The sequence below is a fragment of the Mesocricetus auratus genome, unplaced genomic scaffold, assembly GCF_017639785.1.
Source record: "Mesocricetus auratus isolate SY011 unplaced genomic scaffold, BCM_Maur_2.0 Super-Scaffold_15014, whole genome shotgun sequence".
Taxonomy (NCBI): domain Eukaryota; kingdom Metazoa; phylum Chordata; class Mammalia; order Rodentia; family Cricetidae; genus Mesocricetus; species Mesocricetus auratus.
The window spans coordinates 47,401,134-47,545,312 of NW_024429186.1; the positions used below are offsets into that span (position 1 = coordinate 47,401,134).

The following is a 144,179-nucleotide window of genomic DNA, read 5'->3' on the forward strand; positions in this document are numbered from 1 at the left end:
GAGGCAGGTGGATCTCTGTGAGTTCAAGGCCAGTTTGGTCTACAGAGCAAGTTCCAGGACAGCCTCTAAAGCTACAGAGAAACCCTGTCTCGAAAAACCAAAAAGGAAAAAAAAAAAGAAGTAGAAATGAAATAATTTTATGGTTGGGAGTCACCACAGCATGAGGAATGTTATTAAAGGGTTGAAGCACTAGAAAGGGTGAGATCCCGTGCTCTGGATGACTACCAGCGCCCTTATTAAAAAACAATTTGGATAATCATTTACACAACATCCTGAGCAAGTAGTGAAGGAGTACATTTAATTGGAAGACTGTAGCTATTTGCTGAGGTCTTGAATAAACGGAGAAGAGTGAAGAAATGTCTGGAGAAATGAGTGAGGAGTGCTTACAGAGAGAAAAAAGTGTTCTTTTTCTTCTTACATAGTATAATGGTTCTGCCTGCCCTTGGGGATTATAGGCTTGTACCGATCAATCTGATGATGTATTTGGATATGGCTGTATTCAGAAGATAACTTTGCAAGTTCCTACTGTGTATAGTCTAAATCCAGAAGTGAGCGCTGTAGGTATGGTTAAGATTTCAAGTGTTGAAGCAGCAAGAGAAAAAAAAATGGCTTAGTTTAATAACGCTGTAAGAGTGTAAGTACCAATAGCATGATGTACATGTGCAGCCTGATAGTAATTATGCTGATGGTGTAAACAGCTCCCCTGTGTAGACACGCTGAGACCACACTGCTGAATATCATGCCTTAACAGCAACTGCTAGAGAAATCAATAAGTCTTTTCCCCAGGAACCAAAGATATATGGGTTACTAAAACCCCTAACAATTGCCCATAAAGTGTAATGTCTCATTATATTAATGCTAAAGGAGGTTTGCATTTTATTTCCTAAATAATAACAAGATTGCAAATTAAAGGACTAGTTGACAGAGTGATAAACATTCATGGCAGCACAGACAAATCAATAAGAGAATAAGATAAAAAGAAATGGAACCCGCTTCGCGGCGGTGTGTTAATTGACTTTCCTAGGCTGAGCCCTGCTCACCAGTGTTCTGGTCTCACCTACCCACAAATCCCACTTCTCCAGGGCACTTGTGCATCCGTTCTGCCTTTGATGGTGATTAACTCCTATTAACATTCACGAAGATTGAGTGTGGACACTCAGCACAGATGGTGCATCCAGTCAACTGCAAAAGGAGAAGGCTTGTGGAAACTAACACAGAATTGGAATTGTAGCCTCAAGACCAGTGGTTCTCAACTTTCCTAATGTTCCTCATGTTGTGATGACCCCCAATCATAAATTTGCTACTTTGTAACTGTAATTTTGCTACTGATATCTATATCTATATACACACACATGCAATAACAATAATAATATAACAAACATTATATAATATATATCATATATATGCAATAACAATAATAATATAACAAGTAAATCCTGCAATGGTAAAATTTTGCTCCTCCAGGCCGGGCGTTGGTGGCGCACGCCTTTAATCCCAGCACTCGGGAGGCAGAGGCAGGCGGATCTCTGTGAGTTCGAGACCAGCCTGGACTACCAAGTGAGTTCCAGGACAGCCTCCAAAGCCACAGAGAAACCCTGTCTCAAAAAAACCAAAAAAAAATTTTTTTTGCTCCTCCACCACTTACCGACCCCTACCTGGAATTCTCCAGGGAGTCAATGCTAGTAGAACGAACCATCTCCATCTGTACAGTGGTTCTCAACCTGTGGTTCATGATCCCTTTGGGGTTGCATGTCAGGTATTTACATTATGATTCATTACAGTAGCAAAATTACAGCACTCATTCCTTTGTCTTTCCTCGTCTTAACCTGTTGTCAGGCTGGAGAGCATCAGCCCTTGGGCATGATGGTGGGCATGATGGCAAATGTCTTTAATCCCAGCACTGTGGAGGCAAGAGGCAGGAGGCTCCTTGAGTTTGAGGCCAGCCTGGTCTACATAGCAAGTTCAAGGCCAACCAGGGCTATAAGTGAGGCTCTGTTTCAAAACAACAACTAGCAAAAAAAAAAAAAAATCCAAAAAACCACAACTGTTACATCTGAGTGTTCTTTGGGATACTGTTTTTGAAAGATATCTTCAGACGTGAGATTTTGTAACAGCAAGATTTCATATTTATTTAGTGTTGTAGAGCAGTTTCTCATGCATTGTCTCCACCGATCTTCAGACAAGCAGATAAAGGTTGTTATGTGTGTTTTATAGACCATAAAACTGAGACCAGTAAGGATTAAATGACTTGAAGATGCACAGCTAATAAGCTGTGTAGCTATAATTTGATCAACTGGCTGCAAGGTCAGGATTTTCTGCATTGTGGGAGTTACAGAAAATGCTGCCTTATTTTGGGGGGGGTGGGGTAGGTTTTTTCTTTCTGTTTTTTTATGTATATGTGTGGTATGTGCATGTATGCACATGTATGTTTGGGTGTGTGTAAATGTGCGTGCGGAAGACAAGGTTGACCTCAGGTATCTTCTATGGTTGGTCAGGTGTCTTCTATGGTTGCAGTCTACCTTATATATTGAGGCTGGGTCTCTCATTTGAACCCAGAGTTGCCAATTTGGCTAGTGTGCTTGCCAGTTTGCTCCGGGGTTCCCCGGTCTCTACCTCAGGAACTGGTATTACAGGTAGGCTAGTATGCTACCCAGCACTTATGTGGGTACTAGAGGTCTGCTTTTGTGACAAATGCTCAACCCATTTAGCAATCTCCCTAGACCCAGTATATTATTTTTTCTCTTTTCTCCTTCCTTCTTTTGTCCCTCTCTTATTTTCTTTTTCTTTTGGTTTTTTTTTTACGAGACAGGGTTTCTCTGTATTGTTTTGGAGGCTGTCCTAGAGCTTGCTCTGTAGACCAGGCTGGCCTCGAACTCACAGAGATCCGCCTGCCTCTGCCTCCCGAGTGCTGGGATTAAAGGCGTGTGCCACCAAAGCCCGGCCTCTTATTTTCTTTTTTCTCTTCCTTCCTTCATTCCTTTCCTCCTCCTCATTTTTTTATTTTTGAGACAGGTTTCTCTGTGAAGCCTTGACTGTCCTGGAACTCCCTCTGTAGACCAGGCTGGCTGCAAACTCGGAGACCCATCTGCCTCTGAGTCCTGAGTTCTGGGACTGAAATTGTGCACCATCACTGCCTGGCTCTTCTTTCCTTTCTTTTCTGATACAGGCTTCTCATGAAGCCCAGAACATGCTGTGTGGTGGAGGCTAATATAGTCTTAAACTCCTCTCTCTACCTTCCACGTGCTGGGATTACAGATATTTGCAAGCATGCCTGGCTTGGGATATATGCATAATATATACATACATATACACATACATACATATATACATACATACATACATACATACTACAAACATACATGTAGTGAGAGATCTACCTATGCATCTGTGGCGCTGACCATGCCTAAACGGGTGTGGTCATAGGTGGGATTTGGTCTATAGCGAGGGACAGGCTTGCTCTCTCTCTTGGTTCCAGTCGTGTCACGGAGGGCAGCTGAGCTTGGATCCTTGGAGTGTTGATCCTAGGTTATCTGTTTCTCATGTAAGTGATTTCTCCTCAATAAAATTAATCTATATCATTCCAGTTTGTAATTTGTACAACCACACATACATACATATGTCCCCGTTTAAGGCAAGCAAACATAGAGAATAGTTTAATAACCTGGTATTCCACTCAATTTGCATTATACACAGCCTCTAATAAATACTTGGCACCCTGAGACCCTTATACCCCTCTTTTTTTTTGTTTTTTCGAGACATGGTTTCTCTGTAGCTTTGGAGGCTGTCCTGGAACTTGCTCTGTAGACCAGGCTGGCCTCGAACTCACGAGATCCACCTGCCTCTGCCTCCCAAGTGCTGGGATTAAAGGTGTGTGCCATCAACATCTGGCTCCCTAAACCATTTTAAATGCCATATTCTGTAATCTTTGGAAGGTTTTAAGAATATCTATCCATTTGATATATATCTTTGTAATCTAGAAAATCTAGCTAACATAACTAGAAGATTTGGTTATTATAGATGACTATCTATATTCTGTATTTAGTTAGACATTACATTTTTAAAAGATCTGTATAAACACAATACCTAAACAAGAGCAGAAATATACTATAACAAAATTGACATTAAATTTGTATCAATAAACCAAAATCCACACCAATGTATTTACTTCTATGTCTCTGTTTTGTTTGGAATCCCTTTTAAAACTTTTTACAGGTTTTACATGGAAATCCATGCAATCCACGTTGATGACACCATTTTGTTGAGGAGGTGTTTTGTCCTGCCAGGTCCCACCGTATTTCTCAGCCCCAAATAAACACACAACTTACCATCTTAGGCTTATGCTTAATTGGCTTACATATTATTAAAATCAACCTATAGATTTAATTATAATGTCCCACTATAGAAAGGGACATGTGCAACAGAAATAAATGACTACATGACGTCATCTGCCAATCAAAGCATAGAACCACACTCAATATACTTCTAGTAACCAAACTCCTTCCCTTGAACCCCATAAAAAAGAACTCCAAAGAATAATCAGGACCCCTGGATATCTTCACTCATGTGCACTGCTGCTCCCTCACAGCAAGTATAACAGGGACCCAGACCTTAGCAGGCTTCTACACCTTAGCACAACCGACTCCATGATGAAATGCCATTCAGGTTTTAAAACTTAGAGCATAGACAGCACCATCAGCCAGAATGGAAGCAAAGACCTAATCTATGAAGGTTCATAGTTCTGGGAAAGTCTCTAAACATACTAATGCTAGGATATTCAATTGCATTTGTGTTGATTAAATAAAATTAACATTGATCAGGAGGCTGAGTTAGTAACTAGTATACAGAAAGTATGCATAGAGGATCAGAGGGCAATCTGGGAGAGATAGACTCAGGAAGTAGTAGGGATGGATTTGGAGTGGCATACGTTTTTCTGGTTTGGTAGAGTGGAAGCAAGGGTATTTTGGAGATGCCAGCAACATAACAATGAATTTATGGGGACATGATTTGTTGCAGCAATGGAAAAACAAAAGAAGTATAAAGTGTATAAAGTCGAGAGACATAAAAGCTTTTTTTTTTTGCCTAAGAAAATGTTTTGAGGTCTAAAATGATAGTTTTGGGTTGGTAGTGCAAACTAGGATAGAAAGTAAATTAGGCACAAAAGTTTTGGCTCATTAAGGTAGGATAAATAGTAGAGTAGTTTCTCTGAATTTGCTGAGTACAAATGGACTGGACATTGTGAATGTAATCCTTACTTGATAATTTTTTTTTCGGTATTTCTTTTTTTTTTCTTTTTTTGGTATTTCGAGACAAGGTTTCTCTGTATTGTTTTGGAGGTTGTCCTGGAACTTGCTCTGTAGAGCAGGCTGGCCTCAAACCCACAAAGATCTGCCTGCCTCTGCCTCCCGAGTGCTGGGATTTAAGGCATGCACCACCAACACCCGGCTACTTGATAATTGTTTTTTTTTTTTTTTTTTTTTTGAGACAGGGTTTCTCTGTATTGTTTTGGAGGCTGTCCTGGAACTTGCTCTGTAGACCAGGCTGGCCTTGAACTCACAGAGATCCACCAGCCTCTGCCTTAAAAGTGCTGGGATTAAAGGAGTGCACCACCACTATCTGGCAAGATATGTAATTTTTTTCTTCCTGGGAACCTCATGAAACAGCAGAGTAAGTATTTATTTATTTATTTATTTATTATGTATACAGTGTTCTGTCTGCATGTAGGCCAGAAGAAGGCACCAGATCTCATTATAGATGGTTGTGAACTACCATGTGGTTGCTGGGAATTGAACTCAGGTCCTCTAGAAGAATAGCCAGTGCTCTTAACCTATGAGCCACCTCTCCAGTCCCCAAGATACATAATTTTTACAAGTAGAGAAACAAACCAGTGAAGCATAAAAATTGTGTAAGAGTCGTGTGTCCTAACTGGAAAGTATTCTGATACCGACATATGCACTATAATTCAATTTGGGCACTAACTCCTAGAGTTAGCACAGACCCACAAGTTAAAGGACACTGTCCTCTGTGAGGCTGCCATCATTTTGTGATGTTTGCTGTACTTTGGGGGTCTTTGAGCTGCAGATGACCAACTAGCTACAAAGTTGGAGGTTTCCCCCACATCCCAGCATTGACTACAGCCACAGCTGCGTTCTAAAGGATACAAACCAACACCAACTAGATGAAGAGATGCAGAAGGCGAGGTGTAAAGGATCCCAAGAGACATCTTCCGTGCTTTCTCCCCATGGCAACAGAGCATGGTACCCCTTCTGCATACTGAGTGTTCCAGGAGCTCCACTCTATTTCAGCATCTAGAGATGTTATTGGCTTTTTATTATGTGGGCAGGGTTGAATTGTTAGCCAGGTATTTATTTATGTTTGAGAAAAGGTCTCATTCTATAGAGCAGGTTGGCCTTGAACTCACAGAGATCCACTTGCCTCTGGCTCCCAGGTGCTGGGATTAAAGATGTACACCACTAAACCTGGCTCTTTTTTTTTTAAGATTTATTTATTACATATACGGTGTTCTGCCAGAAGAGGGCACCAGATTGAATTTTAGATGGTTGTGAGCCACCATGTGGTTGCTGGGAATTGAACTCAGGACCTCTGGAAGAGCAGTCAGTGCTCTTAACCTCTGAGCCATCTCTCCAGCCGATCTGGCTCCTTTTCTTAACCCCTAATGTTAGGCTGGTTCAATCCTTAGTACTCTAATCACATACTTGGGTTTTGCTCTCATCACTTGGCATAAACTCATATGTGATCCAAGGGCTTCCTGAATGACAAAGATACTATTATGACTCACAAATTTCAGTGACTTTTGGGGGCTGGAGAGATGGCTCAGAGGTTAAGAGCACTGCATGTTCTTCCAGAGATCCTGAGTTCAATTCCCAGCAACTACATGGTGGCTTACAACCATCTATAATGATATCTGATGCCTTCTCCTGGTGTACAAGTATGTACACAGATACTGTATACATAATAAATAAATATTTAAAAAAATTTCAGTGGTTTTGAATTTCCCTCCCTGGATCCAGCCAGAAAGGCTGGAGAAATTCTTTATTATGTAACAAATACATATAAAAAATATACTATATAATACACCAATGTTCACCAGTGAAGTGTGATTCATTCTAGGAGACATTAGTCTCATTTATCAAACAGGTGTAAGGACGCCTACTTTACTGAAGTGTTGAAAGTACCAAATGAGTTAACAAGTCACAATCTAGTGTGGGTGGTTTTGGATGGTGCAGGGCCTTGAAGTTTGGGGACTCCAGACAAGACTCACTTTACAGGCATCTGAACATTTTGAGAGCAGGCCAGGTACACTGGCAGCAGGAATCTGGCTTGGGACGTTCTGTCAAGCAGTTGCCACTCAGAATGGAGTCACCATGATTTCACAATCTTGAAGGGTATGTAGGTCTTCGAGGTTCCTGTGCTTTGGGTACCACCATCTCAGCAGATTGTGGAGTAAGGAGCTTGTGCAGTCCCCAAGCCTCCTGCTTCTGCTGCCGTCTGCCCTATTTTCACTGATGTTTTCTTTGTTCTAGTGGGCCTTCACGTTTTTTTCAGCTTGGGATCCAGGAGTATTAGGCCTGTAAACACAGGGCCTTAGCGTTTCTTAGACTGCTTCCAAGCGCGGAAGTGATGGACTAAAATTCAGGCAGCACACTGAGGAAAGTCAAAAGTGAACAAAGCCAGCTGTCAATAAGTTGTAGTGGCAAACGTTTGTTTATTGGGAGAGCTGTTGGCACAGATAGAGAGCATTTAAATGCATGCAAATGAGAGATTAGGGTTTAAAGCTTTGTAAATGCAGGTTAGTCACTGACCCGCCACCAGGCAGATACTGGGTATTGTTTAGTAAGTCATAAGCTTCTCTGGTCCAAGTCAGGGAGCCCCTGATCTCACAGTACAAGCTGAATTTTGCTTCATGCCATAGCTGAGCAGAACAGGCTATGATTTCCCAGAGCAATAAGTGACAACGAATTTCTCTAAAGCAAAACTAATTGCAATCCAAACATAATCCAGAATCTTTTACATTATAGACACCATAGGACACTTACAGCTATTTTTCTGTGGGAGAAAAGTTTATATGGGTATTATTACCTATCAACACTCCTTTTTCTTTGTTTTATTTGCCGTGCTTGGCATCAAATACTGAAGCTAGACACACACACTACCACTGAGCTACACCCCTAACCCCTAGATAAAATCTTTTAAAAAATCTTATTATTATTTATATTATTACATTTATTTGTGTGTGTCTGCATGTGTATATTTTTGTCAGGTATACATGTTTTGAATATGAACATCTTCTCTTTCAGACTGTGGTTTTCCATTATTTTAGGTTTCATTTTACATCTATTGCTTTATTGTGTGTGTGTGTGTGTGTGTGCGTGTATGTATGTATGTATATGTGTGTATATATGTATTTGTATGTGTATGTATAAATGTTTGTATGTATGTGTGTATGTGTGTATGTGTGTGTGTGTGTGTGTGTGTGTGTGTGTATGGGTGCACATGCATGTTAGTATGCTTGTCTTATGGAAACTGGTTCTCTTCTTTTACCAGGTGGGTCCCAGGGAATCCACTTCAGGTCATCAGGTGACTTAAACTGCTGAGCCATCTCACTGGCCCTTAATACTAGTATTTATTTACTTTTATTAATGATAATTTAAAAATGTGTATCAGTTTGTAATGAGTCCAACATATTAGCTTTTTATTTTGTAAGATATTTTTTAGTTTTGTATTTTGTTTAAGAACTCTTTGCAGTGAGGATATTTTATCTACATTTGCTCTTAGTGTTTGGTGTATGTGTGTATTTCATTTAGGGGCACACACACACGCTTCACACACATATATATGCAAAGTATATATACACACATACTATATATATGCACAGTTTTTCAAGGCAGGGTTCCAGAGACTGAATTCAGGTGGCAAGGCTTAATCAGCAGCAAGCTCCTTTACCTGCTGAGCCATCTCACCAGCCCAGAAATGTTTCCCTCACATTGACTAGGTAAAGTTCCATGATAAATCCTACGAGGAAGCCGGGCGTTGGTGGCGCACGCCTTTAATCCCAGCACTCGGGAGGCAGAGGCAGGCGGATCTCTGTGAGTTCGAGACCAGCCTGGACTACCAATCGAGTTCCAGGACAGCCTCCAAAGCCACAGAGAAACCCTGTCTCGAAAAAACAAAAAACAAAACAAAACAAAACAAAAAATCCTACGAGGATTTTGTTTGGAATTGCATTGACTCTATGGATCAGTTTTGGGAAAAGATAAGCTTCTTAGACACACACACAAAGTATATTTATTTGATTTTCTCATGTCTCTGAAAGTTTTATTCTTCTTTTCTTTTCTTTTTTTTTTTCCGAGACAGGGTTTCTCTGTGACCTTGGAGGCTGTCCTGGAACTTGCTCTGTAGACCAGGCTGGCCTCGAACTCACAGATATCCACCTGCCTCTGCCTCCCAAGTGCTGGGATTAAAGGCGTGCACCACTAACGCCCTGCTCTTTTTTAAATTATTCTTTTCTTGTTTTTTCTTTTCTTTCTTTCTTTCTTTCTTTCTTTTTTTTTTTTTTTTTTGAGGCAGGGTTTCTCTATGTAGCCTTGGCTGTCCTGGAACTCATTATGTAAGAGCAGGTTGGCCTTGAACTCAGAGATCCACCTGCTTAAGTCTGCCTTCCCAGTTTTAGGATTAAACTTTTTTTTTTGCTGGATATGGAAAATAAATCACATTATCTATCTATCTATCTATCTATCTATCTATCTATCTATCTATCTATCTATCTATCTATCTATCTATCTTTCCGAGACAGGGTTTCTCTGTGTAGCCCTGGCTGTCCTGGAACTCGCTCTGTAGACCAGGCTGGCCTTGTACTCACAGAGATCCGCCTGCCTCTGCCTTCTAAGTGCTGAGATTAAAGGCATGCACCACCACCACCCAGCAACCTTTTTTCTATTCATGTTCAGTTGAAGACATTTTCAAATTAGATGCTTCTGCTGCAGGAACTGTACACATATTGTATGTATAGTGTGTGCGTGCATGTGTGTGTGTGTGCGTGCGTGCGTGCGTGCGTGCGTGTGTGTGTGTGTGTGTGTGTGTGTTTTAGAGCTCCAGAGGAACATGGCAGAACATTGAAACATCCAGAAGAAGCATGCACAAATCCTTTAGTAACAAAGGAGCATTTTCATAGGAGAAGTTCTGACTCCCGGCTGGGTGAGAACAGCTTTGCTGCTGTTCGATACTCTAGTTATTCTCACTCCGTTGGGAACAGGGTCCTCAGGCCTGAGGAAGACATTTAATTTCTAATATTGGTCTCTATAGGATAGTGCTGTTGTATAATCTCCAGCACACTTTCAAGCCGAAATAGAGAGCTCCCCTCCTTTCCTTGGGGGTATGCTACCATTGTCTAGAAACAACACAATTATAATAATAATTGCTATTCTTGGTAACTTAAGAGTAGCGGGGTTGGTCAGTCAGACGCAGACTACTAGGGAAAACTTGACCTTTTCAACCAAACGTGCAGGATTTGTCAGACAGCAGAAGGGTGGATGTCCACTTGGCCTTTTGGCCTTTCACATTAACCCATGAAGTTTACATCCCCAATCTGCATTCTAGATTCTTGGGGGGAAAGGTGTGCTGTTCAGCTGACCTTTATTTAACAAGAAGAAATTGCAACTAGCCCTGGGGTCTATGACAACACTATAGATTGACCTTTTAAATAAGGTCTGTTTCTTGTTTTGCAGGAGACACGATGCCTCCTGCTATTGTGATTTCTTTCTAGCATGATTGAACATTTGTTAAGTGTCTTAAAACAATGTACTTTAAACCCAAACAGTGCTTAGTGAGTCCTAATGTGGCCCAGGAGGATCTCAGGAAAAACTATATATGCTTAGGAAGCTAGATGGCAGAGTGATCACACAGTTAAAAGCTTTGTATGCAGTTGTAGAGAGAAACTAAGCTCTCGAATAAAGAGAGAAACTCTTCCTTATATGAATGATAGAAGCAAGGTGCTTTAATGTGATGGTTAAAAAGGCATATTTTTAGAAGTTAAAGTCAGAAAAACATACCATAAATTTGATAATTAAGACAAACTTCATGCATGAAAAATCTTGAAGAGTTAGAAAGCATCTAATGTAATAATTGAAAAAAAAAAGGATGGGAGAGATGGTTCAGTGGTAAGAGCACTAGCTGCTCTTCCAGAGGACCAGGGTTCAATTCCCAGCACCCACATGACAGCTCACAACTGTAACTCCAGTTCCAAGGGATCTGGCATCCTCACACAGACTTACATGCCAGCAAAACACCAATGCATATAAAATAAGAATAAGTAAATCATTAATATTAAAAAACCCAAGGAATAACAGAGCTAGGCAGTGGTGGCTCATGCCTTTAATCCCAGCACTTGGAAGGCAGTGGCAGGCAGATCTCTCAGTTCAAGGCCAGCCTAGTCTATAGAATGAGTTCCAGGACAGCCAGGGATACACAGAGAAACCTTGTCTTGTGCCCACCTCTGTCCCCCACTCCCAATGACAGAGTTTATAGGAGATACTGATTTGGCAGAGACCAGTATGGGGACTCTCTTTTTATTTTCTCATTTTCTTCCTTGTTATTTAGACAGTTTTGCTATATAGCACAGGCTAGCCTCAAAGTTGACATTGTCCTGCTTCAGCCTCTGCAGTGCTGGATTACAGACCCGATTTATCACTTTGGTCAAGTGTACCCCAGGCTGGCCTAGAACTTTTGATCTTCCTGGCTTATCTTCAGCTCAAATGATTGACATGTCTCTTTCAAGCCCTTCTAATGACGTTTCTATACTTAAATTTCTATCCATTGTATTCCTTTGTTTCCTCGTGCCTCTCATTATGGAGTATGCATTAACTCCTTTACATTGCTTAGGATGCCAACAAAGGAAAATATCTGAAGATACTTAAGATATTGAATTAAAAAGTAAGAAAAACCATCAGTGAATACAGCCTTATAACCGTTGCCCAGTGCTTTTCGTTCAGGCTGCCAGGGTTCTGTGACCTTGGCTCTATTGCATAATTTCTCTGAACTGTGCTTTTGTTTATTGGTAAGCATGAGGGTTACAATACTGGCTGCACAGCTGCTTTGCCATTGTGAGGACTGACTGCTGTTGTATGGTGATATATTAAGAAATGCATTCTGTGCCCTCAGGTCCCCACACATAGCTCCAAAGACCCTTGCTATCATTCAAGTGATGGATGCTTTTGTAATTTAATGAGATGGCTGGGTGACTGGGAGTCCTGGACAGGATCGGGGAGCTGTTTCCTGTGTTTGGCGGGTTGAGCATTCCTCCTCCTCCCTCAACATACAGAAGGGGAGAAGTGATGAAAACTGTTATGATCAACGGCTAGAATTTTAAAAAAACCTCATTTTTATTATTATATGTGTGTATATATATATATATGTGCGTACCTGTGAATTTACATGTGTATTTGTATCTGTGTCATATGTGTGTAGGTTCCTATAGCATCCACAAAAGGGTGTTAGATGCCCTAGAAGTGGAGACACAGTTAGCTGTGGGCCACTTGACATGAGTACTGGGAGCCAAACTCTGAAACAGCAGCAAGCTCTCTGACCTCTAGAACCAGCTTTCCATCCTCCAATGGTCAATATTTACTATGTCATGAAGTCTCCCTTACAAGCCTAAAATAGTGTTTTCAGGAACTTCTGGACAGCTAGCAAGACATCTGGAGGTGTCTAGATTTTTTCTTCCTTCCTTCCTTCTTTCCTTTCTTCCTTCCTTCCTTCCTTCTTTCCTTCCTTCCTTCTTCTTTAATTTTTTAAAATTAAAAAATTTTTTAATTTTAATTTTAAATAGCTTGTTTTATATGTCAATCCCAGTTACCTCGCTCCCCTCCTCCCGCACCCCCATCCCCCTCTTCTTTAATTTTTGAAACAGGGTGTCTCTATGTAGCCCTGGATGTCCGGCAATTCTCTATGTCTCTCTGTGTAGATCAGGCTGGCCTCAAACTCACAAAAATCTGCTTGCTTCCATCTATATTTCCTCTCTCTGTGTCTCTCTCTTTGTATGTGTGTGTGAATCTGTTGTACTTTTATTAATTAGGCCTCTGAATTAGCCTATTCCAATTGCCATAGTAGAACACATTAGAGAGAAATTAACTTTCTCACAGGTCCTGAGGGCTACAAGTTGCAGACCAACTTGTAGCCCTCGGGGTTAGTTTACGGTGAGGCCTCTCCCCATGGTGTTCAAACAGCTGAGGTCTAACATTTGTATCATCACATGGTTTTTTCCTCTGACTCAGCATTTGTAACTGGCCTCTTTTATTTTCAAGACCACTTTAGTGGCTTGTGGGACACACCTGTAATCCCAGTGCTTTGGGGAGGTGGAGGTAGGAAAGTTGTGAGCTGGAGGTCAGCATAAATGACATAGGAGGACGATGTCTCAGAAAACAAACAAATAAACAACAACAACAACAACAAAAACAAAAACAGGTCTGGTGAGAAGGCTCAGTGGGTGGAGGCACTTGCCACCAGACCTGATTTCTTCTCTTTTTCTAGACTGGGTTTCTCTGTGTAACAACACTAGCTGTCCTGGAACTCACTCTGTAGACCAGGCTGACCTTGAACTCACAGAGATCCACCTGTCTCTGCCTTCTGAGTACTGGGATCAAAGGCATGTGCCACCACACAGCTACACATTGACGTTTGACTGTGACTACTGAGGTGCCTCCACACGCCAGTTTCGTTGGAGGAAGCTGTCCTGGAATGTAAGTCCATTTCAGCTTTGAAGTTCAAGGCTGGTTGACTCCCTTCCATAAGTCTCACTAGCCACTGTTTTTTTTTTTTCTTTTGGTTCATTCCTAGTTAAATATCACCAAGGCAGGGAGACTTAGTGCTAGCTGCATTTGGTGATTGTCTGATCTATGACTGCACTCACATTTAAGCTACAATGCCTAATTGCAAGACAAAAGGCCTTTTAGGAATCAGCAAACTCATCCTTGGGTAAGGGTATTTAAAACCATCTTAGACTTCTTTTTATTTTTCTAGAGGCAAGTTTATATTATAAAGTCTAAGCTTAAACACTTAATTGTTTTGCCTCGGTTTCTAGAGTGCTGGGATTACCTGCATATACTCCCCTGCCCGGTTTCTAGACTTTCTTTCAATACTGACCTTGCTTTTGAGACTAGCTCTGACTTAGTGTCTTTGAATAGGATCTAAAAGAGAGGCAGGGGATGTCTAGAGCCCCATGTAGTTTGTGGCTCACTGGAAACTCATCCTTGAACCTGAGAGTCCCTACCCCTGCGTAAGGCGGAACTTCCCTCACCAGTGTCCTTGGTGTTTTGGCCATTGACAACCTTCTCTTTCAACTTTACTGACTCAGTTTGTTTTCTGTGACAGGAGATATAACACACTGGCTAATCTTTAAGGAATAAAGGTTTATTTGTTTGCCAGTTCTGGAAGCTGAGAAGCTCAGCGTTGAAGGGCTGCATTTGGTGGAGTCCTTTCGGATGGGGATTCTGCAGTGCCACAAGGTGGCGCAAGGCATCATGGGACACAAGGCACCACTGAGAGACAGCTGGCTTTTTGTTAACAGACCATCATTAGGAAGAACCCATTAATACACAAATTAGCCTTTATGACCTAATTACCCCATAAAGGGTCCACCTCTTATCAGCAAATGACTTTGAGGCCCCTCTTAAGTTCTGGGCAGACAAACATTCAAACTAACCTTAATCCATACTTTCCCTGTTTGTTTGTTTATTTATTTATTATGTATGTAGTGTTCTGCCTGCATGTATGCCTGCACACCAGAACGAGGCACCAGATCTCATGATAGATGGTTGTGAGCCACCATGCGGTTGCTGGGCATTAAACTCAGGATCTCTGGAAGAGCAGTCAGTGCTCTTAATCACTAAGCCACTTCTCCAGACCCACACTTACCTGTCTTAAAGATCAAGATTCCTGGGTACGTGTTGACTGGCTCCAGCCAGTTGCCATCACCTTACTTAAATCCTAATGGCTTTATCTTTTCAAGCTTATCTTTCTTACGTTATTTCTTTTCTTGAGCTTACTGACAAAGCAGTATTAGCACTATTTCTAGAGAACACAAAGTGAGCTTTAAGCTCTTTGGCCTTAAAAATAGTACATTTCACCAGGGAACCAGAGGCAGGTGAATTTCTGTGATTCGAAGCCAGCATGGTCTGAATAATGAGATCGTGTCTCAAATTCAACCAGTCAATCAACCAACCAACTAACTAGCCAACCAACCAACCGGTGAGCCAGCTACCCAGCCACCCATCCACCCACCCACCCATCCAACATTTCTCCTTTCCTTGTTATTCACAGCATATACTTATGTTTAGAGACTCAGCGTTTGCCAGATGTAGTAGCTTATGCATGTAATTCTAGTACTTGGAAGTTGAAGCCGGTGGACTGAGGACAGTTTGAGGTCAGGCTGGGCTTTGGTGCGAGTCAGACCTTCTCTCAATGAAACCAGGAAAAAAAAAAAGGTTCAGCATGCACATTAGTGGGCCTGGGTGGAAGTCTGTTTGGTACTAACAACAGATCACAATATCAGCAATAAAAACCGCTTGCCCTAAATGAGACCAGCAGCAGAACAGTGCTTGCCTTTCTGTGTAAGAAAGTACTGAGGGAACTATGAATGAGTAGTGGAGACACGACCTACGAAGGGAGCAGTGAAGATGATGTCCTTGTAGATGGCCATTGCAGGAATGGCTTTCCTGAGGTGCCAGGCTCTGATGTGGCCCTTTAGGAATGGTGGGAAGGAAGGGAGAAGGCGTTCCAAGGACAAGAAGGGGCTGTAAGGGCAGGAGGCTAGATGGAGAGGGACCGAAGCTTTGTTTGCAGCAGATTTGTTGCTAGTTACCAATTATGGGTTCCTCTGTGGGGTGTATTTGAAAGCGCTTCACGTACATTGTTCTTTTTAATGCTCCCTTTGCCTGATGGTTAACACTGGTTGTCAACTTGACAGCATCTATGATCAAGTTGGAGATACACCTCTGGGCTTGTCTGAGGAAGTTTGTAGACTGGGTAAGCCAAGCTAGAAGACCTGCCGTCAATGTGGGTGGCGTCATTCTGTGGGCGTGGCTTAATGACGGAAGAAAGCATTCATGGTTCTCTGCTTCCTGATTGCTGGTGCCATGTGATGAGCAGCCTCTAGGTACTGTTCCCGCGACCTCCCTGTCATCGTGGACCATACCCACAAACTATGAGCGAGCATAACCCATCCGTAAGTCGCTTCTTGTCTAGTATTTGATCACAGAGCTAGAAAAGCAACCAATGCGCTTAGGACCAAGAAGCGGATGGCGTTGTTCTCCTGGGGAAACCGAAGCTCAGAGAAGTCAGGTCACTCGCCGATGGTGACTCAGCCAGTTCTGAAACCAGTGTTCTTAATCGTCAAAGCCTTCCTTGGGGGAAGCGGGTGTAGGCTTGTGGGAAGCAAGTCTGACCTTTGAAATGGAAAACACAGGGTGCTGCAGAATGAGGTGCTGGTTAGAATTTAAGTTTTCCTGGTCTTCAGCGCCCCTGGCTCACAGGAGCTCTGTTAATTTAGAGCTGACATTTAGGGTTGCCGCACTGTGGCGAATGAGTCCTCACTCTGCAGGTGGCTCTTTCTCTGGCAAATGAAAACAGTCTCCAATGCTTTCCTCAAGGACACGGCTGGAGCAGTTACTAGTGGGAAATATCTCCTGGGTAAAGGAAAGCAGAGAGGGGGAGTCAGAGAGCGGTCTGGGAGAAGGCAGAAGTGAAAGAGAGAACAGCAGGAAGCAAATGCGGGTGAAAGCAGAGGGCTGCGGTGACTGCCCTGCTCAGAGGCGAACAGACTCTGATAACGAAGGCTCTAAGCTGATTGAAGGACTGGCCCTAGCCGAGAGGCAGCCTTCTCTGTAAACACGGCTGCTAAAAGGGATTCTTTTCGGTTTGCACGGCACTTTACAGTGTGCCAAGCGCTTTCCCATCTGTTATTTATCTTGACGTCAGGGCTGTGGAGGATGGCATTGCCATCCATGTTTGTCAAATAAGGACGCCCCAGAAGCGGGAGGTCTTAGTGCAGGATCTCAGGTTGGTTAGATAGTGGGGACCAGAATTCAGGTCCCAGTTCCTTGAAACTTTGCCCCATCACACTGCCGGTGAGACACGTGGGGTCCTTACAGAACCATTGCAACTTTGGGAAGGAAGCTACGGGACTGCCTTGGAAAATTTCCAGGGAGCCTGTTAATGTATAATGACTTTAGAAAGTTTATTGAAGCCGGGCGTTGGTGGCGCACGCCTTTAATCCCAGCACTCGGGAGGCAGAGGCAGGCGGATCTCTGTGAGTTTGAGACCAGCCTGGACTACCAAGCGAGTTCCAGGACAGCCTCCAAAGCCACAGAGAAACCCTGTCTCGAAAAACCATAAAAAAAGGAAAGTTTATTGAAATCTCTCTAGCTAAGACTGAACCCACAGCAGAATCTTATTAATTTATATAATCAGCTGATGAGAAAAAGCAACTCTGAATGAGTTCAAACAGTTTAGGTTTTCTGGAACTCCTTGTTCAGGTCACAGACGACTGAAGATTAATCCCTGATTTTAAAAAAAAGCATAATCATTTTCTTTTTCTGTTTCTATAAGTAAAAGACTTTGTCTCCTTTTACACTTTGCATCTGGCAAATATGTCAGTTTCTCCTGGTTTGGATGCCCCAAGAGCCCTCAGAAATCCCGTTTCAATACTGAGTTTGTCATTGCTAATGATGTTTTTTTGCTGCTTTTTTTTTTCATATTGACATGCTGCAAATTGAGTTCTTCCCTTTGCTCCTCCTGGTGCTCCCTAGTCCTCCTCCATCTCATTCACAGTCTTTATAGTTCCTCATTGCTTTTGAGTCAAGCCACTGATATTTAGGACCTCATTGTCTTTCGCCGTGACTAGCACTTACTGCTGTGTAACAAGTTGCCCCGAGTGTGACAGCTAACACAGCATTCTGCAGACTTGTCAGCACAGAAGGAGCATCTTCAGGGAGCTTCGAAACCTCGAGGAGATGTGACTCAGCTCTCCCTTAATGCCCCATAATGGCAGCAGGGAGCCCGAGTGGCTGTGAGTTTTCTTTACACCGGGAGTTTAGAGACTGCAGGAAAACAGAAAGTCATTTTAAAAACTAGGAATCTGTCTGAGGTTCTTGGAAAGCCAGGGGTTTGCAGTTGTTCCACAGTTCTTTAACAGTGTGTGTGTGTGTGTGTGTGTGTGTGTGCACAGGAACACACAGGGTGCATGCATACATGCATATGCCTTTTTTCTTTTTGCTTTTCAGTTTTGCAAGTTTCTGTGGGCTCAGAAACTCTCTCCTTAGCCCTGTCCAGTCAACAAACAAGCCTTTCAAAGGCATTCATAATTCATAGTTATGTGTTTTAATCTTCAGCAGATCTTTGGACTTTCCTTCTCTGTTTACAACACCCATGTAATCATGAGCGCTGCCTGTTTTATCCAGACAGCTCTTAACCTACTTGTTTTAAATTCCCAGTTTGCTGATTCCAGCGTCTCTACCATACTGATTCTAATGCTAGCTGTGTCTCTGGAATGTATTCTTGCATTTTTGGTATGACTATTACTTTTTTCCTTCTTCTTGTTGTTGAAAGCTGGACATGATATATTGGCTTTATTTGTGATTTTAGAAACAGGCAACACTCCAGTTCATAAAACAAAACAGGCGTTCCAATGAGCTGAGCAGAGGAGATTGGTTTTATAGAAAGAAAAGGGCTGAAGAAAGTATAAATGAACAAATGGAAGACTGGCCATTTCTAAGTTCCTTTCCTGACAAGGAGGAGGCAGGGAGAAATAAGGATAGAAAAGGAACTGACTGGTTGACATCAGGTTATTTTGGCTTAGTATTTTTTGCAAGTATCTGATCAGAAGGTCCTTGATTATACTAACTGGAATAGGTTCGTCAGAGGGTTTGATTCTCCCTCTTCCCTTATGTATAAGAAAGCTAGGTAACAACTTAGTTTCTGGTTGGTGATGTGGAACTTCAGCCCTAGAGATTCCACTTTAATTTCAGTCAGGTTGCTGGGCGTTGGTGGTGCATGCCTTTAATCCAAGCACTCGGGAGGCAGAGGAAGGCAAATCTCTGTGAGTTCGAGACCAGCCTGGTCTACTGAGAGAGTTCCAGGACAGGCTCCAAAACAACACAGAGAAACCCTGTCTCAAAAAACCAAAAAAATTTTTTTTCAGTCAGGGTTATTGGGGCCTAGTGCAGAAGTATAGTTAAAAATAATGCCCTTAGCTGAGCAGAGTGTTATGTGCATACCTTTAGTCCCAACACTTGGGGCAGGGGCAGAGGCAGGAGGATCTCTGAGAGTTTGACATCAGCTTAATATACATAGTGAAACCCAGGATAGCCAGAGCCACATAGTGAGACCTGGTTTCAAAGAAAACAAAAACAAAAAACCAAAACCAAACAAACAAAAAACCAAACCCTCTTAACATGGGTAAAAGAATGCTAATACATAGACCTTTAAAGGTGACACAAAGGTTTATTTTATGACTTGCATCTCAAGCGTCTCACATAGACTCATGTTTTGGATACTTAACCCTCAGCTTGAAGGTCCTACTTTAGAAGACGGAACCTGACAGGCAGAAGTAGGCATTTAGTTTAGTTTAGTTTAGTTTAGTTTTGTTTTGAGACAGAGTCTCTCTATGTAGCCCTGGTTGTCCTGGAACTTGCTATAGTAGATCAGGCTGACCTCAAACTCACAGAGACCTTCTGCCTCTGGCTCCTGAGTGCTGGGATTAAAGGCGTGCACTACACGCCAGTCTTCTGTAGGCAGGCTTTGTCTAACCTGCTTCCTGTTTGCTGCCTTGTGGAGAACTGTGGGCACAGGCTGCCGTTGCCATGGCTTCTGTACCACAAAAGACTGAAATCTCTCTGAAACGTTGAACCTAAAGAAATCTTTCTTTCTTTGAGTTGTTTTCGTCAAGTATTTTGCTCACAGTGACATAAAGGTAATACAGTATAGGAGAGGGATAGACCCCAGTCTTTTGGTGAGCCTTAACCTGGGCTGTGAACATTGCATACCCTGGACAGGATGGCTAGAGTGTGCTGCCCACATTGTGCACCAAAATGTAACAGATAATTGTAATAAAGTCCACGGGAGCCCAGAATAAAGGCAAGTCAGGTATTTATTGGGGAGTCACTCATGAACTATAAATAAAATAGAGATCTACCACAGTCTTCTGCCCAGATGCACCGGAAGCTACCCTCTGATCTCAATCAGAGAGAGAGAGAGAGAGAGAGAGAGAGAGAGAGAGAGAGAGAGAGAGAGAGAGAGAGAGAGAGAGAGAGAGAGAGAGAGAGAGACAGTTTGTTCCCAGTCCACTCATAGCCTCTGAGGCCCTGCCCAGGAGGGATTGGTACCTCAAAGACTATTGACTGAAAGAGTTCCCACAACAGCTAGGGTATACTGAAGTAGCTGTTTCCCTTTCCCTGGGTTAGTTAATCTCTGACAATGGTCAGCAGGTTGGTCTCTGACTACAATGCTCTCTCTCTCTCTCCCTGTCTCTCTCATTTGTCCCAGTATCTCACTACATAGCCCTAGCTATCCTGGACCTAGTAGGCCAGGCTAGCCTTTAATTCACAGAGAGCCACTTGCTTTTGCCTCCCAAGTGAGATTAAAGGCATGTGTTTCCATGCCAAGCTAAAATGGTTTTTCTTTCTTTCTTTTTTGGTTTTACGAGACGGGGTTTCTCTGTATTGTTTTGGAGGCTGTTGGTCCAGCCTGGCCTCGAACTCACAGAGATCCACCTGCCTCTGCCTCCCGAGTGCTGGGATTAAAGGCGTGCACCACCACCGCCCGACCTCTTTTTTTTTTTAAAGATTTATTTATTTTTTGTATATAGTGCTCTATCTGCATGTACACCTGTATGCCAGGATAGGTCATCAGACCCGATTACAGAAGACTGTGAGCCACCTTGTGGCTGCTGGGAATTGAACTCAGGACCTCTAGAAGAGCAGCCAGTGCTCTTAACCTCTGAGCCATCTCTCCAGCCACCAAGGTTTTTCTTTTCTTTTCTTTCCTTTCCCTTCCCTTGCTCTTTCTGTCCTTCCTTCCTTCCTCCCTTCCTTCCTCCTTCTTTCTTTGAGACAGAGTTTCTCTGTGTGTACCCTGGAACTTGATCTGTAGACCAGGCTGGCCTCAAACTCACAGAGATCTGCCTGCCTCTGCCTCCCAAGTGCTGGGATAAAAGGTGTGTCTTATAGGCAGGCTTCGTTAAGAAGAATGCTCTGACTTGGTCCAAATGGTGTTTTCCTCTGATAGTTACCAGGAGAGTCCTATAGGACTTTTAGAAGCAAAACTCAATAAAATATTGACGCCTCCTGTGATAGGCTCCCTGAAAGTTTTAGACTCTCTGGGTTGTCAATGCTGGGACTTCAGCAACACAGCGGTTTTCCTGCCCAGTACTGGCTCCTGCAGAGGCCTCTGCGGTGCAAGCTGTGATTCTCTGTATTTGTCTGTGTGTTTCCCCACTTTGGGGGCAGCAGTTTGCTTGGTGATCTTGTTTCTCTGACTGATCCAAGAGGAAGGAACTGCTGATTTTTCAATTTGTTCAGCTTTTTACTTATTAGGGTGCACTGGCAGCTTCCACAGGCCTAACCACTAGCCTGGGGTTTTATAACATCATCATGATCATTTATCCCATTCTTTCTGGCCTACTTTCTGCTCAGACTTATGGAGCAATCATAGTGCCAGACATGGTATTTATTAAGTGCCCTACCTGTATCAGAAACAACCCAAGAAAGCAGTGTAGACTCTGTGAGTTGCCTAGAAACAGAGGCTGTGTCTGTGTGCTACGGACATAGAGAATATTCAAATAATGCTTTCAGGAAAATTGAATAAGGGGAAGGAAGAATACTGTTAAACATTGAAGAGAGTCCTTGAAATTTGTGATAAAGGTGCTGGAGTGTAGCTCTTCACAGTTCATGGCTTCTGGCAGGGGTGGTTGGGAGGGGAAGGACTCAGTTTTCTTTTCTTTCCTTTGGGTTTTTTTTTTTTTTTGAGACAGGGTTTCTCAGTATATCCCTGCCCTGCCTATCTTGGAATGTTCTCTGTAGACCAGGTTGCCTCAGACTCACAGGGATCCTCCTGCCTCTGCCTCCCCAGTGCTGGGACTAAAGGTGTGTGCCACCGCTGTCTGTCAGGACTCAGTTATCTTTAAGGGGCAGGCCTCTGGGAGTTTGGCCATGCTCCAGGGAGAATATGGGCAATACAAATTGGACTTGGTGTAGTTTTTCTTTCTTTTTTTTGCAGGGAGGTGTGGGGTAAGGTCGCAAGGGTGGAAGGGTGGACCTGGGAGATACAGTAAGCAAGTGATCGGGGTGCATTGTAAGAAATTCCCAAATAATTAATAAAAATATTACGTTGGGGAAAAAATAATGGGATGTGAGGTGTGATTTCAGCCTGTCCCATGGTTTCTCTGTGGTGCAAATGATATCAGGTTTTACTACTGAAAAAAGGAACAAGACACAGGAGAGCCTTCTACTCTTTTCATTTTGCAGATGAGGAAAGCAAAACACAGGAGTTGAGTAATTTACTTGAGGTCATGTGGCCAGTTACTATTTCAATTAGATTTGGACTTGAGGTATTCCGACTCTGTTTCTGTGCTTTTACAGCGCATTTTATAAGGCGTTTTCAACTATATATCTTATTCGCTCTTTCAAAAGTTCTATTGAAAGACCCCGGCCCAGTCTACACAGGCAGCTGAGGCTTATGAAAAATTCCGTTTCCCCCACAGCTGAATAGTCCTTGCTATCAGAAGGGAGCTCTGCCCAAGGACACGGGCTTTGGGTGTCTGCTGTGACCAGATGGCCAGCCCAGCAAGATTGGGCAAGCACAGAGACCTATTGTTCCTCAGATAGGGCCAAGGCCGAGACTTGAGTTCTGAGAGAAACCTTAATTGCCCTCGTTCTGAGCCCCAGCCTCATTTAAATTGCCCAATCAGGGTCCTGTAACTAGGCTTCTCGCTTCTGTACTGCGCTTTTTGCTATAAAAGAACCCCTGAGTCCCCAGCTCGGGGCTCTCAGTTCCCGAGACTGAGACGCCCCGGGTACCCGTGTATTATCAATAAAGCCTCTTGCTGTTGCATCCAAGCTCGTGGTCTCGTTGTTCCTTGGGTTCGGGTCTCCCTCCCGTGAAAGTCCCCCGCTTGGGGTCTTTCACTATGAAGTAGTTAGGGCAGCGGTTCCATAAACTGAAGGTAAGACATACATATATTTATTTTTTTCCCCAGGTCCTGATTGTCTCTCTCCATGTAATGTTCTTTCACTCAAGCCAACCAGAGGTAGTTTTACTGATTTATAATAAAAATTAGTGACCGCCTCATTTAGAAACATATCACTTGAGAACTAGACTCCCTATCTGTGTTTTGAAATGGGAAGGTATATCTATCCAATGGGAAAGTGACCCAAGCTTTTCCTCAGATGTACCTTAAAATATTGGCTGGCTTTCTCTCAAGTCAATGGATTTGTTGTTTTGTAGCTACAAAGTACTCTTGTCACTGAGTTCCAGTAGGGAGCAGAGTTAAGAATTACTTTCTTTTCTTTTTTTAAATTTAAGTTAGAAACAAGCTTGTTTCACATGTCAATCCCAGTTCCGTCTCCCTTCCCTCCTCCCCTCCCCCACCAACCCTCTATCCCATCCCCTTTCTGCTCCCCAGGGAGGGTAAGGCCTTCCAGTGGGGATCTTCAAAGTCTGTCATATCATTTGGGGAGGGCCTAGGCTGAGAGAGTATCCCTCTATGTGGAATGGGCTCCCAAAGTCAATTCGTATACTAGGAATAAATACTGTTCCACTACCAGAGGCCCCATAGATTGCCTAGGCCTCCTAAGTGACACCCATGTTCAGTAGAAGTTTGCACTCCCACAAGCAGTGGAGGAATATTCCTCTTTCTCACATTCTCTCCCACATAATCTTTCTTATGAGTCTATCAGCTATTTTAGATTCCTCTATTGAGAATTCTCTTTAGTTCTGTACCCCACTTTTTAATTGGATGATTTGTTGTTTTGGTGCCTAGCTTCTTGAGTTCTTTGTATATTTTAGAAATCAGGCCTCTGTCAGATGTGGGGTTGGTGAATATCTTTTCCTATTCTGTGGGTTGCGTTTTTGTCTTGTTGACTATGTCCTTTGTCTTATAGAAGCTTCTCAGTTTCAGGAGGTTCCATGTATTAATCGTCAAACTCAGTGTCTGTGCTACTGGTGTTATGTTCAGGAAGCTGTCTCCTGTACCAATTCGTTCAAGGGTACTTTCCACTTTCTCTTCTAAGAGGCTCAGTGTGACTGGATTTATGTTGAGGTCTTTGATCCATTGGGACTTAAGTTTTGTGCATGTCGATAGATATGGCTCTATCTGCAGTTATCTACATGTCAGCCTCCAGTTATGCCAGCACCATTGGTTGAAGATACTTTTTTTTCCCCATTGTATAATTTTAGCTTCTTTGTTAAAAATCAGGTGCTCGTAGGTGTGTGGGTTAATATCAGGGTTTTCAATTTGATTCCATTGGTCTTCCTGTCTATTTTTGTGCCAATACCAAGCTGTTTTCAGGACTCTAACTCTATAATACAGCTTGAAGTCAAGGATGGTATTGCCTCTGGAAGTTTGTTTATTGTATAGGGTTGTTTTGGCTATCCTGGGTCTTTTGTTTTTCCATATAAAGTTGAATATATTCTTTCAAAGTCTGTGAAGAATTGAGCTGGGATTTTGATGGGGATTGCATTGAATCTGTAGATTGCTTTTGGCAAGACTGCCATTTTTCTATGTTAATCCTACCTATCCAAGAGCATGGGAGATCTTTCAACCTTCTGGTGTCTTCTTTAATTTCTTTCTTTAAAGACTCAAAGTTTTTGCTATACAGGTCTTTCACTTGTTTGGTTAGTGTTACCCTAAGATATTTTATGTGGTTTGTGGCTATTGTAAAGGGCAATGTTTCTCTGATTTCTTTCTCAGCCCTTTTATCATCTATATATAGTAGGGCTACTGATTTTCTTGTATCCTGACACTTTGCTGAAAGTATTTATCAGCTGCAGTAGTTCCTAGGTGGAGTTTTTTGGGACCCTTATGTAAACTATCATATCATCTGCAAGTAGTGAAAGTTTGACCTCTTCCTTTCCAATTTGTATCCCCTTGTGTTGGGGGAAGTCCTGTGCATTTGTCAATAAAGTACTGTTGAGCCTATAGGGAACCAAGATAGGAGGGACTAGGAGTCCAGGAGAACTCTGGGAAGGAGAAACACGGAGAGTCAACATGTAACGCCATGGGGTAGGACCCCGGAACTATTCTCCGGTAAGAGACATACTTAGATTAACAATTATGGGGTAATTACTTAAAGCAGAGCTAGCCAGTAAGAGACAAGCAAGGCCAACAGCTTCATAATTAATATAGCCTCCTGTGTGTTTATTTGGGACTGATGCGGATCTGAAACCAGGTGGGCCGGAAGGCTCCTCTCAAGGAAAGCTTCTCTTAACACCCTTGATCTCCTTTTGTTGTCATATTGCTCTAGCTAGAACTTCAAGTACAATATTGAAGAGGTATGGAGAGAGTGGACAGCCTTGTCTTGTTCCTGATCTTTGAGGAATTGCGTTGAGTCTCTGTCCATTTAGTTTGATGTTGGCTGTTGGTTTGCTGTATATAGCTTTTACTATGTTGAGTTAAGCTCCTGTTATCCCAGATCTCTCCAAGGCCTTTATCGTGAAGAGGTGTTGGGTTTTGTCAAAGGCTTTTTCAGCATCTAGTGAGATGATCATATGATTTTTGTTTTTCAGCTTGTTTATATGGTGGATTACATTGATGGATTTTCATATGTTGAACCATCCCTGCATCCCTGGGATGAAACCTACTTGATCATGGTGGATGAGTTTTCTGATGTGTTCTTGGATCCAATTTGTCAGTATTTTATTGAGTATTTTTGCATCAATATTCATGAGGGATATTGGTCTGAAGTTCTCTTTCTTTTTTTTTTTTTTGTTGTTTTTTGTTTTTTCGAGACAGGGTTTCTCTGTGGCTTTGGAGGCTGTCCTGGAACTTGCTTGGTAGTCCAGGCTGGTCTTGAACTCACAGAGATCCGCCTGCCTCTGCCTCCCGAGTGCTGGGATTAAAGGCGTGCGCCACCAACGCCTGGCTTGAAGTTCTCTTTCTTAGTCGTGTCTTTGTGTGGCTTGGGTATCAAGGTTATTGAAGCCTCGTAGAACAAGTTTGGCAAAGACCCTTCTGCTTCTATTTCGTGAAATACTTTGAGAAGAATTGTTATGAGCTGTTCTTTGAATTTCTGGTAGAATTATGCACTGAGGCCATCTGGCTCTGGGCTTTTTTTTTGGCGGGGGGAGACTTTTGATGACTGCTTCTATTTCCATAGGGATTATAGGTCTATTTAAATTGCTTATTTGTTCTTGATTTAATTTTGGCAAGTGATACCTATCCAGAAAATTGTTCATTTCCTTTAGATTTTCAAATTGTGTGGAGTACAGGTTTTCAAAGTATGACCTGATGATTCTCTGGATTTCCTCAGTGTCCGTTGTTATGTCCTTCTTTTGTTTCTGATTTTGCTAATTTGCATGTTCACACTCTGTCGTTTGGTAAGTTTGGATTAAAGTTTGTCTATCCTGTTGATTTTCTTTGTTACATTAATTTTTTGTATTGTTTTCCTAGTCTCTGCTTTATTGATTTCAGCCCCCAATTTGATTATTTCCTGGCGTCTACTCCTCCTGGGTGAATTTGCTTCTTTGTGTTCTAGAGCTTTCAGTTGTGCTGTTAATTCTCTAGTGTAACTGTCCTCCAGTTTTTTCATGTGGGTACTTAGTGCTATGAGCTTCCCTCGTAGCACTGCTTTCAAAGTGTCCCATAAGCTTGGGTATGTTGTATCATCATTCTCATTGAATTCTAGGAAGTCTTTAATTTCTTTTTTTATTACTTCATTGACCCAGGAATGGTGCAATTGTGCATTTCAACCCTTGTACTTTTTGAATTGTTTCTTGTTATTTTTGCTTTGTCTTTTCCTCTCTTTCTTGCATTTGTTGAAGTTTTTTGTTGTCTTTGGTTCCATTTCTTGCATTTTTTGGATTTTTTTTCTCTATTTCTTGCAATTATTGTATTTTTTTTGGTTTGTTTTTTCTTCTATGTCTTTAAGGGATTTTCTCATATCTTCTTTGAGGGCCTTTATCATTTTCATGAAGTTGTTTTTAAGGTCTTTCTTATCTGCTTCTTCCGCAATGGACTGTTCAGGTCTTGCAGGTGTAGATTCTCTAGTTTCTGGTGGTGTCATATTTGTTTTTCTGTTGGTGGGTGTGTTTTTGTATTGTCTCCTTCCCATCATTTCTTCCTGTGGTTGCAGAAGGAGTCTCTTCCTCCCCTGGTTGGTATGTGACCCCTTTCCAGTGGATGGGAGCAGGTCCAATACTCTGGTGGCTTTCCTCTTGTGTGGATGGAGGCTGTCCTAGTATTGTGACCTTAGCAAACTCTAGATAGACTGCACCCTCGCCTCACCTGTCCGGTGGATAGAGACTGGGACTTGGAAGCTGGCAGTCTCTGGGTGGGTTGAATCCCGTCGGTGTGGAATCTGGATCTGCTGTGCATGAGCAATCCTCAGGTCTCCGGTGTTTCTGCTTAGGCCACCGGAAATTAGGCTTGCCTCACCTCCCCTGTCCCATGGGTGGAGACTGGGACTTGGAAGCTGGCAGTCTCTGGGCGGGCTAAATGTCGGGCTGGGATCCGGATCTGCTGTGCGCAGTCCTCAGGTCTCTGGTGGTTCTGATCAGGCCACCGGAAAGCAGGCTGGAGATTGACCCACACTTACCTCATCTGTCCTGTGGGTGGAGAGTACAGGTTTTCGAAGTATGACCTGAAGATTCTCTGGACTTCCTCAGTGTCCGTTGTTATGCCGCCCTTTTCATTTCTAATTTTGTTAATTTGCATGTTCTGGCTCTGCCTTTTGGTTAGTTTGGATAAAGGTTTGTCTATCTTGTTGATTTTCTTGAAGAACTACTCTTTGTTACATTGATTCTTTGTATTGTTTTTGATTTCAGCCCTCAGTTTGATTATTTCCTGGCATCTACTCCTCTGGGGTGAGTTTGCTTCTTCTTCTTTTTTTTTCCCTGAGACAGGGTTTCTCTGTGAGTTTGCTTTTTTTTTGTTCTAGAGCTTTCAGTTGTACCGTTAATTTTCTAGTGTGACTATTTTCCAATTTCTTCATATAGGCATTTAGTGCTATGAACTTTCCTCTCAGCAGTGGTTTCAAAGTGTCCCATAAGTTTGGGTATGTTGTATCTTCATTTTCATTGAATTCTAGGAAGACTTTAATTTCTTTCTTTATTTCCTCCTTGACCCAGGAATGGTGCAATTGTGCGTTGTTCAATTTCCATGAGTTTGTAGGTTTTCTGCAATTTGTGTTGTTGTTGAATTCTAACTTTAAAGCATAATGGTCTGATAAGATATAGGGGGTTATTTCAATTTTTTTGTACCTGTGGAGGTTTGCTATGTTGTCAAGTATGTGGTCGATTTTAGAGAAGGTCCCATGTGGCTCTGAGAAGAAGGCATATTCTTTTGTGTTTGAATGGAATGTTCTATAGATGTCTGTTAAACCTAAATGGGTCATAACTTCTGTTAGTTCTTTTGTTTCTTTGTTAAGTTTCTGTCTGGTGGCCCTGTTGAGTGGTAAGAGTGGGGTGTTGAATTCTCCCACTATAACTGTGTGAGGTTTTATGTGTGATTTGAGTTTTAGTAATGTTTCTTTTATGAAAGTGGGTGCCTTTGTATTTGGGGCATAGATGTTCAGAATTGAGACTTCATCCTGATGGACTTTTTCCTGTGATGAATATGAAATGCCCTCCTTCATCTCTTTTGATTGATTTTAGTTTGAAGTCTAATTTGTTAGATATTAGGATAGCTACACCAGCTTTTTCTTGTGTCCATTTGATTGGAAAATCTTATTCCAACCCTTTACTCTGAACTAATGTCTGTCTTTGATGTTGAGGTGTGTTTCTTGTATGCAGCAGAAGGATGGATTCTCTCTTCCTATCCATTCTGTTAGTCTGTGTCTTTTTATAGGCTAGTTGAGACCATTAATATTGAGGGAAATTAAGGAGCATTGAGTGTTAATTCTTGTTTATTTTGGATTTGTTGTTGTTGGTGGTATTATGTGTGGATTTACACCACTTTTTCTTTTGACTTTTGGTAAAGTGGGATTATCTATTACCTATGTTTTTGTGAGTGTAGTTAACTTCCTTAGGTTGGAATTTTCCTTCCAGTACTTTCTGTAGGGCCGGATTAGTGGGTATGTATTATTTAAAGCTTTTTTTTTTTTCCTTTTGGTTTTTCGAGACAGGGTTTCTCTGTATTGTTTTGGAGGCTGTCCTGGAACTCGCTCCATAGACCAGGCTGGCCTCGAACTCACAGAGATCCGACTGTCTCTGCCTCTAGAATGCTGGGATTAAAGGCATGCGCCACTAATGCCCCGCTAAATCTGGTTTAGTCATGGAATATCTTGTTTTCTCCATCTATAGTGATTGAAAGCTTTGCTGGGTATAGTAGTCTGGGCTGGCTTTCATTGTCTCTTAGTGTTTGTAGAATATCTATCCAGGACCTTCTGGCTTTCAGAGTTCCATGGAGAAGTCAGGTGTAATTCTGATAGGTTTGCCTTTTATATGTTACTTGACCTTTTACCTTTGCTGCTCTTAATATTCTTTCTTTATTCTGTTATGTTTGGTGTTTTGATTATTATATGGCAAGGTGACTTTTTTTGTGGTCCACTCTATTTGGTGTTTTGTAAGCTTTTTGTATTTCATTGGTATGTCTTTGTTTAGGTTGGGAAAGTTTTCTTCTATGATTTTGTTGAATATGTTTTCTGCACCTTTGAGTTGGGTTTCTTCACCTTCTTCTATACCTATTATTCTTTTTTTTTAAATTTTATTTTCCAGTTTAAATTTGGATAAGAAACAAGGTTGCTTCACAAGTCAGTTCCAGGTCCCTCTCCCATTCCCTCCCTTCCTCCCTATACCTATTATTCTTATGTTTGGCTTTTTCATGGTGTCCCATATTTCATGGATATTTTGTGTTAGGGATTTGTTGGACTTAAGATTTTATTTGGTCGATTTCTCCTAGTATATCTTCAATGTCTAAGATTCTCTCTTCAATCTCCTGTATTCTGTTGGTTCTGCTTGCATCTGTAGATCTTGATCTTTTACCCAGCTTTTCTAATTCCAGCATTACCTCAGACTGTGTTTTTTATTGTCTCTATTTCAACTTTCAAACCTTGCACCATTTGAATTGTTTCTTGCAATTTTTGGTTTGTCTTTTCCTCCATTTCTTAATTTTGTTTGTTTGTTGTTTCTTCCATTTCTTTTAAGGACTTTCTCATTTCCTTTTTTAGGCTCTCTATCACCTTCATGAAGTTGTTTTTAAGGTCATTCTCTTCTGCTTTATCTGTGTTGGTATGCTCAGGTCTTGCTGATGTAGAGTCCCTAGACTCTGCTGGCATCATACTGGGTTTTCTGTTGTTGAATGTGTTATTATATTGTTGTCTTTCCATCTCTTCTTCCAGTGGGTGCAGGTGGGGTCTGTTCTTCTCCTGGTGGGTACAGGTCCAAGGTTCTCTTCCAGTGTAAGCAGGTTCAGTACTCCGATGGGTGCAGGTGGGTCTGAGACACTTCCCTCTCCCCGTGGGTGGAGGCGGGACTAGCACTGCAATGTCAGCAGATTCTGGATGGCCAGAGAGATCCCAAACAGGGCAAGTGGAAGTCGGGCCTGAGACAGGGGCCCACGCTCACCTCTCCTGAGTGGGGGTGGAACTAGCACCATGATGTCAGCAGACTCTGGATGGTTTGGTCCGTATTGGGTGAGTTGACCTGCCTGCAGTCCCCAGGCCAGGAGACCCCAAAGAGGGCAAGCGGAAGTTGGGCAATAGTTAAGAATTCTATAAGGGGGAGTTTTCATATGAAGGAACTGAGTTCAGATTGATTTCCAAAAGAATCAGATGATTTTTAAATTAACTTTATTAATGTTCTGGAAGAAAAGGTATGGCAAGTTAATGAAGAGGCTATAAATTTCACCCAGAAAAGGAAAAGTGGAGAAAAGTTATTCCATATGGGGAAGAATGACTTGAAATGGAGTTTCTTAACAATAGACTTTTAGAATTGGTTTTTTGAAGGTTTAAGAGTATAAGAAGAATGGAAACAATTCAAGTTTGTACTAGGAAATTGAATTAGCTCAAGCTACTGAAATGCGTGGTCTATATTTGTTTCTTCTCATTCTCTGTTGCCCTTTTCATATTTATTCATTTATTTTGTGTGTGGAGGTTGGCGGACAACTTATGGGAGTTGGTTCTTTTCCTTCCGTGTGGGGCCAGGGGAAACAAACTCAGGTTGTCAGGCCTTGTGGCAAATGTCCTTACCTGTTGATCTCTCTTGTCAGCCCTGCCTCTATTTCTTCTCCCCCAATTCCTATTGAACCTTGGATAGTATGATTGCTATTAGTCATTTGCCTGTTGCTTTCAGATTCATCCTCTACTATTCTTTTCTGGTTAGGACTGGACAGTGCAGTTACTGGTAGATGAATGAGCTGATGTCCTCAGCTGTGCTTTGGCCCACAGTGTAGACTCTGCGCCATGATTCCAATCTTATAAAGTGGAGGGTGGAGGTCCCACAGCCTAGACTCAACACCACAGTTCCAGTCTTATAAAGTGGAGGTCCTAGACTCTGTGCTTTTGGTTCACGATTTTTTTTCTATTTCTTCCAGCATTTTTTTTTCAAATTGACCTTTTTTTTGTTTTTCTTTTTTTTTTCAAGACTTTTTTCTCTGTGACTTTGGAGGCTGTCCTGGAACTAGCTCTTGTAGACCAGGCTGGTCTTGAACTCACAGAGATCTGCCTGCCTCTGCCTCCCGAGTGCTGGGATTAATGGTGTGCGCCATCACAGCCCGGCAAAGTAACATTTTTTTCTATTGAATCTTTAGGAATTTCATATCTGCACCCCAATCCATTCATTTCCCAGTCCTTCCATATCCTTCCTCCACTCTTGTAATTTCCCTACAAATGAAAATAAAAACAAAGAATAAAAACAGTCCTCTATCAACCACAGCCTTCTGTGTATGTACCACTTCTCTCCTCCATCTTTTCCATCTCTCCATGACATATTGGTTCATTATAGAGGCGTTACAAGTTTCAGTGTGTTATGCAATATACCCTTTTGCTCAAACAGCTTTACTTAGAAATGTTTATTGCAACAAGTCATTAGCTGCTGGTTTCTGCTACACCATTCATACTGAACCCTCACAGAGACTCTCAGGTATCCTGCTGATGCCCTGAGTTGTGGAAATCCTGCAGCTATGGACCCACATGGCTGGCTTCTTCATGGGAGAAGATGTTGGGGTGTGCCAACTTCAAGCCCTGAGTTGGTCAACTCTCCAGCTCTCCCGTGCCCCAGCCAGCTCCCCCAAGCCAATCAGGCAAGGGGCAGTTCTCCTGTGTGCTCGTCACTGCTGGCACCACTGTGCAGTGGCTGGTTAGCTCAACTTGGTCCTCAAACATCGACTTGTCTTCAGGTTGCAATACAGACCACAGATATCTTCACAGCCTTTGGTGGTGACATGGGCCATGGACATCAACACAGATCCTGGACATCAATACAGAACCCGGCTACAGTAGGACCTCAGGCCCAGACATGGCACTAGGAGGCTGCACAGGCCTCTCACATCAGGCTGTTCCTCACCATGTCAAGTCTTCAGTTCCCCCTTTCTTCATGGCCCACAACAGTTCATCTTCTCTTTCTGTCCTATCTCCCCATCACATACTTGCTCACTTCCAGTGATCTCGTCTCTGGGCTTTGGAACTCCTTTTTGTGATGTAACCATCTTGGTGCTGCTCATCTTTGTGTCGCTTCATTGTCCATTTTGCTTCTCAGCTCTTCAATCGTTTATGTAACTAATGCCCCGTGTTTAATTCCTCCTTCATGTGTTACCCACCTCAGTTTTTAATTACTCGTATTTCTTTACAAATCTGTTGCTGCTCTCTGTTTTTGTTAAAAGTGTATATGCTGCTTTAAGTAACTGAGTTAATCTATTCCCAGTCATTCAGCCATCACCTGCTTCATAGGTCCCTGCCTTTAGTGTCATTCCCCCTCTTGCTTAGAGGACTCCCTGCCAGCAGTCCTGCAAATAGTTTGGTCGAGATCAGTGGTTCTCAACCTTAATGCTGTGACCCTTGAATACAGTTCCTCTCATAACTGCAATTTTGCTACTGTTATGAATTGTAATATGTGATCCCTGTGAACGGGTTGTTTGACCCTCAAAGAGGTCTCGACCTACAGGTTGAGAACCACTGGTCTAGGTGCTATTTACTAAGGGGACTTTGAGGAAAAAGAAAGTCATGACATAGAGATACATAAAAGTTTAAAATCAGTGCCAGGACACAGCAGTAAACATTCAGTGTGCCATGAATAAGTTCTATGAAATCTGGATAATTTTGCTGCTTTCTAATGTCGTAATTCTGGTCCAGGAGCTCACACTGAAATGCCAACAGAGTTCTAGGAACATAACATAATCAAATGAAGTAAGCTGAGGAAAAGTCTAAATATTTTAAAAATAGAAATACTTTATGTGAATATTATTTTCTTTTTAAAGATTTATTTAAAAATCTGTCTGCATGTATGACTGCAGGCCAGAAGAGGGCACCAGACCTCATTACAGATGATTGTGATCCTCCATGTGGTTGTTGGGAATTGAACTCAGGACCTCTGGATGAGCAGTCCTGAGCCATCTCTGAGCCTTCTCTTCAGCACCCAAACTTCATGGGTGTATTAAAACATTATAAATCTTCCTTCGTTCGTTCGTTCCTTCCTTCCTCTTTCTTTCTTCCTCCCTTTCTTCCTTTGTCCTCCTCCTCTTCCTCCTCTTCCTGCTCTTCCTCCTTATTTCTCTGTGTAGCTCTGCTGTCCTGGAACTGGACTTGTAGATCAGGCTGCACTTGATTTCACATAAATCTGTCTCTACCTCCCAAGTGCTGACACCACTAGACCTGGCGCCCATTCTTACCTTTCATAAAGAAAATTTTCTCAGCTGGGTGTGGTGGCGCACGCGTTTAATCCCAGCATTTGGGAGGCAGAGGCAGGCGGATCTCTGTGAGTTCGAGGCCAGCCTGGTCTACAGAGCGAGTTCCAGGACAGCTTCCAAAGCCACAGAGAAACCCTGTCTCGAAAAACCAAAAAAAAAAAAAAGATTTACTATTTTATTTTTAAGTGTGTGTGTGTGTGTGTGTGTGTGCAATATATATGAATGCAAGTGGCCATGGAGGCCAGAATGGGGCATTGGATCCCCTGAAGCTGGAGTTAGAGGTGGTTGTGGGAACCAAACTTTAGTATTTTAAGATCAGTACTTGCTCTTAACCAGTGATCCATCTCTCCAGCCCCCTAGACCTCATTTTCTTTCTCCATCCATTTGTTGATGGATGTTAAGGCAGATTCTGTAAATTGGTTATTGTGAATAGTGATTTAGTAAGCATGGATGAACAGGTGTCTCTGTAGTATGTTGACTTAGATTTCTTGGAGTGTATTCTCAGGAATCATCCTTACCCATTCTTTGTTTGTGTCTTGTTTTTCAAGGTGGGGTTTCTCTGTGTAGCCCTGGCTGTAGACCAGGCTAATCTTGAACACACAGACACCCATCTGCCTCTGCTTCCTGAGTGCTGGAATTAAAAGCATGCACCAGCACTCCCAGCCATACCTGTCCCGACCCGCAGGACACTCAACGTGGGTCTGGTGGACACCTAGGAAAAAGATGAGGGGCAGGGGATACAAGGACAGACGCCAAGACAAGAGTCTGATCAAGGCGACAACTTTATTCATCCCAAAGGGATTTATATAGGGGAAGAGAGGAGGGGAAGGAATGGGGGATGTGCTGTAGCTGCGATGAATTTGGTGGAGTGGAAGGTCAGTGGGATGGGTAGGGCATCCTGTGTCCTCTGGTAACCTGACTGCAGACTCTAACTTTATCTTTCACATTCCACGTTCTATTGTTTAAGCTTATGCCCTAGATAAGCCGCAGGTCTGTTTCTGGAATTTGGTAGGTAGCAGGGTGGTCCCGAGCCACATACTTTCTATGAGGGTCTTTTCTTATGAGTACGTGAGGCAGCCATACCTGGTTGATGGCTGGAGGTCCCTGACACATACCCATTCTTCATTCTTCCTGTTAATCTCTGGTCTGGCATATAATTTTTTAAATATTTATTTTATTTTTTTTGAGAATTTCGTGCATGAATACTGTATTTATAGCATCTCCACCTGGCAGATCAATTAGGGTGTAATGCATTCATAGACGTGGCTTCTGGTTTCCCATTGTGTTTGGCCAATGAGAGGAGAGGCAAGAAATGCAAGGGAGGAAGGAGAGTGGAGTTTCAAGGTTGACTGATCTTGTGGCTGGTTAGCAAAGAGCGCCCTCTTCATCCATGGCTTGGGCTTCACAGATGACCTGATGAGCAGCAGCATGATATTTAAACCTTTTATCTCAAACTTCTGTACCTGTATTAGCAATCATGTTCCTGAAGAGCCTTAGTATAGCATCTTTTGGCTGAAGTACAGGTTTGTTTCTTCTTTACACATCTGCTCCAAGATTGTCACATCTGGAGCAGAAACCTTATTTCTCATTGTCTTCCCTGCCTTTAGCTTTTCTACAAAAGACAAAAAATGCTAGTAACTATCAGTTGCCATTAGTTGGCAGTTCTAGAAAAGTGGAAGTCTGCTCAGTGTTTTTGAAATAGTATGTTCTCTTAAAATAATATGTGCACATAGTCTTTGCCTCTATTCTTTCGTTTCTCAAGTGAGGACCATCACAGCCGGAATGGTTCTGCACTATTCCACACTATGAAACACAAGCAGAATAGTTCTGCAATATTCCACACTATGAAACCAAGGAATGTTCTTTGTTTGATGTAGGTTTTTTTTCTTTTTCTGTTTCTTTTGAGACAAAGTCTCACTATGTAGCTTTGAGTATCCTAGAACTTACTCTGTAGACCATGCTGGCCTTGAAATCACAGAGATCTGCCTGCCTCTGCTTCCTGAGTGATGGGGTTAAAGGCGAGCACCGCTACACTGATACAGAGTTTTGAGTGAATAGGAGTGTCTATGGGGTGGTCTACTAAATGGAATCTTCTAAGTTAGAAGGCATACTTACAATTTAGTTGATCATTGACTTATAATCAGCTGCCTTAGAAGTAAGGTTGTATGAGGGGACAACATTGCCTCAAGGACTTTGGGAGGCTCATGGACACTAGCTGACCAGCTCCCTGATGCTGGCTTTGTTTTTCAGGGTCCCTCTGTCTTTTATTGACTATCTTATTTCTTAGCCTTATGGTTTTAACCCTCATATCCATTTTCACTGAACCATATGTGAAACTTAGAGATTTTGCTAAGGGTCCCTTCCCCTTACAACCTACAGAGAGCTAGTGCCTGCCCCCAAATCCTGTCTGTTCTCTCTTTTAGTGGTCATCTCCAGTCTCTTGGCTCCATTCTCCCCGCTCCCTTTTGCCAGCCCCTTCCTGTGGTTTCATGCCTTTATCATCTTAGATGAAATTTCTTTTTCTCCCTCCTCTTCTTTCTAGCACCCTTAATTCCTTTGTTCCCCCAGTGCATGCTCCACCTGTTTTGCAACCTCCATTTTGTGTCTTCTTCTTATCTCAGATACTTCCTCTGCAGACCTGAGCTGCCAGGAGATCCCAGAGGCAGCCACGCAGCAGCACGTACGTACATTGGCACTCACGTAGGTCAATAAAGTGCACGGCTCTGCTTTGCAATTCTTTCAGCGTGTTGGCGCTTTTCTCACTCCCTAGGCTGCTATCTGTACCGCAGCTGCTTCGCTCTCTACAGATAACATTTCCTAGTATCTTCTGGGAACAAGACAGAGCAGTTGCTCCATGAACGCACGAACACTGGTGTCCGCATTAGCAGAGTCCTCTCCTCCTGGCACTGTGATACTGAGTCTCTGTGTAAGGTTGATCTGTGAACTGTGTTAAATTCTCCCTCCTCAGTCTCCTCCCTGACCTTCCTGTAAGGCCAGAGTTCTCTTCTATTATTATTGTTGTTGTTATTTTGTATTTATACCTCTTTCATCTCAGGAAGATTCTTTCAAATGGAATAGAATCACCTTTAAATATTTTTTATTGTAAAGCAACAGCAAAAGCTTCCCTTGTTGATGGCTCAGTGCCCATTCTGGATGTTTCTCTCCTCACCCTCGTCTCTTTCCTTTCTGCATGCATTAAGTGTAATGACAGGGCCAGAGACTCTGACTTCTTTAATCTTTAGTAATATTATTTTCTGCTTCTATCTTAAAAAGATTATTATTTTTTTCTTTTTTTTGGGATAAGATCTCACTGTATGTTCTTGAATGGCCAGGAATTCGATATGTAGACCAGGATGGCCTCAGATTAACAGAGATTTGCCTGTCTCTGCCTCCTGAATGCTGGGATTAAAGGTGTGCACCATTGTGCCTAGCTCTACCTAGAAAAGTTTACCAATGAATTCCCAGTTAAATCAGATAGACATGTTTCAATTTAGTCTATAGATACTGTCTTCTTATAGGGTCTTCCTCTCAGCAGCATCATCATCTTATTCTGCACCATTTTCTGGGACAGTCTCATCCTTTCTCATGACTTCAGTCATGACGTATGTGTTATATACAAGATCTCTGTGTTCAGCTCACTATCACTTGGACTCCAGGATGCTTTTCATATATAGCATATTCTGAGCTGCACATTCCAAAGTTTTATAAATGCAACATTTTCCTTACAGAGCACTGTATACAAAATAAATAAAATCTTTAAAATATTTTTTTAATTTTAATTTTTTCTTATCCTTAATAATTTTATATATGTATACAATGAAATATGATCACACCTATCCTCGGATTTTCTTCTCTAGCTCCCCCAACATGACCCCTTACAAACCTCATATCTTCTTCTATTTTTTTTAATAACTCATTTAGTGCTGCACATATGTTCATGGGTGTGGGACCATCCACTGGAGTGTGGGAAATCTACTAGTGGCTTCTCCCTCCAGGAAGAATGGTTTTCCCTCCCCAAGTCCCATCAACTGCTGAAAGGTCCTCAGTCAGGGTTGATGCCTAAGAGCCCCTTCCCCATCTGTGCCAAAATGGCTTGATCCTCTGTAGATAACCACAGCTCCTGAGAGTTCATGAGCGCAATCGCCACCTTACACGCAGAGAACAGCATTTCACAGCACTCCTCCACGTGCCCCTGCTATGACCTTCTTTCTGCCCTCTCTTCTGTGATGTTCCGTGAGCCTGGACTCAGGATGACAGGGGCTGATAGGCATATCCTATTTAAGACTGAGCCCTCAGTCTCTGCTTTCAGAACTTTGACTAGTTATTCATCTTTCCATTGACTACTACCCACTGGAAAAAACACAATAAAACAACAACAACAACAACAACAACAGCCCCCTCCCAAAAAAAAAAAAAAGCTTCCCTGACCAAGGCTGACAACAGTTCAGGTTTATGGGTATAAATATAAATATTTAGAAGTCAACTTGACAGCATGGCTATTTGACAAAATATCAATAAGAGGCACTACCCCAAGGTTTATGACCTCTGTAACCATTGATTTCTCACAAGGGTTACAATACCAGGCATGTAATTCCCTCCTGTAGATCAAGTTTCATATCCAACTATAAAGTGGTTAGTTACCCCATAATAATTGTACCTCTATTGCACCAGGGGATGCATCTTGCTTGGAGGTTGGTACTTTAGCACACAGTTGGCGCTGTGAAAAAGCACTGATGTCTTTTCTTCCCCTGTAGCCTGCACAGCACCTTCTGGAACTGTGAAAGTTAGTCAGCGGGAAGTAAATCCATTTCCAAACCTGACAGGGACTCATCTCTCCTTCTAGGGACTGCTATCCTCACCTTCCGTCCTTGGGCTTTTTTTTCTTCATCATTCCTTCTTTCCATGAGGTCTGTTATTGGTAAGAAAACCTAGGCACCATTCCAATTCTTTCTTTAATGTTCTGGGTAAGCTTGCAATTAGCTCTTCCTTTATATTCTAGTGTCTAAGGTGCTTATCACCTCTTCTCCATTTGCATCGCTTTTCTTCCTTTCAAAAGCGGTTTCTGAAATCGCAGGACTTGCCTTCCTGCATCTGTCTCCCCGCCCACTGCTGAACCTGTTCAGAGACTTATGGTTCCCTCCTGGGCACCACACACCAGCCAAAGCAGTGTTTAAGGCTCCCAAGAAACCACCAGTGGAAAGCTTTTGACTAAAGGAAAAAAATCTGTTACTTGACTTTTCGGAGATCAAAGAGGCCAGCAGAACTGAGGAATGCAGAAGAGTCCTGGCGCCTTTGCTGTTAAAACCCAATTCAAAGGCTTAGGCTCCTTAAGTCCCCTGCAGGGTGATCTTACTCTTGACCCAGAAGTAGACCCAAGAAGAGTGCCGCTGTACTAGTCCACACCTTCACGTTCTGCTGTTTTTTTTTTTTTAATCTTAGTGGGAGAAACTGCCTGAAATTTAGGTTCATGAATATAATTTCTTTATCATTTTGCTTCTTGAGTCTTAGTCTATGACTCTTTGTCCTGTCCTCCTGTCATCCCTCTGTGTGGTCTCTCTTACATTTAATCAGGGAAGTGTACACTTCTAGTGCAAACTTGAAACCTCGTCTTTTATGCCATTGGGCAAAGCTCTGATAGTTCTTTCTTGGCCTCCACAAGGCCCCTTTAGCATGTCACCCCCAGCCCCCAGTCTTCAACATTGCTCCAACTTCCTTTGCTCTCCAGAAACCACTGTTCTCTGGCTGGCTGTTTTGTCATGGCAGTATAAGTTCCACAAGGGCTGGGGCAGACTTTTTATCATGATGCTCTCAAGGTCAGTCATGTCCTATGAACTTTATTAAGCTTGTCCAGTGAACAAGTCAAACTTCCAGCCCTATCCGCTAGCAATGCAAAAACCAAATCAAGAAAATACCTGATAACTTCTTTTCTCATTAATGCATTAACATCTATCTGGTTACCTGATTAGAAATCCTCAAAACTTTCTTTTTCTTTATTTCTCATATCCCAAACCAAGAGTTTTTCTCCTCCTTCTTAAATGACCTAGAATCCATTCTCTGTTGTATATAATATCAGTGCCACACTGCATTTATCCAGGCTCTGGTTTCTCTTTTTTTTCTTTCTTCCTTCTTTTCCTCTTCTCCCCGTCATGGATATGAGAATTCCATCAAAGAACAAAGAAGGAGAAAAAAATTGGACTTAGGTTGGTGATATGGTTAGAGTAGGACTAGCTATAAGGCTGGGTCCCTGCCTTAGTCCCAAGGAGTAAGTTGCTATGGTAGAATTTCAGGCAGCATGGAAATGAGCAGAAACTATTCTTGCTTTTGTAAATGCTCATTATATCCTAAATGTGGTTGAAAATACTCGTGTATATTATTTCATTTGCTCCTGCAATCCTGTGCGCTAGCATTCTCTTATTCTAAAGGAGGAACCCAAGAAATGGAAGGTTAAGAAATAGCTTATTCAAAGTCATAGATACATTTTATTAGTGGCAGATATTTATTAGGCAGGTATTGAACCCTGCCTAACCACTTTTGAGCAGGAGACCTAACTTTGGTCCACAAATCCACCCCATAGGCAGTCGTCAGGTTTGCAAATCTGGCCTGAGGGTGTGTTTCAGCCACTAGGGCATAGTGAATGCTCAAGCGACATTGCCGTCTTAGTGATGTGATTTGTGTCCACTGCTTCACGTTCTCTATTGCTTTGGCAGTCCCACCCCAACTTCCTACCTTGTGCACGGCATCTACATTAAATATTGGAAAGGCAAAGACAGACTGGGGAATGTCCAGAGAAAAATAACAAAAATGACTTGGGAGAGAAAGGGGTTGACATACATGGGAAGATAAAAAGAGATAGATTTACCTGGCTGGGCTGGGTGATAGCGAAGAAAGGATGTGAATACCCGAGAGGGCAAATAATGGGCTAGATCTGTCTGTTTTTAGGTACTTTGCAACTACAGCATCAATAGTTCTCTCGGTGTGTTCTTACGTTGACATCCAACAAGGATTTATTGAGTTTAGGCAGCTTTGTTTTTCGATTCAATGTGTTTCCAGAGGCTTCCTCTTAAGTGGATCAGTTGTAAGGTAAAAACCCGAGGGCACCTTGCTGGTGCCTTCATCTGAATGGATGTGCTTTGCAAGTCATCAGGTGAACGGGATGAGATGGCAAGATATGACTTTCATGCCTGAAAGAGATCTTAAAACCAAACCATCTTTATTTTATAGATGCAAGACCCAAGGCTCCAAGCACTCACGTGAGCGGAGCCAAGTCAAATGGTGGAGTCAGAGACAGGGAGGCAGGTAGACTGGCTGGGAAGAGCCAGGATCAACACAAGGATGTATGGAAGGAACCCTTTGATCAGCTCAACCTGAGATTCAGCTTAAGTCATGCAAAGGTCCTTCCCTCATGGTGCTTACATTCTCACAGGGACGACTGTTGATGAAATCTACTGTAAATAGACTATCTTCCTCCTGGATCTATACCCAGCAAGTCTAAAGTCAATGGGAAAAATGTAACTTCCAAATAAACCAGACTCTCTGATTCATGTCCATGAATCCCAAAGGAACACCATTGTAGCCCTGACATTTCCTCCTTCTCTAGTATTTCTTTTCTTCTACCTGTAGTGCTTTAGGACTTCTGCAAATTCTTTGACATTTCTTACACCTAGAGACCATGTACACCCTACTCCCTTGAGTCTGAGTAAGGACTTCACTACTCAGAATCAGAATCAGAGTACTTACTCTGCCAAGGGTAAAATCAGCAGAATGAATAAATAGTACATGACTTCTGAGGCCAGGTTTAAAAAGGCTGCAAAGATTCTGCTGGTTTTTCTTGGGTGGTTGGGAGCCTTCAGCTTCTATGTGAATATACATATAAATATAAATATCAACAATGTGTAGATGTGGATATATGTTATGCATGCATATACAAATAAAATAAATATATGCACATGTGTATGGAAATATGTGTAAATGGAGAGAAAGAGGGAGGGGGGAGGGAGAGAATGTGAGATGTCCCAATGTTGCCTTTCTAGCCCAGGGCGAACAGGATGACGTCAGCTCTACCACCATCTCATTGCAATCATAGGAGGGACTGAAGGAGAACTGACAGATTCATGGGAAAATAAGTGGTTATTGCTTTTGTAGGCCACTGTTTGGAGGTAACTGGAAGACTACCCTTAAAGTGCTACTCCACACCCGTCCTTTCCTCAAATCTCTAGTACTGTCTGCTTACTTCTGTTGGTTGATGGTCACTGCCGTAATGCACGGAGAAAACAGAAGCAGCCAATCAGATCCCTTCATCTTTCTCCTCTACACCCACCTTCTAGCTGGGCCTCCTATTGCAGTCAATAAGGGAGTGAGGTATCCCTTACCCTACAGGTCCTTCTTCATCTTATTTGGCTGGCTGGTCCTGCACTGAACTTTGAAACTTGAGGCTATGACATGAAACAGAGAAAGCTTAGCGTCATGGATCCAGTGGTCGTGCGAGTGCATCAGTGGCGGTGGCCATCTGTGGCAGCATCCGCATCCTGTGTCATCATGATAGTGGTGCTAGGTTGCCTTGAACTCAAGTGTTGGCTGGTCTCCCAGCCTCCTCGTGCACTTATTAACCCTTGGTGTCTTAGGATGCATTCTTCGGCTGAGGTGATGGCTCAGTCAGTACAGTGCTTGCTGACAAGCACGAGCACTTGAGTTAAGATCCCCAGCATCCATAAAAAGCAGAGCCCAGGTGGCAGAGCACAGGTGGCAGAGCCCAGGTGGCAGAGCACACCTGTAGTACCAGTGCTGGGGAGGCAGGCAGTGGGATCCCTGGGGATTTGCAGGCAAGTCAGTCTAGGGAAATGGTGAGCACCATGTTCAGTGAGAGACCCTGTCTCAAACAATGAGGTGCTGAGAGAGTGAAGAAGCCAGTGTATACTTCTGGTATCCACATGTACATATGCGCACTTGTGCCAGCACACATGTGCATTTATACATGCACAAACAGACATCATACGTTCTTTACCTATTTAATGCGGCTAGAGCTTTGTTGTTTTTAAACCATGAAAACCTATGTGTTTAGCTGTACCACTCCTGAGCACTTACCAAAAGGACTCTGTATCCGATGACAGAGATACCTGCCCAGCCGTGGTCACTGCTGTGCTACTCACAGTAGCTGGGAAATGGAACCATCCTAGGCATCCGTCAGCTGATGGATGGAGAACGGAAATGAGAATTTCAGGAAATGAGTGGAGCTGGGAAATGCCATATTGAGTGAGGTAGCCTAGGCCTAGAAAGACAAATGCTGTATGTTTTCTCTCACATGTCACTCTCAGCTTCAAACTTTTGGATTTCTGTGTTTAAATTGGAGTGTTTGTCGAGGCCAGAAAACAACAAAGGAACCACAGGGGAGCAGTAAAGAGGTCTTGAAAGCAAGTGTCTTAGTTAGGGTCTCTATTGCTGTGAAGAGACACCATGATCGCAACTATAAAGAAAACATTAGTTGAGGCAGCGGCTTACATTTTCCAGAGGTTTAGTCCATTATCATCATGGCGGGAAGCATGGTGGCGTGCAGGCAGACACGGTGCTGGCTACGTCTTGATATGCAGGCAACAGGAAGTGAACTGTGACACTGAGGGAAGCTTAAACAAAAGAGACCTCAAAGCTTGCCCCCCACAGTGTCACATGTCCTTCAACAAAACCACACCTCCCAACAGGGCCACTCCCTATGAGCTTTGGGAGTGAATTACATTCAAACTACCACAGTAAGGGAGTTAATAAAGCATATGTGATATGAAAATGAGGGTGGGGGTGAGGAAAGGGTTAAAAGGGGACAACGTGAATGGAATGGGAGAAAGGTGGGAGTGGGTTATCCAAAAGCCCACAGAAAGCTACTACTTTATAAACTAACTAGAAAATATAATATTTTTGAAACAGGGCATTATCATATAGCTCTGGCTGGCCTGGAATTTACTATGTAGACTAGAATGGCCTTGAACTCATGGATTATTTTCCTATCTCTGCCTCCCAAATACTGGAATTAAAAGCTTGTGATATCATGTCCGACCTGCTAGAACATATATTTTTTAAGAAAAGAGTTAGAATGAAGGTATTCTATGTGGTTGAATAATAGGCTCCTCCCAGAAGCCACGGGTTTCAAAATGAAAATCCTAGAGCCGGATATGGGGTAGTTCCCTATGAGCTGTTGCCTAGTTAGACTCCCAAAATGACACAAAAGAAGGTGTTCTGATTCCTAGATCAGAAATGATGAGATCGAGGGCGAGCACAGTTAAACTATCCCAGGTCACAGACGTGTAGAAGGCGGAGGCGGTTTGAGCCCTGGGCAATCTTGTTCTTCCTGCTGTGTTCAGACCCTGGGACACCACAGCACAGTAAAAGGCTGCAAAGAACGGAAGCTTAGTAAAATGGGTGCTGTAGGAGGTGTTCATCTCTGGAGCAAGGCTCTGCTTTTACACAAAAGCTCCTTGTGATGCAACGTGCGCTGGGTTTAAGAAGAACAGCTAAATAAAGTGTTTCCCAAAGATTTGCATGAAACATCAGCTGGGTTTTGATGCTTGCCAGTTGTTTAAAATGTTTATTCATGTTCAACAATGTTTATTTATTGAAAGTACCATCTATTTAAATCAAATTATCTCCATAGCTGAATATTTATATGAGCACTTTATTGAATATTCCTAAACATTTGCCTAAACCACAAACGATTTATTCACAGTTATAAATGTTCGCTTCTTTAGAGTAAAAAAAAAAATTGCTTAGAAGGCGCTCAGAAGCCAATTGACGTTTCCGCAGTTTGTGAACATCTGCGATGCTTCCCGCGTGTCAGCCGTCAGATTCCTGCCTTGGAAAATGGCTAGATATTCTAATTATTTATGTTCAATAAAATATTAAAAATTTACACAGCGTCTCTTTTACTGTGTCGTATAACAGCAGCATCTCTTGGCATTGGGACAGGCCAATAGATGGATTTTGAGATTTCTCAAGCACCTCAGCTTTCTGCAGGCATTTAATTAGCTGAAACTCCATTTATTTCACTGTACACTACAGCGCCATGAACATTAGGCCTTAAATAACCCTGGGCTCAACAGATGCCAGTATAAAGTGTGAAAAAAAAAAGCAATAAGCAAAGTGATGTAATGCTTCACAGTTTTGTTTGCTGCACTGATGATTCCAAGGAATCGATTTGGAAAGTTCACTGATATCAATAAAGGATTATTGACTCCTGATCTATTGGCACCACCCAGCACTCATCTTGCTTAGAATAAGTTGAATGAACTGTAGGACCAGGTGCCGGGGGAGAGTGAGTAACTGGGTCATGTCCCTCTCATCCTCCCCACTATGATTCTGTGACTCTAAAATCACTGAGTGCAAAGGCTGAGAAGGACCTCCATGTTCCCCATCCTTCTGCTTTTGTCAGTTAGTATGATTATTGGCCTCACTGTTGTTTGCAGTGCTGGGGACTGAACCTATGTTATCATGGTATTCTAGGCAAGTTCTCTACCACATTTCTGCTCCCAGTTGTTTTTATTTGTTTGTGTTGCCTCAGTGAATACTCTCCTCTTCCTTCTCCTCCTCTTCTCCTCCTCTCCTCCTCCTCCTCCTCCTCCTCCTCCTCCTCCTCCTCCTCCTCCTCCTCCTCTTCCTCCTCCTCCTCCTTCTTCTTCTTCATCTTTGAGACAGCTTCTCACTATTCCAGCTCTGGCTTGGAATTCTCTGTATGGAACAAGTTGGTCTCATACTCATAGAGATCTTGCCTCTGCCTCCTGAGATCTGGGATTAAAGACATGCACCATCATGCCTTGTTTTTTAATCCAGTGGGGTGCCCAGTTTCAAGACTGCATAGATACATTTATTCATAATGTTTTACCAGTTCTCTGAAGCCATTTGGGCAAGAAACTGCTCTTGCCTGGATTGTTTGGCTGTATGCTATATAAACTGGATTCACAGGAAAGTGACTGCCGAACTTGCCAAAACAAGATGGGGAAGTCCTTCAGGATTCCTGCTTCATGGAAGAGTCTGCCAGACATTCTGCAGGACCCATAGAAAAATGACTGACAAACCGTCAATACAGATGGGACAGTTTCAAATTTCCTGCTTCGCTGAGAAGTCTGCCAGACACTCTAAGCCTATGGGCTGAAGATGGATGCCCCAACGTTACAGAGGAACTTCAGGTGACAGTCTAGGCAGTGAGATGTCTCTGTCAATTCTAGAGTTTATAAATTATCCTTCTGAGGTCTTTGATGAAGTTGAATACAGATAGTTATGGCTTTCCTTAGTTATGATAAAAGATAAGTTACATGTAAAACTTTAGACTCAAAGAGATAGGATAGATGATGAAATATTGTCTTCAAATTTCCCCAAATGTTGGTGAACTAAATATTGTTAACTATAGTTCTTTCTTGATAATTGGTTTGTTATATAAAATTTTACTATGTTAAAGTTAAAACCTTACTTTTTATTTAGACATAAAAGAGGAGATGATGGGGAAATGTCCTTATGAATGCTGTGAATATATGTTTCTCTTATTGATTGATGAATAAAGTTGTTTTGGCCAATGGACAGACAGAATGTACCCAGGCAGGAAGTATAGGTGGGGCTACCAGATGAGAAGAAGGTTGAGAGTAGCTGCTGAGGAACCAAGAGGTTCAGGCATCACCTGATAAATCAAGAACTCATGGAAATACATAGTTTGATATAAATGGGTTAATAATTAAGAAAGAGCCAGCCAATAAGAAGCCTGAGTCATCAGTCTAACAGTTTACAATTAATAGAAGCCTCTGCATATTTATTTGGGACTAAAGGGCTGCAGGATCAGGCGGGACAGAAACTCCGTCAACAATTTGAGTACCCTTTAGTTCAACCAAGTTAATCCATAAAATTAACCAGTGCATCTGTTGTGAGTTGACTCCTGTTAATTAATATCCTTAGCTATCAGGCCAGATATCTGAGATTATGACCATTTTGGAAATGGGGGCTTATCAGAAATAATGGAGTCAAAATGAGGTCATTAGGGTCAGTCCCTAAGGGAGAAAGATGAAAATAGAAACAAGTATACACAGAGGAGAAATGATGTTCATAGACCCGGACCTAGGCAGTCAGCCATGAGAAGTTAGGAGAAGGCAGTGAAAGAGTGTTCTGTAGGATCCAAAAGAACATGACCCTGCCAACATCTTGACTTTGGATTTCTTGCCTCCAAACCTATGGGACAACAAATGTCACTTGCTTTTTAAGGAACCCAGTGTGTTGCTACAGCAGTGGGAGAAAGCTTGATACATCTTTTCTAATGTGTGGTATGTAATAAACATCTTCAGATATCCTTCTGTGAACATCCACGCCGTGACCAGCAATCCCTTCCCACCAAACACATTCACACCCCTGTCTCCATGACTCAGAGAATGGTCCCTGTGTATCAATGTTTTCAAAGTATCCTATCAAGAACTTTTAAGCTTTGTAAAAACAAAAGCAACTTCAGCTTGTCAGCAAAAATGAAAAAGATATTTCCTCCACATACTTTTACTTGACAATATTACATTGTTACTGTTTGATAGCCACCCTGCTACCCACCTCAAAGCAGATATCAGGGAGAAACAATGAACTCTATGTTCCCTAAAGACAAAAACCTGATTGCAAAGCTGTATGTGACATGATGTCCACCTAGGCTCTTAGGAAAGAGTGTCCCTTATGTTGAAAGCATCATGCACAGTTTTATAGTGAACACAAAGCCATTGCTCAAAACAGTAAAACCCCTCCAAAAAATCTATGCAGGATATTTTTAATTTTTGTGTAGTGGTTAAAAATAATTACACTGGGGGCTGGAAGGATAGCTCAGCAGTTAAGAATACTGGCTGCTCTTCCAGAGGTTCTGAGTTCAATTCCCAGCAGCTACATGGTGGCTCACAACCATCTATAGTGAGATATGGTGCCCTCTTCTGGCCTGCAGGCATGCATGTAGACAGACAGAGTACTGTATAAATAATAAATCTTTAATAAATAATAAATAAATAAATAAATCTTTAAGCAAAGATAATTACTACACTTGATCTTAGCCAAAAGGCCGAGAAGCGATAAGCAAAGATAATTACATTAAAAACACTAATGGTTTTGGTTGTGAGCCTAGCCTTTAACGGCTGAGCCATCTAACCTTCAGAGTAAAAACGATCTTATGCTCTGAATAAAGTTGGCTATTGCATGAGAAAAAATGTTAAAGGTTAAGTAAGCAACATAAGCATTGAATAACAATATTTTGTTGAGGTGAGGCTGGAGAAATGGCCCAGTTGTTATGACGTCTTGCTGTTCTTGTAGAGGACTGTGGTTTGGTTCCTAGCATCAGCAAGGAGGCTCACTGTAACATGGTTCCGGGGATTCAATACCTTCTTCTGGCCTCTGTAGGTACTGCACTTATACATAGGCAGAACATTCATTTGCATAAAATATGTTGATAAAAATATTTTGGAGCTAGAGAGATGATTCAGTGGCTAAGAGCACTTATTGGTCTTGTAGAGTTTGTGGGTTTGATTTCCAACATCCACATGGTGGTTCATAACCCTCTGTAAGCCCAGTTCCAGGCAATTCAATACCCTCTTCTGATCTCTGAGGGCAGGCATATAGTATTCATACACACATTCAGGCAAAACAGTCATGCACAGAAAATAAAAGGAAAGAAATCTTTAAAAAAAAGACCTTTTTGGGGGGAGGGAAGAAAACTAAAGTCATTGACATAGGGTAAACTTTTAAAGTTCAGAGATAGGAATTTTTTAGAAAACTCATTTGCTTGAGCTAATTTGTTTTTGCCTGCTTTTTATTTGTTGGTTTTTATTTTTTGTAGGGTCATTTGAGATGCTGGGGATTGAACTCATGGCCTGGTACACTCTGAGCACATTTTCTACCCTGAGCAGAGTCCTGTCTTTGGCTGAGTGCTGTTTGTTCAATAACTAAGAGTGACTGCCCTCGGAGTCTGCTTGGTTTCATGCAATAAAATCAGAAATCCAAGCATGGTGGTGGTGCACACCATTAATGCCAGCACTCAGGAGGCAGAGGCAGGTGGATTTCTGAATTTGAGGCCAATCTGGTCTACAGAGTGAGAACCAGGATAGCTGGGGCTACACAGAGAAACACTGTCTCGGAAAAAAAGATCCCCCGCCTTCCCTAAAACCATGTTTTGTTGTCTGTACGTGTTGGAGTTTAATGTGTACATAGACCTAGATATCCAGAGGCAGGCAGACCACAGCTGAGGTGCTGCTGGAGGCAATGGTCAAGGGTCCAGGCTTCTACCCTCTTGCTGCAGCATCTACAACACATGGCTTCTGTTCCCACCATCACAAGGTAATGGTGGACACTCCAGGCATTGGCTCTTCCTTCTAAGGAGAGAGGAATGGCAAAAAAGGATAAAGATGATGGCTACTGAATTGTTCTCTTTAATCAGAAAAGGACAGTTTTCTTGGACATTCTGTTCTTGAGGAACTATAGTCTTACACTGTTCTGTTACTGCTCCACACAAAATATAGGTAGTAAGAAATATGGCCAACTATACTGGGCAGAAGGGTTAGGGGGCTTGTTAGAAAAACTTACTACAAAGAATGAATAGGAAAAACCAGACATGTTTGGTCTTAAATTTCCAACTCTCTCCTGCTCTTGGGAGACTGAGTAATATATGCTATCATTTAGCCTAGGGTGAAAGGCAAAAGCACTTAGGTCAAATGGACTGGAATTACTAAGAGTGGTTTTGACTGGAAATAAGCAGGAACTTTTGAACAAAGAGAGTAAAAGACACAATGAGCAAATATGTTTCTTCTTAGATAAGATGGCTACCATATCCTACAGAAATGCTTGTAAATATACATGGGGGTTCATGTGCAGGGATGTTAAATCCAGCACTATTTGGAAAAGTTAAAGTTGTTAAAAAACTTTAAATACTATCAATACAGAAGCATCACTTGTTTTTGTATGTGTGCTCTCTGTGTGTCCATGAGGGGGCACTTGTGTGTGCATGCATGTGGAGGTCAAAGGTGAACGCCAGACGTCTTCCTCAGTCACTCTCCACTTTATTGTTTTAAGGCAGGGTCTCTCCCTGAACCTGGAGCTCACCAACTTGGCTAGCCTGGCTGAGCAATACTCACCAGCAGCCCTGTTTCTGCCTCCCCAGAGCTAGGATTCCCACCTTGTCTGGCTTTATATATGAGTTCTGGGAACTGAACTCAGCCTGCATGTGTACATGGAAAGCACTTTAACCTCATTGTGGGGGTTCTCTTTCCCTCTTGGTCCATAGGCCACCAGGTTGAGAGGATAAGAGGCACTGGCATTGACAGAAAGCTTTGTGTGAGGCCCATGAGTACGAACAGAGACAGCTGTCCTGGAGATGGACGTCAGTGAATCAGTTCTACTTTATTCCAGAGTATAAGGAATATATAGGATTGGGGAACTGGTGACAAACTGTCATTTGCCTTGAGTGACATGGTCCTATCATAAGGCCCCTGGTATAAGTCTTAGTTATCATATGTGCATCAAGGGAGCCTTCTAATAGGGAATCTATGCCAGGGTTCAAGCTAAAGATAAGTCAGGCATCTGGTTTAGAGACAGGTATCCCATTTAGAGACAACTTTCAGATAAGGTCAGCCCTTCAGGCTAGAGGCATGAAGTTCTGCTGGAGGGAGGGAGCCCCAAGTTGTCTAGCTATTGAGATAAGCTGCCAGGTCATGGGGAGACTGAGACCTCTCCCAGCCAGCAATGTTGTCCCACACCTCTCTGTACTTCCTCTCTTCCTTTGGAATGGGAATGTTTACTTTGTACCACTGTGTTGGAAATATGTAAACTTGCTTTGTGATGTCACAGGGACTTTGTGATGTCACAGGGACTTTGTGATGTCGTAAGGACTTTGTGATGTTATAGGGACTTTGTGATGTCACAGGGACTTTGTGATATCATAGGGACTTTGTGATGTCATTGGGCTTAAAGTTAAGAGATTAGCTGGGGCTTGGAGGAGACTCTGAACTTACGTTTTTGAAGAGTATTTGAACTGTTACAGACTCTGGGGACTTTTGAAGTTGGACTGAATGTATTTGATTTATGAGATGGTCACAAGCCTATTGGGGTGAATGTTATACTTTAAGATCAATGTTTGGGTGACAAAATGACAAAGGGTGGACTAGTGATGGTTTATATTGATTGTATACTTGAAGGATCTATAGCCTCAGAATAGACAAGCATCTGGGCATGAGTGTGAGGATTATATATAATAGCTTCATTGAGGGAGGGAGACTTACCCTAAATGTGGATGTCACCATTCCATGGCCTGTGCTCCTGAACCACATGAAAAAGAGGAAACCAGCTAAGCACTGGCATTTGTCACCCTTTGCTTCCTGACTGTGGAAGTGATGCGACCAGCCTCTTTCTGCTTCTGCCATCATACATTCCCTGCCAAGACCAACTGTATCCTCTGTAATTGTGAGTCAAAATCTCTTCCTTAAAAAATAGAAATTGAGCCAGGCAGTGGTGTGGGTCTCTGAGTTCCAGGCTATCCTGGATCAAACAGCCTTAAAAAAGAATTAAAATTGTTAAAATTAAATTAATTCTCTCTGTCTCTCGTGCTACCAAGCTAGTTATAGACATCCAAGGCTACACATACATATTTGTTCATTCATTGTTGTGTATGTGTGTGGGCACTCACATGCCTTGGTGTGCCTGTGGAGGTGGGAGTATAACCTGTAGGGGGTCCAAGGATCCAGCTTAGGTTGTCAGGCTTGGCAGATACCTTTATCTGCTAAACCATCTCGATTTTCCTCTTTAAATGAATTTTGTTAAGCATTTTGTTGCAGCAACAAGACAAGTAACTAGTACAAATATCTAACAAATCTCTTTTTGTATCTGTATCCTGTTGCTTTTGTTTTCTGGAGAGTTCTGATTATGCACCTGTTTGCCAAACACAATCTGAAGTGATTGGGAGATTCTCTTAAGCAATTTCTTACTGGAGTTTTGGAACAGGAAAGCAATACAATGTCTGTGATGCATTTTACTTAAGGGTTTTCCTTTTATTGCAGCATTCTGTTTCTTGCTGCTACTCTCCTCTGACCCTCCTCCAATTTTGATCAGATTCCAGTCCTGCCTCCGTCTAGTATCGCCTCACGTTCTTCGTCTCTCCCAACTCCCTCCTTCCTATCACAGTGGCTAGGATGTGGCGTCCAGTCCCCATGGATAGATACATCTACAAAACACTCCTGTGCCCATGGCTCGGGGAACACTGCAGAAGAAGGGCTGAAAAGACCGCAAGAGCCAGAGGCTCAGGGAGCTGGTGTGAGGCTGTGTGTCCTAGTAATGTCAGACGCGATACCCATGACGTCTCACCAGCGTGGCTGCCCAAACGTGAACTGAACGAGGATGGAATCAATGAACACGTCAAAGAGGGTGGGGGAAGGGCCCAAGAGGCCTCAGCCCTACATAAAGAAGTACAGGCAACCGAGGAAAGCTGGGAGTGGGAGATGTGGCTCTCCCTAGGGAAGAACACACCAAATGGTTGTCCAGCGCCAAATGGTCAGCCCTGAAAACATACCTGCAATAACATCGTGTAGACTTAGCAGGTGGAATGTATCTGTGTATAAGTACACGTACATGCATGTAGTGACAATGAGTGAAAAAGAGACTAGGAATTTGAAGGAGAGTGGAGAGGGGTAGACGGGAGGGTTTGTGGGGAGGAAAGGGAAGGAAGAAATGTAATTATATTAATCTCAAAAGCAAAAACCCAACTATTTAAAAAAAACACAGCTAGGTTTAAAGGTGTTCCTGCTCTTGCAATAGCCCTGACCACACTAAACAGCCTGAATGGAACCCATCAGGTTATGCATGATTAAAAAAATAAAAGACTTAAAAATAGTAAGGGGACTAGCTAGGAAAGATGGCTACTGGCACTCTTTGGCTTGTGGCCATATCCCATTCATTTCTATTTCTGTGATCACGTTTTTCTTCTGTATTATGTCAGCTCACCTGCCTCTTATTGGTACTTGGGATTCATTTAAGGCACACACAGATAGTACAGGATAATCCCCCACTCAAACTCCTTAACCAAGTCTCTGAAGCCTTTGTTGTATAAGATGCCATTTACTGGTTCCACAGATTTGAACCTGATGTCTTTAAATGTCATTGCTCAACCTTCCAACAGACAAAATGTGTGACAAGGACCCTCTCCCACTGGGCAGCCTGTCCTAGATAAGCCTTGTAGCAGAGCATGGATCCTCTCCCGGCCATTAGAGTGTCTTTTGCATTCTCCTGGCCAGTGATATGCTGGCAGAAAGAACTCAAATCTGATTTTCATGTTGCCAGAGGCCTCTGACTTTTAGGTAAAGCCACAGTTAGCAACAACGGCAGCCTAGAGGGTTTTGGTGAGCTGCCTCAGCCCCCAGAGGTAAACTGAAGGACCGTGTTGGGATTGGGTGTCACCATGTCTCTGCTAAAGAGAAATGTACTGTGAATATGAGACTCAATTCTCTCTTTCTACCACATGGGTCCTGGGCATGGAACACAGGCGGTGAGGCTCTGTGGCAAGCTTTCCCACTGGCGTGGCCGTCTTGCTGGTCTGAGAAATGTACTGTGCTCTCCCTTCAACTTTAGAATGTCTCTTTTCCTCTGGATTTAAGGACAGTGTGGGTCTGACTGCAGAACCTTCACCCCAGCTCTGAAGTTCTTACTGCTCGACTGTGGAATAAAAGACAAACACCTCAAGGTTTTGGTACCTCTAATTTTTCACTTCTTGGAGGCCTCAAAGGACCACACCACAAAGTGTGCCCAACTAAGCTGGCCCCTAGCTGGGCACAGTAACCTTTAGCTAAGTGCTGTGTGGGCCACTGGGGGCAGGGGGAGGCTTTGGGGTTTCAAGCCTTCCTTGAGGTCTGCTATGTCTTGTTGAAAGCCTCAGGAAACCCCGTGTCTTCATCTCCATCCCTGAAGTTTGCCTGTGTTATTTGCTATTAATAAGGTTTTGTGTGTGGGGGGTGGGGGCAGGAGAGCGGTGGGGGTGATGATGATGGTGCAATTTAACAAGGGTTATTGGCTTTATTCCCAAGGGGCATCTTTAGTTAGGCTGTCATCAAATAAGTCAGGGTCCTGACTGCAGAACAGGGTTAGAGTTGCAGTTAGACCCCAGCTTTGAGTCACTCAGGATCCAGGAAGTAACTTTCCTGTATCCAATTAGCATATACATTTGAATGAATCAACTTGGCTCACAGCATGGAGAATGTCCTATTCATTGTACCTTTTCCAAACAGGATCCACAAAGGCAGTGGGAGTTATCGGTATGTTACCAAGAAAAACAACAATCCCCCTACTCTTGCCCTGTTCCTGGCTGCTCTGGGTTCCCCCTCTTCCTTCCATCCCTGGGAGGTCACTTCATCCATTGCCCGTGGTTATGTTTATCATGTAGCTAATACCCCTTGACTCATTACACAGAGTACCCAAATATTGCCTTTCCTATTGCCTTTCCAGGGTAGCTGCACCTTCCCTGGTGGATCCCTTTTGGATTAATTACAGTCAATCATTGCCTAACGGCATTCTGGACACGGTTTCCATTTGAGAAATGTGGCAAGGGAGGATACTGAGCACGGCATATGAACTGCAGTTGCCCTCAGGCTGTGATCCTGGGAGACCCTGGTGCTTTACCTCTGACAACAGATAATAACCACAATAAATAAGTGGATGGAGAGGGTTATCTCTGTTTTAAGTTCTCCTAGTCCTTAAATCATAGACATCTGCTACTGCAAGAAAACCCGCAGTCAGTGATGGACAAAGGAGCCAGAGTGTATCGGAGAGACGGAGACCCCTAAACTGGTTTGAAATTGTGCACTGGGTCTCCTGTTGACCCTGGCATTCACAGCTGTAGTGTTGCCGAGTTACAAACACCTGCTATTTATAATAGGTGTTTGAAGTTAATGTGACAAACTCCACTCAGCTGATGTGTATCAGGGAAGTCCTCTCAGCATGAGGTCACTCCCCTAGTGAGGCAGAGTCAGACCTCAGAACTGGGAGGGCACAGGTGAATTGAGTAGAAAACGTTATGGCCCACAAGTTGTCCCTCGGGTTTTAATGGAGATCTGCAGTTGGGGTTTCTTATTTTCCTGTCTTCTGTTTTGCGTTTTGGTGTTTTGCAAGGTAAACTTTCAGTTGATTGGCTAAATGAAATTCACTGGGTGGGGGGAGAGAGAGAGAGAGAGAGAGAGAGAGAGAGAGAGAGAGAGAGAGAGAGAGAGAGAGAGAGAGGGAGGGAGGGAGGGAGGGAGGGAGGGAGGGAGGGAGGGAGGGAGTGATATCAGAGATTTACTGTACTGTAGCATGTTTGCATTTTTTTCTTAGTCCTTGGTGAGATCTGCAAAGAACATCAAGGCTGGCAATCATCTTCCCCTTTCCCATCTTTAAGAATTGTGAGGACACAGAGTTGGCTTTCAGTGAGTCCAGCTGTGGAAAGCTACCCATGAACTTCTTATAGCCAGCTGTTACCGGGGGATCATTTTGGCTGTATTAGACATTCAATTTATCCCAAGAACAGAGGGACTAATTCAACCCAGGTTAGCACAAGTGATGAATATTATTTTTGGTTTTTCGAGACAGGGTTTCTCTGTATTGTTTTGGACCCTGTCCTGGAACTCGCTCGGTAGACCAGGCTGGTCTCGAACTCACAGAGATCCATCTGCCTCTGCCTCCCGAGTGCTGGGATTAAAGGCGTGCGCCACCAAAGCCCTGCTACAAGTGATGAATCTTAATGTCAATGTTTACTGAACACCCATTTCTGTGCTAGGAAACTTACATCTATTTAAAAGATGACCTATAGTCTAGATCTCTGCCATCATAGACCAAAGTGTTGAGCAGGGCAGGCACAGGACCAGTGCATACCAGGTGCGTTCGGAGTTGATGGATGATATAAGCTGCTCTGTCATCTGCAATGTGAAAGGCCGCATGCGGCTCCAGTCCTGTTGGAGTCAGAAAGAGGATCTCAGAGGCTCCGTTGAACTCGGTGCTCGCTAGGTCCTGGATATCTACCACTTTGTCCATGGGAATATCTGCAACTGTTAAGTAAAGTACACACACGCGTGTGCGCGCGAACACACACACACACATTTAAAGATGACTTATAGTTGCAATGTAAAAAGTCAGTTAACACTCCCCCTTTTAAAAACAGGGTCTCAGCTATCCCAGGCTGACTTTGAATTTGATATATAGCAGGAGCGCTATATCCTGAGTGCTGAGATTACAGGTATGCGCTACCACTCTGGGTTTATTTTGTCATGAGCTAAATCCGTAGCCCTTGCCTTTCTACTCAGGAGTAGATGGCATAGTGACTTTGGATGGTCCTTTTCACCTCAAGATGGCACCCACGGTGTCCCTGGCCCTTGTTTCATTTCCTGTATTGCACAGGAATGCATTTTACTATATACATTATTTTACAATTTGTAGATTTATTGTCATGTTTTTTTTTCTGGGGCAATTCTATTGTATGTTTTACCCTTCCAAAAGTTATATGTCTCTTTTGGGCTTGATAAAACATTACCTTGTCATTGTCCTAGGGGTAAATTGTGGTCTTGGCTCCCTCTTTTTATGACCTGTACCTCTGATATATGCAGCTGCTGGAAATTATCAAAACACCTGTCTTCTAAAGAGATCCCCGGGGAGTGGACAGTCCACATTTATTTTACTCGGCTGTTACCTAAACATAATAGGATCTCCGAGTCTGCCTTCAGACCAGCATGAACTACATGTGTTTAAAAAACCAGTCTCGTTGCTTTATGATCATTTGGATGAAAAAGTAGTTTTAATAAGCTTCATTGTTCACATTATTTACACACTTCGTGAATTCTCTTTCAGTGTTCACAGTCATGAAATTCTTTAAAGGGAAAAAATGGTACTACTTAGGACAAAGGACACAGTGCAGAGCTTTGGAGGCGGCTTTGTGCAGGACTCTCCACAGGTTTTTGTCTAATGGGCTACTTTGGAGGAAACACTCCCCCCATACACACACACACACATCCACCATAAATGAGGAGGCACAGGGGCACTGTATAAATCAGGGGTGTCGGGTTGCAGCACAGTCAAGGCCAGGAAGGGAAGTACAAGGAGTAGGTATGCCTTTGATTACAGTAAAGCATGGCGTTTGGAGGAGGGAGACACAGAAGAGGATGGAGTGGAGAAACACAGTACCTGTGGTGGTTTGGATGACATGGTCTCATAGGCTTATAGGGAGTGGCACTAGTAGGAGGTGTGTTCTTGTTGGAGTAGGTGTGGCCTTGTTGGAGGAAGTGTGTCACTGGGTGTGGGCTTTGAGGTCGGTCTCAGAGGCTCAAGCCAGGCCCAGCGTCTCACTTCCTGCTGCCCGTGGATCCAGATGTGGAACTCTCAGTTACCTCTCCAGCACCTTGTCTGTATGTAGTCATGCTTCCTGTTGAAAATGGACTAAACTTCTGAACTATAATTGGACCCCAATTAAATGTTTTCCTTTGTAAGAGTTGCTGTGGTCATGGTGTCTCTTCACAGCAATAGAAACCCTAACTAAGAGAGTACCTCTTAGGATTAAGGCTCTGGGGCTAGTGATAGCTCACACCACATTAACAAATTTGTACATGTGTGGTGTCCCTGTTTGAACATATTAAAATTGGTTGAAGGGCTTAAATGAACAGGATTTTTTTAAAATTTTAATTTTAAATAGCTTGTTTTACATGTCAATCCCAGTTCCCTCTCCCTTCCCTCCTCCCGCACCCCCTCACCATCCTCCCCATCCTCCCACCCTATTGTCAATTCCTTCCACATAGGGGATATCTAGAGTCTGTCATTTCACTCAGGATAGGGTCCAGGCACTTCCCTAAGAGTCCAGGTAGAGAGAGCAACCCTCTTTGTGTTATGGACACATGATGTCTGTTAGTATTCGAGGGATAAACACTGATCCACTGCTCAGGACCCCATAGGTAGCCCAGGCCTGCTCACTGACTCTCACATTCAGGGGGTCTGGATTGGTCCCATGCTGGCCTCCCAGCTGTCGGTCTGGGGTCCAAGAACTCTCCCCTAATGAACAGGAATCTGATTGAAAGAATAACGTCAATGAGTGATATTTATATCTATCTATCTATCTATCTATCTATCTATCTATCTATCTATCTATCTATCCTGTTCCAGATCACTCTCTTAGTTACTGCCTTATTGCTGTGAAGAGACACCACGATCAAGGCAACTTATAAAAGAAAACATTTGATTGGGGGCTGGCTTACTGTTTCAGAGGGTAAGTCCATGGTCATCACTGTGAGGATTGTGTTGGCAGCAGGTAGTCAGACTGGGCACTGGGGCAGTAACTGAGAAGTATGTCCTGATCCTCAGGCAGGAGACAGAGAGCTTGAGACTGGGCTTGGTATGGCACTTTTGAAACCTCAAAGCCCTCCCCAAGAGACACAACTCTTCCCACAAGGCTACGCTTTCTAATCCTTCCTAAACAATCCACCAATGGGATCCAGACATTCAAATATATGAGCCTATGGGGGACATTCTCACTCAAACCACCACAATCACTAAGAGAAATGAATCTCAGGTATCAAATCTGAATTGAAAAAAAAATAGTTCAACTTTTTTGGGTGAGACCACTTGGGAAACTTTTGACTTTGCAGACCCCTAGTAAATAATGTGGACCACTTAGGATGTCACAAAACCTTTGAACCCAAAAGGAAAACTTTATATTTAGGAAATGTTGCCATTTAATGAAACAAAAGCACTTTGTTCCCTAATATACAATTGTATGACAAAACTGGTCTTGGAAAACTACAGTTGTTGTAAAAATGACTGAGCTTTGAATTGAAATAATTGCAGACTGACAGGCAGAGCTAAGGAATGATGAAGAGAGAGATCCCAGCATGCACTTGTCTGGTTTGTCTCCAAGGTCAAATTTATAGAACAGTGGTACACTATCCCAGCAAGGCTACCGACATTGATGCGGCCCAGCTGGTCACACTTGGACTAGCCCAGGTTTGCTTTTGCTGTGTTAATCTGTGGCTCTGTATCTAGTTCCAAGCATTTCCTGTCATTCTTTTTAAAATTTAAGGGTGTGCAATTAGTGGTTTTCAGCATTTCACAGTTTTGTAACAATTACTGTGATCTGATTCCTGCTCTATGGAATTTTAGAATGTGGCCTCAATTGTAGTCAAGATACCAAATGCATATATTGAGCTGTTGCCCTTTTGTTGACCACATTTAGTTTCCTTCTTCTCCCCATCCTGAATCCTGCCCCTCCCCATCACCACAGCATCGTTGGTATCTTGAAAACTGAACTCTGAGTGATGATTAAGGAAAGTCACTGAAGGTACGGCTCTGTGGTTCTTAGACACACTCCTATTTGGGGTATAAGCACTGGGTCTGAAAAAGACATTGTAATGGGAGCCTTTCTCTCTCCTTGGCTCTGGTCTTCCACTCTTTTTTAACAACCTGCTGCTGGGTACCCCTGACCCTGCAAGTAACCCTTGTGGCTGCAGTGGTAGGCAGCCGGGGAGGAGAATGTGTGTGGTGACTGTTACAGACAGACCTGAAGTCCACTTCATGGTTTGCAGCTCAGGGAGTTGGGTCTGGTAGCCCATTTAGGTGTTTGCATAACACCATGGACAATTACCATGTGCAACTGGCTTAAAAATTGTAATTGACTTTTGACTAGTCTATATGCCCCATTAGACTAAGCGCCAGGAGGTCAGGTCCTGTATTTTAATGCTTAGCTTAGCGCTGTAACACCATTCCAATAACAATGGCAACGCTGTTCAGCTCTTATTGAGCATCTGTTGTATAGCAGGCAGTAGGCCTGGCTTCACTCATCCTCTGATATCGCCTTACATGTTTTCTGTAGGTTATCACCTATGTTGATTTTATAGGCAAAAAAAAGAGTGTTTGTAAATATAGCCACTTGTCCATGGTTGCTTGGCAAACTTAAACAAACTAGGCGTTTCTGTCTTTGTTGTTAGCATTGTTCTTACAAGTTCCACTTGTGCTGAGACTGACCTTCAGTGTCAACTGCTGTGTCCCATAGTTAAAGCAGAACATTTTAGTAGCAATCCAAAGTTTTTTTTTTGACAAAGTTCTGTTCTCTTGTAGCCCAGGCTGGTCTGGAATTCAATATGTAGCCCAGGCTGACCTTGAACTCTATAAAATTCTCTCGCCTCATATTTCCAAGTGAACCACCACCATACCTCGCTTAAAATCCATTTTTCCTGTTAAAAGTATAATTTTAACTGATTGTCTGAATTTTGTCTGTTTTATTTTTTATTTATTTGTATTTTATTCTATATAATCTGTCTATCTATCATCCATCCATATATCTATCAATCATCTATCTATCTATCTATCATCATCCTCATCATCTATCTGCCATCTATTTGTGTGGGTTTTTATGTGTAGGCATGCATATGCCGTGGTGTATATGCAGAATGCAGGATAACTTGGAGTGAATCTGTTGTCACCTTCTACCATGTAGGACCTGGGATATAAAACTCACGTTGTCAGACATATTGGCAAGTGTTATCATTTCACAGAGTAAGGTCATTGGGTATCACAACACAAACTCGTAGAAGAAAAAAAAAACCCCAAAAAACCCAAACAAACCCATGAAGTTCCAAGTCCGGACACTAGGGGGTGCTCTTGTAAGGCAAACGCAGGCTTTCCTACTGAAAATAACAGTCTGGGTGTTTGAAAAGCATAGTCACCAAGTGGATGCTCTCATTTAGTAGTGAGATGCTCAACCCGCTGAGCATGAGAAGCAGAGAAGAAATGACTCATTCAGAGTCTTGAAAAGAGACATTACAAGGCGTAATCTTGGCGCCCTTAGGAATGTAGAACTTAATGGGGCACCGTGTTTTGTAGATTGGACCCAGAACACAAGAAATCATCAAGCCCTTTGAGGGAAGAGGGTGGGATTCAATCCTGTTTTGAACATTTTGAGGTTGGCATGTATACATACATATGTGTTTATAATTTTCTCCTTCATTGTGGAGAAAACTGAGTTGGGAAAGTGCTTGTTGTGCAAGCATGAGAACTTTGAGTTCAATCCCCGGTGTCCATGTACAACACATGGCATAGTGGTGCAGGCTAGTCATCCCAGCACTGGCCAAGTGGGGAAAGGGAGACCCCGTGGACTTCCCAGCTGCCAGCATAGGCAATCCATGAGCCCCAGGTCCCAGCAAGAGACACTGTCCCAAACATGAGATGGGAGTGACACCTGAGGTTAACCTCTGTTCTCCTCATGCAAATCCACATAGATGTAGAGCATGAACATGTGTGCAGAAGAATTTTCACATACATACACATACACACACACACACAGTCCGTCACACAGACAGACAGAAATGCTTTTGCTCACTTCCCTTTGTACTTCCTCGTTTTCCTGACCCTGTTTGGATAGACTGGGTGGACGATGCAGTCTGGGAAGCTTCCTCTCCACTCAGTCCCAATGTATGCCTCATCCCTATTTTGGGAATAGTTTAGCTCTATGTATTGCAGAGTGCTGCACCGGATCATGGGAACTGCTGAGTGATTTATGGATGAGAGAGAAGTGCTCATCTCCACTTCCTTCTCCCTCCCACTGGCCATCACTGGCCATCACTGGCCACTCTTTCCTTTCAGTCTGGACCTCTCACACCTGTCTGTCTCAGGGGTTCCTTCTTCAGTAAAAAGGACGGACGATGGTTTTTATTCATGGCCATGACAGAATTGTTACATATTTTAAACACATGAAAGTAGAAGAGAGAAACCGCACTAAAGAATCAGACTAGTCCCATTGAGTGTGTGCGGGTGTGTTTGTAGTGTGTGTGCGTTTGTAGTGTTGTGTGAATGTGTTTGTAGTGTGTTTGCACGGGTTTGTAGAGTGTGTTTGTCGTGTGTGTGTGTGTGTGTGTGTGTGTGTGTGTGTGTATGTACATGGTATTCAAGCACTCTCCCACCAAATGGTATCCTCAGCCTCTTTCTTTAATAATGTTGCTCTGGTAGGATCTAATTTAGTATAATTTAGCAATTCAAGATTTAAAAAAAAGTTACAGGGAGTCTTGATATTCAGAAAGAATTTGTCTTGATAGTAGGGAACATACTCTATTTGTCTCCTTATCTTCTCTTCACATCGCATGTGGTTTTCTCTGGATGTTGGGTCTGCTTCTATTTTATTTATCATCCAACCACCCATCCACCAATCCATCCATCCACCCATCCATCCACCCACTCACCCATCCACCAATCCATCCATCCACCCACTCACCCATCCACCAATCCATCCATCCACCCATCCATCCAACTACCAATCCACCCATCCTTCCACGTCCCTCACTCAGCCTCCCCTTTCTCTGGTGGCGCATATGACTCATTGTACCCTATACAACCACCACTCCAGGTGAGATCTTATTGAGTCAAAGGTGCATCATCATCATCACCATTATTTTAAATGTATGCCCTGGACTCTGTGTCATCGTTACAGAAACACTTCCATTTCTTACCAAGCTAACCACTAAGAGACACAGAACACTCAACCTCCCAGAACAAAAGTCCAAGGGGGTGGGGGAGACTATAGATGTGTGTGTTGGGACAGGTAATCTCAGATTATGTGAAGCCCACTGGCCGAATTCCTGCTCTTTTCTAGTTAGGAGAATTGAAGCAGTCCAGGTACTCGCCTTCTGCCCTACCCCGAGCTAGATTTGAGCTCTGCAGCAGGGAATTCCATTCTTTCCTAGTAGACTTGCCAGGTGGCACTTGGATGCTGTGGCTTCGTTTCTTCTCCTGTTGCATCTCTTCCTCACATCATGAGCTCGTGAAGCTGGGGTTTTAAGATTCCAGGAGGTTTCCTTTCCTTTGGCTTCTGTGAAGTGATGGGGTCCAGTAACATTCAGGAGGCAAAAGGTAGGACCCAAGTTTATGACTCACCTTTGGTCCTGGTCACTGTCGGCAATGGCATTACTTTTCTCTCCTGTTAGACTGGGTAGAGACTCCCAGTGCTGAAGGCATTGATCCGGAAGACACTGTCAATATGCAAACCTCAGACTTGAGGGAATCATCCCCATTATCACCCATTAACAAGGTTCCTTGATCAGAGACTCCAGTTGTTAGACAACCAGGGTCTGGGGGAAAAAATACCGAAAAACAAACTCCAGAGCAATAAGAGCAGACAGAGGAGGGGACATCTTCCAGGCACAGAGTCTAAGGAAGAAGGTTGGCTCACAGGGACACCTTCGAGAAGGTTCTGGGAGCCTGGGAGCATAGAAAGCAAAGTCAATCCGACAGGAGATTGATGGGAGTCAAGGACAGATTGCGTCCATCCACAGTCTGCCCGGCTGGGATCCGGGCCTGAGCTGGGCAAGTGCTTGGGCTACCCCCACAGCCTAGGCTTTTGGCTCTCTCCCATGCCCTCCTCTGGATACTTGCTTTGGGCCCACCTTTGAATGCCAATGGTTTTCCTTAGCTCTTCACAATGCTTTCATGTGTTCCACTTCAAGATTAGACATTATGACAAAGCCGAGGCAGGGGCATTCCGGCTATGGGCAGCCGCCTCTGAATCTCCAGGGATGTCTCGGAAGCTTGCTACTCCACATCTCAGGCGTCCCCCGACCAGAGCTTTTCACTCATGATTTTCTCCAGCAAGCCGAAGCTCCCATTGCCGAAGTTATTTTTCTTTTGCAGTTTCTTTCACACAGCTGAGGCTCGTCCTGAGGCTCTTGGCTGGTTAAGGCTTCTCCTGGGAGGCAAGGGCGAGTTTAATTGGAAAAAGATCTCTTGCCTCTGGTGGCGATTATCATTCCTTCATCCAGGGGCGCGATGCTGACCTCAGGCTGCTCCCCGTTTTTTAGTGCTTTGTAGGAGAGACCCATCATCAGACCTCACTGCAGTTCAGGCTTCCTTGCTGCTGCAGCATGGTTTGAAACGGAAAAGCACCTCCCTCCCCACCGCCACCCCTTCAGCCAAACTAAATGGTTCTGAGAAAGGCTTTAAAACCACTCTCCCGTGCTCCAGGTGAGGTCAGGGAGAGACTTTTTAGCGAGGATTTTATTAGCCCGAACTTGGAGGCTTTCATCGTATTTACCAGGACCCAGGGCCTTCAAAAGCACATCGTCTCTGGGAGCCTCTGAGGTCGCAGCTGTTGAAGTGCACAGCCAGGGCTCACATTTCCCTTCTTCTGATTAAATGTGGGTAGCTGAAGGCTAAGCATTTCTAAAGATGCAGCTCCGGTGCTTATAGAGAACGTCTGGGCAGAACAAGAGGAACAGAAGTCTGTGGGTCTGGGAACAGGAAGCCATAGGTCCTGCCTCCATCTTGAGTCTGAGGTTTATTGGCCATGCACTTTGTCTTTTATTTTATTTTTTTTTAAAGATCATGCAAAATTGTTGCAAAGGAGATCGCTTAGCCGCTCGTTGGCCCAAGTTTGAGCTTCTCAAAGGCAGCTCAGCTGCCTTTCTTTCTGAATCCTTGTTAAGAGTCCACAAGACCACGGCTCTCTGGGAGCAGCCCCAATGGGCCAGCGGCTACTGAGCCAAGATCCTCCCTTTCTCTTTGTATCTCTCTAAGCTGGACTACTCCCCTGCAGCAGATCTCCATGTTCACAGTATAATAAACCCACCAGGCCTGTGATCCCTGACATGGTCTTTTCAAAACAGTGAGGCTTAGCTGAGATGTAGGTCAGGGTGCAATGCGTTCAAAAGTCCCGGGTGTTCTGCATGTCATGACAAGACTTTCAACTGAAAACCCTTGCTGTACCCAGAGGCCATCCCAGGGTGGTTGCTATGCCCTGCATTCCACTGTTATCAGTAAAGTACATCCAGAGCCTGCCCTAACTTCTGATTGGTTCCTTGCTACATGACAGGCATCTGGCTGCCTAGTGATAAGGGCAAGGTCAGGCAAGGTTGGGGGCAGGGTGGCTCAGCACATGTTGCTGAGTCAGAGGCCTATGTCTTGCTGGGTCTTTTCTTCAGCCTGTCATGGCTGCCAAAGCAGAGGGCTGGGTGAGGGGCTGGGCCTTTCAGATTACCTCAACGTTCATATATCACCAAAAAGACTCACCTAGTACAGCTACAGAGGTGGGGGTCCCTTGTTTGACTAACCTTCCACATTGTATATAATCATCTAGTTTCTCATGAGACCATAAAAGCAACATACAGTTAGAACAGAATTACATACAGCTGGGAGGGAGGGGTGGGAGCAAGAGGAGACCAGACTCCCAGGCGAGGGTTTCATGACACCTCCCACCCCCCTTCTGTGAGGGAAAGTCAGCACTCCTGGCATTTAGGGTCTCTTATGTGTCATCACAGTTGCTCTGATTAAGATGAAAATGGCCGTTATGGTCAGAGGACATCATTCTACAACAGGAATGCTCCTTGACTAAAGAGATCCACTTATTCCCTTCCCTTTTGTAGGATCTTTCATTGGATAAAGGGATTGCTTTTTCCAGGGAGAAATTAAAAAGTCTGGAATCTCTGAGGGAAAAAGACTGTTATCTACTGGTATTTAAGAATACTTTGCCCGAATTAGTTTGCCTTGTAAGTTTGAAAGGTAGCCAGCTGAGGGCTAACAGGGAGAGAGGAACATTTAGATTAGTGTGTGCACCGACATATGTGTTTTGGGGAAGTAGCAGCAGCTAGGGGGGGCTGGTACCTGTCTTGGGTGGGGTGGATGGTCCCAAGGAAATGTCTTCCTCTGAAGCAGTTTTGTCTAGTTCCTCAAAGGCCCACAAGCCATCGTTATCTCTCTACTCAACTCTATTGAGTCAGGCAGCCAAGTAATTAGAGAGAGGCCCGGCGGGAAACATTCCATTCTGCCTCCCTCTCTCCATACTTGAGAATGACCTTTAAAGTTGCTAATTGTGTTGTCTTCTTGTGGCTTTTAATCTTTCTGCTTTATTTATTTATTTAGTTGGTTGCAAATGAATAAGTAATTTTCTTGTTTAGATCCTTTTGGGGATGAAGGTAGGGGAAAAAAATCTCTCATTTAAGAAAGATTAAAGAATTAGGCTCTCCAAGGGATGTGTTCCCTGATTGGTTATTCAGTAATGAATGGTCAACCCTGAAATCATATACACATAGTCAACACTAAACAGACTCAGCAGGTTGTATTTATATAGTTATTAGTTTATATATATGTATATACATATACATACACACACATATGTAACAATAATAATGAGAGAAAATGAGTCCATCAATCTGAGAGAGAGTTGGGGGCATGGGAGAGACTGGGTGGAGGGAAGGAGAGGGAGAATGTGATGTAATTATATTTCAATTAACATAAAATAAAAAAGGTTAAAAATAATTTTTTTCTTAATTGATTTCTTGGTGTGGAACCATAATTTGAGAATCCAGCCTGTATTGGGCTGTTGTCAGCTGGCACTAACCATCATGACTTTAAATGCTAACCTAAAGCCGTAGTTTACATGTATGGGTGTTTTTCATGCATGTATGCCCATGTACCACATGTATACAGTGTCTATGGAGGCCAGAAAAGGGCATCAGATCCTTGAGTTACAATAGTTGTGAGATGCCATGTGACTGCTGGGTTTTGAACCCACGTCCTCTGGGAGAGAAACCCCTGCTCTTAACCCATGAGCCAGCTTTGGGGGTGATGTTTTGTGACTCCATGTTTCCTTGCTAAGCATTGCTATGTAAGTGTGTCACCTACAGCAACCCTGGGGTCTACAAGCAATCTGTCCCCTCCCTGTTTTTACAGAAGTTTTGTTTGAATGCAATTGCATTCAAGTAGTGTTACGGATGTATTACTATTACAAAAGCCCAGTTGAGGTTTATGTCTGAGATCCCACTGTCCAAAAAGCCTAAATTATTTATCATCTGGCTGGCTTGCAGTAAGAGTTCACTGGTATGTTTATCTATCCCCCAGCCCACTGTCAGAGCCGAGCAGTCGTGTGCAGACCACTCTGTAAACACAGAACCTGTCACAAGAGGTCAGTGGTCCCCTTGTCTTCCCGACTCTGGCTTCTCCCTGGGTCCCTCCTTAGCCATGCTTCTTGTAGCATCCTACTGCTGGCAATAAATAAAAAAGGCAATGGGGAGCTGGCAACTGTTCTTAAAAAATAAACAACTATATTTAAAAAATCCGCTGTATTTCTGACATTAAAAAAGTATAACAAACAGAGACAAAAAGCAAAACACAAGAAAACAATACAAAACCAAACTATATTAGTGGCACCTTATTTGCTTGGAGCTGTCTGAGGTTCAGAGAGCCCATCTGGGATCCATTTTAGTTAAAGTCCCACTTGTCACTGCTGTCAGGATGGGAACATATATTTGAAACCTTTTTGCTTTAAGGAAAACATAAAGCTTTGCTGCACTTGACATTGAGCTGAGACTTTGCCACTCTTGGAGAGATGTCAGATCCAAGAAAGACATGTGCAAAATGAGAGTCAGACAAAATAATTATCCTTGAAGAGGGGGTTTGCATTGTGCTCAAACAGGATCTGCTTTCCAGAAAACCCATGGGTCCCTGAAACAAGAAGCTGTGAGTAGGTTAGTGATGAGGTTGCCTTTAGAAACAGTCTAGACTTCACTCACCCACTTAATGGAGAGATCTGTAGGAGAGAGCTGACAACAGAGAGATTAACTGTGCTTCCGGTCAGCTCAGAGATGTGTTTTGTGTTCACTTTCAGACTAATGCCTTTATTAATTATTAGCTAAAATTGACAACTGTTCTCTATTGAAATGAAGACGACACACCTGAAAACACAGCAAGGCATGATGAAGCAGTGACATCTGGCACTCCCTGGCCACCACCTTCCGTTTAGAATAGCAACCGACACAGACGAGATGACACCTCATTGGTAAAGGTGTTGCCTTCTCCGCTTGCCTTTCCTAGATGGGAGGAATGATTGCGCTGGTTACAGGATTATCTTTCAGTCTTTCTGCTTCACCATTTAAAGAGGAGGCTGTTTAGGTCCATTCAGGGGTGGGGTACCCAGATCAGAAGACATTAGTAAACATTCATGACTTAGGAGTCCCGGTCTCAGGATTGATACCTCTACCACGGAAGAGGAGAGCAGCATGCATCCCATTGCCCACGTGCCAATGTGAGCTCTCAGCTTAGACTGTCCAGGTACACTGTAAGTTAGACAAGGCACAGAGGGAACTGGCTTGCAATTTATAGATGATCCAAGTTACCTTAAAAAAAAATAACCAGTGTCCTCTCAGGCAAGTATTACGCTATTGTGGCTTCTCTTATGGTCCCTGAAAGATGGAAGCAGTAAGATCAGGAGGTTTGGACTAGTCTGGACTACATAATACATAAGATCCTGTCTCAAGACAAAGGATTAATAACACATACATTGCACAGGACATCATGCAGACCTGAAACAACACACCTGAACTACTTTAAAACATCGCAGACCTGACACAAAATGCATGCTCCCCTCCCCTCAACACACAGAGGAGCACAGACAGGCTTAGGTCTCATTCATATTGTGGATCAAGTAAAACTTTTCACTGTACACATACAAAGCATCGTTCCTTATTTAGAAGAGCTACATATGGAAGAATCGCCCAGAGAAGCCTCCTTACACAGCTGGAACTGCAGAAAAAGATGATTGTTTAACGGGAGTGTTGAGAAGCAAGCAAAGCTTGGGCCAACACATTTGAGCTGAATTTAGGGGTGTTTGGCACTCCCAAGGACCTAGCTGTCTTTGCTTGTGAAGTCCCTAGGGGCTCAGCTCTTTGGGAACCTGAAGATGGAAAATGCTAGCCAGGTCTCAGTCCAGCTCAGCCCTGCAGGGAGGGTGGGTTGAGCATGGGGGGAGGATTGAAGGGGCTCTGCAGACTTTCCACTAGATGTCCTTGTAACGGGGGACTCCTCTGCTTTACACCCTTAGGAAGTGGCATCCTCGGGAAGCGTTTATGATCCACTGACTCGGGTGTGCAGAGACAAGCTGGATATGCCAGGTGGCTCCTTCCTTGCTCTCCTTCACCCATGGAAACCATACCAATTAGTTTTCGGAAACTTAGAAACACCATGAATCTGCTCCGAGATCCTGTTGGACGTGTACTCTTTGCAGTGTAGATTTTAGGCCTAGCATCATGGACCTGTGTTTCTGGTAGGAAAACCGGAAATATAAAACGCTAAGAGCAAGGAAGGGTGCTCTTCAAGAGTTATACTGCTGAAAATGTGTTTGGTTGGAGGCAAGAACTCAGGGAGTTCATTTTTCTCACATAAGCTTAGAGGCTGACTGTCTTTTCTACTCCTATTTTGTTATCTCAGTGATGTCACGCTGGTATCTCTGATGGTCTCCCAGAGGTTGTTTTCTTTTTCTTTTTATGCCATTATTTTTTTAAAAAATTTTTTTGCGGGAATTTTAAACATTTAAATTAGAAACAAGCTTGCTTCACATGCCAATCCCAGCTCCCTCTCTCTCCCCTCCTCCCCAGCCTCCCAACCAGGTCCCTCAGCCCCTCACTCAATCCCCACTCCGATCCCCAGGGAGGCTGAGGCCCTCCATGGGGGATCTCCAGAGTCTGTCATTTCATTCAGGGCAGGGCCTAGGCCCTCCCCCAAAGGTTCAGGCTGAGAGAGCATCCCTCATTGTGGGATGGGCACTGAAAGTCTGTTTGTGTGCCAGGGATAAATACTGATCTATTACCCAAGACCCCATAGATTGCCTAGGCCTCCTCACTGACACCACATTCAGGGGGTCTTGATCAGTCCCATGCTGGATTCCCAACCAGTCTGGGGTCCAAGAGCTCCCCCTTGTTCAGGTCAGCTGTTTCTGTGGGTTAAACCAGTCCAGTCTTGATCCTTTTGCTTATGAGTCCTCCCTCTGTGTCACTGGATTCCAGGAGTTCAGTCCAGTGTTTAACTGTGGGTGTCTGCCTCTGCTTCTATCAGTGATTAGTTGAAGGTTCTGTTTCCCAGATCTCTGGCAGTGGGATTGTATGCTGGCACTCCCCTGATCCATGTCTAAAATCCATATATGAGTGAGCACATAACATGTTTGTCTTTTTGTGACTGGGTTACCTCACTCAGGATGCTTTCGTCTAGTGCCATTCATTTGCCTGCAAAATTCAAGATTCCATTGTTTTTTTTCCGCTGAATAGTACTCCATTGTGTAAATGTACCACATTTTCTCTATCCACTCTTCATTTGAGGGCATCTAGGTTGCTTCCAGGTTCTGGCTATTACAAATAATGCTGCTGTGAACATAGTGGAACAGATGTCCTTGTATGAATTTGCATCTTTTGGGTATTTGCCTAAGAGTAGAATTTCAGGTTCTTGTGGTAGACTGATCCCATTTTCCTGAGGAATCTCCATACTGATTTCCAAAGTGGCTGCATGAGTTGGCACTCCCACCAGTAGTGAAGGAGTGTTCCTTTCTCCACATCCTCTCCAGCATGAACTGTCATTGGTGTTTTTGATTTTAGCCATTCTGACAGGAGTGAGATGGTATCTCAGAGTTGTTTTTATTCACATTTCCCTGATGGCTAGGGATGTTGAGCACTTTTTAAAGTGCTTAGCCATTTTAGACTTCTCTTTTTTGTCATTCTTTATTGCTTCTTGCATGCAGAACTAGTTACCTTAATTCCAAAAATCTCAACAAACAAACCAGTTGGCAAAGGGAGTTAGGTGCCAGATAGCTCCATCTTGATCGGGGGAGCAGAAACTTTCCCAGCAGCTCTCACCCTTTGGCTGCTTCTATCTTGCTGACCACGTCTATGTTGCATGACTCTCTTAGCCTATAGAAGAGGCTCAGCAAGCCAGCAGTGGTGGCGCATGCCTTTAATCCTAGCACTCGGGAGGCAGAGGCAGTCGGATCTCTGTGAGTTTGAGGCTGGGCTGGACTGACAGCCTCCAAAACAATACAGAGAAACCCTGTCTCATAAAGCCAACCCCCCCCCAAACAAACAAACAAACAAACAAAAAAACAGTTTTCACAGAAGTTGAACATGACTCTCACAGAGGGAAAGAATGGGCATGTGTCAGCATTTAATTTATTACTGAGGTAATTTGAAGGGTAAGGAAAGGTGATTCAAGGGAGATTCCATAGACTAATTTGCTGAGATAAGTTTTGTAGGTTAGAAACAAAGCTGGCTAATGTCCAACAGGACAATAAGACCCTAACTACTGGTGTTATCTCCTCAAACAGACAAAACCATTGATGTCTTGTCTACAAGAACACACAGAAGTCCTCACACAATATCATAGAATACGGTTCCAACTACTAGAGTAGAAAATTAAAGTGTTATATTCTGATAGAGAATAAGCCAAGGAGAGGGCAGTAGCCAGTGCTCCAGGGTGATATTACTAGGTTGTCCATTTTGCTTTATTATTTTGTTTTAGAAGACATCTTCTCCTAAGACCCCCCACCCGCACAAGAGAATTGATGTTGGGTCCATTGGCTCCTGTGCCTTCTGTACAAACTATGTGCAGTTGGTGTGGCAAAGACTAAAATTTGCTGTTGGCATCTGAAGGTTCCTATTTGTTTCATCCAATATATCTGCTGGCTCAGGGCAGCTATCCCAAATACTGAAAAAAAATCTATACATGCATGCCCTGCTTTTGGAAAAGTGAGCACTCAAATCCAAACTTAAAACCATTAAGTTGAAAAATACATTTTATTAGAAAAGGATTGTGTACCTCATGGCCTAAGGAATTGCCATGAGTATTATATGTATTAATAATCACTTCTTCTGAACTAATTTAAAATATTTGATTTCAGCCTTGAAGAGCACATTGTTCGCCTGGACTAGAGTATGCTTGCACTCTGAACTCTATTATTGCCCAAAGACATATTTCTTTTTGTTGTACTCATAGAGAGCTTCCTTTAAATTGTATTTGTAAGGCTTGCTTTGAAACCCTTGCAAAGCTCCTGGTCACAGAGGTGCTATGGAAAGGATTTCCCATTGAATGAAGAAAGACATATTCATCTGATGTCCTCTGGACTTTTTTTTCCTTTTCAAAAATTCACTCAAGTTGGAAAAGCCTCTTCACATATAGAGGATAAAGTTAACTGATTTATGATTTTTAAAAGGCATGGCTAAATCAGGAATCAAGCCTATATAGTTCCAAAGTCATGAAGAGATACAAATCTTAATTAAATTTCTTCTAAGAGGACATTAGAAACAGCAATAAGAGACCAGGCTAACTGATTACACACCTATAGGATGCTTGCTCTGACAGAAGCCTGATAGGATAGTTTAGATTCAATGGGAAGCAGGGCTGTGAATCAAAGAAACTAGCCAGGGTAGGGAGCCTTTCCCTATTGATTATGCAATATGTATAGGGAAAAGTGACTAATAGGAACGAGTCTGGAAAGATGACTGAGTGACCAAGAGCCTTTACTGCCCTTCCAGAGGACCTAAATTCATTTCCAACATCCACAGGGGGCTAACAGCTATCTGTAACTCCAGTCCCGGGATCGGATGCCCTCTTCTGACGTCTATGGGCACTGCATGAGCACGGTGTAGGCAAAGCACCAATAGACAATAATTAAAATCTTATCTAGAAAGAGATGAGAATAAAGTCACAGTCCCAGCCATCTATCTAGGGAGGATTATTGCTTTAAATGGAAATGCAGAGAATTGGCTCTGCCTGGTTCTAAACTCCCATCTGTAAGGGAAACACCGTGACTGTCAAGCAGCTCAAGTTCTCAGTATAGAACCCGTGAACCAGATAGAGCTCTGACCGGCTGACTTGGCATTGTTTAAGAGGAACAGTGGCTTTGATTTTCTGGGCTCTAATGTTCTTACGTCTTTCTTTTCTTATGTGGGGATGAAATACCCACAGACTAAAGAGAAAAGACACAAGAATCTTCGGTGTGTGAGGTGCCAGGAGTGGTCTGTAACGGGTGTCCAGGCAACTTAGAATTAACACTAAGTTCTCGAAGTTGTCTGAAGCCCTTTTTTCTGATAGCGCCCATGTGCTGTCCATGAGGCTGGCACTTCCTTCTTTGCTCTTTGTCCCACGACCTCAGCGGGAGCGTTACAAGTTTGAGTGGGAAGGACCCCGGAGAGGCCGCCCCGACAGATCCATCTGCTCCTGTTACACAGACCACCCGCTTCCGCCGTTCCAGGAATAGCGCGTTAGTCTGTGGAGGTGCCCTCTCACACTCCATTTTCAGCTGGTGTGTTTTAAAAGCGCTGGTGCTTTGGATGGATGTTTCTAGAGAGATACATTTCTTAAAAGTAGCTTCCAGGGAGGGACTTTGTTCCTGCCCAGTGTCCTGTTTTACTTTCTCGTTTCTTTTTTCCCTTTTCCTCTCTGGAGAGCCCAGAGCACATTTCTCTCTAAAGGGCTTAATTACCCTACCTTTTTTTTGTACCACGGCTCCATAGGTGGCCCTGACAGGAGGAAAATCCTTGGTCTGTGAGCCTCCCTTTGGGGTAGGCACAAGGGTGACATTATTTAGTGTATCACAGCTCAGTGTGATGAAACACGGGTTAAGGACACTCTTTGAAGTCATGGGGGAATTGGAAACCTGAGACCCTTCCAGAACTTCTGTCTTGGTCAACTGCTCTTGTGTTTATGATTTTATTTTTGGCCACAAACACAGAGACACACTAGACAGTACAGGTATTGGTTAGTGCAACTCTCCTGTCAACTTCCTTGCCTATCTAAAAGCCACATGAGTGCACGGGGACTCAGTCGTTTGTTGGGGAGGCGTCATGGAGAAAGGTGCTGGTGGGGTGACAGCATCACGGAAGACAGCACTGTGACCTATACACCGATGTAGCAAACTTCAGACTTTCTCTGTGATTTGTTTTCCAGCTGGGAGAGTGTGCCGTATGAACACTGAGACCAGGAGAGTGTGCTGTATGAACACTGAGACCACATGAATACATGCTGCTCCTTTTAGGTGAGGCTTTAAAATTTTAATTTTTAAATATTTTAAAAGTGTTTTGTGTATATGGGAGTTTTGCCTGCATGTATGTCTGTGCATGTTGGATCCCCAGGAACTGGAGTTACAGGCTGCTGTGAACTGTCATTCAGGTTCTGAGAATCAAACCCAGGTCCTTTGCAAAGGCAGCACTGTTTTTTTTAAGCTCTGAGCCATCGATCCAGCTCCTTAGGTGACTGATGTGAAAACAGGGAAGGGGTTTCAGACTGAGCCACACGGAGTGTGGAGGAGAGTGAAAGTATCACCACGGCCAACCCAGGCACTATACTTTAGTCACTATAAACTTTAAACATAGTTCTTTAAAGTGTACTTATTTGTTTTTATGACGATGAGTGTTTCACCTGCATCTGTCTGTGCACCACTGTCATGCCTGGTGCATAACGAGGCCCAAAGAGGCCCAGATTTCAAGCATAGAGTCCCGTGGCCCCTGAGCTGGAACAGGGCTAAATGTTTCCTCCCTGAGCATTTGCTCCACGCAAGCTTCCAAAGGAGGGAAGTGGCCAACAGTTTTGTTTGGCTATGGCGCCTATGAATCACAACAATGCCAGCATGACATGATAACTCCAAGGTGCCATAGCTCGCACATACCTCGGTGGTAATCAACAAATCTCTAATTGGCCTTAAGACCCACTCATCATGAGGGAGACCCATGCCTGGAATTGGAAACCCAGCCAAGTACTCAGTGCTAAAGAATTCATGGATTTTGGAGGAGAACCTACAACCACTACTTTACTAAACTGGCATAATCTAACTATATTCTAAACATTTTCCCTCATACTCACCAAAAAGTGTCCTCACTCAAGGAGACTTTTCTTTGCAACAGACAAAGACTATTACAGAAAAACACAACCAATCAAATGTGGAGCCAAGACCCAATGAATACATCTACAAAACATTGCCACACCTAAGGCTCAGAGCACATGGAGGAGGAGGGCACAGAAAGATTGTGAGGACCAGAGGATCAGGGGGGGTTGTTATGAGTCTGTGTCTCTTAGTAACTTCAGAAGCTACACCCATAAAGTCTCACCAACATGGCTGCCTAAGCATGTGCTGAACAAGGACAATAGACACACCAAAGGGGCGTAGGGGAAAGACTATGAAGACTATGAAGTCTCAATCCTACACAAGGAGCTGCAGGCAACGAAGGAATTCTGAGAGCTGGAGAAATATTCTTCCCCAGGGTAGAACACCCTAATTGGTTATCTAATACCAAATGGTCAGCCCTGAAACATATATACAAGCAACATTACCCAGACTGAGCAGGTTGCATTTAATAATGTCTGTCTGTCTGTCTCTATCTATATATCTATACATATATACACATATACATATATATGTACGTAACAATTAAAAAAGAGGCAATAAAGTTGAAAGAGAGCAAGGAAGGATCTATGGGATAGCAAGGAAGGGAGGAAGCGAAAGGGAGAAATGATGTAATTATATTATAATCTCAAAAAAAGTGGAAAAAGAGGATGTAAACCTCTGGGACTGGAGTTATAGACAGTCCCCAGTCATCACGCTTAAAATGGCAGGCTCTTTTAACTATCAAGAGACTTCTAATGAGCTTAAGGCTGTTGTGTCCAAATTCTGAATCTCAAAATTACCAAGAGACCTTATCTGATGCAAAAGCAGAGTCTTTAATAATTAACGAATTAACTGTATTAACTGGTGTCCTCCATCCGTTTGACACTGCAGGTGGATTGAGAAGGACCCAGAGGGACCACGGGGCAGGGAATTTATTGGGGTAGAGCAAGGGGAGTGTCTGGGGTCTGCAACAGTCAGGATTGGCACGCTTTTCGGTTTGGGTGATCTGTTCTGTGCTGATTGGTCAGCTGGTTACTATGGCCTATAGGCCCTCCCAGGGCAGTTGCTATTCCCTGCCTGCCAGCTAACTTCTGATTGATTCTTTGCCACATGGAGGGTTCCTAGCTAGTGACTAAAAGGTGGAGCAAGGTTGGGCAAGCACATTGTTGAGTCGCTGGGCCTTTCTCTTGCTGGGTCTTTTCTGTACCTCGTCATGGCTGCTAAAACAGGGGCCTGAGTGAGGGTCTGGTCCCTTCAAAGGCCAAACAAGAACCCTAGCTCATTTTCTCGGGGATTATGGCAAGGTCAGTTTTCCTTTCTTTTCCTCCAAATTTTGCAGGTGACAGTTTAAGCCCCAGGGCTACATTTACATATCCATATTATATTTCACTTTTTAAATCAGCAAAGGTACGTTTAATTCTTAAAGAAAAACTTGGAGTCATCCTTTATTTCTGGCTGCTTGCTTACATTCACCATTTGTCAGCTGGGCCTTTAGAACATGCTGGCTGCAGTTGACACTCACACGTTCTGTTTGTGTCACCCTGGTCCCGGCTGATTTCTTTCCCTGCTGCTGTACTAATGTGTTAGCTCTATGGGGTGTGTGTGTGTGTGGGGGGGAGTCTGGGGGAAGGGGCAGACTTTCCCTTCTGTCCAATCCACTACAGTCTTTCCTTTCCCACTTTTCCAGGTCCAGTCCTTTCCTTCCGAAAGGAGGGGAAAGGCAGAGTGATGACCTACAGCCTCAGTCACGGGTCACAAGTCATCGATCAGCTGTAGCAGGCTGTGAAGGGACAAAGGGAATGCCTGTCTGAAGGGGCCGTGTTCTGCTCCCCGTTCCAGCCTTGGCTTTCAATTTCTAGGATGCAGACTCTCCCTCCCTCTCTCCTTCTCCCTCTCCCTCCCTCCCTCCCTCCCTCCCTCCCTCCCTCCCTCCCTCCCTCCCTCCCTCCCTCCCTCCCTCCCTCCCTCCCTCCCTTTCTCCCTCTCTCTCTGTTCTCTCTCTCTCTCTCTCCTCTCTCTCTCTCTCTCTCTCTCTCTCTCTCTCTCTCTCTCTCTCTCTCTCTCTCTCATTCATCTGTTTTGAGAGACTCGAGCCCAGGGACTTTAGAGATAATTGGGAATAAGATGTGTAATCAGAGGTTGAGAATGTGGCCTGAGTTAATTATTAGTGAAGTGGTAGAGACCACACCGTGGTCTGACTCAACAATCGTTTCATGACTCAGTGGCAATTAGACAGGCCTTTTAATGCCGGGACACATCAGAGAGACAAGTGATCAACAGCAAAGAAAATGTAAGGGGACTACTGGACTCCCAGTGTTTGGTCACATGGCAGTGGAAGCAGAGGCGCCAGGCGAGTGCTTGAAGTCTGCTGGTCACGACTTCTTCCACAGGGGACAAAACAGATGGAGTCAGAGCTGGCCTGAGGCTAGCCCTAACCTAGGAACCAAAGGACAAATAGGGCTAGCCACCCAGTCACGAGGACTAAACTTGCAGACTGTTTCAGCAGCTGAAGAAGGCAACCCTGGGTGGAAGGGGTCTGAGGGCTGTGCTCTCAGGCAGTAACTCCAGGAGGTGAAAGAGAAACTGAGGCAGAAGCTCTGAGAAACAAGGAGAATTTGCTCGCATTGATTCACGAGGAAAGGCAGCTTTTAGAACTGGCTTTTCTAGAAAATGTGTAAGGGAAGAAAGCAAAGCACCAGCGGGCCCATCACCGTCTGTCTGTGATGGAAAACACCCACTCTTTCGTGTGGGGCCATCCTGTATCTGCAGAGGCTGGTATTGGATGAGGCGAGGCTAAACACTTGGGCTAGTGAATTGACACGTTTTGGCGAAGTCTCAAGTCCTTATTCATTTTGAATCATATGTAACAGACTGAAAGCTGATACTGGAGATAACATTTTGAAGTTCACCAGGATATGAAGTATTTTCTTTTTCCCCCTCTTTCCCGGCCATGGTAGGCAGTGTATTTGGTTACGATGGTGGCAGGGTAAGGAGTTCATTTTGCTTGCTCATGCTTACCAGGTTTTTGTTTAAAGCTTATTTTCTGTCTTTTGTATGAAGGAGAAGTCTTTTCTTTGGTACTTTTTGAATTTGTTTTATTGTCACCGTTCTGTCCTGGACAGATGACAGCTGGGAATCAGGGAAATTAGAGATGCCTGAAGCCACTTCACTCCTGCTGTAGGGGTCAAAATGCATCCTGTAGTGCATCCAGGCCATGCATGGGCTTTGGTGGTTTTTGTCCGTTGCTGTGTCTTAGTGTTTGGAACAATGTCCTGACAATGCTAGGTGTAAATGCAGTAGATAAAGTTGGGCTTAGTTTCTGATTTTAATATGAAAGAGAAGTCTTTTTTAAGAGCACTGGCTGTTTTTTCAGATGACCAGGATTCAATTCCCAGTACTCACATGGTAACTCAAGACCATTTGTAGCTCTAGTTCTAGGGGATCCGATGCCCTTTTCTAGCCTCCTCGGACACCAGGAACACATGTGCTGCATAGACATGCATGCAGGCCAAAACCTATATGAAAAAAATAATAAAATGACAAAAAGTATGTATTTATTTTCGAGACAGAGTTTCTCTGTGTAGCGAGGCTATCTTTGTAGAGCAGGCTAGCCTCGAACTCAAAAAAATCTGTCTGCCTCTGTCTCTGGAGTGCTGGGATTAAAGGCTTGTGCCACCAAGCCCGGAAATAACAAAAATATTAAAAATAGATTGTTTGTAAAGAATGCTAAGCATAGAGCAGGAAATTAGGCTGTGAGAAGAGTGGAATGGAGAGTTTTACATGAGATGTCCAGGGTGGCCTCACCGAGGACGTGCACCTGATTGAGCATTTGAGTCTTTCTTCCAAATGACTTACGATGCCATCAGAGAAGTTTTAGCTGAAGAGGGAAGTGACCTACAATTTAAATAGCAACCGGGCGGTGGTGGCATACACCTTTAATCTCAGCACTCCGGAGGCAGAGGCAGGCGGATCTCAGTGTGTTTGAGGTCAGCCTGCTCTACAAAGTGAGTTCCAGGAGAGCCAAGACTGTTACACAGAGAAACCTTGTCTTGAACCCCACCCAAAAAATCAAATAGTAACTCATGATGGCCCTCTCATAAGAAGAACCACTCTTGAGATGTGAGCTAAGGACAGGTGGTGGCTAAGAGGCTCCTATAGTGCTGCAGGATACTGGCAGCAGGGACAGTTGAAAAGCTTTCAGACTGAAGCCAGTAGTGGGTGGGTCTTGCCTGTGTGGGGGATGGAACTCGGTCCTCACACTTGCCGTGTAAGCGTTCCATTCCTGAGCTAAGCTCCTTCCCTTCTGATGACTGTTTAATGCTGGACTGAACAAATATTTCAGGGCTCATTCCAGAAGTGACCTCACCTTCATCCTTGATGTCTCAAGAAGCTAATTTTCAGTTTCTGAGGGACGGCATTTTGAAGATTATACTTAACGAGTGAGGGTTAGTGAGGGACTGTGGTAAGGATGGTGTGAAATAAAATGGAAGACTTGTTCCAGGCCTGGTTCCAGACAATTCACCAATTACCAAGGACAACGGAACCTCCTGTCAAACTCTCTGGTTTTCAGCCTTCCTTCCTTCTTTCCTTCCTTCCTTCCTTTCTTCCTTTCTTCCTTCCTTCCTCCTTCTTTCTTTCTTTCCTTCCTTCATTCCTTCTTTCATCCCTCCCTCTCTCTTTCTTGAGAAAGAGGCAGAAATCATTTAGCAGCGTCAAGTGTTAGATTTTCATTATGATTCTGGAAGAGTGAGCTCTGTCACCTGTTGGCTAATATTTGCTGAGTAATGTGCACCTGGTACCTGTTATTTGCTACTGATGTAAAGGTGACAAGACACAATAAGAACATTCAAGATGCTTGGGTCACACAGGTGTCTGTGCAAACAGTCTTAACTGCAGGGTTATTGGCAGGTCTGGGATGAACATTTAAGTCAGCTCTGGAATGTCAGAGGGAGATTCCTGGAGAAAGAAGGGCAGAGAGATGAGTTGCTTTGGTGAAATCAAAGATGTTGAATGGCAGTACCTCAGGCTAGAGAAGAGCACGTGCAAAGGCTGGGAGTGAGAAGAAATGTATCCAGAGTGTCTCAAGCCAAAGATGCTGGGAGGCAGCTGAAGTAGACATTCATATATCACAAGACTCCACGATGTGAGACTGCCATTGACTTCCTATCCCTGGACCTTTTTATTTTGTTTGAGCTGCTTGCATTTTTCTTATCTTCTATCAGTAAACGTGTTAGAAATGGATAAAAAACACATTGGGACTCAGTGTCAGCTACTGCCAATTTCCTTCTGATTTTAAAAACCTCTGCTCTTCACTTCCCTACTTTCAAGTTTGCATCCATAGTTAATTCTCTCCTAGAGTACAGAAATATCCCAGAAAGAGTCCTATTACCACACCTTCCAGCTTGCTATAGATAAGATGAGAACAAGGCACAATTACATGTGTTATTGGTCAGTCTATTTTCTTTCTGGCCTTTTATCTCTATGGTTTTGTTTGTCTTTTTGTTGGAGTTCTCTCTTTTTTAATCAGAGGAGGAATTGTGATTTGTGTGGGTCCTAGATACACACAGTCACTTATTGTGTGGGTTATAGACACACACAGTCACTTATTGTGTGGGTCCTAGACACACACAGTCATTTATTGTGTGGGTCCTAGACATATATAGTCACTTATTGTGTGGGTTCTAGACACACACAGTCACTTATAAAGATTCCATGAAGCGATGGCACTCTAGGTGAAGAAAAACTCCAAACTTCAGTTTAGTAAAATCTACTTGAAGAAGACTTAACAAGCTTTTTGCCCTCCTTCCCACAGTTCTCTTTGGGTTTCCAGTTCTTCTTGCCCCCCTGAAGTGAGAGCAGATGTTCAGTTGTTAGTTTATTACTAGAGATCTTACATCTGGAAGCAATTTTGCAGATTATATTTGGACTGTAGTTCATCATCTAACACTGAACATGGTCCACTAGTAAGGAAATAAACCTGGTGAGGTTTTAGAGATTGTCTAAGGACACCTGTCCTGCTGGATACAGAGCCCAGATGGTCCTCAGAGGGAACACAGTCTGATTGGAGTTGAGAGCCCATCCCTTTCCATCCTTGATACTCACTGGAGGCAGGCATCAAATGATGAAAACCAGTAGTCCCAAGGTCCTGCGGGCTTTCATTTGACATGTTTACTTGTTCAAAGCATCAGGCAATTACACACCTTTGTTAATGTAATTGATCCCTAGACATTTATCCAAAGTCACAAAATAGGGAACAGGGTATAAATCCTGATGGATCTATTGGAAAGTAGTTAGTCACTGAGCACTAAGTATTTTGCTACTTCTGTAACTTGTAGTTATCTGTCTCTATGTACTTATGTTTCAAATATTACAAATATGTGACTATATCTACCTGGAGATACCTATCCATGGATTTCTATCACATATCTTTAATTTCTCAATTATCTGTTTATCTTATCTATAATCTATCTTTATAAACTATCACCACCTATGTATATATCATCTATATCTATCTTTTTTTCTGGTTATCACATGTCTTTTTTTGAAATATTTTCTCTCGTTGCTTCTTAGCTAGCTGGGCATTCCTCCACACCACTGTTGATGTCATCAAGATGTCATGAGGGTGGCAGCCATCCACATTGCAGCCCACAGACTGTGCAGTACCCAGAATCTCTTTAATAGTTCCAGAAAGTTCTTTGGCTAAAGGTCGGTGTCTCATCTGCCGGGTAATGCTGACAATCCCATCAAAAGTGATATTTCCGCTGTGTTTAATGTTCTTCTGCTTCTTTCTGTCTCGTGGTGGCTCCTTGAGGGCTTTAATGATCAGGGCGGAGGCAGAGGGCACCACCTCAATCTGGGCCTGTCTGTTCTGGATGGTCAGCTTCACTGTGATCCTCAGGCCTTTCCAGTCACCGGTCGCCTTGGCAATGCCGTCACCAACTTTCTTTGGGGACAGACCCAGGGGACCGATCTTGAGGGCCGAGTTGGACTTGGCGCCGACCTCACTTCCGGTGCACCTCAAGTACACGACTTTGACCTCGTTGGGGTTGAACTTGAGTGGCATGGTGGAGGTGGCTGGTGTCGGATGAACCCGGATTCGGGATGACCGAGGAAAGTTGCACTGTAGCCTCCTCCGAGCTGAAAGCCGAAAAGCTGTATCTATCTTTTATCATCTGTTTACATCTGTCATTTATAAATCTACCTACCCACCTATTTATCTACCTATTCTTCTACCTATTCATCTGCCTATCAATCAATCATCCTGCCTATCTATTATCTGTCTATCTATCTATCTATCTATCTATCTACCTACCTACCTACCTACCTACCTACCTACCTACCTACCTATCTATCTATCTATCTATCTATCTATCTATCTATCTATCTACATTATCATCTATCCATACCTGTCTCTCATCTAAGTACTTTATGTGTAACTTTCCCTTGCATCAAGTGAAGCTTGCGCATGACCCAGGATTTTTTTAACTCATTCTAGCTGTGTTAAAAGGCTCAATGAGAGTTTTTGATTTTCATGCTGAACTCTGCAGCAATTTACAGCAGGTCAATTATGGCTTATCTCATAGAGTTCCTGCTGAGGTAGGACTGAGCCAACAAACATGGGACTTGGGTAGGAAATAGGAGATGCTTCTGTTTCGAGGGGGCGCCAGTAGCTGTGGCTTATCCTGTTATTATTGCACTCTGGTGAGATTTTTTAAAAATGAAAGGTTGCTTTGAATCTTCAGGCCAGGACCTATTTTGTGATCATTATAGCTTTTCAAGTCCTGATACCTACTTATCTCTTCAGTAGGTGCCTGTGCGTTTTAGAATTTTAACTCTTTCTGATGCTGTGATAAGTAGGCTCGCAGTGGGATGCCAACAGAAATGTTTCTTCTTGGAGCAGCAAAGAGATAAAGGCTCTTAGTCTATCCACACAATCTAGGCCCATATTAACACGTACAGATGATCTTAGTGCTTAAATACAATTAAAGGGGCACAGCCGTTTTTTAAAGCCTGTCAAAACCAAGCAAGGTTTGTAAAATAGGCTTTAGTATTATTTATCATAAAGGAAATCTCCCAGCGTTAGGATAAACAGTGAGGCCTAGAGGATGCTTCTTAGAGATGAGCAGATCACACTGACAAAATCAATCCTGTCTGCTGTTTCTACTCAGCAGTTGTCAGGTGAGTGCTCCTTCTGTAACATTTGAGTCAGTCTATGACATTCCTTCACCTCCTTTTAAAAATTGTTTAATTTAGACAGTCTTATTTTACATATCAATCCCAGTTCCCTCTCCCTCCCACCCCCCCATCCACTCCCCAAGGAGAGTGAGGCCTTCCATGGGGGATCATCAAAGTCTGTCCCGTCATTTCAGAAGCAGACATCCTTCACCTTCTTTCCAACATCCGGCATCACTCTGTTTGGATAGGCTAGCTGAAGCCATCTGTGGCAACAACCAGCCCTTAATGCATATGGCTAATGCAACTAACATGAAGTTTTTGTTCATGCTACAAGACCAGTGAAACTCAGCAGGGAAGCTCTGATTGTCATAGTCCCTCAGAACTTGGGGCTGATGGCATTTCAATTTGGCACTCACCTCCATGATCCCCAGGAAGGGGGATTCATGCCACTTCTTGGACAAATCAAATTGCAGGTTCACACCTACCTAGTAGAGGGCTCAAAGAGACTTAGTCCCATCAGATCAGGAGAGGAGAAAACTCCAAGTGGTAGAATTACACTCTAGGTGGCTGGGAACGTAGCTCAGCCAGTAGACTCCTCTCCTGTGCAATGCCCTGACATCTGGTCCCAGGCTCACATAAATCAGGCACGGTGGCATACCCCAGAGGTGTTGGCTGGAGGACCATAAGTTCAGTGCCATCCTTTGCTGTGTAGCGAGTCTGAGGCAAGCTGGGTATAAGAAACCCTATTTAAAAAAATCAGACAAAGCAAAACAAACAAAAGCAGCAGCAGCAGCAGCAAAAAAATTCCCAGTTATACCCTGGGAACACATTAAACTGCTACAGTATAGTCAGTCATACTTTGTTCCACTCTTTGCACTTTCCATAAATAAGTAAGAGACTGATGCTTTTCCAGTGATAAGAGAATGACTTCATTTAAAAAGGCCAAGTAAGTTATTTTATAACACGCCCACTTACTGTTTCTGTGTAGTTAAAACATACTCCTTGAGTTTATGACCAGCTAATTTATTTATGTCATGCCCAGAAAACATTGAATTGAATTATTGTAATTTCCAGTTTGAATTATTCTTTGTGAATTAGGTTTCTTTTAGAATCTTTTTGGTTTCAATGCTGACTCTTTCCCAGAAATACCAGCACCAGCACCGGCACCATATAACTGCAGTTACATTTTAAATGAAGAAGGTCATTATAGTCAGACTTTCTTTGCACTGCCTGCTCCTGAACAGTGACACCAAGACTTATTATTATGAAAGCTTGGCCTTAGCTTAGGCTTGTTCCCAACTATCTCTTATAACTTAGATTAACCCATCCATATTAATCTGTTTTCTGTCCCATGGCTCATTGTCTCTCCTTCATAGTGACATCTGGCTTCCTCCACATCTGGCTGGCAAATCTCCCACCTTTCAGATTCTTCCCCTGAGTTCCTCTCTCTTCCCTGAAGTCCTGCCTATCCTCGCCTGCCTAGCTATTGGCCATTCTGTGCCTTATTAAACCAATCAGAAGGTGCCTTAGGCAGATAAGGTAAAGCAGAGACATCTTCACAGTGAACAAAAAGATTCAGGCCTTTGCTTATTGGACGTTTACTATGTGAGAAGCACATTGCTACGTACTTCATCTAAGTCATCTCATGCAATCTCCACAGTAATTCCACAAAATAGCTCTCATGAGTCTTATTTGACTGTTGTGGAAATGCAGCCTCATAATAGTTAATCAGTTTAACAGAGCAACATGCAATTTAGGGACCTGGGGTTTGGTGCAAGCCAGTTTGACTTTCTGTTCCAGTCCAGCCTCCGTTTGCTGTACATTGCAGCGTGCATGTGCCCATACACCTTCCTCTATATGGGACTATGCTCATGTTTTCTTAATGATTTACACACAGAAAGACCGTAGAGAATGCCTCAACTCTGATTAGAGCCCCTGGGCTTCAAGAGAAGGCAGCAGTCTCATAGTTCAGAGCACAGACTTTGTTGTTGTTTTTTTTTTGGTGCATAAATATAAACATTTTTTTATTAATATTTTTTTTATTTTCCATTTTAAATTTAGATAAGAAACAAGGTTGCTTCACAAGTCAGTACGAGGTCCCTCTCCCTTTCCCTCCCCTCCTCCCGTGCCCTCCCCCCATCCCCTCCCCCGTTATCCCCTCATTCCCCCAGGGAGGGTGAGGCCCTCCATGGGGGTGTCCATAGTCTGTCATTTCATATAGGGCAGGGCCTAGACCCTTCCCCAAGAGTTCAGGGTGAGACAGAGCACAGACTTTGACTCCAGCCTAGTCAATAGTGTTTAGTTTCTCTCAGCCTCAATTTTCTTTTCTGGGAGGTAAATCATAAAAACCATTTATCTATCTCATCTCCTATGGGGGTTTCAGACACTGTTCAGAATATTTTGAACATATTCACTCCCTCATCCCCCAAACCTCCCATAATCATTCTCTTTCCTTTGTCATCCAACTTTGAGAATTTTTCTTTCCCCATTGAGTTTAGTTTGTATTACCCAGCTAGTCTTGGTAATGGGGCCTGCCCTGGCATGTGGCCAATGTAGTAGGGGTCACACCATTAAAGAAAGCTAACCCTCCCTCTCCTACTAGCTATCAATTGTCAATATCTCCTCAGTTAGAGATGGGCTATCATGTCTACCTTCTCTATTCCATGCTAGGATTTTAATTGACTAGAGCTTGTGCACATGCTGTCATAATTTCTGTAAGTTCATATGTGCAACTCTCCTATTGTGTCTGGAAAAGACTGTTTCCTTGATGTCAGTAACAATCTCTGGTCTTTGCAAGTTTTCTGCCTCTTGTTCCTAGAAGATCCCTGAGCCTTTCCAGGAGGGGTGTAATATGCATATGCCATTTAGGGCTGAACACCCCACAATTTTTTATTTTCTGCAGGTCGACCAGTTTAGGGGTTCTGTGCTAATCACCATCTGCTGCAGGGAGAAGCTTCTCTGATGAGAGTTGAGAAGTGCTCTGATCTATGGGTGCAGCAACAAGTCTGAGTTTTGCCCTAGGGCCGATGACTTCCCTAGCCACAGATTCTTGGCCTTTTGAACAAAGCCAGATATTGGTTCCATTTCATTGAGTGGCCCCAATCAGAAAGTGGTTGGTTATTCCCATAACATTTATGTCGCTATTGCCACTATTGCACCAATAGGCATGTGTTGTCAGACCAGTCACTGTTGTAGCTTGTAAGGCTCAGAACTGGGTGACATAGAGGACTGCATTTTCTCCTCTGGCAATATGCATAGCAGTAAAGAATTAGAAGAGTGAATATGCTCTGATCTTAAAAAAAATGAAACTCAGCAACAAAGAATTCTCCAAAGAATATGGGCGGAAAACCAGGAGTAGACTTTTGGGCAGCTGAAATCAATGCAGACTTTGATAAGAAGGAATAAAACCTCTGTCTTTGCACCTCACTTTTTGGAAGGAGGTATAGAGGTGAGCCGCAGAAGGCTCTGTCTATTTTTAGTTGGTTGGTAACCTTTGTCTTACTCCTTTTCTTGAGCTGATATTTCAGAAAGATGTCACCGAATTGTCTAATTAAAACAGATCAGTGCTTAATTTAGTCATCTAATGAGGATGCTTCATGGCTGGGAATGAGCTCCCTGACAGTGGGGACTCTTCTCCCCCAGCTTAGTGCAGTACCCAGTGTTCTGTAAATACATTCTTGGTAAATATATGGAACTGAAAAGACCCCCGGGCAATCTTTCATGGTTGATTTGAGCATTCCTCTTGATAAAATGGGATAGATTCTTATGTCTAAAGTTGCAAGTTATTTCTCATTTAAGAAAGTCATGCATATTAGATAAAATTCATAGCTAAGCATAAGCAGCAATGCATCTTACAGAAATTTTATTGTGTACTAGGAATACACTGACTTATCTTGTGTATAGCAAAGCTGGGATGGATGTCCATTCAAGTCATATTTGGACCTTTTCTTTGTTTGGTAGCCACTACCCAGATTTCTGCTATTTTATTGCATCGGCTTAAGTAAGGCATGACAGCTATTGTAAAGATGCACCAGAAAATTGGCAGCATGAACGATGAAGGCAGCAAGGAGCTCTCCATTCGTGTGCACTTGCACTCAGGCATGTGGATGTGTGTTTTAAGATAGGATCTTACTCTGCAGCTCATGTCTGGCCTCTGATTCATAGTCTTCCTTTTTCAGCCTCTGGAATGCTGGGATCACACATGCGGACCACTATGCCTCGCCGGTTTTATTTGTACACAGACAGAAACATATTTATTAATTTTACTTTTTTTAAAAGCCAGGAATAACATTCAAGATAATCAGTGTAATTTATAATTTCATTTATAGTACCCACTGAATAATTGTCATTTTATGTACTACATTTTTGTTTTTCATTTCTAAATTTAAAGTTTGTGTTTTTTGAGTATAGATATTTCCCCATCCTTTCTCTGTGTGTATGTGTTGCTAGAGATTGAACCCAGGGTCTTATGTACGCTAGACAAGCACTCTACCCCTGAGTTACATCCCTAGCCATTTTTATTTTACATGTATTTATTTTTCTTTTTTCCCTGATTTTTTATACTAAATTTTTATTTTAGAAATAATCTAATTTTACATATCAATTCCCCCATTCCCTTGCCCTCCCATCCTCCCATGCAGCCCACCAACCCCCTCAACTCACCCCCCACCCAATCTCCAAGGATAGTGAGGCCTTCCATGGGGGATCATCAAAGTCTGTCACATCATTTGGGGGAGGGCCTAGGCCCTCTTTCATGTATTTGGGCTGCAATAGTATCCCTCCATAGTGAATGGGCTCCCAAAGTTCATTTGTGTACTGGGGATAAACACTGGCTCCACTGTTAGAGGTTCCATAGACTGTCCTGGCACCCACATTCAGGGGGTTTGATTTGGCCCAATGCTGGTTCCCCAGCTTTACTACTAAGGTCTCTGTGCTCTCACTAGGTCAGGTCAACTGTTTCCTGTGGGTTTCTCCAGCATGGTCTTGTCTCCTTTGCTCATCACACCTCCTTCTCTACAACTGATTCCAGGAGTATGGCTCAGTGTTTAGCTGTGGGTGTCTGCTTCTGCTCCCATCAGCTACAGGATGAAGGCTCTAGGATGGCAACTAAGGTAGTCATCGATCTCATTATAGGAGAAGGGCATCAAGGACAGTCTCTCACTACTGCCTAGATTCTTGGTTGGGGTTATCCCTATGGGTCCCTGAACATTTCCTTAGTGCCAGACCTCTCTATAAACCTATACTAGCTCCCTCTACTAAGGTATCTATCTCCTTTCTTGCTCTCCTCTATTCCTCCAGTCTCAGTCTTCCTGATCCCTCTGTTCTCCTTCCCCTCCTCTTCTCCCCTTCTTTTTCCTAACTCCCTCCTCCCCACGAGCCTCCCTCTGCTCCCAATTTGCTCAGGGGTTCTTGTCCCTTTCCCCTTCTTTGGGGGACCATGCATTTTTCTCTTGGGGTCCTCCTTGTTTCCTAGTTTCTGTGGTGGTGTGGATTGTAGGTTGGTAGTCCTTTGCTGTATGTCTAAAATCCATATGTGAGTGAGTACATACCATGCTTATCTCTCTCTGATTGGGTTACCTCACTCAGAATGTTTTCTTCCAGTTCCATCCATTTGCCTGCCAATTCAAAAATTTCATTGTTTTTTTTTCCACTGAGTAATACTCCAGTGTATAAAGGTACCACATTTTCTCCATTCATTCTTCTGTTGAGGGGCATCTAGGTTGCTTCCAGGTTCTGGCTATTACAAACAATGCTGCTATGATTATAGTTGAACATATGTCCTTTTATGAATGTGCATTCTTTGGGTATGTGCCCAAGAGTGGTATTTCTGGAATTGAGGTAGACTGATTCCCATTTTCTTGAGAAACTGCAATACTGATGTCCAAAGTGGTCATATAAGTTTGCACTCCCACCAGCAATAGAGGAGTGTTCCTCTTTCTCCACATCCTCTCCAGCATAAACTGTCATTGGTGTTTTTGATTTTAGCCATTCTGACAGGAATAAGATGGTATCTCAGAGTTGTTTTGATTTGCATTTCCCTGATAGCTAAGGATGTTGAGCACTTTCTCAAGTGTCCTTCAGCCATTTTAGATTCCTCTGTTGAGACTTCTCTATTTAGTTCTGTACCCCACTGTTTAATTGGATCCTTTGGTGTTTTGGAGACTTGCTTCTTGAGTTCATTGTATGTTTTGGAAATCAGCCCTCTGTCAGATGTGGAACTGGTGAAGATCTTTTCCCATTCTGTGGGCTGCCTTTTTGTCTTGTTGACTGTGTCCTTTGCCTTACAGCATCTTCTCAGTTTTAGGAGGTCCCATTTATTAATTGTCATTCTCAGTGTCTGTGCTACAGGTATTATGTTCAGGAAGTGATCTCCTGTACCAGTTCATTCAATGGTACCTCCCACTTTCTCTTCAAGAGGTTCAGTGTGGCTGGGCTTATGTTGAGGTCTTTGATTCATTTGTATTTAAGTTTTGTGCATGGTGATATATATGGATCTATCTGCAATCTTCTACATGTCTGCATCAAGTTATGCCAGCACCATTTGTTGACGATGCTTATATAATTTTAGTTTCTTTGTCAAAAATCAGGTGTTTGTAGGTGTGTGGGTTAATATCAGGGTTTTCAATTCGATTCCATTGGTCTACCTGTGTATTTTTATGCCAATACTAAGGTGTTTTCAGGACTATAGCTCTATAATAGAGCTTGAAGGCAGGGATGGTGATGCCTCCAGAAGGTCCTTTATTGTACAGGGTTCACCCCCTTCTCCCCCCCTCCCCCGCTATCCTGGGTTTTTTGTTTCCATATAATTTGAGTGTTTTCTTTCAAGGTCTGTGAAGAATTGTGCTGGGTTTTTTTTGATGGGGATTATTTATTTTTCTTATTAAATTAAAAATATGATTACATAACTTCCCCCTTCCCTGTCCTCCTTCCAATCCTGCCCATGTTTCCCCTCATTCCCTCTCAAAATTGATGGCTTCTTTTTGATTGTTATTGTCACACACATATATTGTCACACATACATTGTATTATGGAAACACATTTTTATTTGCATGTGATATACTTATAATAATTTATAATAATTATTAATAGCATGCCAATAAATAAAATGTTTCTGTAGAACTTTTAACCTAGTCTCTGATTACTAGCCAATGTAATTTTAATAGAAAATACTCTTTAACCATTAAGTTCTTATAAATTCAACATAATATATCCAAGTACTCCTTAGGGCTGGAGGAATTAAAAACTAAAATTAGAAAAAGTTTGGAAGGTAAAGACAAATAAATGAATTTTTATGGTTATAATTTGGATAAAGTTATTGGAGAATCCAGATTAAAATTTCTTCTTTTTCCCCATTTACCTTCTGATATTTTATTTTTTTATTATAATATTTTATATACCATATATTTTGATCACATTTTTTCCATCCCAGACAATGAAATCCATGTTCTTTCTCCACCATCTCCAAATAGTATCAAACAAAAAGAACAAAGATCAAAACAAACAAAACTAAGACAAAGAAATACCAAAACATAACAAGAAGTCCCCCTCCCCCGACACAAATGTTTCTTTTCTTCACATACTTCATTTTTAAATTTAAATTAGAAACAAGCTTGTTTTACCTGTCAATCCCAGTTCCCTCTCCCTTTCCTCCTCCCCTGCCCCCAACAGATTCCCTATCCCATCACCCTTTCTGTTCCCCAGGGAGGGTGAGGCCTTCCATGGGGGATCTTCAAAGTCTGTCATATCATTTGGAGCAGGGCCTAGGCCCTCTCCTATGTGTCCAGGCTCAGCCAGTGACCCTCTATGTTGAGTGGGCTCCTAAAGCCCATTTGTATACTAGGGATAAATACTGATCCACTACCAGAGGCTCCATAGATTGCCCAGGCCTCCTAACTGACACCCAGGTTCAGGGGGTCTGGAACAGTCCTATGCTGGTTTCCCAGCTATCTGTCTGGGGTCCATGAGCTCCCCTTGTTCAGGTCATCTGTTTGTTTCTGTGGGTTTCTCCAGCCTGTTTTTGACCCCTTTGCTCATCACTTCTCCCTCTCTGCAACTGGAATCCAGGAGTTCAGCTCAGTGTTTAGTTACACATAATGTTTTGTGTTGACCAATTTCTTCTAGGGTCAGCCCTGGAGTCATTGAAACTCTATTAGAGAAACCTGATTTTCCTTTTCCCAGCAGATGTCATGAATAGTTTCTTGGTTATGTGTAGGATTCTGTGTTTACTTTCTCTTCTCAATGCTAGTATTTGGTCTGGTATGAACTTGGGCAGGTCCTATGCATGCTGCCCCAGTCTCTGTGACTTCATATGTGAATCAACTCTGTTGTGTCTGGAAGATGCTGCTTCCTTGGAGTCATCTGTCATCTCTGGCCCTTACAACCTTCCTGTCTCTTCTGCATAGATTCCTGTGCCTTGAGGGGTGAGGCTTTGTAAAGACATCCCACTTAGGGTCAGTGCTCCAAAGTCTCTCATTCTGTGCACTTTGTTCTGTTGTGGGTCTCTGTTTGCCTCAAGAAGATGCCGCCCTGATGAAGTTGATCAATGCACTAATATAAAGCATATCTATTGATTTTTATCACTGTTCAGGTCTTGTTAGGCTGCCATATTGTTAGGCTTCCTCTACTTGTTTTTTTGAGACAGAGTTTTTCAGTGGCTTACAGCTCACCAGGTAGTCTAGCTAGGCTGGCAGACCAGTGAGTTCCAGTGTGCCACTGGTTCTGACATTTATTACCTGGCTTCTGGGGATCAAATTTAGGTCTCCACATAATTGCAGGAGGACTTTGCTACCCAAGGTATTTCCCTAGCCCTGCTTTGTTCTAATATTTACATATTAGAAAGAATGATAGCCAAATAAACCACAGCATGGCCCATCTAGTCTTCAAGTACTTAGGCTGATGAAGCTGTGTCCTGTATTCCTGAAACTGTGAACATTATTCTGCCCTCCTTCATAAAATTCTGTGAGTTACAGATGAGAAGCAAAGATCTAGGGAGTGACACTGACTCCAAACTCGGAAAATGGGGAGATATTCCTGTTGAGCTCGTTCTCTCCGATCAGTTGCCTGGTTTCTTTTGCACTGCTGCTGATTTATGCAATGAAGAATTTGTGAGACACATTTGTTTTCATTTTGCTTGTTAGCACTTTTCAGCATTGATGCCTGGTCTAGTAAAGTAGTCAAAAGTCTATGGCTCACAAGGTTATGGGCCCTATGGGAGAACCTACTATTATGCTTTGCTAAATAGACAAGTATCAAGCTGCCTTTTAAATATTTATGTAATAGGTCAGTGCTAATTTCTGCCTTTATCAAGGAGCTTACATTTGCAGTGCACAACGGTTAATGCAGAGACTATAGTTGGTCAAAGTGCTAAGAATAAGTGCCTCTTGAGCTCTCAGTTCTAAATAAGATGTCTTTATTATCCCATTGAAGATTCAGGAAACACTATGGAAGAGTCCATGACATGGCTGCTGCATCCATGAACTCACAGTGGTTACCTGCGTAAAACCTACACAAGACTGAGCCTGTCAACATTCTGTCATGGTTAGAGGAGAGGTTCATGAGTCTTCACCTTTACACAAGTTAGATATAGGCAGTTAATCGTCACTGGGGGTAGGGTTTGTATTCCTCAGTCGTGTAACCACTTCATACTACAAAAGTAGTGTTTTAGCTTCAAAAATCCCTGTAACTACAAAAGATGAGGTTGCAACCTGTTTATTATTTATATGGCTTGTAGCATCATACTGTATACCTTATACACCCAAATTATTTAAAAAACAAAGAAATCAATTAATTTCCCCAAATCACGCAGAGAAATCAAATAGACTCATTCTGTCTGCTTCTAAACTGGCTGGCCCCTTAGCCAAGTCCTACACTGAGAATAGTTTAATGAGATTGTAGAAAGTAAACAAGTGAGTTGGAATACTTGAACAGCTTTCTGAGGCATTCTTCTCTAGGAGGAAGCTGTCACACACACACACACACATATATGTATATATATATACACACACACACATATACACACACACATACACACACACACACATCATGAGTTAGTGAGTATTTTTTCCTAAGTATTTTGTATATGGTAACTCATTTTATCCTTGTCACAATTACTCACTGGTGTCACCAGTGAACTTAAAACAGAAGTCCAGTGACATGGGAAAGGCCACACAGCCAGTGAAGATAAAGAGCCAGTTTGGAACCGGGTCAGGTGGATCTAGAGCTCACCCTCTTAATTCAGCCTTGTGCTGCCTTCCCTGGGTGATTGTGGGCACACTTGATTATGAAGAAAAAAGTAAAACAACAGACAAAAAACCCACGAGCAGAAACTGGATGAGTAAAGGCCAGAGCATGAAATAGTCCTGCTGATTCTGCATACAAAATTAACAGGACTTCAGGAATTTCAGGGTGGGACTGAAGACAGACTGGAGCCTGCATACAAGAACCTGCTTGCTGCTGTCTCAAGGTTGAACAAGTCCCAGGTTGGGGAAAACACAGAACTTGTCAAACACTGGGTGTGTCCTAATTTAAACAGCTTGTTGGACTGCTCCCCTAGTAACCACTCTCTGACAGACAGGGCCTTGAGATGGGATACCGTGGGTAAGGATTAAACTGAGACTGTGTCCAGCAGGGAGCTTCAGTATAGAAAAGGTCCAGCAGACACAGGGAATAAATGGCAAGAGGTTAGCTGAGACACCCAGGAGAAATGTAACACCCTCCAATGACCTGCGGAGATTAGATTGCCCAGCACAAGTGGGATGGAAAATCAAACCAATTTCTCTCTGTCTCAGTGGATGTTCTCACTGCAGCGGGCTGAGGACTTGGGAACACCCAGACAGTGAAATTTGAACTGGGCTAAAGTTACAAGTTTTTGATGTGCAAAAGTAAACACTCATTCTGTAAGTATGTATTGAACACCTACTTTCTGCCAGGCCTTGTCCAAGGTACTTCAGATACAGCATTGAGCAAAACTGACTTGCCTGGCTGGAGCTTGCAATCCAGTGCAGAAGGCTGACAAGTCCACAGCAGAACACACTTAGTGCAATCAATCAATGGCTGGGTGGGAGAGTCTGGTGTACTCAGGAAGGAGACGGCAAAGAGCCTCTTAAGTATTTCAAAGGAGTTGCAGAAGAGGCGATGCTAGAATTGAATGGAAAGCTGGGGCTCTGTACGGAGGTGTGTTTACAGACAGGCAAGGGAAAAAAGACGTTAGGAGGAAAGTTAGGAGTGGGCCCTACCGCTTTAGGAATGGAGGCGTGTTCTTGTCTGGCACTGGAGTGATAAGGGAGATGGGACTCGGAAGGCCACGGGATTCTGGGAGGCATATTACAGAGTTTGGAATAAGAAGGCTGGGGTGTGATCAAGTGATAGCTACAAATGTAAACCAAAAAAAAGGGGGGGGCATTGAGATTGTCTTTTTTATGTTAGGCTGAAGGCTTATGGTGTTTTTCAACTGATAATGAAGTTTTACTCCTTCAGTGAGCTAGGATATAAACTTACATCAGATCTATCACAACGATCCATTTTTACCATCTAAGGACTGGACATTAGTTATCCATCTTTTATCTATTGTGGTGATTCATATCCCCCCAAACTATTTTACTTAATTAAGATATATTTGTAAGAGCTGACATGTAGCTCAGTGATAGAGTTCATATTTAACATGTGAAAAGCCATGGTTTCAGTAGTTCCCACTGTCCAAAAAAAATCAGTTAGCTGGTTAAATAAAGTATACTTATAGTATTGCAATTATTTTTATTTTTTAATCTCATTTTACATTCCAACCACAGTTTTTCCTCCCACCCCCCTCACCTCCTCTCACCTCCTCTCATCTCCCCCCAGCCCACCTCAAGTTCACTCTTCCTCAGGGGTAAGTGCTCCCATGAGGAGTCAACATAGGCTGGTACGATAGGTTGGGGCAAGGCCAGGCTCTTCTCCCATGCATTAAAACTGAGCATGGCATTCCTCCATAGGGAATAGGCTCCAATAAGCCAGCTCATGTACCAGGTTTGTGTTGTGTTCCTACTGCCAGAGGCCCCTCTGATAGTCCAAGCTTCACAACTGTCTACCACATACAGAGGGCCTAGTTCAGTCCCAAGGAATCTCCACAGTTGTAGGTCTAGAGTTTATGAGCTTCCATGAGCTCGTTCAGCTGTCTCTGCAGATTTCTCCTAATATTACTATTATTATTATTGTTATTATTATTATTATTTTTGGTTTTTTGAGACAGGGTTTCTCTGTGGCTTTGGAGGCTGTCCTGGAACTAACTCTTATAGACCAGGCTTGACTCCAGCTCACAGAGATCCACTTGCCTCTGCCTCCTGAGTGCTGGGATTAAAGGCATGCACCACCAACGCCCAGCTAGTATTCAATTATTAATGCAGTCCTCATTAAACTCTTTGAGGTAAGTAAAATTATCACCCTCACTTCACTAATGAGAGGTAGAGCAATCACACAGCTTGTGAGTAGCAGCCACGTAGCTCTAGTCATCTTTGGGGCAGAGTGTACTCAACCTGTACCACACGCAGCCTCTGTGATCCATAATCTAGATAATGCCGACCCAAGCAAGCACAGTGAACACTATTTGAATAGACACCTAATGGAGACGGAACCAGTCTGGGGCTGTAACCATGACTGTGGTCCAGCACCCCTCTCCCAGTCCAGGAGCCAGACAGATAACTCCAAATCACAATCCATGGAGAAGAGCAATGAGCAACAACCACAGCACATGGGCATGTCATGTCCTCAGGGACACAAAGCCACCATGGAAGATTCCCGCAGAGAACTACACTTAGAGTTCAGAGGGAAGAAGACATGGGATTGGAGTGCCTGGACAAAGGAGGATGAGACACTGGTCTAGAGAATAGTTTTGTTCAAGGAATAGCAACTTGGAGATGGGAGAGACCTAGGGAGAATGCTGGACAGGGAGTGAGGCAGTGGGCTGTGGCAGGCTTGTCCAAGCAGGACTGTTGCAGACAAACACCCAGCAACTGCCATGCTTTCAACTTGCACCAAGAGCTGAGTAACAAGAACCCATATCACACAGTACCCCAAATGCCTGTGGGTAAGGTGTATCCCTAGGCAGGGAGCTTTGCTAAAATCTTTCTTTTCTGGGCCTTTGCTGTGTGTGTGTGTGTGTGTGTGTGTGTGTGTGTGTGTGTGTGTGTGTGTGTGTTTATATTGACATTGGGAATTATATTTTTTTAGCTTTTTAATTATTTAATTATTTTACTAACGAATTTTTTTCATTTATTTTTACATACTGACCACAGTTCTCCTACCCTCTGTCCTCCTGTTCCCTTCTACTGTGGAATATTATTTTAAGATGTGTTACATTTGTTTATTCTGTGGAATATTTGTTTAACCATGCAAAGATGTGTTGCATTTTTTTACGTTGCACTTGTTTAACTCTGTGAAGCTGTGTTAATCCCTGATTGGTTTAATAAAGAGCTGAATGGCCAATAGTGAGGCAGGAGAGAGAAACAGGTGGGGCTGGTAGGTAGAGAGAATAAATAGAAGGAGAAGACCATTAGAGGAAGGAAGAAGCAAGAAGAGAAGGAGAGGAGGATGTCAGGTGCCAGCCACCCAGCTGCACAGCAAGCCATGGAGTAAGAGGGAAAGTAAGATATACAGAAGTAAGAAAAGAAAAAAAAACCAGAGGCAAAAGGTAGATGAAGTAACTTATTTAAAAACTGGCTAGAAACAATCCAAGGTAAGCCCAGTCATTCAAAAGAAAGGATTAAGTCTCATGTGTGATTATTTGGGAGATAGGTGGTAGGCCCCCAAAAGAGCTAACAGTAAAAGTCAAACAACAACACCTTCCCCCCCCCCCATCTACCCCCACACTGTCCACATCCACTCCTCCTCTATCAAGCACCAGGGACAGGCCCTGATCCCACGGCTAGGAGCCCTACAAACAGACTAAGCTACACAACTCTTGATTTCTTTTTTAAACAGTGCCACACATATATAAAGTATGTATATGAGTATTGTAACCTGTATCTTCTCTAATTTTTCTTTTACTTCTATTATCAAATTCCCTATAAGTTCCTTTTAAAAGCAACTTTATTGAGGAATACTTTAACATATAAAATTTGCAGGTTGTGTTAATAAGGGTTTATACTGCTCTAATAAAACACCATGTCCAAAAGCAACTTGGAGAAGAAAGGTTTTAGAATCCCAGGTTATAACATTGAGGCAGGAGCTGATGCAGAAGCATGAAGGGATGCTGCTTACTGATTTGCTCCTTGTGGCTTGCTCAGCCTGCTTTCTTACAGTACCCAGGACCACCAGCCCAGGGATGGCACCACCTACATCAATCATCAATCAAGACAGTGTGCCACAGGCTTGTCTATAGGCCAATCTGATTGGGGGGCATTCTCTCAATTGATGTTCCTTCTTCCAGCATGACTCTAGCTGATGTCAACTTTACTTGAAACTAGGCAGCACATCTACTTCCAACATAAAATTCAGTATTTTTAATAACTATAAGATAAATGATGTAACCATTAGCAAAATCTGTCTTAACTTTTTTCAGTCACACACTGAAATAAGGGGCGCTCAAACCCATTTACAGCCCCCACCTCCAGCCTCAGGAAGTAATTTTGTACAAACTATGGTCTTCTAACTGTGGCTTCTTGCACTTGGCATGTTTTTTGAGGTCCATCCCTCATGGAAAGTAACAAGAGTTACTTTCTAACTTCTGTTTAGAAATATATAATATATATAAAATATAGGCAGAGAAAGTACTAAAAGTTCCATGATTTTATTGCTAAATACCATGGCATTGCATCCATTAGCTTTTAAAATTAGAAACAAAGACATGACATCATGATAAGTATTACAGATAAAGAGGTTTCTACTCACTTCTCAGACATGAACTAGAGCTGAGTGCCCAGTTTTGGACAGCATCATCCTATTGCATTGTCCAGAAAATTATTTCCCCATGGAAATTCCAGTCTTGTGAGACCATGTTATAGCTAATCCCATTGAAGTTGGAAGAGGGACTTATAAAAAGAGTAAGCACTCTGCTTCAGGATTCCCCCCTCTAAAAACAAGTGAACTATATGCAAAAAAGAAAAACAAATCCCTAAATCCCAACACACACACACACACACACACACACACACACACACACACACACACACACTCAGATTTTCTGAATAAGTCAAGCAAAAAAGATCCCAATTGTGATTTTTCATCATGAATTAAAATACTCATACCAGCGATGAGTTGAAATACTGCCCTGCATTTCATCTCAACACAGACAATACATTTTAGAAAATGTCCCAACTTTGCATAATCACTTCCATGTTGATTGTATAAACACACACATCAAAGAAAGCAGACACCCCAAGATGCAAAGGAGGAAAGGAGTGCTTATGAATCAGATGATCCTGGATTTAATTTGTCTCTTTAGATAACCGTGCACGGTTCGTGTTTGTGTGTGCATGCATGCGTGCATTCGTGCGTGCGGGCATGTGTGTGTGTGTGTGTGTAATTTGTTCGTGTTTGTGTGTTCGCGCATGCGTGTATGTGTGTGTGTGTGTGTGTGTAAAATGCCATAGCCACTAGCACCAGTACCACCCCCAAAACAGTTGCTGTCTCATTCAGATAGCACTTAAGTTTTATGCCAAGTGTCAGAAGAACAGTGTGTTGACCACAAGAAGTGAGGGCCCAGCATGTTTTTCAATGACACTGATTCTGAGCCAGGAGAAAGAAGCCTGAGATGTCAAATGAGGGCTCTTGCCAAGAGTTTTAAGGTACAGCTTTTACTAGCTAATAAAAACCCATGGAACTATACCATACAGGGCACATGGCAGACACTATAGTTCAAGTATACTGTAGAATTTATTTTGTCAACCAGTCTTGCTAATAGTTTTAATTGAACTGGCTTTGACTTCTAGCAGTTTCTTCCTATTTTAGAAACTACTTCAGGCAGTTTGGACTGGACAGTTGTCACTGTAAAATAAATCACACATTTGATGAGGGTATAGGTAACTGTTTCTTGTGGAAGGTACTTACAAGAGAAACTGGCAACCCAGGTGAGTCTGCTTTCCGAGTCTGGACCAGAAGCCCGAAAGAGAGCGTGCATCTCTCCTGCACAGCCTTTTATTCCCATACTGTATGCATCTCTAGCCACACCAAAGCACGAATGGTCAGCAGCACAGGTATCTAAAATCTCTCCGTACAGATAGGAATTAGAAGGAGCCACATCCTTTATCTTTTTTCCCCCTTTTTAAAAATTTAAATTAGAAACAAGCTTCTTTTACATGTCAATTCCAGTTCCCTCCCCTGCTCCCCACCGGCCCCCTACCCCATCTCCTTTCTCTCCCTGGGGAGGGTGAAACCTTCATAGGGGATCTTCAAAGTCTGTCATATCATTTGGAGCAGGGCCTAGGCCCTCCCCCGTGTGACTAGGCTAAGAGAGTATCCCTCTATGTGGAGTGGGCTCCCAAAGTCCATGCATGTACTAGGGATAAATACTGGTCTACTCCAGAGGCCCCATAGACTAACCAAACCTCCAAACTGACATTCTTGTTCAGGGGGTCTGAAACAGACCTATGCTGGTTTCCCAGCTATCAGTCTGGGGTCCATAAGCAACCCCTTGTTCAGGTTAGCTATTTCTGTGGGGTTCTCCAGTCTGGTCTTGACCCCTTTGCACGTCCCTCTCTGCAACTGGATTCCAGAGTTCAGCTCAGTGTTTACCTGTGGGTGTTTGCTTCTGCTTCCATCAGCTACTGGATGAAGACTCTAGGATGACGTATAAGGTAGTCATCAATCTCATTATCAGAGAAGGGCATTTAAGGTAGCCTCTCCACTATTGCTTAGATTGTTAGTTGGGGTCATCCTTGTAGACTTCTGGACATTTCCCTAGTGCCAGATTTCTCTTTAAACCTCTAATGGCTCCCTCTATTATGGTATCTCTTTTCTTGCTCTTCTCTATTCTTTCCCTGACTCGGTCTTCCTACTCTCTCCTGTCCTTCTCTCCCCTCCTCTTCTCCCCTTCTCTTTCTTCTAACTCCCTCTCCCCTCCCCCCATGCTCCCAATTAGCTCAGGAGATCTTGTCCCTTTTCCCTTCTCTGGGGGACCATGTTTGTCTCTCTTAGGGTCCTTTTTGTTTCCTAGCTTCTCTGGTGGTATGGATTGTAGGCTGGTACTCCTTTGCTCTATGTCTAAAATCCATATATGAGTGAGTACATACCATGCTTGTCTTTTTGTGACTGGGTTACCTCACTCAGGATGGTTTCTTCTAGTTCTACCCATTTGCCTGCAAATTTCAAGATTCCATTGTTTTCTGCTGAGTAGTATTCCACTGTGTAAATGTACCACATTTTCTTTATTCAGTCTTCAGTTGAGGGGCATCTAGGTTGCTTCCAGGTTCTGGCTATTACATATAATGCTGCTATGAACATAGTTGAACAGATTTCCTTGTTGTATGAATGTGCATCTTTTGGGTATATACCTCCTAAGAGTGGACTTGCTGGATCTTGTGGTAGACTGATTCCCATTTTCCTGAGGAATCTCCATACTGATTTCCAAAGTGACTGTAGAGTTTGCACTCCCACCAGCAGTGGAGTAGTGTTCCTCTTACTCCACATTCTCTCCAGCATAGACTGTCATTGGTTTTAGCCATTCTGACAGAAGTGACATGGTATTTCAGAGTTGTTTTGATTTGCATTTCCCTGATGGCTAAGGATGTTGAGCACTTTCTTAAGTGTCTCTCAGCCATTTTAGACTCCTCTGTTGAGAATTCTCTATTTAGTTCTGTACCCCACTTTTTAATTGGACTATTTGGTGTTTTGGTGACTAGTTTCTTGAGTTCTTTGTATATTTTGGAGATCAGCCCTCTGTCAGATGTGGAGTTGGTGAATCTCTTTTCCCATTCTGTGGGCTGCTGTTTTGTTTTGTTGACTGTGTCCTTTGCCTTACAAAAGCTTCTCAGTTTCAGGAGGTCCTATTTATTAATTATTGATTTTAGTGTCTGTGCTACTGGTGTAATGTTCAGGAAGTGGTCTCCAAACAAGTGAAAGACCTGTATCGCAAGAAATTAAAGATACTAGAAAATGGAAAGATCTCCCATGCTCTTGGATAGGTAGGTTCAACATAGTAAAAATGGCAATCTTGCAAAAGCAATCTACAGATTCAATGCAATCCCTATCTAAATCCCAGCACAATTCTTCACAGACCTTGAAAGAGGAGACAGCTTCCTGAACATAACACCAGTAGCACAGACAGTGAGGTCAACAATTAATACATGGGACCTCCTGAAACTGAAAAGCTTCTGTAAGGCAAAGGACACAGTCAGCAAGACAAAAAGGCAGCCCACAGAATGGGAAAAGATATTCACTAACCCCACATTTGACAGAGGGCTGATCTCCAAAGTTTACAAAGAACTCAAGAAGCAAGTCTCTAAAACACTAAAGGATCCAATTAAAAAGTGGGCTACAGAACTAAATAGAGAATTTTTCAATAGAGGAGTCTAAAATGGCTGAGAGGCACTTGAGAAAGTGCTCAACATCCTTAGCCTTCCAGGAAATGCAAATCAAAACAACTCTGAGATACCATTTTACTCCTGTCAGAATGGCTAAAATCAAAAACACCAACGACAATTTATGCTGAAGAGGATGTGGTAAAAGGGGAACATTCCTTCACTGCTAGTGGGAGTGCCAACTCATACAGCCACTTTGAAAATCAGTATGGAGATTCCTTAGAAAAATGGGAATAAACCTACCACAAGACCCAGCAACTCCACTCTTAGGCAAATATCCAAAAGATGCCCATTCATACAACGAAGATGTCTGTTCCACTATGTTCATAGCAGCATTATTTGTAATAGCCAGAACTTGGAAGCAACCTAGATGTCCCTCAACTGAAGAGTGGATAGAGAAAATGGAGTACTATTCAGCGGAAAAAAAACAATGGAATCTTGAAATTTGCAGGCAAATGAATGGCACTAGAAGAAACCATCCTGAGTGAGGTATTCCAGTCACAAAAAGAGAAACATGGCATGTAGTCTCTCATATATGGATTTTAGACATAGATCTGGGGAGTGCCAGCCTACAATCCCATGGCCAGAGAGTCTGGGAAACAGAACCTTCATTCAGTGGCTGATGGAAGCAGAGGCAGACTCCCACGGCTAAACACTGAGCTGAACTCAAGAAATCCAGTGAAAGAGAAGGAGGACTGATGAGCAAAGGGGTTAAGACTGGGCTGGTTTAACCCCCAGAAACAGCTGACCTGACAAGGGTTAGCTCTCGAATCCCAGACTAATGGCTGGGAATCTAGCATGGGACTGATCAAGACCCCCTGATTGTGGGTGTCAGCGAGGAGGCCTAGGTAATCTATTAAGCTTTGGGTAGTAGATCAGTATTTACCCCGGGTATACAAATGGACTTTGGGCACCCATCCAACAATGAGAGATGCAACTCTCACACTGGACTCTTAGGGGAGGGTCTAGGCCCTGCCTGGATGAATTGACAGACTATGGACACCCCCAAGGAGGGCCTCACCCTCCAAGGGGAAAGGAGGGGATACTGGAGGGGTTGGTGGAAGGGCGTGGGAGGAGGGGAGGGAAAGGGAGAGGGACCTGGAATCGACATGTGAAGCAACCTTGTTTCTAATTTAAATTTAAAAATAAAAAATAAAATATAAAAAAGAATAATATTCAACTGTATATGGAAAAACAAAAGATCCAGGATAGCCAAAACAACCCTGTATAATAAAGGAACATCTGGAGCTATCACCATCCCTGGCTTCAAGTTCTATTATAGAGCTATAGTCCTGAAAACAGCTTGGTATTGGCACAAAATAGAAAGGTAGAACAATAAAATGGAATTAAACACCCTGATATTAACCCACACACCTACAAACACCTGATTTTTGACAAAGAAACTAAAATTATACAATGGAAAAAAGAAAGCATCTTCAACAAATGGTGCTGGCATAACTGGATGCTGGTATGTAGAAGACTGCAGATAGATCCATGTCTATCACCATGTACAAAACTTAAATCCAAATGTATCAAAGACCTCAACATCAATCCAGCCACACTGAACCTCTTCGGAGAGTAGGTAGGTGGTACCCGGGAATGAATTGAGACATCCTTTATTCTTTTTTCAGATGCTCTCCACCCCTTTCTCTGAGCTAGAAGAAATCATATTTTGTCTTGATGGGCCCCTGGTCAATTCAGGACCATTTCTAGGCATAGAACCAGTGTTCCCCTAATATTTTCTATGGTCTGCAATTTAGTGTTTAGCAGGAGATGGTGGCTTTATATTCTCTGAATCCTAATTTGTAAATGGAAAACGCCATCAAGAACATGATCTTGCTCCACTACTTCATCTGATAGGTTAGACACTCAAGATCCAGAGAATTAAAATGAGTTGCTCATGTGACCTACTCAAGTTACGATGTTTTACCAGACTATGACTTCATCTTCTCTACCTTATGGAGGGGCAAATTCTTTTTTTCATTATATATATATATTTACTTTAATTAGAAACATATTTGCTTCACATGTCAATCCTAACTCCCTCTCCCTCCCCTCCTCCCTTGTCCCTCCACCAGCCCTCCAGCCCCCCACCCAATCCCCACTCCATTCCCTAGGGAGGGTGAGGCCTTCCATGGGGGATCTCCAGAATCTGTCATTTCATCTGGGGCAGGGCCTAGATCCTCCCCCATGTGTCCAGGCCGAGAGAACATCCCTCCATGTGGAATGGGCTCCCAAAGTTCATTTGTACGCCGTAGTAAATACTGATCTACTACCCAAGGCCCCAGAGATTGCCGAGGCCTCCTCACTGACACTACATTCAGGGGGGTCTGCATCAGTCCCCTGCTGATCTCTCATCCATCAGTCTAGGGTTCAAGAGCTCCTCCTTGTCAGGTCAGCTGTCTTTGTGGGTTTTACCAGCACAGTCTTAACCCCTTTGCTCATTGCTCCTCCCTCTCTGTCACTGGGTTGCAGGAGTTCAGTTCAGTGTTTAGCTGTGGGTATCTGCCTCTGCTTCCTTCAGTCACTAGATGAAGGTTCTAGGATGGCATATAAGGTAGTCCTCAATCTCATTATCAGGGAGGGCCCTTAAGGTAGTCTTCCACTATTGCTTAGTTTGCCAGTTGATGTCATCCTTGTAGATCTCTGGAAATCTCACTAGTGTCAGCTCTCTCCTCACATCTATAATGACTCCCTCTATTATGGTATCTCTCATCCTGCTGTCCTCTATTTTTCCCCTGACTCAACCTTCTGCTCTCCCATGTCTTCCTCTCCCCTCCTCTTCTCCCCCTCTCTTTTTCCCAGTTCCCTCTCCCCTCCTCCCATGCTCCCAATCTGCTCAGGAGATCTTGCCTCATTCCCCTTCTCTGGGATATCATGCATATCTCTCTTGGGAACCTCTCTGTTTCCCAGACTCACAGCCAATGGAGATTGTAAGCTGGCACTCCCCTGATCCGTGTCTAAATTCTATACATGAGTGAGTACATACCATGTCTATCTTTTTGTGACTGGGTTACCTAACTCAGGATGGTTTCTTCTAGTGCTGTCCATTTGCCTGCAAATTTCAAGATTCCATTGTTTTTTTTTTCTGCTGAGTAGTACTCCATTGTATAAATGTACCACATTTTCTCTATCCACTCTTCAGTTGATGGGCATCTAGGTTGCTTCCAGGATCTGGCTATTACAAATAATGCTGCTATGAACATAGTGGAACAGACGTCCTTGTTTATTCATTAGTATTTATGCACCTGAATGGCATTACCAGTGCCATCTTGATCGCTATTTGGACTATAGTTTTAACAATCCAGTCTTGAGAGAGAGGTCTTGTGAGTGAAAAGCATGAAGGGAATGAGATTCTCAAGCCTTTGTGGGTGAATGAAGGCTGATGCCCAATCTATCTCTCCTGAGAGTTGTAATTCCAGCAGGGCAAGGCTAGGTGATGACTGTAACTTGAATGTTTTCAGTTACTCATCTACTGAGAGTGATATTCTTTTGAATATTCTTCAGATCTTAGCACCTCCTGTTAATCACAGCTCTAAGATGCCTGGGACTTGCAGCATTAGAGGAAGATGTTTTATTGTTTCAATTATCATCTTTTTACTTCCTTTGCTAACCTGTTAGATTTGGAGGATGAGTGTGCCACATGTTTGCAAGACTCTATTGAGTGTATTGTTTCTGTATTTGTCCTAATTGACGCTTCGATTGGGCTCAAATAGTGGGCATGCCTGCAGGTGTTTCAGACTTCCTTTAGAAGCACCCTCTTTTGTCTTCATTTTTCCTCTTATCCTTCTGAGGATCCTTCATGTCTGGTGATGATACTGAGGCTTTTCTTTTAGCTACATTGCCTCCTCTTTTTTAATACAAGCTGTGTTTCACATGAATTCTGCTTTATCTTTATAGACTGGATAACTCAAACAGGGCATTTAACTTCATAACAGTGCTACAAGACAGGTCCCACTGTGGTCTCCATTTTATTGATAAGGAAAGTGAGATTTCAGATATTAAATAGTTGTTGGAAAGTGGAGGACGGAGAGATTTAGATGATAGGCTTTCAGCTAGCATCTTATCCTGGGCTCATCCACTTTAATATAGTACTTCCAGAGCCTTGAATCTTGCTGTGGGAGTTAAGCATAGGTCCCAGGGACTATTAGTACCGAAGCCAAGTGAGGGCACTGCGATTATTCCTTCACTTAAGCTCTCAGATAAAGAATCTCATATCATTTTTATTCGGCATTAGATGTTCTGTCCCCCAGTCTCAAGAATCTGTGGTATTGAACCAGGGTCATTATTATTCTTTTTGTTCCATTATTCTGATTGTCTGTTGGGTATAGATGTCACCACAGAAAGATCCCAAAAGTCTGAAGCTAATAGTCCATTTTATTTGTAGATACCTTTAAAATGACATGGAGGGAAAACTACAGTCAAGTTCGATGACTGGGAAGTCAACTTTCTGTAATGGAATAGTCAAGAATGGATGCTATGGTTTGAATATGTTCCCCTCAAGTTTGTGTATCATAAAAATAATGCTATATTAATAGTATTTTGGGGCAGCAGAGCCTTTGGGATAATTAGGATTAGATGAAGGACATGATGAGGATGACAGACTCAAGCTGCCTTGCTTGCTCTGTTATAACTTCTAAGATGCAGCAAGAAGGTTCCCATGAGATGTCAAGTAGCTTTTGCCATCATGTTCTTGGAGATCTCAGTCTCTAGAACCATGAACCAAATAAATGTTTATTCTTTATAACTTATCTGGTCTTAGGTGTTTTGATATGACAGTAAAAACACAGATAAAGACACTGGGTAACATAAAGCATAGAATTTTATACTCATAGATTTCTGGAACTTTGCAAGTCCAAGACCAAGGCAATGGCTTCCTCCTCCTCCTCCTCCTCCTTTTTTAAAAGAAAAATTCTGTTTATTTTATTTTATGTGTATATGTGCCCAGGCATGTGTATGTGCACCATGTGTGAACAAGACCTTCCAGAGGGCAGAAGAAGGTTTTAGATCTGCTAGAGCTGGAGTTGCAGGTGGTTGCAAATTGCCATATGGGTGCTGATAAGTGAACCTGGGTCCTCGGTAGGCCAGCAATTGGTCTTAACACTGAGCAGTCTTTCCAGACCCTGCTGAATCCTTCTTTTTGTGTCCACACAAGATGGGAGGTAGAAGCACAAAAGATGGGTAAGCCTCATGCCACAGTATAGCCAACCCACACAGCCCTTTTTGTAGAATCATCAGTGAGTCCATTCATGAGGGCATGGTCTCCCCAGAGACCTTGCCTTCCCAAAACCTCACCGCCGCACTGTTACACTGCGGATTAAGTTTTCAACACAGGGATTTTGAAGGGACACATTCAAAGAGGGCAATATTTTTCTTTAAAGCATTAAAAACTTCAATAATAGAGTTTGTGTGATTTGAGGATAGTGTTTTCCAGCAGACACGTAGAGAAAATTCCATTTGTATCTCTTTGTCTTGATTTTTAGCTAATCTAATTTGGTGTTGTAGGTAATGTCACATGGCTCACGTTTTAAGTTGCAAGTCTGTTTTGAAGAGGTCCCACAAGCTGAAGGACAAGTTGATGTGGACTATGATGATGCTATTTTTGTCACTGAAAATTTCAGCGCTGGTAGCAAGACTCTGTGTTGCTTTAGGTGTGTGAAGCTTGCCACTAGGTGTTTTCACCCACTGTTTAGGAGGGCATTTTATTGGCATTGAGGATAATAGTAAAACAGAAAGTTTGGAATTTGGAGTGGTTCCAAAGTGTTAGTGACAGTCATAGAATTTTCTTTCAGTTCAGTTTTGTAGGCAGGTTGAGTAGAAACTTGCCCTGATGCTTGTGTTTTAATAAAAATTCTACTTACTGGAAGAATACAAGCACCACCAAGCTACTGCTTTATCCTCAATAGATGGAGTAAGTGTGCAGTCACATAACATTGACTCAAGTCTCCAGATGTGCATATGGCTTGATTCCTCTGGTGCATGCTCTGATTATATTTAGACAAAACTTCCCAGAAGGTGCCTTTCTGTTTTGCCCCAGATTAATGAGAATGCTTGGCTCTACTCACCGGAAGAAGGGCTAAGTGAGATTAGCTATGTATTAATTTACTTGGAATGGTAATTAGAGGGAATCTCTCACTACAATCACCCTGGGCTCTGTCATCTGTCCATTTGCCAAATATGAAAAATAAAATGTGACCACTGCACAGTTCCCTGAAGGAAAAAAATTGAACTCTCCTCAAGTTTGTAACATTTTTATCTGCATCATGAAACCCGAAGGGAGGCTGCTGCATACAATTCTGTGCGCTCAGTTGGTTTTTGAAAAGAACAAATACAACCAAGAAATTTCACATTACAGGGCCAATTATGCAGAAACTTCACTAAATCTAAACTCCAATGGTGTCAGCTTTTGCCTCTAATGTATAAGCATACAGTTTTGGAGATTCACAGTATGCACTAATAGTTTGATTAAGAACTTCTGGAAAGGAAGATCTGTCACACACAAGTGTTAAGGGGATAAACCACAAGCCTATATTAATTGTGCAAGCCCAGCTTGAGTTTACATGATTTTGAAGAAATAAATAGACTCAGCCTCCAGGTATTTTTGTTCAATTAATAGTGACTGACTACCATGTGAAGCTGAAATTCATATTCCTGGCTTCATAATCTTTTCCATCTCACCTCGACCTATATTTCTTTCCCTCTCAACAGGGAGAGGCCTGGAATTAACAAGTCACACATGATTGTTCATGATATTTTCACCATAATGCTAGCTCAACCATTTGTCCTTCTGTGTAGCTTAGACTGGCTTCTAACTTGTGATATCTTCCCAAGTGCTGGGATTATAGGTGTTCACTAACACACCTGGTTCAACCAACCAAAGGTAGACAAGTCTCCTTACAGTAGACCAAGATCTTGTGTAACCATTTGGCATCACTAGAAAAACACTATCAGCCCATTTACTACCTTCCTATTTACGCTCATAGTTTCTCTAAGTAAAGGAACAATGATTCCTTTGTAGGGAATTGTAGTAGAGTGTTATTTCTTCCTTTCCTTTTGTTTTTTGAGACAGAGTCTCATGTAGCACAGGCTGGTTTTGCATCCTTGTTTCTTCTGCATTAACTTAGTGCTGGAATTACTGGCATGTACTGCCATGCCCAACAATATTTCTTAATGATCATAATAATTTACAAAATGTATAATCCATAAAGCAGTATATTGCCATATCACAGCTCCAACCTTTTTTTGTGTATCTATTTGGAATTTCCAACCATTAGAAGGTCCTTAGCCCACAACTGAAGAACAAAATTAAGAACAACTGTATTGACAACCCAATCTACTCCTAAAGGTCACCTTCTAACTTGCAGTAACAGCTTCACATTCAAGGAGGCTCTCAAATTAAAGTTAGTTCAGTCAGTGGGTTTGTTTTCTATTACTGCTGGAACAAAGTATCACAAACTTGGTAGGCTGATGTCAGTGCACAGAAGTACAACACATGTCTGAATAGAACATGTGTTCAGGGAGCAGACAAGATTGCATCCTTCGTGGGGGATTCCAGGTAGAGGAGCTGTTTCTGTGCCTTTTTCCCAGCATCCAGAGGCTGCAGCACTCCATATTTCCTGTTCCTTCCTCCACCTTCAAAGCCAACTATAGCAGTCACATTCCTCATTTTGCCTTTTTCTGATACTGCTTACCTCTTAATCACAGCTGGAAAAGATCTCCCCCTCTTTTAGTGTTTAAAAGAGATTTATTTTTTTTATGTGTATAAGCGTTTTGTCTGTGTGCATGTATGAATGAGTACCATGTGTGTGCCTGGTGCTCATGGAGGTCAGAAGAGGGTGTTGGAGTCCCTGGAACTGGAGTTACAGATAGTTGGGAGCCACCATGTAGGTGCTCGGAATTGAACCTGGATCCTCAAGGAGAACAGCCAGTGTTCTCATCCTCAAGGCATCTCTCCAGCCCCAAGAGTGCCCACTTTTCAAGATTCAAATGATTATACTGTGAGCCTTCACCAAGAAAAATCTCCTCATCTCAAGGTCCATAGCCCTAGAAACATTTCCCCTCTCCATGTTTAGTGACATATGGATAGGTTCTGGGGGATAGGATGTAGAGAAACTTGGACAATTAATTATTGTGCTTACCACATCAGGGTGAGAAGAGGTCAATCGACCCATATGCACTTGTTGAAACTCTTTGCTATGAAAACACCTTCATTATTTAATAAACAAATGATAAAATCATATTCTTTGCTAATTTACTGAAGGGCATGTTACTAGATCTTTTTGATGTGCTTTTTTTTTTTTTTGGCTCTTCGAGAGCAAAATGCTTTTCCATTGCTACAGCAGAGACATACTGGGAGGCAGAACTATTAACCATAGATTCCACAAGGGGAAACCAAAACAAGGTCCAAAGGCATGTTAAATTCCAGGAAAACCGAAACTATGGTGATATTCTGTATTGCATTTTGCTTCTTTAAAAGAAAAGACAAACACAAAAGTCTTAACTGAGTGCAGAGAATTTATATAAACAAAGGCAAGTGCCCATTTAAAATTATACCTACATATATTTGATCATTTAATTTACTTTCTGGGGAAATCTTGGTCAAAATAGAAGGTACTAGAATGCTTCCTTATGAGGACCCTAAGAGAGACATACATATACCCGGAGAAGGGGAAAGGGACAAGATCTCCTGAGAAAATTGGGAGCACAGGGGAGGGAGGTAGGAGAAAAAGGATGGTAAAAGGGGATGGGAGAGGAGAACACGAGGGATCAGGAAGGTCAGGCTGGGGGAAGAATAGAGGAGCGCAAGAAAAGAGATACCTTAATAGAGTGAACCATTGTAGGTTTAAAGGGAAATCTGGCACTAGGGAAATCTCCAAGGACCCACAAGGATGACTCCAAGATTCTAAGCACTAGTGTACAGGCTACCTTAAATGCCCATCCCCTACAATGAAATTGATGACTACCTTATATGCCATTATGAAGCCTTCATTCAGTTGCTGATAAAAGCAGAATCAGAGATTCACAGCTAAGCACTAAGCCAAACTCCTGGAATCCATTTGTAGAGAGGGTGGAATGATGAGCAAAGGAGTCAAGTCCATGCTGGGCAAACACACAGAAACAGCTGACCTGAGCAAGTGGGAGCTCATGGACTTATGGGGAACCAGCATAGACTGAACCAGGCCCCCTGAATGTGGGTGTCTATACGTTGGGAGGCCTGGGAAGTCTATGGGGCCTCTGGCAGTAGAACCAGTATTTATCCCTAAGTGCACAAATGGGCTTTGGGAGCTCATTCCCTATGGAGGGATACTCTCTCAGCCTAGATACAAAGGGGAGGGACTAGGTCCTGCCCTAAATGATGTGACAGACTTTGATTATCCACCATCGGAGGCCTCCTCACTATCCCTGGGGAGTGGATGGAGGGTGGTATGAGGGGTTAGTGGAGGGAATGGGAGGACAGGAGGGAGAGGGAACTGGGATTGGTATGTAAAATGAGATTGTTTTTAATTTAAATAAAAATTAATAATAAAAATAATAAAGGGAACGGAAGACTGTATCTCAATAAAGATCTAAAACTGGAAAAAAAGAGAATGCTTCCTCATCCTGGGGCATACTATGTGCTGACTATTCTTTTTGTTGCTGTAACAAGCAAACTGAAATGAGGAAGGGTGTATTTTCATCTCACAGGGTGGGGAAATACAGTGCATCCCGTCAGGGAAGGCGTGGGCAGTGGGAGCACGAGGTGGCTGGCTGCATAAGTCTACAGGCAGGGAGCAGAGAGAGATGAACGCTGGTGCTCAGTGAGCTTCCTTTTTTCATTCAGCATGAGACCCCAGCCATGGATGCTGCTGCCCACAATTCAGGCTGGGCCTGCCTCTCTCAGTTCGGCCTCTCTAGAAACAACCTCTCAGACACACCCGTAGGTATGTCTCCTGGGTAACTTCAAAGCCACTCAGTTTGACAGAGAATGCTAGCAGTGAGATGTTGGATGAGAAGGTTTCTCTAGAGCCTCCTAGCTGAGGGGCATGTCTAGGAGAGCATTCTGCATACTGAGAAGTACAGGAGTTTATAAGGCAGAGACAACAGCGATGGGATTGGTATTGAGACTCTGCAAACCGGACAGGGGATGGCTGCAGGAGGTGTATGCTGAGTGTGTGTGGGGTGTTGCACGGCGGGGGGGGGGAGAGGGGAGAGAGGGGAGTTATCACCTCCTCATTATTCAAATGTGATTTCAGAAGCAGCCCTTGTGCTTTCCTGGTTGTAGGAAAGGATGGAAATGGAAGGAAAGAGAGAAGCAGGAGAAATCTGGAAGCTGAAGATGGATGAGGAGGAAGAGGAGGGAGTCTTGCCAGAAAAAAAAGAATTGGGCTGATGGCAAGAGTCATAGGCATGGAGCGATTGTGTGGTGTCAGGTGTATTGTTTGGCTCATTAAGTTATTCGTACTCAGAGGCTATGATCCCACTTTATCAATGAGACAATCAAGAGAGAAATTTCAAAGCTACTGTTTTATTTATTGCTCTATACTCCCCATAGAATAACTTGGATCTGATGTGGAGGCAATATGTCAGGGCTAAATATCTGCCATCTAGCTAGCCACCCAGGTATATCCTGAGGGATGGTGCTATAATGGAAATTGCCCCATATGGTCACTTTTTGGAATTGCTGCTCCCATAGAGGACTTTGGTATATGTCAGTGTTTGGGCGTGGATACCCATGGCAGTCAGGCACAATGCAGGGGATAGAGATAGAGGAGGCCTCTTTCCTACATGGTTCAGCGTATTGAACCATCGTCATACTACTTCATCTGTGTGGCTTCCTGACTGTCATGTGAGAGATGGGACCTGTAGGAGCTGACTGGGAATGAAAGGCTTCTTTCATGCCAGGTCTGTAAGCTGCCCCTTCATCTAGTCAACCATAGTGACATCATCAAAAGGTGACACAGAGCCTGAGACTCCCTATTCCCCTGCAGGGGCATAACTTACTTGGTGGTCGACTATTGTCTCCTTATGGCTGGGATCATCAGGCTCAGTGCTTCAAGTGATCCCTTGCCTACTTCTGCAAAGGTAGGACTCTGTATGTTAAAAACACAGAGTGGGTGTGTGCATTTACAAGCCCCCTCCCCAACACTAAAGAACTACGGAATCAAAACAAGCCTGTTCTACTCCTAGCTCATTAAGTCAGTCAGCATTTGTCCATGTATTCAGTCGATGCTGTACGGCAAGCACAATTATTTGAGCAACAGCGAGAGTGTACACGGCGGGCATCAGGTGACAGCGAGATGAAACCCCACTAAAGGAGCAAAAGATGTTTTCCACAAATTCAACTATTGCGCAAAACAATTTATATTTGAAGGCAAAGGGTTCAATTTATTTTCAAATGGGGCAAATTCCAGAACAGGTAGAGCACGGCAGGTTATAGATTCTCAGCAAAGATTTGGTAGACAAGGGTGAATTATGTAGTGCAACTTAAAAAAAAAAGTGTAGGAATAAATTGGGAGAGGATTGTAGGGTGTGTACTCCAGGCAGCACTTGCTGGTACTGTGTGGAGCAGGAGAGTGTGCCCTTTGACACGAAGGACAGTAGGGACACCACGGAGGAAATTGGGAGAGAAGGAGGCTCAACCCAGCTCAACTGGAGTAGGTGAGGGTTTGGCTTAGATGACTTCAGTGGCTGCTGAATGAAGTGGCTTGTTCTTGGTTACCAATGGCAAGACACAGACGCTTTAAGACACCCCGTCCACACGTGCTAAACCGAACTGAAGACAGATCTGGAAGCGGGAGATAAAACGGATCAAAAGGGATTTACCTCTGTAGTCCATTTTTGAACTCAGGTGTTTCTGAAAGTCAGAAGGGTCCTTTAAAAATAATTTGTATTTGATAATACAGTTGAACAGTTTTCCAGTGTCTTTAGCTTTAAAGGCACCCTTATCACTCTAGCAATTAATCACATAGATACTGACTTCGCTGTCACGCTCCTGTATATTGCCGTTGAGTGGATACAAGCTATTAACCAGATAGTGGCATTTCCGAGGGAGATTTTTGACGCGGATGAAGTTGTAGGGAGAGATTCAGCAAAATAGATGTTGAGGAACTGGCGCCACTCTCTTGTTTTGGCACAGAGGCACAGTGGTCGTAGAAGAGAAATCTACTGTGGATCTTGGGAGTTCCCTGAGCCCGGAAGGGCCTGGGCTCTCCTGGAAGCCTTGCTTGTGGCTTTTATGATGCCTTTTGCAAGACTCTTCCTTAGAGAGGTGAACAGCCCAGGACTGGGCCGAAGTTTGCACATCTCTGGCTCAGAGCAGAGCGCTTTTGTTCTCCTGGGAGCTCAGCCCTGTTTACTTCCCCTGGTTCCCCCTCAGCCCAGATATTACTGATGCCCCGCGAGGAAGCCACTCTAAAGACCCGTGTGGGGCCCATTAACACCTCAGCAGCAGCTCCCCACGAGCGCTGCAGCAGCAAGACATCATTTTAGGACTCCAGGCTGTACCCGCAGCTTGAGAGCCGTTTTAATCTAGACTCTGCCTCCTCATGCTTCATTGTATTTAGAACCGGGTGTTTTTCTGCCATTATTTGGTGATTTTCTTGCAAAATAAGCCATTTTATGAAAAATGCCTGATTATTGCTGCCACAAAATTCATATCCAACAATTTTCTGTAAATGACAGCCCTAAAAAGTTAGTGTTGTTTAGACAAATACAAATATTTTCATCAATTATTCTGCATTTAATCACCACACAGTCCTGCCCTCCTCATGTCCCTTTCCTTACCTAAGTGCAATAACAGAGTGTTTCAGTGACAAGAACACCCACTAGAGTCTTAGCTGGATGGACTTTACCCTTTTCAGCCATCTTGTAGGAGTTCTGATCCATTTCAACAGAAACCAGTTGACCCTGAGTAAATACTTAGGCTGCTAGGTTAGGGCAACTGATTAATGGACAACACTTTGACAGTCAAAGCTCAGAATGCTGTGAGCTTGGAGCAAGAGACACCAGCAGAGGGAAGGCTGCCTCATGAGTCCTTGAGAGTTTCAGCCTCAGTTTGCAAAGATGGAAGGTTCACCCCCACCCCTTTTTAAAAAGATGGTATTTCACCAGTGTTGCCCAGGCTGGCTTAGAACTCCAGTCTAGGACTCACATGACCCCACAGCCTGGGATAGTAGGAGTTCAGGCACACCACCGTGAGGGTATGAAAGTGTTCTGGTGGACTTCCAGTCATGGGGTAGACTATGCTTTGCTCACTCAGAGGTTTGTTGGAGCCTATGAGAGTTCAAGTGGCTGGAGCTCAAAGTTCTCCATAACTCTCTGGAAGGGTTAAGCGTGAAAGGATCTGATTTCCTGTAGCTGAGTAAAGAGTAAATGTAAGCCTTCCCAGGGGCTCAGCCCAGGCTCTTGCTAATGCTGGGTCACTGCAGCAGCGAAGTATTAAGGTATAGGCAGTGTCTCTCATGCTAGTCAGCATCTGTTAGATGCCCAGGGAGATTTTTATCCACAGGATCTTCCCTGTATAAAGCAAAGATGGAGTCTGTTAGAGGGGGCTCATTGTTCTCCTGTCTGTCCCCAGAAGAAATGGTGACCCGCCATAGCAAAACTAAAAACAAGTATGATTGCTGGGGATCAGTTATAGTCCATGCTAATGCTGGATTGCCGAAGTGAGGGTGTCAGGTCATCTCTGCTTTTCAGAGAGGAGCGTCTGCCAGCATTGTCTACTGGGCATTATGACTGACACTTTCTGTGGGCCAGGGGCGGGTCTTGTGTGTGCTTGTCTTGGCTGGTGAGGACTGTTTCTGATTTCTGCCTTCCTCTCAATGCAGGACTATCTTTGGGTAGACGTGTGACACCCAGGAACTTCCATGGGTGTGTTCAAATGGGTCTTGGATTCCTGTGTGCACATTCTCTTCTGTGTGGTGGGTAGAAACCTTGTCTGTCAGTAAGAGAATTAGTTAGCGCTCTTTCCTATAACTTCTCTTCCCATGGATGGACTATGTACCACTTGTGTTTATATCACCAGGTTGGCAAATATAGGTCAGTTGGCTTAGTGGTTCTGAGTGGGACCTGGAGAGCTGTAATTTTGACAAGTACTGAAGTGAGTTTTGTGCTCTCTGAAGTTTGAGGACCAAGGGCATAAAGGATGGCATTCAAATTCTTTGGCCTGAAGTAGGGATCTTTCTGACCCTTACACATTTTTCTTTCTCTGTTTGTTTCCTCTTACCCTCCAACACCACCTGACCAAATACTGGTGTCTTCTGAAACTGTCCCCAAGCCTGGTAGGATGAATTCTTTTATCCAACTTGCCTTCCGCCATGGTGTTTTCAGGCTGTGAGCTCCTTGGGAGATGGGCAGAATTTTGGCACACTGAATTTGGCATCTCAGATTCCATCATGGTAGAGTCTACTAACTCCATTAGCATGAATACATTATAAATATTGGCAAACTATCAGAATTAACTGTTACTTCTTAGCAAAAACATTGGAATTGTTCTGTTATCTGAGAACCTATTCCTCTGATTTCCAAACAAAATGAAGTGATGCAACTTGCACTTTGTAGAGGGTCCAGGGGAATGGAAGATCTCCAGAATAAGGATTCAGGCACAGAGCCAACTTTCTGTCTCCCGTTTGTCTTTAGCAGTTGCTATAACTGACTGCTCTTGGGTAGCCAGAGGAAGCATTAAATGAGAACTAACTTCACGAATTAGAGCTGTAAGAACAAAATGCAGTTATAAGTTCACAATCTTAGTGTAAGTCAGAACAAAAAATCTCTTGTAAGAGGTGAGCTGGTAGGCATGTCCTGTGTCACACCACACCACAAGCAGGGTGGCTTGTTATTTCTCACATCCATGAATTTCTAGAATCAATCTCAAGTGTCAGTTTTATCTCCTGTTTCATCTAGAACAGGGATCCAAGGATGCACCTCAAGGAATCCTTTGTGCCTCTGACATTATTTGCCAACTTTGACACAAGTTTAGTTAAGTTTTCATAAGGAGAGACGCCCATTGTTTTCATTTGCCTTTAAAGAGTTGAGCCTGGAGATTTAGAAATCCCCAATGGTGGAGTCCCATCTTTTTTTTTTTTTTTTTTTTTTGGTTTTACGAGACAGGGTTTCTCTGTATTGTTTTGGAGGCTGTCGGTCCAGCCCGGCCTCGAACTCACAGAGATCTGCCTGCCTCTGCCTCCCGAGTGCTGGGATTAAAGGCGTGCGCCACCACCGCCCGGCTTGGAGTCCCACCTTTTAAAAAAATTTCATATTTATTGTTGTATGCATGCATTGTGTGTGTGTGTGTGTGTGTGTGTGTGTGTGTGTGTACATGTGGATGTCAGAGGACAACTTTGTGGATCTCCTTCCATCTTTGTGTGGCAGGGATTGAACTCAGGTCATTGGACTTGCAAGGCAAACACTTTTACTCACTGAGCCATCTCACCAGCCTGAGTCCCATTCTTTAGCAGCTGAAAGGAAGGGACTTCAGAGACCACCTTCAAGGTTCAAATTTCTATTATAGTTAATATTATTGTTATTATTATGTTAGCTCATTTATTCACTGTGTGACCACAGGCAAAGAACTCTTCTTTGAGCTTTAGTATCATTGACAGTAAAATGAGATGATGATGTTGGCCACTTCGCAGAATGGTCCTGAGAATTCAGTGAGTAAGTGTATGCAAGGTTGTGCTTATTAATTTTTTTGTGGATGTAGACTAGAGTCATCTGGAAGAGGAATGACAAGTGAGGAATTGCCTCCAGACTGGCCCTTGGTCATGTCTGTGGGACATTTTCCTGATTAATGATTGATATGGGAAGGCTGATCCTACTGTGGGTAGTGCTATCCCTGATGACCCTGGGTTGTAAAAGAAGCAGGCTGAACAAGCTGAGGAGAACAAGCCAGCAAGCAGTATTCCTCCATGCTCTCTGCTTCAGTTCCTGCTTCCAGTTTCTGCTTGAGTTTCTGTGCCTTCCAGGTTTCTACCCTGACTTCCCTCAATGATTGTTATCTGGAAGTATAAGCCAAATAAAGCCTTTCCTCCCAAGTGGGCTCTGGTCGGTGTTTTTTTTTTTATCACAGAAATAGAAAGCAAACTAGAGGTACTCAGAACAATGCCTGTAACACGGAGTACAATTCAGTAAATGTTAGCTGTGTTCATGTTATTGTTGTTGGTTTTATGACTTTATTATTGCCCTGTAGTGAGTCTTGAGCCACACAGATCTTTGTATCCCTACTATTTTTGCAAATTTCTATTTCTTGTATCCTCCAGTGCCTTGTCCTTCCATTTGGTCTGGTAGACTCAGGACAGACAGTCCTGTCTTTTGCATTGAAATACCTATGGTGCCCTTGTATGAACAAGCTTCTTTAGTAGGCAGTAATATTCAGATATATTCCTCCTTTCTTTCCTAGCCTTAATCAAAGGCGCCTTCTATTCCTCAGGGATGTGCTCTGCATAGATATTTTGCATAATTTTGCATTTTTTGCATAATTCTGTTTTGCTGCATAACAACGTGTCAGTTCATCTCCTTCTTTCTGTGCCTTGAAAAGAAAGTCGTCTGGAATGGCTGGCACTCTCACAGTGTTTACTTGCTAACATTACATCGTGGAAAGAGTCCCTAGAGGCATGTTAATAGGCAACAGGCAAAATAACAATAAAGAAAATCAATGGAGGAAAAAAAAAACCCATACGCTCCTGTAAAACGGATTTGTAGCTGCCAGGGCATCCAGGCACTCAGCCTCCGAGCTGTTAATTGTATGTAATTATGAAGTGCTGAACTATGAATGGTCCTGACAAAAAGCTAGGAACACAGAACCAGCCTGTATTCAGATGAAGTATTGATCTGTAAAGAGTGATACACTTTTTATAATCTCAGTGTTAAGATTCTTTGAATAATATTTTTCACTGTTAAGAAACATCAAGAAAAATAGCCCTGACTAGAGCACCTTCCACACCAGGAGTTTAGGGAATTGAATAGAATAATATCTGTTTTCATTAGCTTATGCCTCAGGACAGAGGAGTTTCATTTTGATCATTTAGATCTTAATCTTACTGTGAATATTATAGGAAGCACTTTCAATGCAGCAGACAAATCCTGGAAGGTGTAAGGAGTGCAGGAAGAATGGAAGCTCTGTAAATGATAAGCTATGAGCTTCAGAAGAGAAACACTGAAAAAAATTGTGTGTGTGTGTGTGTGTGTGTGTGTGCACACGCGTGCACGCTCCTGTGTGCCACAACATGTATGTGGAGTTCAGAGGATCATTTTGTGGGTCTGTTGTCTCCTTAAACCTTCATGCGGACTGAATTTAGGCCCTTAGGCTTGTGTGATGAGTGCTTTACCTGCTGAGCCATCTCACCAGCCTAGGACAGGATATTTTCAGTGTCATGAAGGCCCAGCAAGATGGTACAGAGATAAAGGCTCTTGCCACCAAGCCTGACCACCCACGTTTGATCCCTAGGGTGCACATGGAAGAAGACTAATCGCTCAAGTTGTCTTCTGACTTCCCCCGTGTGCACTGACGTGTGCACCCACACTCCATTCACTAAATAAAGGTAATGAAAAACAACAAAGTGTCACTTGTAGCATAGAGGTTTTAAAAACTGCCTGATGGGTTCTTTTGCACCGTAGATAACCTTGAAAGTAAGCTGGGATGTTTGGAGTTGGTGCCTGTTTTAGTTAGGGTTTCTAGTGCTGTGTCAAAACACCATGACCAAAAGGCAAATTGGGGAGGAAATGGTTTATTAAGTTTACACTTCAGCATTGCTGTTGTTCCTGGAGGAAGTCAGGACAGGGACTCAAACAGGGCAGGATCCTGGAGGCAGGAGCTGATACAGAGGCCGTGGAGGGGAGCTGCTTACTGGCTTGCTTCCCCTGACTTGCTCAGCCCACTTCTTATAGAACCCAGGACCATCTGCCCAGGGATAGAACCACCTCCCATGGGCTGTGCCCTCCCCCACTGATCACTGAATGAGGAAATGCCTTACATTTCCTCAGCTGAGGCTCCTTCCTTTGATGACTGTAGCTTGTATTAAGTTGACACAAAAATCACCCAGTAAAACTGACCCCTTGTCAGCTTGACACATAAACACAACCCTTCCTTTTTTACTCATCCTCAAGAATCCCACAGTCTTTACAAACTCAAACACATTTAAATTTCAGTTTCTTTAAAACAGTCAATCTCCTTAAAAATCCAAGGCCTTCTAAAATTAAAGTCTTTCAACTGTGAGAACTTTCTTACTTCAAGAGGGAAACATCAGGACACAGTCACAATCGAATCAAAATTCCAACAGTCCTATGTCTGGAATCTTCTAGATTCAGGTCACTTCTCTGACTCTGCTCTCTGCAGCACACACAGCTTGACTTCTAGCCTCCAGCTGACTCCACTCCACTGCTGCCACTGTTCTTGGTGGTCATCCCATGGTATTGGCACCTCCAAAATGTTGGGGTCTTCTGCTGTAACTGGGCTACACCAGTCTATGAGAGTAGCCTCTCATAGATCTCCTTATGGTGCCAAGCCTCAACTTCTCTGCATGACCCCTTCAGTCCTAGGCCTTCAGCTGTCACTGAGGCTACACCTTTACCAGTGGCCTTTCATGGCCTCTCACAGTGCCAAGCCTCAGCTGGTCTCCATTACCCCTTAATGTCTTCAAAACCAGTATCATTTGGGTGACTCTTACACATTACCACGTTCAGATGCCACTACAAGGTACAACCTTGGCCGTCTCCGTGCTCTCAGGAAACACTTCCCAGAAGATTTCACCTCAATGATGCTGGTCTCTTCTTAATCACCTCTAATTTCTTAGCTCCAGCTGACCAGCATCAAGTACCACATCAAAGCAAAGGTTTTCTTTCATAGTTCTGGTAACTTGTTAATCACAGTTGATTCTTCAGCCCCAGCTAATCAGAATCACAGGCTCTGATAAGAGTCTTATACTTTCCTCTGAAATTTCATAATTCAGGCTTCCATCTTCTGCATTGCTCTCAATAGTCTCATATTCCAAGTTCCCATAGAACATCCCATTGAAGTCTCAACACTCAATGACTTTTCTAAAGTCCTTCCACAATCCTCCCCAAAACAAGATCAAGTCTGTCACAGAAATATCCCGCTATGGGGGTACCATAGAAGAGTGACTCGGAAAGCTGCTAGCTTTGTTTGGGGTCTGAAACAGGGGAAGTGTCTGCAACAGGTCCAGGCTGCCATGCAGGCTGCTCTATCACTTGGTCTGTATGATCCGGCAGGCCGTATGGTACTTGAGGTGTCAGTGGCAGATAGGGATGCGGTTTAGAGCCTTTGGCAGTTCCCTATATGTGAATCATGGAAGAGAGCTTTGGGATTTTGGAGCAAGGTTCTACCATCATCTGCAGACAACTGTTCTCCCTTTGAAAGAAAGACATCTCTTGACCTGCTGTTGGGCCTTAGTGGAAACTGAATGTTGACAATGGGCCACCAAGTTACCGTGTAACCTTACCTGTACATCATGAGTTGAGTGTTAATGGACCCACCAAGTCAAAAAGGATGATGTGCACAGCACCAATCTATTACCAAATGGAAATGGTATATATGAGATTGAGCCCCAACAGGACCTGAAGGCACTAGCAAGCTACATGAAGGAGTTGCTCAAATGCCTATGGTTTCAACTCCTTACAATGCTGTCTGCTGCTAAGTGTGCACCTATAGCCTCAAGGGGTGTTCCTTATGATTGGTTTGACTGGGGAAGAGAAGACTTATGGTTCTGAATGTTATGCAGGCACCATCCAGCAGGGGACAGCTGCAATATTACAACCCCTTTCTGGGACAACCCTAAAAGGGAAAGGGCAATTGGCAAAGGAAATCTTCACAGGGAGCAGAACTTTGGGCAGTATACATGGTATTACAGTTTGTTTGGAAGGAGAGGTGTCCAGGTGTATGATGTTTTACTGATTAATGGACTGTAGCCAATGGATTGGCTGTAGTCAAGGGATTTAAAAGAGCATTACTGGAAAATTGGTGAAAAAGATGTCTGGGGAAAAAGTATGTGGCTAGATCTCTCCAAATGGGTGAAGGATGTGAAGATCCTTGTGTCCCATGTAAATGCTCATCAAAAGGTGACCTCAGCCAAGGAGTAATTCAATAATCAAGTAGATAGGATGACCCATTCTGTGGACAGTCAACCTCTTTCCCCAGCCATTTCTGTCATTGCCCATTGGGCCCATGAGCAAAGGGGCCATGGTGGCAGTGATGGGTCTTATGCATGGGCTCAACAATATGGACTTCCACTCACCAAGGCTGACCTGGTTATAGTTGTTGTTGAGTTCCAGATCTGCCATCAGCAGAGATCAACACTGATATGACATCATTTCCTGGGGTGACCAGCCAGCAACTTGGTGGCAGTTTAACTACATTGAACCACTTCCTCTGTGGAAAGGACAATGCTTTGTCCTTACTGGAGTAGATAATTATTCTGGTTATGGATTTGCCTTTCCTGCACATAATGCTTCTATTAAAACCACCCTAAACAGACTTACAGAATGCTGTATCCACTGTCATGGTATTTCACACAGTATTGCTGCTGACCAAGGAACTCACTTCACAGCCAGAGAAGTGAGATACTGAGCTCATGATCATGGAATTCACTGGTCTTACCATGTTCCTCACTATCCTGAAGTAGCTGGCCTGATTGAAAGATGGAATGGCATTTTTGAAGACACAGTTACAGCACCAATTAGGTGGCAGCAACCTGGAGGGCTGGGGCAGGGTTCTCCAGAAGACATTATATGCTTTGAAGCAGTGTTCAACATGTGGTACAGTTTCTCTCACAGTCAGGATCCATGGGTCCAGAAATCAAGGGGTGGAAAGGGGAATAGTTGCACTCACTATCATCCCTAGTGATCCACCAGGAAACTTTTTACTTCTTATTCCCACAACCTTAAATTCTGCTGACCTAGAAGTTTTGGTTCCAGAGGTGGGAGTGCTCATGCCAGGAGCCACAACAAACATTCCATTGAAGTGGAAACTTAGACTTCCTCTTGGTCACTTTGGACTTCTGATGCCCTTTATCCAGCAGGCTAAGAAAGGAATAACAGTGTCAGGAGAGGTGATTGGTCCAGATTATCATGGGGAAATTGGATTATTTCTTACAATTGAGGTAAGAAAGATTATGTCTGGAGGGTAGGAGATCCTTTAAGGTGTCTCTTGGTGCTACTGCACTCTGTGATTAAAGTTAATGGGAAGCTACAACAGCCTAATCCAGGCAGGATGACAAAGAGCACAGACCCATCAGGAATGAAGATATGGGTCACTCCTTCAGGAAAAGAGCTGAGTCCTACTGAAGTGCTTGCAGAGGGTGGAGGAAATACAGAATGGGTAGTAGGGGAAGGTAGTTATACTTACCAGCTAAGGTCATGTGACCAGTTATAGAAATGAGGATTATAACTGATATGAGTGCTTCTGTTGTATTTTGTTAAGAATGTGTTTGTACAGATTTTGTGTTTTCTTTCAATTTCCTTGTCATATGATGTAGCATCAATTAAGAGAATATTGATGATTATCATGTTAGAGATACATGTCCCCTAAGGAACATTGCCACTATTCTAAATTTATAATGTGTTTTTGGTTATTCAATGGATAGTTATATCATGTTAGGTATAATTAGGAACTGGTTAAACATATATAATGCATTTACAATTGTACATGGGATAATTATGCTTAGTCTTTATTACGACCTGGTTATTTTTTTTCATTTGGAAATTAATCATGACACAAGGAAATGTGATTGTGTGTCAAGTTGACAAGGGGTAGATTGTGATGGCCATTCTTGCTTGTCAACTTGACTGTATCTGGACCAAAGTATAATCCAGAAGTGGAGGGCACACTTGTGACCTGGATCTTGAGGCAAGAAGACAACATGCCTTTGATCCGGATCTTGAGCCTGGATGACACACACCTTTAATCTGGCCCACACCTGCTCGAAGCTTATGTAAGGACAAATGGAAGAAGAAAGGGTGTGTTCATTCTTTGCCTGCTTGTCCTTGCTTTGCCGATACATCCATTACAGCTGAGATATCTAGTCTTATGGGTCTAAGCAGCTACCAGATTCTTGGACTTTCCATTCACAATAGCCATTGTTGGATTACACACACACACACACACACACACACACACACACACACACACACACACACATTTATTCTGTAAGTTCTGTGACTCTAGAGAATCCTGACTAATACAGTGCCATAAGTAAAGATTTTGGAAGAATAATAACTATTGTCAGTTTTGTTTACTGGTTGCTTACTGTTCTTTCAAAGCCTAGGAAAAAAGTTTTTTTAGACTGACTCATCATATTATGAGGGAATTATTAGAATCTCTCTAGTAGACTTTGGACTCTTTTGTCTAGAACCAGAATTTCAAGCTCTACCTCTTACTGGCTATGTAGGCTTGTAGTTTTTCTTAAGTTTCAGTTGACTCAATCTGTACATGAGATATGAGACCAACAGCTTTTGTTGCTGCTTCCTTTCCATGTTCAGAGCTAGGCAGGCAAGATAGTCATGGTGGTATTGAGCAGACTGCTTGGGCTAGAGACTGATGTAACTGTAGAGCTATATTACAGGAGGACAACATGTGGTCACTCAAATGGTGAGACAATACCACCCAAGCCCAGCTGGGACCAGCATGGCCAAGGAAGACAACCACTAACTGTTCTTTGCTTTGTTTTAATGACATCTCCATATGAATGTCTTTGTAGAATTGACCATCTTATCTTCCTTCTTATGGCATGGTAGATCTAAAATCCCCACATAAATGGGAAATAAAATCTTATTCTAGAAAAGAATTTCAACATATTTCTAGAATTTCTTACCTTTTGCCTGCTTTAATTTCTCTTTCCTTAAATTTCTTTTTTTACTTTTATAATATTTTATGTGTATGGGTATTTTACCTGAATGTATGCATGTATGCCATGTGTTGGATCCCCTGGTACTGAAGTGATAGACCGTGTAACTAACATGTGAGTGTTGGGAATAGAACCCGGGTCCTCTGGGAGAGCATAGAGTGCTTTTATCTGCTGAGTCATCTTCTTTCCAGGCCCACTCTTCTCTTACTTTAAAGTTTGCTTATGAGATGGGCAAAATCCAAAGTCCTGTGCCCCCTACTCCCTTGAAAAGTTCACACTCTCATGAGTGTACTTTCATTCTAAAACACACTTCTGCAAATTCCTTACTTTGTTTCATCTCTGATAGGGACAAGAACTTAGAAAAAAAATGGCATGGTATCTCAGTTTTCCTATCCATCGATCTTTCTTCCCAGGCTATCATTACCAGCAAAAAGATCAAATAAGATGCTTCTTTTGAAATTAGTTTGAAGTGGTACTAGGTAATTATAAGCTGTTACCATAGATACATGTTTTCTCCCTCCCAGTTGTGTAAATTCTTATCTTATTGATGTAACAACTCATTTCTTCTATGGCTAGAAACTGTGTTATATACATCCTAACATAAATATATATGCTAATATTATGTATATATTCTAAGTTGATTCTTGGTGTGGTTCTTTGAGGCAGATATCATACAGAGGATCAGCAATGTTGGATTTTGGGGAGAGGGAGAAGATGAAAGGTGTTTGAGAGAAAGACCCTTAGTTGATGCATCGAATAAGAGATTTACTATTGCTACATCAGACAATACAGTGAGTGTTGGGGTCTGAAGTAAGAGGGTTCAGTCCTGCCAGGAGAACTCTTAGAGGTTTGTGAAGGTGGAAGAAACAGGAAGTAGAGTCGGTTAATATGTGACCTGTGCCCCTTACCTGGCATTCAGCCTGCCTCAGATTTCCAGACAGCAAGGAGGTGATATGGAGGAGGATTTGGTTCTTTGTGTGGGGGCTCCTTGTAGGGAAAGCCTGCGTGGGGGGCAGTTATATGTTAACTGCCAATTCTCAGTAGCAGCATCTGGAGGGTCTGGGTTCTAACATCTAAGGTACCTTTTAAAGTCACAACTTGACAAGGAGGGAATGAAAACATATCCATGTGGATGAGAGAATGAATTGCTGGGACACCAGTGCCTGATAGAAACCATATTGCTTCAAGATTAATAGTTAACAGTACCAGCTTCCATAAGGATCTCTGCCTCCAGTTTAATTATTCTATGCAAAACAGACTGCAAGTCACATGCTTTGGTGGTGACCTTTTTCCAACAAGGCCACACCTCCTAATCCTTCTCAAACAGTTCCACTAACTGGGAACCAAGCATTCAGACATATGAGCCTACGGGGGCCATTCTCATCCAAACTACACATCTGAGACTCCATGTTGAAGCGTGTCTTGCTTACCAAAACTATAAACAACCCCCAAGTAAATGCTTCCTTTTGTAAGGGTTGCCTTGGTCACGGTGTCTCTTCACACACTAGAACAGTAACTAAGACATTGGAGAGGTGTGTGAAATAGGCCCTCTAGGGTCCAGTAGTTGCAATCCTAAATTAGGAGGTCTGAGGAGGATATCAGAATCTACCTTTTGAAAAATCCGTCCCAGGAATTCTCAGAGGGAATTAAGTGAGGGAACATCAAGAGTCTAATTGGGTGCAGAGCCTCACCTTTTCTAGTTTGAGCCAGAGTATGCAGGCAGAGTCAGGTGTGACTAATACTGTGAAGCATTGCATAGATTAAACTGATGCCAGTGTCCGTCTTGCAGGAAAGTGAGTGATAATTGTTAAATATTGTAAGGTTAGGGTGTGCTAGAATTTGTGAACCTCAAAGATATGTCTGAAAGTTTGCAGCTGTTTTAAAATCTTTAACCCAATGCATCGAAAAAGATATTATGGGAGATTTTTGGGAGTTCTCCATTTATGAGCAAAGGACATCAATAGAGACTTCAGAAAAGAAGAAATGCTCATGGAATTATTCAACCCGTAACAAACAGATATACAAATTAAAGTGATGAAAATTAAAGCAGTAATACATTAATTTTATATAACAAAAATACATACATACATATATATATATATATAATTTTTTTGACACAGGATTTCTCTATGTAACCCTGGCTATCCTGGAGCTTGCTGTACAGACCAGGTTCACTCACCAAGATCTGTCTACTTCTGCCCTCTGAGTGCGGGGATTAAAGGTGTGCATAACCATGCCCAACACACAAAACAGCATTCTTTTACTATAACAAATTAGCAAACATTTTGAAATTTATCATTAATGTTTTAGGTACTAAGAACATAGGCACAGTTTAGAACACTTTAATTTGAATCAATCAATTTTCACAATGTTCTTTTTAGACACACACTATTATCCCATTTTTCACATAATGAAACTGGGTCACATAGGTGACAGAATAACTCTAGATATTTATGATGGGACAAAATATTGGTATCATTTTTTCACTGAGATTTGATGATATGTTTAAGAGCTTTGAAAACATTTCTCCACGGCTGGAGAGATGGCTCAGTGGTTAAGAGCACTGGCTGTTCTTACAGTGGATCCAGGGTTCAACTCCCAGAACCCACATGGAAGCCACAACTGTTTGTCATTCCAGTTCCAGGGTACCTGAAATTTCATGCAGACAAAACACCAATGCACATAAATTAAAAACAAACAAACAAACAACACCCCCCACAAAACAACCCCAACCCACTTTCCCAACGAGGTTTTGTATTTCAGCTTCTAGGAGTTTATTTTATGAAAAAAATTAGAAAGTCACACAAAAATGATTTATAAGATGGCCTGATGACTAGTAGCATTCTATATAATATGAAAATGGGGAACATTTTAACATTTCATCAAGAGAGAAATTACTAAATAATGATAGCTTGCCCTTATGAGAGGACATAAACATCCATTAAAATCATAGTTTTAAAATTAATATAAAGCAAAGGGAATGTATTCACAATAGAGTAAGTTTACAGAATCTTAACTCCTAACTGTTATACAATGCTCACATAAAACATGACTGGCTGTCACTCTAAGACATTTGTAGGACATAAGCACTGTTTTGCCTCCCATCAAACATACATGCAATCATCATTGTTATTTTCTAAGGACATTAGTTTTTACTCAATGTTTTCAAGTTAAGAAAACAGCACTAAGTTAGGAACTGACTAGGTCTTTTCTTGCCCATCCCTGCTCCTGGAGGAGGCTAGCACAAGGGCACATTGTTCCCTTTAGATGGTCTGGCTTGTCCTCATCCTAAGATGAAGTCACAGGGACAGGGGCTTACATTTTCATAGCAGAGGAGCAAGGTATGTGCTTGCTTGTCTTGAGTTCAGGTTGTTAGTGAAGAAGGGTGCGTAAGATGCTGACTCTTGTGGTCCTGGGATTATGCCTGCAGTTACTGCCACCTCTAAGGATGGCTTGGCTCTAAGAACCACGGAAACTGAGGACCAGGGTAGAGAGTGTTTTGTATTTTGGCTTCTAGGAGTTTATTTTATGAAAAAAATTAGAAAGTCACACAAAAATGATTTATAAGATGGCCTGATGACTAGTAGCATTCTATATAATGTGAAAATGGGAAACATTTTAACTTTTCATCAAGAGAGAAATTACTAAATAATGATAGCTTGCCCTTATGAGGGGACATAAACATCACAGTCTGACACACCTAGATATGATATCAGGTTTTGATTATGATTTTGAGACAAGACCCAAGATGAGAGGAAGGAATTCTGTGATCTTTTTTGGGCAAAACACTACTGCTTGTCTAGGGAGACTGGCCAAGACACTCGTGGCATTTGAAGGATGAGATACATGTCCTTTGGAGAATATTTTGTCCATGGCTGGCATTCATGTAAGTGCTGGTTTGGGCAGGGTTGTCATCTGTGAGCATTAAGATACAATGAAGCCATCACAGACAGGAAGTTCTTCTGATGTCTTGAAGCTCTGGCTTTCAGTTCTGGTTTCTGCTTTTACCAATGGGTGGACTTGGGCCAGTCATCTCCTCTCTCTCCAAAGTTAATGTTTTCTCTTAGTTAAGATGCAATTTCTAAATCTTAGCTTAATTTTTTTCTGAGATTGTTAATAAAACATCAACCCCTTGTAGAGTGAATGATTCCTATACACAAATAACTATTTTAAACACTTTATATTAACTGATTAAATTGTCACAGTGATCTTTGTAGGATAATCACTACTACTATTATCCCCATTCATAGATGAGGAAACTGAGCCACAGTTATGTTAATTGTTCATGATCAAAACTGTAGGAAATAGTAATTCTTGGAATTGAATTCAACCCAGGGAGTCTGGTTCAGAATGATATTTAAATCATGACATTGTTGCTTGAATCAAGTTAAATACATAATGTCGATGATCTGGTATTTTCCATGAGGGTGATATTGCTCTGAAGGATGGGCAAATTGGATACTATGAGGCAAAAAAATATTTTAGATTTATGGACAAAGTTCAGATGTTCACATGGTGCAAAAGCAGACAGACAGTCAATCTCTTGGTCTTAAACTTGATGAGGGAGTGGAGTAACTGGAAAAAATGTCTAGAATGACTCCTTGTGAGAGCAATAATGAAAAAGCAATGAACAGGTTGAGTACTATTAACATAGAGCAAAACAAGGCACACGGCTGTTGTCTTATGAATTCTTCCCCCTGCCCATGTGATTTGGTGTGAGAGGTGAGAAGTGACCCGAATGATGGACTCAAGCCCTCCCTTGCCCCCTGAAGAATTTTGTTCTGAGTTTGACACATGTAGGCTGAGTGACAGAGGGCTGATCTAGCTCTGCGATCTGGACTGGAGCAGGAGGCCAGGTTGGGAGCATGGAGTTCCTGCCACTCAGGTGCTGCTCTGAGTGCACAAGTTGGCTAAGTTACTTGAAAAAAATTATGCAAGATTTCAATGCCACAATCAGTCTGCTATTCAAGAACAGATGAATATTCAAGCCTAACAGATACATGGAATAAATAATTCCTGCTCTAAGTGTTACACATCTCTTGGGTCCCAGGAATAAATGAGAAAAAAGTACAGTCTTACTAGGTATGGAAAAATATAGTCCTGATGAAATTCCTATGGATGCGTGAAGAAGAAATTACTCTATTTATACACAATGCCTGGCTCTCTGTTTACCTACATACAAAACCTTATCTCTAAAAGAAAAAAAGCTGTAATGTTGAAGTAGCACAATAATGTATGTCTAACTTTCTCCTCTGTTCTAATACTGTTTATTTACTTTTTGTAAGTGTATGTTGGTGTGGGTCTGTGTACATGTGTATGGGGTTATATGTAGAGGTGCATGTATGTGAGAGCAGATGCCAGAAATTGATGTCAGCTGTCTTCCTCAATCATGCTTCACCATGAGTATCTTTGAGGCATGGTGTCTCACTGAATCCAGAGCTTATCCATTTTGGCCAGTCTGGTTGACCAATGAGCTCCAGGGATCCTTCTGCTTCTGTCCATACCTCCAGCACTGGGGTTACAGAAGAGCTCCTCCACATTTCGATTTTACTTAGGTGGTGAGGATTGATTTCAAGTCACCATGTGTGCATGGAAGACATTGTATTGGCTGAGCCATTGATGACTCCAGTCCTCTTCCAGTACTGATTAATTTTATTTTGCATGTCCAAACATACAGACTCTCAGACTGTTCTGTACCATCCTGCTATAATTTGGAAACATTGTAACCCACAGTGACAAACTTCTTCAGGGTGTTTTAAGTGAAATAAGACTGAAGAGATGTTCTTTGTAGGCAGTAGGTCAACTTATTTTACCACCCCTTTTTAATTCTCTTAAGGAACCTCTTGAACCATAAGTAGTTCTTCCTAGGAGCCAATGGAATCTAGTGACAAATCTCAGCTAGGGAGATGAAAATAATTATTGTCCAGTAAATAGCTTTCTTACAAGGCTGTCAGAGAGACCTTGAGTCCCCCCACTTTTTTTGTAGAGAACAAGCCTTTATTTAGTGTCAGGGGGCACAGACCCTCTTTCCTTGTCCCCTGAAGGGCTGAGGACCAGAAGAAACTCAAGGAGAGTCAGTTGTTTTCAGAAGATGCCATCCAGGTGAAGGACACTATGATAGGTCTAGTCATCTCCTCCCCCAGATCTAGACAGACACCTGGAAAAATTGCAAACAGAAAAAATAAAAGAAAAAGTATTTCAGCTTTCCTGGCTTATCTCCCTCACCCATCTTCGGTAGCCTGATCTAGTCTTAATATCTCTGACACAATACCTTCCAGAATCATGTCCTCTATCTCCGTTTGTTGTTTCTAAAGGGGAGGGGAGAAAAGAGGGACAGGGACTCTTCTCATGAAACCTTTCCTGTTTGAGATTGCACATTACTTTGTGTGGGAAGCCAAGACAAGAGCCAGAAACCATTACAAGGACTGAAGGAGTCTTCTTGGCCTGGTGTGTCCTTCTGGGTTTGGTGGGTATCATAAGCAAGTTCTGATGGCTGTCTGTTAGTCTGTTAGTCGAGTAGGGGAGCTAAAAAGCTCAACATGATGCTCTAAGATTGATTCTGGTGCAACAGGAGACAGACTTTTTTTTTTAGACCCAACTCCCAGCCTCTAGGATTCACTTACAAATGTCCCTGACTCTGGCTATAGGAAACGTATACTTGGCAAAAGTTCTCAGCTGCTGAGCCTTGCAACCCAACACACTTCTGTCAAGGCTGGGCATCCGAGAGGCTGGTCCCAAGGATGACTAAGAGAGGAGGGACACTAAGGCAGGATTCTTTCTGAGAGACACAGGACTTTATTGATACATGGCTTTGGTTCAGAGACTCCCTGGAGGTCTGTTGAGCGCAGAGCTGGCCTAGAGTTGAAGTGCCTCTGGCCAGGCTTCTGCCTGTCTTTCACTTGGAATCAGATCTTCATCAGGAGCTATACCCACAGTTCTCTATCTGTGGCCTGCCTGATTAGACCCCCATGGGTTCCAGGAAAAATGAACCCTTTCTCTAAATGACTATATAAGATGCCACAAGCATGAAAACATGGAGAATATGAGATGGTTTTGGTTTCCAGATGCTAACCAAGAAACAGCTTTTTGTTGTTCATGTATAGTCATGCAATCATGGTAAGTCAATAGCTCCTAATGTCTCTCAAGCACAGGCAATAGGCCAGGCATCGCTTACTGCTTTACACAGGCTGCCTCATCTAACACCCCTATAACCTAGGGAGATAGGGATCCGGGAACCTGGTTTAAAGAGATTAAGCAGCTTCAGGTTCCCAGGAATATATTATTCGATTCTATAAGTGTCACAAACCCAAGAGATGGCTAAGCCAGGATTTAAATCCAGGCTATCCAATGGCCCAAACTCCCTGCTTCTGCTTCTTGACCAAAGTGCTGGGTGCTGATGAGTACCACTCCCTTGAAACACAAGAGCAGCAGGGCTCAAAGCTGAGGGATTTCTTATCTCATCCATTTGTTGTCTCTTCCTTCCTGTCTACCAACCTCCCTCCTTTCCTCCCTACCTTTTCCTGGATTGTTTTCTTTTTTATCTTTAGTGTCAGAATGGGCAATTGTCCAGACACAGAGATCCGTGCCTCAAGCCCATTCACTTTTCAGGTGTGGCACTCAAGTTGGAACCAAAGCTCCCTTATTTTTGCCAATTGGACTGCAGGGACTGGTGACCTAGAGAGAGGTTCTGGTTGGGTCCTACACTCGTTGGCAGAGGAAAGAAGGGCATCAGCTTTGGAGACTTTAGAGAAAAGTGTAGGAGAGCAGAGAGGCAGACCACTCTCAGGTGACACTCTCAGGCGATGCTCTCAGGCCGCCTTTGAAAGGAAACATCCGAAGAGTAAAGCAAACTAAAGAGCTGTCAGCTCAGTGCCTGAGAGTTAGGAGCCAGGGTGAGATTGTCTAAACAGCTGTGGGGTGGTCTGTGCCTCTTCCAGGCACAGGCATTTCACTGGAATTTGTATTTCCTTCTCCTCACAATCTTGGGTATTGATCTGTATCGTTAATGATGAGCCAGGGAGACATAACATTTGGAATAAGCAGGTGTCAAGAACATTTATGTGTGTCCTGTTAGTGAAAAATTTAGTCTTGTGCGGCCAGTAAAATTAGGTGATAGCTTTCTTCCAAGCATTTGTTTCTTTGCCTGTTTGAAAATGTGGTTTAGTCTCACTTAGCAGGCAACAAGCAGGACAAAGCCTGAATGTGACACGGTGTCAAATTCCAATGGCACGCTTTGCTGTGGAGTGACAAAGGTTTTGCAAAATGATGAAAAGAGTGAGGCAGAGAAAACCTGTTTTTCTAAATGAGCTTGGTTGTAAGTCTGAAGGAAAGCTCTATTTTCCAAACTTTCCTGTGGGTCCATGAATGCCATTGAAGAAAAAGAATGAACAAGCGTTATGTGTATATACATGCGGTCATGTGCACATATCTTGCACAGGACAGATGAAGAATAAGTGTGTGTGTGTGTGTGTGTGTGTGTGTGTGTGTGGTTTTTTTTTGTTTTTTTTGTTTTTACCAGACAGGGTTTCTCTGTATTGTTTTGGAGGCTGTCGGTCCAGCCTGGCCTCGAACTCACAGAGATCCGCCTGCCTCTGCCTTCCAAGTGCTGGGATTAAAGGCATGCACCACCACCGCCCGGCGTGTGTGTGTTTTGTAATGGAGAATTTGTGAGCTATCTATTGTTGTGTAACAAATTGCCTCCAAGCTATGTGGCTCAAGAACAGCATTTATTATCTTACGGAGTTTCTGTGTGCTGGAAATTGAAGTGAGATTTAGTGGCTGGTTCTATCTCAGGGATGGTCCTAAGGTCCCACTGGCCAGGACTGTTACTTTCTGAAGGCCCAAATGGAGCAGGAAGATCTACCCATAGGGCATCCCACCCATGCCCAGAAAATCTACGAAGTTGGAAGACCATGTTATTTATTTGTCACAGGGACACTTTTTTAAACAGGTGGGTATTCTTAGAAATGGGTGGCTGCTTCCCAAAGAGAGTGATGCAAGCCACAGTGTGTGTTCTGATAGCATTTGTAGGTCATGTTTCATCGATTCTGCCGCAGTGTATTTGTTTACAAAACAGCACTGTGATGCTAACCTTCCCTGTCACCTAGATGGGGTTTGGAATCACCAAGGGAGTTAGCTCTGGGCACACCTGTGAGGTGTTTCCAGAGAGGTTTGACTGGAAAGAGAAGACCTACATGGAATGTGGGCTTCACCCTTCCATGAGCTGGGCTTGCAGACTAAGTAAAAGTGGAGTCCAGCTGTATGCTGACGTTCATCTCTCAGACTAAGTAAAAGTGGAGCCCAGCTGTATGCTGACGTTCATCTCTCAGACTAAGTAAAAGTGGAGTCCAGCTGTATGCTGACGTTCATCTCTCAGACTAAGTAAAAGTGGAGCCCAGCTGTATGCTGACGTTCATCTCTCTTTGCTTCCTGATTGTGAGCACAGTGTGACCAGCTGCCTGATGCTCCTGTTGTCACAGCTAGAGTTACACTCTCCGACTTTGTCACAGCTATGAGAAAAGTGACTGCCTCAACTCGTCTGACTTTGCAATTGCCCTGACTGCAGTGACAGAGGAATGAAGAAAGGACAGACACACAGATACTCGGATAGAAAAATCTGAGATCATGTGGGTCATGTGCTCTGAGGGAGGCCACCAGCACCTCCAAAACTTAGTACATCTGATTCAAGGAGATGGATTTGCTATTTATTGCTGAACGAGGAGGCAGGTATAGCTAGTCTCTGTTGGGGGCTTCTCTGTATAGGGGAGCAGTCTCAAGCTGTGGATATCAGGGAGAAGGAAGCCATGGTTGATACAGTCTGCACACACTGTCAACATCTGTACGCTGGCTAAGGGAAGGGAAAGCTTTGCCATTCCCTTGGGTCTGAGGCTTTGGGATTCTTGACATGTCACTCAGGACTTCATTGGCTACCCACAAGTCATTAAATACAGTTACATAATCAGGGGAGAGAAATTGGGCTGCAACAGAGATAAGCATATCAAATAATTGTGGACATATTTGAAAACAACCACAGTAAACTTTAATTGTGTGAAAGAAATAACTCAAAGTAAGTTTACAAGAGCAACTACTTTCTTGGGGGTGAAGGTAATTCTGAGACTGATCTAGAAAGAATGTTATGGCCATAGAATAAATCAATAGGAGAGTGAGGGAAATGATCTTTTCATGGAAATAGATCAAGAAGCACAGTTTCCTTCTAAAGAATTTGTAAACTTAAACTGACAGAGCAATTATCTATTATTTATAAACTACAATGTATAGCTTAAATGTGTGCATATAACACAGCCATCAGATCAGGATGATTCACCTATCAACTAAACACTATTTATATTAGTTGTTTTGAAGTAGTCAATTAAAATATTGTCCATCATATAAGACATCTCTAATGTTAGGATGTTAGCCCTATGGAATCTCTTTTCTATGGGCATTAATACCAATGATAAGGGCTCTGTACTTTTGACAAGATTGCCCAAAGACCTCATCTTCTAAAACCATCATATTAGGAGTTATGACTTTAACATATGAATTTTGTGGACACACAAATGTTCAGACACTGGAATATAATTCTTGGATTCCAGCTCCCACCCATAAGTATTTCTCTCATGCAAAGTATAGTCTTTTGTATCCACGGCCTCCATATCCATAGGTTTAATTAACTATAGCTTGAAAATGCAGTTAGGTCTATCATTGCTACAGAACACATTGTAGACTTTGCCTCTTGTCATTATTTTCTGAATAATACAACATAGCAACAATTTACATACCATTTAAATCACATTAGGTATTATAAGTAATCTAGATATGACTTAAAGTATATAAGAGGATATGATGCAAATACTATGATATAACTTTACATAAAGGACCTAGGGATTTGCAGACTTTTCTGCAAAAGTGGAGGTTCAGGAACTGGTCTCTCATGTATACTGACAGGCATTCAGCCAGTCCCAACATTCCCCAAAGTCTTCGTTGACTCCAGCGTCAACTTCAAAGTCTAAAGTGTCAAACCCCATTTAAATATCACCTAAGTCACATAGGAGTGAGACCAGAGGCGCTATCACATGGTGTATTTTATTTTGAGTTGAGTTGGTGGATACAGCTTTGAGATGCTTCATTTGCATAGATGTTTGGGATGGAATTTTAGTCTGCTTGCTGCCCACTTTACTGTCAGAACCCCAATTTGAATAATTTACTTTTCTTGGCTTATTTCAAACTTTGGTTTTAAAAAGGTCTGTGCTTGGGCAGGCAAGATGGCTCAGTGGATTAAGGTGCTTGCTGCCAAGCCTGACAAGCTGAGTTGAATCGCTGGGACCCAGCCCATGGATGTGCACCCTGGGATGCTCTCCCACGTGCACACAAAATAAGTAAACAAATAACATGGTTTTACCGAGTCTCTGCTTTCACTATGAAAGATGACCTCATCTCTACTACTGGTATTGGGATACAAATGTTACTGAAGATGAGATGTGGGGAGACGGGTGACAGATGGCTGGCACACTCTACCCTAGTCCTTAGAGATATGGGTCATCTTCCAGTTTTTGAAAAAAAATATTTCTAAAATGCCAAACCTGGTTTAGATCAAAGACTAATTCTGAACTTTGGGAACATGTTCTTTCAGCTACTTAGGGCACCATTTTCATCTTGAAAAGAGAGTTCCGCAGTGCTTAGGTTTAGGATGTTTGCCATCCTGGGCAAAAATAGCTAGCACATTTTATGGCTAAGCAGCAGGTATCAACTGTTACATGTTTACTTATTTGTGCATGTAAGTGTATGGATGTAAGTGCTACAGTATAGGTGTGAGGAAGTCTGTAAGAGTCAGTTCTTGCTGGGCAGTGGTGGTGTACTCCTTTAATCCCAGCACTTGGGAGGCAGAGGCAGGTGGATCCCTGGGAGTTCAAGGCCAGCCTGGTCTACAGAGTGAGTTCCAGGGCATCCAGGGCTACACAGAGAAACCCTGTCTTGAAAAACAAACAAAACAAAACCAAAACCAAAATCAAAACAAAAAGGAGTCAGTTCTCTCCTTCTACAGTTTAGGTCCCAGGGATTGACCTTGGGTTACTTATGCACAGAGCCATCTTAGGCGCCCCCCCCGCCAGTCTTATTTTATTTATTCACTCACCATGGCAATGGATTTTTGGCTGGGGGATGTTCTCCTGGAAGACAGAGAGTAAACAAATCAGTGTATATGAAAGCATGTGTACATGAAGGGCTGTTACCGCTGCAAAACCCCTCACAGGTGGCAGTCTTCAGTAAAGCAGATCCCATTGGTAGAATCAGAAAGAAGAGATTTCCCCTCAGATAGAAGGATGGCGGTCATCCTACACCTATCTTAGTTTTCTTTTCTTGCTTTAGGGAAAACCAGGTTCAGTTGTATGATCTTGCTTTGCATCTTCTGGCTGTTTGATGTGTCTCTGATGGAGCTCTATGACAGAGAATTAGTAACTGGCCCTACAAGTTCTCCAGATGGCCATGCTTTTCCTATGGGCATTTCCAGTGGTTTCTGGAACCATCTTGCCCTGCCTTACAATTTCCTTATTGATGTTGGCTACGGTGCTTCACGTTGTCTCCATGCGTTGATGGATCACTTGCAGTGGTCCTGAACCTGTACGTGCCTATTGAAAAGTCAGTTTTCACGTCTCAAAAAACAACCGAGGAATAGCAAGCAGGGACACCATGGTGGAAAACCTCACACTGGCAGGAGTCTCCTTATGAGGTTTCCTCTGCTGCATGCCACCAGGACACAGAGCAATTATTCCAATGTCATTATGCCCTTAGATTTGCATGCTCCCAGGCTTGCCCAAGATGCGACCCATAGAACAACATAATGATGTGTGTGGGGACAGAATGCAGAGCTAAATGCAAGGTTGGTCTTAGATTTTAAGTAGATTCCCCCATTGCATAATTAGACTAATCAAGAGAGAGATTTAGGAGGCTTATCCAGAACTTGAAAGAACAGCTGTTCAACGATAAAACAGAATCTAGGCAGTTTTAATGTACAGGAATCTGAGGTTCGCTTTTTATTTTTCATTTTTTTCTAAAGCGAAGCACCTGTGAACCTGAATGGATGGGGGATTTGAGGGTTTTTATGTTTATGATAATGCTTGCCACTCTGATCCGCAGGCAGAGCTGAAGTCTTTTTCTTCCAGCCGGTCTTCTGCCCCCTTCTCGCTCTAATCTCTGTTCGCTGCTCCGTTCTTGTTGATTTGCATGTATGAATAGTAACACCTACTGACGGGCAGGACTCAGGAGACGCAATTTGGTTGACGGCTTTTCCAGCCGCCGCGCCCTGTCAGCATCTTGCATTGATTTGGAGTGTAATCAATGCTCCTCGTTGCTGCGGTGCCTGCTCCTCCTGGGCGCTGATTCGCCTCCTCCAGCTCTGTTCTCTGGCATTGGCGTTGCTGTGGATGGCGTGGAAAAGCTCGATTTCACCCTGCCTAGACACTGGAGGGATCAGTTGGGGGGCTGTTAATATGTTCCAGAGGGAAATGGCTCCCACTGTCTTTTTTTAATCGAATAATTTCTTGCCTGCTTTATCATTTCTCCTATCCTTTGTTTGAAATATTTTAGTTCTCCAGCCAGGAATTACAGTACCCTTTGAAAACACCAGGTTGGTATTAAGAGAGCCGTGATACGAGTTTCCAATCAAAATTCATTCCATGGGCTCTGCCTTTTCAATAGGGGATATTTAAAAACCTGGGAGAGTGAGTCCAGCGGTACACATCCCCGGAACTGGCAAATCTCAGATAATATGCAGAGTCCACGGGAGGAATATTTTTTCCCTGAGAAAAAGCAGTCCCTTTCCCAATGCAAGACACCCCTCACCCCAGACCCCTGTAGCCTTTAATGAAAGGAGATCCTGTATTAGCTTTCTGTGGGGAATTCTTTTAAGCAATGGCTCACTATCTCTCTGAGAAGTCTTGGGCAGCTGTGTCCCAGATGCTTACTTCTTCTTCGTCCCTTCCAAATACATAAAAGAATGCTTTGCCAGAAGGTTCTCCACAGTCCCAGGCAAGCTTCCTGTGAACTTTTAGTGCTTTTCCACCTCTGGACACTGGGGATGGTGGTTGGATCATAATAGTTCTGTGTGAGGCTGGGAAAATGGTGGAGTAACACTTTTCCCCATTATCACAGCTTTTCATCTTTTACTCGCTTCTTACTTTGTTTCTCACACAGTGTTTTCAAGATAGCTAGAGGAGCATTGTTTGAAGTTGCAACAGCCGCAGGATAATTCACACAAAGTACCTCTCCGGGTCTCAGATGTTCAAGGTTGTGTTTATGTAGTTTTAAACCTGTCCATAGTTATTTCACATGAATGGCTGTGTCTATTAGCTCCCCTCCCCACACCTTTGGTTGGTTCTGTGTATATGAGAACCCTTTTAAAGACATAAAAGGCTTCTGCGAGGGCTTTCAGCTGTGAAATCTTTTGTGCAGGCTTGGGGTCCCTTTGTTGTAGGAACACCAAAAGCTTAATATTCCCATAAAATAGGCCTTGGACTTAAAAAAGGCTAGTTTGTCAATCTATTGATTGCCCCAGGCTAAGAAAGCTAATTCCTCAGCACTACCACTGCATGTATTGAACAGGTTGATCCTTCTAGGTCAAATTACCGACACCGCTAAAATAATATTAAGGTTTGTCTCTGCACAAGCCAAATAGCCGTGAAAATCCATCATTGCTACCTGATGCCTCTACCCTCTAATTTCTATTATTATAGAAAGATGGAGGAAGGAGCAATGGAAAGTACAGGGAAATGTATTCAAAGTGATCTACGGTGTTCCTAATAAAAATGCCCTTCCTTTACGATCACCTGAATAGGCGTATAAATATAACCGGCAATGGGAGTTTCAATCAGACCTTTACAGCTTTTCCTTTTCCTTAGACTTCCTAAGTTCAGTTCTAGTTTAGAGTTTTTGGCTTCTCTCTTCAGCTTAAGAAGATTCTTCCTCCATTTTTTTGTTGGCCACTTATCAGTCTCCTTTTGTACAGCACCTAATGTGATTTTGCTTATAAACATGGGTGAGTATTACTTAAAGTTTTTGACAAGTACCAAAGTTAAAATGGAATCAGTAGGCCGAACACATCTTGCTCCCGTGATCTGCCGGGTGTTGGTGAGCCAGGGGCTGCAGTGTAGCGTGGTTTCCCAGCTTGCTTGCTGGGCTGGGCCATCTTCAGGCACACTGCCTTTCTGCTTAGAGTGTAAAATCCAGCATTCAACCAGCAGAGTCTGCGATTCCTGTAACTTCTGTCCATAAGGAAGAACTGAAAATGAGGCGCCATATTGATGTGTAAAATGTGATATTTTCCCCTCTAAGCACCAGGTGCTTATGGGTAGATGGAGAAGGGAACAAGAACCCTCCAAAGGGAAGAAAACTCCTCTAGGGAGACTTGAAGATGTTGTTAATGTCCGTGCCTGGCACTAGTGACTTTGTCAAATGTCTAGGAAAGGGCCGTGACAAGAGCAGAAGATACATGGAGAAAGGGAGGAAAATAACCAAAGAAAAGTAAGAACTAGACATGGCTGTGAGTGATGGGGGTGAGCAGTTCAGGCTGGTTTCTGATGAGTCTTTCTTTCCTAATGTAACGGAGACCTCAGTTTGAGAAACTGAGCTGGGTTTATCCCTGGATTTATTGGTTCTGTCTGGACAGGTAATTGGGTGACACTGTCACTCCTTAAGGACTGAAGCTAATCTCTGATTTCAGAGTTTATCCTGTTGTAAGATGTCACAACAACAAAGACATTTTTCAGTATGTTGCAAAGGTGTCTATCTTTTACCAGAAAATATCATGCATCAGAAAAGAATGGCATAAATCCTGCCAGCTACCTACCCCAAACATTCTCATTGGCAGAGTGAGATGTGCCAGCATCTGCATCTACATAGACTTTCCTATATATTATTTATTTTGTTTATAAGTTAAAATTTATTAGTTAGTGTATGTGCCGTAGCACATGTGTAACGGTCAGAAGGCAATTTTATGGGATCATTTTTCTTCTTCCTCCTTCAGATGAGTTCCAGGGATTGAACTCATGTTGCCAGGCTTGCCCATCAAATACATTGGACCATCTTGCCAGCACTAGTTAGTGTTTAATTTATGCAACTCAGGCTCCATAAAATGTGACAGGAATAAGTGACATAGGGGGAACTATACCTGTTCTTTCCCAAAGTTAGTCAACAGGTCTCATGCCAGAGACCAGCAGACTTTGTTTATGTCAGTTCTGGCAACTAATCATTTTGAGTTGGGTAAAGTTGTTATTCATTGAATCTAAGCCTCAGCTTCCTGCATGGAAAGTAGGTCCTAAGTCTATCTGCCTTGTAAGGTGATGGTTAGGATTAGTAATAATGTACCTGAGGTGCTTGCCTCATCTGGTGGTTGTCATTATTATTATTATTATATCTCTTGTTTAGGGCCCATCTTGGAGGAGACGGGGCGGGGGGGGCTGTAATTTTGAAGTGTTCATCCATCCTTTCATAATTTATTGAGTGCACACCATGAGTTGAGCACCAGGCCAGGCTCTGGGGATTTAAGAAGGAAGTGAGCTGGAAATTAGGCAAGGCAGAGGGAAAGCTATTTCATGGAAGATGTGGTACCAGAATACTAGAACTGGATTGGGTTGTGACTGTGATTTGGGATAAAAAATTGCCACTATAAAATTGGACCTTAGTGTTCAAGTGAATATTACAGTTGAGCAGGATTCAGCTACATTAAACCTCCTGTCATAAAGACAGAGGTAATGGCTTTCTGTGGGCAGAGCAGTAGAGATGCTTCACTTGTTAAGTATTTATATAACCCTTATATTTGCAATGTATGCACCTTATCATTTCCCAGAAGCTTATGCTGAGAAATATTTATGCTGAGGATGCTCCTTACGGGTTCTGGGCTATGTCTAGCACTCCTGGCAAATGTTAAAGTGCACACAAGAAAACCATTCTACAGGAGGGGGCGAGTCAGGGGAAAGGTAACGAGAGGACAGCTGACACACCCTCCTTGGTTTCTTGGGCTGTGTCTCTTCAGGTTCCTCTCTGGAGTGTTCTGGAGGGTCCAATAGTGCAGTGAAAATGAGGTTCTGTCTCTTGACTGAGCAAGCCTGTTCCTGGGGTGTGTCTGGCTGTATTTTATTCCTTGTTTTCCCTCTATGTTCACTCTCCCAGGGCTGTCTCCATTAGAGGGCCATGGTGTGGCCAGTAGGGCACATAATGAATCATGAATAGAATGAAGGCCCTGCTGTTTGTGCTGCAATGCAAGAATGCAGAAATTAAGTTGCATATTGAGACTGGTTATTTTTCCTAGGTGAAACTTCTGCTTACTGGAAATAACTGCTATCTTTTCAGCTAAGTAAAAGGCTGATTACACCTTCTTAGTCACACATTTGAAACAGGAGTTCTCCCCTGTCTAGAAGCTGCTTCTTTATACTTGATTACATACACATAATAATTATTACTGACACATCCCTGCTTCCCACTGTGGTCTTAACTGTGGTCAGTTTAACCCTCTCAACCAAGTGAAGATATAGGAGTTCTGAGAGATTTCAGGGCTGTCAGATAAAAGAACAAAAAATTTCATCTAAAAAAGAATGCAGAACCTTGTGAGATGTGATTAATAATAGAGATAGAAATGCAAATTATCGCCAGGCGGTGGTGGCATACGCCTTTAATCCCAGCACTCGGGAGGCAGAGGCAGGCGGATCTCTGTGAGTTCGAGGCCAGGCTGGACCGACAGCCTCCAAAACAATACAGAGAAACCCTGTCTCACAAAACCAAAAAAAAAAAAAAAAAAAAAGAAAAGAAAAGAAATGCAATTTATTTATTTTGCATGTATGTTATGCATGTGCGAGTATGTGCATGTGTGCATGCAGGTGTGCTCAGCGACTCAATGAGTATGTGGAGGTCAGAGGTCAACTTCAGGTGTCTTCCTTTATCATTTTCCATCTTTTTCTTTTTTTGACATGGGGTTCTAAGTATGTGCTGTCTGGTCTTTCTTATACGTGAGCAATGGGATCTGGACTCAAGTCCTCATGTTTGCGCATCTCCCCAGCTCACAACTTTATTTTTATTATTCAGTATTCATTGAGTAGTTCTCACACTGTACCTATTTTATGTGTGTTTTATACTTTTTAACCTCAAAACAACACAAGCTGAGGCATCAAAATTTGCTTATATAGGAAGGTCACATGTCTTGGAAATGTTGGAGTCTTTCCTTCCTTCCTTCCTTCCTTCCTTCCTTCCTTCCTTCCTTCCTTCCTTCCTTCCTGTCTCCCTCCCTCCCTCCCAACAAGGTCTTACTATATAGTCAATGGCACTCTTACAATTATGGTCCTCTTGGTTTGGCTTCCCAAGCACTGGGGATTATAAGTGTGCAACACTACACTATACCTGACTTTGGAGAAAGGTTTTGAACTCCTGAATAGCTCCCATATATCCTTTTTTGGCCACTATGTAACATGATGGTCTACAGTATATTTAGGTTTCAAGACAAATCTTCCAGAGTGCACGTGCGCGTGCGCACGTGCACACACACACACACACACACACACACACACACACACAGAACTGTGTTCTTCCAAATAACTTTGAAGGGTTCCATATTTTAGCTACTCAAGATAATTTTTGCATTTTCTTCCTCTCTTCCCTAATCCCATTCATCCTGACTGTAGTTAGACTGGCCACAGAGACATACACTCCGTCACTTCAGCCTCCTGCACGCTAGGGTCACAGGCAAGCACTATCATGTCCAGTCTGGGAATCTGAAGTTAGAGTCAGTCTTTTGGAATGTCTAAAGTCATTTGGAGTCATGTCTAGTGAGCAAGGTACGTCATCAAGTTGGGGAGTTCTACTTTGTATGGCATGATTATGAAGGAATGTGTGAACTATATTTTTCTGTGGGATTGACATGCTCTGATGGCAGCTCAGAGACATTTTGCGCAATGGGAGAATGGCTGATCATGTGCACCCTTTTGATGTGATTATACAGAAGAGGAAGTTCACAGAAGGTCTAATTCCTGGTACTCAACCTGTTTCACACATGCAGACTGTGCTGATGAGCACATTAAACTATCTTTCATAATTTCTCAATATTGTTTTTAAAAATCATGTTACCTGGCCATGGTGTTGCAGGTCTGCTCTCTGAGAACTCAGGAGGTAGAGGTAGGAGGATCAGGAGTTCAAGGCCATGATCAGCTACATACAAATGTAAGGCCCACCTGGGCCACGTGAAACATTGTCATCTTCTAAAGAGTAATCTGCTCTTCCAACAGCTATTCAAGCAGCCTCTGTGCAAGATGCCCATCTATCAAGACAATCTGAATTGCTATGTATTGAATTCCTTTTTGACTTTCACTTCACTTACAATTTTTTCATTATGTAAATATAGAAAAATGGTCTTGTGCATGCCTCCTACTCTCCTTACATTTCATATTTACGAGATAGAGAAAATGACAGAAAGGAAGTGCTGAATGAGTGAACATTAATAGACTCACATATCAACCTATGTAGGAAACAGATTTTTTGTGAAAATTGAGGTTACATGCTTTGGAGCACAATACATTGGGGATAATGAAGCTTAAAGCAAAGTTTGAGTTCAGAAATATGTGAAATAAGAACACAATAATACACAGTAGTGCAGAAGTGAAAGGCATAGTATATCAAAGTCTAGCAGAGTTTTACATTTTCCTTAAGGCAAAGCCTTCCTGGCATAGCACCGTAGGGAAGGCTATGATTGCCATGCAGAGGTGTTTAGGCATCTGGTCACACGGAAACTTTGCAAGCAAGTTGCTATCAGGTATGTTGTGAGATCAGCCTAATTGTAGGAGAATTAATGTCAAGGAAACCAGCAAATGCATGGGAAGATTAGCAAATTTCTTCAGAGCAGGTAGTTAAACATCATAGGAACACTAGTAGCAGTCTGTCTGCTTAGGCTCACTTCCCTTCCCCCTCTGCTTGGAGCAGTTTTAGTTGACTGCCATTGTGCTATGTAG

The 144,179-nt window shown here is 42.9% G+C and overlaps 1 long non-coding RNA gene, 1 other non-coding gene and 1 pseudogene across 2 annotated transcripts; 1 reads left to right on the forward strand and 2 right to left on the reverse strand.

The window, feature by feature from the left end:
- Positions 1-16,148: 16,148 nt before the first annotated feature.
- On the forward strand, positions 16,149-76,599 carry LOC121139358. Its single transcript, XR_005876309.1, has 3 exons — positions 16,149-16,234; positions 73,766-73,853; positions 76,387-76,599. It is a non-coding gene; the product is annotated as an uncharacterized LOC121139358 (long non-coding RNA).
- Positions 47,938-48,119, reverse strand: LOC121139644. The gene has a single exon (XR_005876548.1). It is a non-coding gene; the product is annotated as a U2 spliceosomal RNA (small nuclear RNA).
- Positions 76,600-81,265: 4,666 nt separating the features above from the next.
- On the reverse strand, positions 81,266-81,777 carry LOC121139480 (annotated as a pseudogene).
- Positions 81,778-144,179: the final 62,402 nt, after the last annotated feature.